This window comes from Clytia hemisphaerica, unplaced genomic scaffold (assembly GCF_902728285.1).
Source record: "Clytia hemisphaerica strain Z4C2 unplaced genomic scaffold, Clytia hemisphaerica genome assembly, whole genome shotgun sequence".
Classification (NCBI taxonomy): Eukaryota; Metazoa; Cnidaria; class Hydrozoa; order Leptothecata; family Clytiidae; genus Clytia; species Clytia hemisphaerica.
The window spans coordinates 167,034-311,212 of NW_027104203.1; the positions used below are offsets into that span (position 1 = coordinate 167,034).

At 35.1% G+C, this 144,179-nt stretch overlaps 8 protein-coding genes and 1 long non-coding RNA gene across 11 annotated transcripts; 5 read left to right on the forward strand and 4 right to left on the reverse strand.

The window, feature by feature from the left end:
- Positions 1–16,141: 16,141 nt before the first annotated feature.
- LOC136815299 (potassium voltage-gated channel subfamily A member 1-like) lies at positions 16,142–17,954 on the reverse strand. The gene has a single exon (XM_067071740.1). The coding sequence runs from the start codon at positions 17,900–17,902 to the stop codon at positions 16,544–16,546; it is 1,359 nt and encodes a 452-aa protein (XP_066927841.1). The 5' UTR covers positions 17,903–17,954; the 3' UTR covers positions 16,142–16,543.
- A 3,910-nt stretch (positions 17,955–21,864) lies between these two features.
- LOC136815300 (CARD- and ANK-domain containing inflammasome adapter protein-like) lies at positions 21,865–25,441 on the reverse strand. The gene is made up of 2 exons (XM_067071741.1): positions 25,202–25,441; positions 21,865–24,653 (listed from the first exon to the last, which is right to left on the reverse strand). Exons 1-2 carry the CDS (start codon positions 25,374–25,376, stop codon positions 22,471–22,473), a joined length of 2,358 nt encoding a protein of 785 aa, XP_066927842.1. The 5' UTR covers positions 25,377–25,441; the 3' UTR covers positions 21,865–22,470.
- A 10,399-nt stretch (positions 25,442–35,840) lies between these two features.
- On the forward strand, positions 35,841–48,981 carry LOC136815302 (ribosomal oxygenase 1-like). The gene is made up of 15 exons (XM_067071742.1): positions 35,841–35,994; positions 36,121–36,707; positions 37,030–37,129; positions 39,867–39,980; positions 40,236–40,342; positions 40,647–40,754; positions 43,375–43,409; positions 43,524–43,702; positions 43,828–43,932; positions 44,523–44,615; positions 45,395–45,443; positions 45,585–45,702; positions 46,672–46,771; positions 47,482–47,568; positions 48,577–48,981. Exons 1-15 carry the CDS (start codon positions 35,863–35,865, stop codon positions 48,625–48,627), a joined length of 1,965 nt encoding a protein of 654 aa, XP_066927843.1. The 5' UTR covers positions 35,841–35,862; the 3' UTR covers positions 48,628–48,981.
- A 3,263-nt stretch (positions 48,982–52,244) lies between these two features.
- LOC136815303 (b(0,+)-type amino acid transporter 1-like) lies at positions 52,245–53,814 on the forward strand. Its single transcript, XM_067071743.1, has one exon. The coding sequence runs from the start codon at positions 52,253–52,255 to the stop codon at positions 53,807–53,809; it is 1,557 nt and encodes a 518-aa protein (XP_066927844.1). The 5' UTR covers positions 52,245–52,252; the 3' UTR covers positions 53,810–53,814.
- A 1,443-nt stretch (positions 53,815–55,257) lies between these two features.
- LOC136815305 (uncharacterized) lies at positions 55,258–90,772 on the reverse strand. The gene is made up of 3 exons (XR_010847704.1): positions 90,673–90,772; positions 89,525–89,600; positions 55,258–55,351 (listed from the first exon to the last, which is right to left on the reverse strand). It is a non-coding gene; the product is annotated as an uncharacterized lncRNA (long non-coding RNA).
- Positions 55,365–67,385, forward strand: LOC136815304 (tubulin alpha-1 chain-like). Of its 3 annotated transcripts, none has more exons than XM_067071744.1 (4): positions 55,365–55,498; positions 64,427–64,640; positions 65,403–66,410; positions 66,898–67,385. In XM_067071744.1, the coding sequence occupies exons 1-4, from the start codon at positions 55,496–55,498 to the stop codon at positions 67,014–67,016; spliced, it is 1,344 nt and encodes a 447-aa protein (XP_066927845.1). In that variant the 5' UTR covers positions 55,365–55,495; the 3' UTR covers positions 67,017–67,385. The 3 variants fall into 3 exon arrangements, with proteins under 3 accessions (XP_066927845.1, XP_066927847.1, XP_066927848.1); XM_067071746.1 differs by lacking the exon at positions 55,365–55,498 and adding an exon at positions 62,219–62,348; XM_067071747.1 differs by lacking the exon at positions 55,365–55,498 and adding an exon at positions 63,615–63,701.
- Positions 77,203–79,351, forward strand: LOC136815294 (pickpocket protein 28-like). The gene is made up of 2 exons (XM_067071735.1): positions 77,203–77,494; positions 77,784–79,351. The coding sequence occupies exons 1-2, from the start codon at positions 77,410–77,412 to the stop codon at positions 79,172–79,174; spliced, it is 1,476 nt and encodes a 491-aa protein (XP_066927836.1). The 5' UTR covers positions 77,203–77,409; the 3' UTR covers positions 79,175–79,351.
- A 1,924-nt stretch (positions 90,773–92,696) lies between the features above and the next one.
- Positions 92,697–96,373, reverse strand: LOC136815306 (protein FAM177A1-like). Its single transcript, XM_067071748.1, has 5 exons — positions 96,174–96,373; positions 95,487–95,624; positions 95,073–95,139; positions 94,840–94,937; positions 92,697–93,608 (listed from the first exon to the last, which is right to left on the reverse strand). Exons 1-5 carry the CDS (start codon positions 96,288–96,290, stop codon positions 93,486–93,488), a joined length of 543 nt encoding a protein of 180 aa, XP_066927849.1. The 5' UTR covers positions 96,291–96,373; the 3' UTR covers positions 92,697–93,485.
- A 23,572-nt stretch (positions 96,374–119,945) lies between these two features.
- LOC136815307 (zinc finger protein 703-B-like) lies at positions 119,946–122,329 on the forward strand. Its single transcript, XM_067071749.1, has 2 exons — positions 119,946–120,249; positions 120,831–122,329. The coding sequence occupies exons 1-2, from the start codon at positions 120,031–120,033 to the stop codon at positions 122,127–122,129; spliced, it is 1,518 nt and encodes a 505-aa protein (XP_066927850.1). The 5' UTR covers positions 119,946–120,030; the 3' UTR covers positions 122,130–122,329.
- Positions 122,330–144,179: the final 21,850 nt, after the last annotated feature.

The window sequence follows — 144,179 nt, forward strand, 5'->3', positions numbered from 1 at the left end:
GGCAGGATAGGAAGCCTCAAGATACAAGATAAGAAGCATCATACACAGTGCGAACCTGATCTAGTGTGCTAATCATACATCATGCTATCGAAAGGATATGTTTGCAACAAAAAGGAGTAACCTGGATACATACTATTTCACAAGTCTAAGTTTTTTAATACCAGCCAGTTTGCAGAGAGTGTGGCCCACCACCACGTTTGCTCGGGATCTTGAGTGCACAAAATGCAGCCTTGCCATACTCTGCAAACGGGTTTTAATAGACTTTTTTTGATGCTGAAGTTTTTAATAGACCTTTTCGCCTTTCCTTCCGCCTTTCCTTCCGCCTTTCCGATCCGTCATCTTCTAAGTTCAGTCTGGGAAATCCTCTCAATTGCACGCTTATCAAAGCGCGCCATCAGTTACATCAAAATGCCTCGAAAATGTCAATATGAAAATTGCGTAATCAGAGAACGTATGTCTCGCTCATTATAAAAAGGCCGAGACAAACTTTCAATAATTGGATTGTAACATCGAGTTAAGTCTCTTTTGTTAAGTCACCAGGGGGTAAATAAAACAGACCTTGATACATTTATCGTTCGTTTCAACTTGACCATTTGTTTAAAACTCAGCCTCCTAAATATATGGGGTAGGTAAAATATGTACAAAGAAATTCATACTTTTCCAACCCGGCCAATCTTTAAAAAAGAAGCGAACAATAAAATGTAATTACCCTTTCCAAATAAACCTCTTCGGTGGCGAGCGTAGTCTACTCTTACGTAATTGTAAAATTTATGTAATGGGAGTTTGACATAGGTCGTGTTCACACTACAGACCTTCCTTAATAAAAATATAGTTAGGAGAATCTTTTGTTGACTACAATACAGAACGTGCATTTAACAAAGAGTCGAACGCGTAGTATTGTAATTTTTAATCGATCTTCCTTAATTAAGAGTCGTAAGCTCTATTGTCTTAAGGGTAGGGTAGAGGCTTCCCTTAAAACAAAAGATTTTATTAAGGAAGCATAAACAAAGAATGCGTGCAGTGAACAAAAAGTTTTACGATTTCAAAAACGAATGAACTGAGGAAAATATTAGAAATAGTGCAAACGGTGTTGTTGATGTGTAAGATGAAATGAATGCAGTTAATGAGTAAAACAGTAAAACAATTAGAACAAATATGTTTGCGGATTTCAAGTGATGTATGGATACCAATATCAGCCAATCACAGGTGAAATCAAAACTCTCAATAAAAAATCAACCAATGAGAAGCCTTAAGCAAAATCAATTACCGTGTTATAATAGATCTCGTGAACCTACAAAGAACTGTAATAAACCAGTGTATTCATCCATCATCAATCTCTTTGTTTAACTTTGATAGATTTAATTAGGTAAACTTTCCAGTGTGAACGCACCCATAGTAATGTAATGTTGTTTGGGGGATTATGAAGTTCTCTGGGATTTCGATTGCATTTATTCAGGTTGATTTTTTATGACTTCTAATGGTACTTTTTCTAACGAGTTTGATTACTCTGTTCTCACACTTATGTCTTTTTTTTTCGCGTCCTTTTCCGTGATTACTTTTATTTATATTTTTAAAGACAGGTAAGAAGGCATATTGATGTAACTGGCCATAAGCGCGCAATTGCACGCTTTATCAAAATGGCAGAATTTTTATAAACGCTTATCGAAATTGTTCTGAAACGGGCGGTAAGCGTTAAGCAAGCTTGCTAGGTGACGGCTTTTGCCAAAAGCCTAGGGCAGTTTTACTCAAAATTTATCGTAGAAGAAGATTCCGTAAAAATGGATCGCCCGTTAAACCATGCCTTCGCCCGAATTAGAGAATTCTGAACCCCTTGAAATCCCTAAGCAATTTCAACCGGGGCGGGAGCGGGCGTAAATTATAACCGTGCAATTGCGCGCTTACGCCCTCGGAAGATAAGCGTGCAATTGAGAGGATTTCCCAGACTGAAGTTCTATTAAGTAATCACATAATACGCTAACGTACATTATCATGATATTGAAAATAAAAAGTTATAAAAATACCTAATAAAATGAAAACAACTAAAGCTAAAAGTGGCTGCAAGAAGAAGTAGCGAGATACCGTAGAGTCGTCTAATCTCGACATACGTCTTGCAATCTCGAACACCGGATCTGTAAAATAATCAAAACAAACCTTGAATGAAATTCTTGGTATCATTCTTATCGAACAAGTTCATCCATCAAACTAGAAGTTCAGTAAACATTGCAATCCTTTCAATTAAAAAAACAGCCAAATTATAAGCAGTTTTACACAACACACGAAACGCATGCAAACTTCCTCGTAACTTTCTCGTGCCCATCATTAAAATTTTACAACTTTATTACGCTTCAAGTCACGTGATAAAAATAATTCGCGCGCTTAGCCTGGTTTCCCCTTCCTTATATATAAAAACACACGCTCTAGGCGCTAACAGGCTGCACGCCGTGATTGCCAGTATGGCGGTCACATTAAATTCAAAAGGAAACCGGGTTCTTTTTATTATTTTCGGTTCACGGTAAAAATGTCTACTAAAAAATTCCTCGCGTGCAAAATGTTGTGTTGTTGTGATTTGGACATCTTCGTTGAAAGTATGCTAATTAGTTTTTAGCGATTACTAGATCGTTAAAGTTTTCTTTTCAAATATAAGTAATAACACTTCACATTTCTCATATTATATTAACAATCTGTGACGTGATAGAGAGAGAGTGTGATTGATTGATAACTTTGGTATGTATTTGTTTATGTTTGATTTTTTATTTCGAAGACCAGCCTACAGCTATGTCGAGATTGCAAGACGTATGTCGAGATTAGACGACTCTACGGTAGCGAAGTAGCGAGATATGATATGACTGAAGCTGAAAGACACCACTACAAGGATATAGAATAGTATGTAGTAAGAAGCGAGAGCCTAAGATGGTGATAATCTAGACCTGAAAGACTTGTGATTTGATGAAGTTAATAAGATATAAAATATACATTTAAATTTTTATATAATATATAAATATGATTACTTGAAATTAAATATTATGATTCAGTATTATGTTTAATATAAGCTACTGTAGAAAGAAAGGAGAAACATTAATAGTGAATAAATAATGAATTGTATGCAAAAATACAGGAACGAAAAAGCTGTGGTTGTAGGCCATGGCCAGTGCCACCAAAATATTTCACTTTTTTTCAAAATCTCCGTGACCAAGCTTTTACAATTGATTTTGGTCAATTTGAAAGTTGTAAGAGAAAGTGTAAAGAAAGTTGCCTTTTTGCCACTTTTTCCCATTGAAAACAAAAAATCTTTGGATATTTAGACTCCCAAAACATTGTAGAATCTTTTGATTATCAAACTAAGAGAAAAATAAAGAGTTTTTAAACCTTTAAATCTAATCATATTTCCTTTGTGTTTAAACTTTCACAAAGTCATGTTCCCTCAGGCGCCACCATCTTGAATTACTGTAGAAGCATACAACGCACAATTCACGGAGGAAAACCAAGAAGAGAGGATCTTTCTGACGAGTGTAGTGGGAAAAGTATTTGAAAAAGTCTTATACTCCAGAAAGTCACCAAAGACATCAATATTGATAAACACCAAAATGGAGGGGTTAAAGGAAGATCAACGAAGGACAATTGGCTAGCCCTGATGGCGGTCATGGATATGAATAAACAGCTGAAGAGAAATACATACATTCTGTTTGCAGATGCTGAAAAGTGCTTCGACAAATTGTGGACGGAGGATTGTGTCATTGTTGAAAATGGTCTACGAGAAAGAGAAGCCATGCTGCTGTACACAATGCATTCCTATATGCACAGATGAAAGTTAGAACGCCATGTGGAGATACAGAGACATTCAACATAGAGAAAGTAGTGAAGCAAGGGACAATTTTTGGCCCTATACTATGTTACGGCAGTACGTCAAAAATAACTGAATTAGGAGAACCAACAGGAATGACAGTTGCTCCAAATACTGAAGTGAATAGTCTCATATAATGTTGATGACATTGCTATGGCAGGGAGGAGAACGGATGTAGAGAAAGTTGGTCATAAACTACAACTTATGGAAGATGAAAAGAAATTCACGTTTAACATTGACAAAGGTAAAACAAGCTACATGGTAGTGAAAACTGGCAAAGTTTCAGACCAAGAGCCAGTAATAAAATTGAGAAAAGGAAAGGTTGAGAAGACAAGTGAATTCAACTACCTGGGAAACTGGTTGCCAGAGAGCGGAAAAGTAGAAAGACAAATAGAAGAGCTAGAAAAGAAAAAGAATGTATTTACCACCGAAGTCATGGGGATTGCGAGGGAAGATCAACTTGGAGCAATGTCGACAGAAGCAAGACTATTGATTTATGAAAAAACAGTGGTGCCAACACTTACACACAATCTTGAGTGCTGGACGAATATTGAAGAAAAGAGTTTGCAAAGACTTGAAAAACTACAAGGAGCGATTCTAAAAGCCATCCTGAGACTCCCCCCCCCACAACACCATAGTGGGGTACTCGGGTAACTTAATGCATGTCCCAAAAATGCATTAATTTTTCCGCCCCAGTTCCAGTCCCTAAACCATAACAAACTATACATTTTTGGAAGCGTATTTGGATGTAGAATACCGTATTCGGTGTAACTTAAATTCTTTCTCAGCAGAATTTGAGTTTTTTTAAGAAAACTTGATTATGACGTCATTATTTATGACGTCCTAATTTTAAAAAGTTAAATATCTCAAGAACTAATACTCAAAACTTTATGAAATTTGGACCAATGATAGAACTCATCAAGAGGAGGAGAATTTGTTTTTAACAATTTTAAAATTTGCTGATGTCAGCATTTAATCGCAAAAATTCGAATTCTTGCAATTTCTGCTGATGTCATTAATTTTGGGGAATTTTTTCAAATTATTTTGAAACATCTCAATGTACTCTACCACTGGTCCAAATTTCATAAAGTTTTGATTTATATCTCTCGAGATATTCAACTTTTTGTATTTATGACGTCATCATTCATGACGAATGTGGAATTCCACCTTGACCTTGTGATACAAGGCCAGAAAAATTCGGAAAGGAGAGACAATTGGTATCATAAAACAGAAGAAATAGCTAGAAAGATGGGTGTAGAGATTGATCAGGCAGGAGAGATGACAACAGAGGCATGGAAAAAGATGATCAAGTTGAAAATGAAGGAAGGAATTTAGAAAGAATGGGAAGAACATCAGAAAGGAAAGAGGAAAACCAGACACCAAATCGGCCAACACTTTGAGAGAAAGGAATACATCAAGGAAATGGGAGTAACAGAAGCTAGTAAGACAATAAGAAGGAGGTTACAAATGGTGGATATTGGTAATAATTTCGGTAAAGGAAGAAGATGAGAATGTGGTGAGAAAGAAACAACAGAACACCTATTCACATGCCTAAACAATGAAGATCTAGAAGCTGAGTGGGTCAGAGAGACTCTTGATTTAAAAAAGATAAGAAAAGTAAATAAATTTATAGATGGAAAAATAGAACAGAAAAAGGAACAAGAAAGGAATCGGAAAAGTCCTGCATCACCAGTGGATGCTTGTTTTAACCAACAAAGTGGATGACGCTACAGATACAGATACAGATACCACTTTCGTTTTCTCCAACCAATCAGAATGCCACTGTGAGAGTTATTGTGGAAACCCAGGGCGAATGCAAATAGAACAAATAAAATAGAGACCACATCATGTTTTGAACTTTGTATCATTGAAAAGAGTTTTTGATGATAATAATTACATTAAGAATGACTATTAATTAAAAGATATCAATGAAGATTTTCAACATCAACTGCTAAACAATGGATTAAATAAAATATATAAAACATCAGGTCCTGAAATTACACAAAGGATCATAGAATCTGAAGAAGCTGGTCCGAACATGGTCCAAACATGTTCGGGTCTGCGCGGGCCATGTTCGGACCGTTCTTAAGAAAATAATAATTGCGTGGCCCGAACATGCCGTGGGTCGTGCTTGTAAACCTGCAGTTTTTGCAAAATTTTAGATTTTTTGCATTGCGTTTCTAGGCAAAATTGCAAGGCATGAAAATTTATGATTTTTTGGAGGGTCTTCAAAATCAAAAAAGACCTAGACCACGTGATAGAGCTCTTCAAACTGAGCAAAAATGTGTATTACATCAAAGTTCCAACTTCTCTAGTTCAAAAGTTATGGGCATATTTGTGGTCAAAAAAGGTGTTTAATTTTGCATAAATTATGCAGATTGTGGGGAAATTCCCTGTTTCCATCAGTTTTTGACCACAAATAAGCCCATAACTTTTGATCTAGAGAAGTTTGGACTTTGATGTAAATACATTTTTTTGCTCAGTTTGAAGTGCTCTATCACGTGGTATATATAGGTCTTATTTTAATGTGATAGAGAACGGAGGAGGATGGAGAACGCAACAGCCTATTTAATAACTACCGTAAGTTAGTCTAATATCATAATTAACTAATATCCCTCTAATATCCCTCTTCTAATTCTGACACCCTTCTTTAGAGTTAGGAATGATATGAAGGTCGGTATGGCTGATGGAAACTTTTTTTCTTTGCTTAGCGATCATAGAGGAAAAAATATTTTGTCTATCAGTGATTCCCATTTTCCTATTATTCCCATCTCTAATAAAGCAGGTGTCGAAATTAAAAGAGGGATTTTGGTAGTTACTTCACAACAGTTACCTAGAGACAAAATAATTTATCACGTTTTTATTGGCTGAGGGAAAGTAATATATGTGGAGTAATTTGTTATTCAATAGGCTGTCGTGTTCTCCAAAACAACTATATGATTATTTTTAGTTTTCAAGAGAAGCAAATTTAATCTTTAATCTACAAGATTACATTATAGGAAATCAGATATTACCTAAAAACGTACATAATAATTATAAAAATATTAGTCCCTTTTTATGTTTCATCTTTATTTTATTTAGTATTTTCAACACTTTCTCTCCTTGAGGTCAGATCTCTGATTTTCACCATATTATATAAATAAATGTTTTTCAAATTTGCTTGCTAGCTAACATTCTCCTGAAATAGCATGCAATAACACTGCAATGTCACTGTGCAACATCCTATAAAGCATTAGCCTGAGTATTAAGGTATATATAGGTTTTCACGTTCTAATCATAAATTTTCTGAAATAAAAATTTTTGCGGGAGAAAATTTTGTGAGTGAGCCTTTACTTTCATTTTTCTAAGGGTTTTGGCGAAAATTTTGATTTTTAAATTTAACGTGAGAATGATATCTTGTGGTAGTGACAGTTTTCAAAATTAGGGAGTGTAAAAGAAAGGTTTGGCGATCAAAAGTTTCGTAACAATCTGGTAATAATATTATCTTAGGGGGGGGGGCTGACCCAGGAGGCCACTGTAGTTTATGCAAAAAACCCTATGCTTTTCAATGAAATTAACATTTACAGTAAAAAACCTTGAGAAATTAATGATGCCGTGGGGGTTACTGAGGAGAAACAGGTGACGTGTATGTGCGAGTACCATTTTTCATACCTCAAAAAACTCAAATAAAGAATTCCCCTTTCAAAAATGACAAAACATTTTCCTTCAAAGCATTAATTATGATTTTTGGCTCTGACATACCCGCCACCTCAGGAAAAACCTCAATTTTAATCCATCGATGAAAAGATTTGGCCCATGCCAACCTCAAAAACTAATTTTAGGAAAGCTTCCCAATAAAAATATCTACATATAGGTAGTATATAACCAACCACCTAGATCTGTACATTGAGGGAGCATTTAAGAATGTACTATACTCGGACCAGTGTTACACTGATACTAAATTTGGATTTCACACTAAATTTCGAAAAATAATTTTAAACAAAGAGCAAAGGTTTTTTATGTCATTTTCAGGCATATCTGATCTTTTCATTAATTTTTGTTTCACTTCTCTATGTTTTAGTTTTTCTAGGACACAAAAAAGTAAACGATATAACATATCACATACATATTTTAAAGTTATTCATAATGTCAGCATCAGGGGTAAATATATTTACTCTATTTTTATGTACTGATTTTATTCATTTCATATTTGTTAATAACCCCTACAAATATTTTTTTTAACATTCAACGTTCTTCAACTTATGGAAAAACTATGTTGACTAGGAAAAGAAGCCATTATAAATGATTTTTTTTTAATTTAAATTGGTATTTTTTTATATTTAGATGGAAAACAAAACAAAGACACCAGCACCAAACTCGATCATTGATGTCGTCATATCAAATCAGCATCCCAGTGAGTAGAGAAATTATGAACCTGTATTTAAATAAAAAATTAAAATAATCTTTAAAAAAAAGTTTGTAGCCGTTCTAGGAGATGTAATAAATTAAACTCTAGGGCCGATTCAACTGCCTCTGTTGGTCTTAACAAATGGTGCATGTGCCTGTAACGCTTTGCCAAAATTTCCGAAATTCCATAAAAAATACTTGCAATTCCGGTACCGATTGTTTGGGTATTTTTCCTCGTTTTGACTAATTTTCCATCAAATTTGATTTTCTATGTATGAATTCCAAAAAAGGGGGTGGGGGGTAAAAGCTTTATACCGAAATTTCGAAGCAAAAATTCATGGATTTCCGATTATGAAACAATTTCAGAATTCCGAAATACCAAAGGAATTTTGCCTGATTTCCGAAATTCCGAAGAAAAAAGGGTTGATTTCTGCCATTCCGAACTACCGTACGCCCCCCACTTTTTGTGGTGATTATTTTCCTTGAATGGGCCAGATTTCTCATATACATGCTCAACAGAATCAAATTGAATTTATTGAGAAGAACAGCTCCATAATATATGTATTCTAGAAGTATGAACAGGGAACAAACCCACAAAACAAAAGGACAAGACAAATCACAACAAATATCTCGAATAAATATGCACAAAAAAGCTATCTGGTTTGATAAGAAATGGAAAAAAATGTGATGAAATCGAAGTCCATCAAAGTAAAAAACTGAAGATCTAAAAGATATTTATGTTGATTTGAAAATATAACTTTATTTACTTTTTACCTATCTCTTCATCCAGACATTCAAAGTTTTGGTCTTGACATTGTTGGTGGAGTAGATCGTCCTTATCTCAAAGGAGAAACTGGAATTTTCATTAGCGCTGTGAAAGATGGTGGGCTAGCCAAAAAATGTGGTTTACTGGAAGTTGGAGATCAGATTTTAGAGGTAAACATTATTTGATTGAATTAAAAACTTTTCCTCCTATATTTTTTATCCCAGGAGGGCATATATGGAAGGTCGCCTCCACTGCAAACAAAAGCACACCGCTATGCAAACGTCATAATTATTACTTTTAACATTTGACCGAAATTATATCCCACAATCCTTTTCATCTTGATTCGTAATGCGTGCAAGTTATTACTTTCGTATTGTCAATAAGTGTATGACTTGCAAATAATGCAAAGAATGATGGGATTAAAACTCGGACAAGCAGTAATTTTGATGTCTATTTTTAGAATCACTGCGGTATGCTATTAAAGTGGACCATCCAATTTTCGAGTTGATTTGAGTTAATTTTTAATTCCTCTCTTATGCTTATCGGCGAAGTCTCACTTATACAAATGCAACGTTGAACATTTTCGCAAAAAAAGTGCATAGTAGCTGATTGTGCACTAGTAGAGGGATACCATTAACGAGGCTCTTTGTTTAAACATGACAGACGAAAAACTCATGCTGTTGAGGTATTGTGCAAGGTGTGATATTATTGTCATTTTTCTCCTACTTTAGATCAATGGTAGCAAAGTTATTGATGCAAACCATGATGATGTGGTGCAGCTCTTCGTTGCTGATCGTACGCGAGTTGCTTTGCAAGTGCAAAAGAATAAACTACAGCTTCTCAAGGTATGTCTCTTTTATACTTTCTATTGATAAAAGTATAACCAGAAGAAGCTTCATTTTATTTTGATGGAAGCTTCTGTTTATAATTTTTATCAAGGTTTTGTTTTTACACAAGTGTGCGTTTCATATCAGTCACATATTTTATATCAGGACAGTGTCTCCCTATTGTTATTTTATGCTGATAAAAGCAAATAATGTTTTTCCTTTTTCTCTTTCTGGCCAAACTTGCTCCACATCTGTGTCAATCCAATGTGAAAAAGCTTGTTAATCAAAGTTGATGAGTAAACAAACGTGATTCTTATTAAAAAATAAAACCTTTAAGCTGTTTGCCCAAATTTTCAATATTTTTTATTGTTTTATTGTCTGGTTGTTTAGACTGGTTAATATTCATGTGAATAGAGTAAGGAATTAGAGGAATTACTAATACAATAATGACCGGTTAAGGCCGGTCTCCACTTGTTGAGCGAATTGCGCGACATTTTTTTAACGTAATACTAAACCACCATCGGCTTATAGAAAAATGAAGCCATTCGATTGGTTAAAAATGACGTTACTTTTAAAAAGTTCGCTGAAAAGTTGAGTTGTCGTCAACTTTTTCAGCGAATCGCGCGAACTTTTTTCAATGACGTAATCTTTTCTACAAGCGATTTCAACCAAAATCGTCGAAATCGCCAGTGCACACGGTGCATCAGCATGGCTGTCGTCACTCCCCATCAAGTCAGAAGAGTTCTCATTGACAAAAAGAGAATTCTTCGATGGAATCTACCTTCGACTGTGTCTGCGGCTCCAAATTCAGCGTCGATCATTCACTACAGTGCAAGGTTGGCGGTTTTATTCACATGCGGCACAATGAATTGGTTAACATAACGGTTAATCTATCTGCAATTGTTTGCAAAGATGTTGAGAAGGAACCAATTCTTCAAAAACATTTCGATCATGACTCTGAACTCCGCGCTGATGTTACACTAAGGGGATTTTAGCAGAGGCAAGAGAAGGCATTTCTTGACGTGAGGGTTTTTTCCCCTTCAGTCAGAAGTTACCAAAACCAAAATCTTGCTAGTGTAATGAAGCAAATGGAGAAAGAGAAGAAAAGAAAATATGTAAATCGCATACTCGATGAAGAAAACGGTACTTTTACACCACTCGTTTTTTCAGCCAACGGTGGAATGAGCACAGAAACTAAGCGATTTTACGCCCGTTTAAGCGAGCTTCTATGTGAGAAAAATAAATGTTCATTTTCGGAAACATATTTTTATGTAAAAAGAAAAATTTCTTTTAGTCTGATTCGGTCAGCTGTGGTGTGTTTGAGAGGCTCGAGGTCCTGGAGGCACCGGAGACACTCGCCTTTCGTTAGCACCACTGCTGACGCAGAAGTCACAAGTAATATTTAATTAAAGTTTTCAATAAGTTTTCTGTTTTTTTGTTTTTTTTATTACTATATTTTATTAGACACGTATTTTTCAATACGTATTTTTGGACATTTTTTGAGTTTTTCACACTGGTCTTTGCAGGGTTTCAGTTTCATGTTTGCCTCTTCTTTTTCCTATTGGTCATAGCTCACTGTTTTTCATCTAAAAAATATATTTGATTTTTAAATATTTCCTATCTATATAGGAAATATTTGTTAAAACGGTAATCTTTCTTCTCCTTCTTCTTCTCCTCCAAGTCTAACGCTCGGTTTTGGTCAATTTCGTGAGTTTGTACATGAGTCTCTTTTTAAATCAAGCCCCGGCGGTAAAAACAGTAGGATGTTCTTTTTTCGAGGTGGAAGACGTCATTTCTTCGAGAAACGTATGTGGTAAATATCCGTACGGCGCTCTATTCTCCTTGTCGATCGGGCAACGTCGGCCGTTTCAGAAGTGTATTGTTGATCGGACCATACTGCTTTGTTTCTAACTGTCAAAAAATAGACAACAACTTTTGCTCTTTCGCTACTTTTCTTTGCTTTGCTTTTTATGCTTTAATGAGTTGAATTGGATCATGATTTTTGTACGATTGTCACAAGGAATGGTCGAAAGTGAACTTTTCTTAATATTCCTTTCTGGATTTGATGTTTCGTTTACATTCTGTTGGTTTTGAATGTCAGAGCTGGAATGAGAGATGATACAATCCCTTGGCTTGGTCTAGAAATAACAGGACATTTTATCAACTTTTACAACAAACTAACTTCAATTTTGTTTGTATATTTACATAAATCGTACGAAGGCAAGTGACTGTGAATAAATCTGACCATGTTATACCTGAAAAATTACATACTTGCAATATGAATAAAGTTTGTCACCCAACAAATGCAATGCAATGCCGACAATGCAATAATGGGAATGGTTGAACACCACGGCCCCAATATGAAGAATGTTATGTTATATGAATATGGATGTAAATAATTTGGAATCACCTCACATGTACATTAAAATTTTTCTTGAACTTGGAGATTTTCTTCCCCGCGTGCATAAAACGTGGAAAACTTTAGTTGTGAATTTAGAGATCTTTTGCAACGTGTGTTTTAAACGTGGAAACTTTTGTCGTGAATTTGGAGATTTTCTTACCGTCAACTGCTCCAACTTGGGACTATCTGATAAAACATGGGACGACAATTTGGCCACCATTTCACTGAACCTCCAAAGTCATTTGATTTGAGTTAATGAACGGCGTATTAAAAAAATGGCAAAATGATGGAGCATTTGACGTCACTCGCGTGGCAAGTTACACACGCGTTATTTGTTAATCCCATCGGGTGAGGTGGTTAGGCGGCGGGCGTTCTCTAATTCTTCAATTGGCGCTATCAGTGCAAATTATCGTGACATGTTATGAAAGGAAGTCTGATTGATAAACTTGGTGGAGTTATCAAAACAAATTTGTTATCAAAGAGATTTAACAAGTTAGTGAAAATACAGACCAGATATCAAACAGTTTCAGGTTTCGACCAGTCGTCCCAAGTTAAAGCAGTTGACGGTATGTACATTTAGAACGTGGAAACTTCTGTGATAAATTTGGAGATTTTCTTACACGTGCATTCAAAAGGGATTTTTTTGTTAGGGGATTTTTTTCCTATCGACATTCTTTCAGATTATGAAATGTTTCCCAGTTAATAAAAATGAGATTTCTTTTTTTTTTTGCATTCTGTTGGAATATATGAAATTGTTTCCCTGTTTTGAAAGATTTTTACTTTTTGGCACATGCATTATTTCAAAAAACTCCAAAAGTTACTTTAAATTTTTACATTTTTACAATATTTTATATATGCCAAATATTTCATCTCATTTTGAAAATATATAAAATTTTCTTTGGTTTTCTTACTGTGAAATATTCTCCTTTTTGTCATTCTTTCATTTTAAATATTTGCCCTTTTTGGCTATATAATATTTCTGGAAATCAGCGCTTAAAGTAATAATTATATAATCAGGTCTTTTGATGTGTTCAACAACACTCTACTTGGCTGTGCGACGCCGGGTGACCGCTAGTATAATACTAAAATCCATTTAAAGTCCACCTAACGAAAATTAAAGTTCCAGCCAATTTGATTACTGCATTGTTCTCAGTTGGGTTCAGCTTGAATATATTCTGTGATCCGTAGCTTTGAACCTACAGTCATCTTATGAATAATCCTCTGTAAATACTGGCAATAACATAAATGGAATTTTGAAATTCTTAGGGACTTGTGTTGCTTGATGTTATCTAAGATCTAGAGCACTTTGAAATCTGTTGAGGACATCAACTATTATTTTAACATTTGTAGAGGAAATATTTATCCGCATCTTTGCGGCTCTTGTTACTATAAAAAAAACAAAAAAACAAACAAATAACTTTTCGCGCGATTTGCTCGACAAGTGGAGACCGGGCTTTAGTGAGGGCTGTACTGAGAAATATTGCCCGATGTTGTTACGTTGACCAAGTGCAATATTTTCAGTACAGCCCGAAAAAACCGTTCATCATTGTATTTGTTAACCGTTTCCTTCAGCTTCGATTGATTTTTAGCGCTTTATCCAGGAAAAATAGCGAAATAAAGTGAAAAAACAAGCGAAAAGAGATGGAAAATTGATATAATTTAAAAAATAAGAGAATGATGTCAATGCATTGTTAATTTTCCTTTGAAAAAGTGACGTCACAATGAATTGTCCTAACGACGGGCAACTCTGGGCAGTGTAGGCCCGTCGTCATGCGAAAAGAACCAATTACATTGCGCAAAAAGCCATGTAGCCCGCTTCGAAAAAGTAACCGGTTAACAACACTACGTACTAATTCCAGAAACCAAAAATTTTATCTTATTTCCTTGTCTGCTTTCTCATTCAACAGACAGCTGCTGCTTCACCACCTGTATCTCCGCCTAGTACTAATACACCACGCCCTACCGCCGCCCGACAACAGCAAGACAACAGTGGTGTCTCTGTTTCTGGTTTCGTGATAGGTATTGCTTTAGGATGTGTTAGTGTTTTCTTGCTGAGAAGGTATATGACATCGGGCAAGTCATAAAGTTGAATGGTCAGTTTGGGATATAGCTAGTAAAATGATGTGATATGATTTACATCCATTTTTTGCTACAACTCTTTGGAGATTCCCCCATCGGGATATGGGTTGATATTTAGTATCGCACTAACAAGACAGAAATTTATTCTCCTCGATCTCGACCATTAAACCATAATACCCAATAATTTAATGGAAAGAAATAATGGAATATTTCTTGTAAAGTTTCTGATATCTTTTGCTAATTATATATCTTAGGTAGAATGCTTCTTTGATTTGGACTTCTGGTTGCAATTACAAAGCGAGTTAACTTGGCTTAACTATATTCAAATAAATTTCGGTCAATAAAGCAAAGAGTAATGGTTTTTTTCGTAAAACGGTTGACTCTCGCTATTTTGAATTCGAACGGGAAATATAATTTGTTCGATTAGTAGTAGGGGGCTAATATTTTGCAATTCTTTGGGGTTACCTATTCATTAAGGGTACCTAGCTGTCTTGATGGAGGCTCTGGGGCCTGGTTATATTTTCCAAATCGAATATTTCAAAATATTTCAAATTATTGAATTTTTTTACCCCAGCAACTCTAAGATTTTAGGAATGACAAAAGAACAAAAAGTGTCAATTCAAAAAAATTATCGGCTGAATAGGGGTACCTAACTCAAAGCAATTTCTTAAGGAAACCTAACTCGTTGGGGGGCACCATGCTTCAATGGGGGCACCTGAAAAGTGGGCTGAAACTATGTCTTGACGGGGAATGAGAACTAGTTTGAACTATAGAATCATCCGAGTAATAGAAGCTCGAATAAGCGAGAGTCCACTCTACTTATGACAGTCCAATACAATTTTATAATTTTTATTTTAAGTTCTCTAGAATTTCACATTGATGATCATCTCAATGATCTTAAGGTATCTTTATTGTCTTTATAAGTTTGGTGTTGTTCAAGGTTTAGTTAAATAGGAATTTTTCAACAACGTTTTTTACTGTTTTTCATAGAAATTTAATATGATTTTATTTTTATTCAATTTATTTTAATTAAGTTAAAAATTCCTGTATTTTCTCAATATGAAAACGATGCTGTAGATTGGCTCTTCTAGAAAACATGATCGCACTTCTCGGGTAGAGGATTGAATTATCTGTGGAGGGTTAGTAAAACATGTCGAAATTGCTCCTGTCCAGGCTAGGTTTGCGCTTTCGAGAGCAATAGATCTTATCGGAGTTTTTGATTTTTCTAAAACAGTGATGCATTGTGGGGTTGTTTTGGGGGTATTACAATAGAAATCTCCTAGGAATTCTATTGTAATGCCCCCGAAACAATCCCACAATGCATTGCTGTTTTAGAAAAATCAAAAACTCCGATAATGTCTATTCTGAACGTTTTGAGTTAAACAATGCTTATCTGGTATGGCAATCAACGAATGTTATATCCTCTACCCATCCTTTAGATTTCTCCCAGGAAGAGCCAATGTCTACCAAAAGTCTACATTTCGCATAATCCTTTTCAACGTAAACGTCACAGCCACTTTTTATTCTTTTCTAGTATCTTTTTACCGACAGTCTCTATAACTCGAACACACACAAGAAAAATGATCGAACTATAGAGACACTATTGTTATTTTCTTCATGTTCATGACTTCGTTAACTTATTTTTGTTTTTCAGTATTTTTTAGAAAACTTCTTATTTTATTCTTAGCTCTTTCTAACCGCTGGATAAATTAGCATTCCAGTCTTAGGTGCAGAATTTTAAGTAATTTCTTATGTTTACAGCAGTCACGTGATCATTGATTTGGCAATTCTCTTCGCAGGCCAAAACTCGATCATTAATTATACCATAAATTTTTCATTAAGAAACTTTAAGTGACATAAATTTTTTTAAAGTATTAAAAGAATTAATATTATATATACATTATATAAAAAACAGGTTCCTAGTTGTAGATTGATATACGATTAGTTTTTACAAAAACAACAATATAAATAAATTGAAATTGATATAAATTATATTTACAGAAATTGGATTATTTTTTGATATTTCCTTTTTGTGACGAAAAGTTTTTGAATGGAAAAACGAATAAAGCTACGAGTAGCGAGAAAAAAATGGTACCAGTGGCACTTAATTGATTATAGTTATTATTTTCAGATACTCTTTGGATTTGAGCTCTTTTTTAAAAGCATTTTCTTTCGTTGTGTCACGTGTGTCCATTTTAGATAATTCGACTAATGAAATCTTCCTTCAAATGATAAAATTTTTACTATCGTCTACTAGCTCGTTTGCTGTTATTCCTCTTTAACTCAGTCTCTGGGTCATCTCTATAATGGATTTCAAGGTCTTCATTTTTCTCATCATTAATATCAGGTAAGAATCCAGCACAAGTTTCATCGAACTCCTTGATATACATATCAAAGACTCGACCTCCCAATGACAAAATGAGGACCATTACTACGACCACGCCACCATACAGCACCAACATTCCAAGATAACGTCCGAAAAAAGTTTGTGGGATGATATCGCCGTAACCTAAACATAATGAAGTCTGGATAGCCCACCACATTGAATCTGGAATGGACTTGAATTTCGTTTCGGGCTCTTGTGATTCCATATAATACATAACGGTGCCACCAAAAATCACGATTATTGACATAGTGAATAAAACAGCAATCACATCCTCGACTGATTCTAAGAAAACTGCGAACGAGGTTTTAACGACTTTGGAGATACGACCTAAACGCGTTAAGCGGAAGATACATAACATCCTGGAGAAGAGCATCATGTTCCGTCGTTGCACGCTGTACGGGAAACCGTAGAATAAGATGAATATAAAAACCGAGATCAACTCCATTGTATTCGTTGGTTTACGGAAGAAATCTTTTTGGAACGGGCATGCGACGAAACGAAGTGATAATTCGGTGATGAAAAATATGTTCAATGCTACTTCGATATAACTATGTATCATTTGATAATATTCCATTGTTTTTGGGTTTTTTAAATGCAATACCATTTCAGTTTCAGTACAAAATAAACCAATGGAACAAAAAACCAACGTATAAAAGATGTAGAAGTAAGCTTGGGCAATCCATGGTATACCGGACTGGCGTGGTTGTTCAAAAAAGATCCAAAGTTTGTACAAGCAGCTTTTAGGTCCATGGGAAGAGGGTAAGTCTTTTTTAGGCCTGTACAAAAACAATTCACGATTTTTCATACGCTCTAAAGCATCCTCTGGCATCTCATAAAAACCACATTCTTCTTCGAAAATGCTCATAAGAATGGTGCCTGGACGAATCAAGTTTCCACTACTCTGATAAAAGAATAAGATGGCTTCAAAGCATACATGATTCCGATCGATAAACAGTTGTCCCGATTTATTATCCCGTAATGTTTCCCGTTTTTCAGGATCGCCGAGTAATGTATTCGGATATTTGGTCAAAGTTGAAGCAAATGTTTCGTAAATGCGACCACTAACGTTAAAGACGATTCGTTCTTCTTTCCTCTCCTTGGTGAGTTTGACCATATCTTTTTTACTGTCTACATTTGAGCAAATACTCGTTGTAAAGGAATGTCCATTCTCCTGGAGCTTATGTTTGTTCACTTCAATGAGACCCAAATGTCGCATGTTTTTTTCCTTATTTTTTTTCTTGCTTTTTTTTTCTCCTTAGAATGTTCTGTTCCCTATAAAAAATTTAGAAGGTTACAAAATAAGTCATTTAACGTTTGCATCTAAGTATTCCTTGTGAGAAAGGTTACTCCTTACCGCAACGTCGCAGCTTCCCTATTCTCAAATATTATCGAAAAGTCAGACTTTGTTATCAAATCGGTGATATTTACCTACGTCGTTTAGCTCATGGCAACGGCTTTTGCGTAAATTTATCAGGAAAGGCTCAGACCCACATCATACTTTGTTTTTAATATCAGCCCAAGTCCTAACAAAAGTCTATAAGCTAATGCGTTTAAACATTTACAAAATAATAATCTCTGGCGGAGGTTGTCACTATCGCAAATTTCTAGCCTCCTCCGTATTCACTGCTGAGGATGTCTCAATGGTTTTAATGCAAAAAATCATTTGCCGTACTCTTAGGTGCCAAATAAACGGCCCCCCGCTTGTTAATTTTTCGAAAATTTTCCAACCTCCCTGCACCTTATTAGGACCCCCCCCTGTTTAATAATTTTAATGAATATTTTCAGTTGGCAAAATGAAGTCCCCTTATTTTTCTCCAAAAAGCCTGATTTTAGCCTATATTTACCTTAATTTTGGGTTTTCAGAAGTACAATTTCCAACCCCCCGGCAATTAGGTACCCCCCCGTTTATTTGGCACCTAAGAGTAAAGAAAGATGATGAAATGCTGCAGTGTATCGACCATCAAAGTGTTCTTGATTTTACCCAATGATATGTCTGATATCTATTCTTTTTAACTCATCTTTTTCATTAAAAAATCTATTTCTCCTTTTCACAATCTGCTAAAATCTGCTACGAAGATTGACAATAAAAAAACTTTCAGGAGAACTTTTTGTATTAGCAAGTATCAAAAAGATAAAAGCTGTATTTTGACTTTTTCTTTTTTCCTATTTTGCTACTATACCACTAATCATACACTCCTTATCTAACAATCAAAATGAAAACTTTGTATCTTTTCACCATCTACTATCCCACCATCTCAATACCTTATTATGTCTTCAAAGTTTCTATTTCGGATTTTCTCTATTTCCTTCAAAAAATCAGATCCAGTGCGACTTCCTTTTCACCGAAAATACGTCGAAAAATACTTTAATTGAGATTGAATCTAATATATAAAAAATGAAGGTCTATTCTTTTGATTATGATTTTTTGAAGCAAACATTTTCTTAAATATTTCAAACGATTTGCTTCTTCATTCTTCTTCATCTTTTTTTGTATTCAACCTATTCAAGGTACTTTGCTTTTTGGTGGTTTTTCGATCAATTATTGATGCACGGAATATCAAAATTAAGAGAAAAAATGTGTTGTTTTCCATAGATATGTTTAGACTCTTACCCTGTCAGTTATAAAGTAAACTGCTCTCTCTCTTTAGGCTACGTCATATTTCATTTATCAAAACTTAAAACTCAATTAAAGTCCAGAACTCCTAAATGCCGGTCTCCACTTTTGCGCGAAATTGGCGACAATTTTTTACCAAACTTGTGATTTTTCTAGTTAGAATAAGGGCTATTTAGAGATATTTGGTAAATTTTGAGGTGTTTCTTCAACAAATTTCCCTACAAGCTTTACCAGAATGTGGCATCAAATGATAAAAAGTTATTTTTTTCTTCTTCATTTTTAAAAGTTATTGAAATTCTTTCTTTTCAGAAATTATAATGCTCTAGATTATCTTTTCATATATCAATACGATACTTCCTTTAGTTTATTTTTTTTACATAAAATATTTAAAGGGATTATCAGATGATTTTTGATATTTGGCTTAGAGATACCTTTTATGGTCCTAAGAAACACCTTCAAAGTTTTTGACCCAAATATTTTCCGAAGGTGAGATATTCGACTTTGAATTTTCAAATTTTACTTGAAAACAATAAAAATTCAATGCAAAGACTGTGGAAAGACTTATTTCATTTTAAAGTCAAATATCTCAGCTTTGGAAAAAAATTAGCTTCAAAAATAAAAAAGGAAAAAACTGCTAATTCGTATTCTATCAAAAGTTATAGCCATTTTTCGCTCCATTGTAGATTATATTGAGACAGACTTTAGTACATTATGGTGGCTTGTCAAAAAATCCCCGCTGGATTTGACAAAGTTCGCTAAAATCAATCAATTTCAGGTAGGAGAAGAAAAATCCGTGGTGACACAATGTATTTATTAAAACAAGCGAAAGAATACAAATTTCTACAATTGTGAGTTAAAATAAAAATAATACAGTTTTACAAATTGCGTAAACATTTTACTTTATTTAAGGTGATATGCTGCTGAAGGTCGAAATTTGAAAAAAAGGAACTGATTGCGATTCAAAAATCACACAAAGCGTATTAACTTTTTACTTATTTCCCCTAAATAAGGTACATGGGGACATGAGGCTAAATTAAACATCTACCTAAACAGTTATATATATATTTTGAGTAGTTGAAGGTTTTATACTTCTTGACTATATATATATGGACATGTTTTTTTTTGACTGTACCAAAATGCTGATTTTCAACCAACACGGTTCAAATCGGCACTAACAGAGACAGCTGAACCCTTTCTTATCGTTATTCAAAAATAAAAAAATAGATTAGTAGCTCTGTCCGATACTTTTTGTCCGATCTTAATAGCTTTTATGGAACTTAAGATATTGCTTGTTGAATCCGGAGTATTTCAGGATGAAAAAAATCATAGTCTGTTTCGGATTTATAAAGTCGGCTCTATATTTGGCCTTTGTCGTGTCCAATTTATATACGAAACTTATATCAGGGTTTAGCTAAAGGATTGAATTTTCACATCGATCTCTTTTTTTTGGAAAAAAACGGAGGAAAATGGGATCAAATTGATCATTTTTGAAATCTAGGTGCTAATTCTAATCGTATATATTTTCCGACAAGTCTATCTATCGGGGAGGTGATTTGAGATTTTTGTTTAGTTGATAAGAAAGGAACGAACTAAAGAAAACGGGAATTGTTAAAATGAGTGAAAAATGATTAAAAAAGTCGTGATGATTGTTTTGATCATAACTCACTCCGGCCTTTAAAAAAATTACTCCTCAGGCTATTTTATGATTTTAGGCTACCTCAGGCATGCATAGAAACCTCCTCAGGACCGAACAATGAGTCATGGAGTAAGATATGATCCAAAACACTCCATGATTAATTAATCCTGAAATACTCCGAATTTTGAAATTTCAAATAGCTCATTTTAAAGCCCTTCCCAAATTTCAATACATATCAAAATTTTGGGAAAATTCATCATGCGAATGACGAAATAATTTAAATAAAGTGATTTTCACGATTTTCGAAAACCTGATTTTGGTACAGTCAAAAAAAAACATGTCCATATAATATCGGACGGAGGATCAAGACAAAAATGCCATTAGATGCTAGAAATTTCTACCTAAATTACAGTAGTATAAATAAAATCTTTGGTGTTGTCTTTTTAATTATCTTATTCTCTTAATTTGGTGCTTTTTTAACAACTAAACTATTAATCAAACAGCAGGAAGGATGAAGTTCCTTTTCAAGAGAAACAAGAAGAAGACCTTTTCATAAATTATGTTACGAACATCACTTGCCTCGTTTTAAAATTATTGCCATGGTGATTAACTCCCAGTAACTCCAGCGGATTTTATTAAAACTTCTTCCTATTCATAAGAAAATTATTTAATGTCTCAAGAGACATAATCACCATGGTAATTGTTTGAATACGAGGCAAGTGATGTTAGTGACGTAATTTATGAAAAGTTCCATACAAATCCTTTTTATCGTCGAAATAATTGGAATTTGCAACAATAGTTAGATGACTGGCTGGCTCCTATTATTTCATACCAAATTAGACAAATAAAAACCTGACAAAAATTAAAAATGAAGGCGTGTGCATACCACAGATATCTGTAAGGCAACTTTAAGCTTTCTCCGGCAAAAAAAGTGAAGCAAAAATTTGACTTTTTAAATTTCGTGCCGATGGATAGGATCTAGCATTTTAATTGTTTTCGGAGCGCGAGATAAAAAAAAGTAGGCGGCAAACGCTATTTCACATCTCTCAAACCGGTGAAATTGCATATTTTAGTCACGTGACTCTGGTAGGAAATCCTTCCAAAGATGAGCTTCACTTTTTGACCAAGGCCGCAAATCTAGCCCTTCGGGCTTTAGAGATCTGTGGTGCATACCTGAGATCAGATTTTGAAAATGAAAAATTATGTCGCTAAATCGATAAAATCCCATGGGTGTTGCATCCACTCTTTTCCAATTTCGCAAAATGCAATAACCATTTCTCTAGTCTTCTCTCGCACGTCTATTATCCAACCAAAATTTAATTTAGTTTTGTCATCAAAATAAGTTCGTACTTGGCTCGATCTTTTCATAAACTTTTCAAGCCTACTTAAAATTCTAGTACCCCATTCAGCAGGAGTATGAATATCAAATTGCGGTTTGCCAGAGCTTGCTTTGATATCCATGGCAACTTCATGAAACAAACATGTTTTTAAAATGTAACTCGTAATCATTTTTTCAATATTACACGAACTATCTCTAGAATAAGCAGGGCATAACTTTTGATGACGGATGAATTTTGTAAGCTTGTATCCATCTCGGACGCACTGTGGAAGCTGTTGGAAGATGGTTGATTCGATATACGAAAAAGATTTCCTCCATAACACTATGTACTCGGTCATCTATGGACCTGAAGTGGACTATTTTCGAAACAAGAAGAGTTTCATTTTCACTGATATCGAAGAAGCTCGTAAGAGTTCGAAAAGTTTCGGATGGTGGATTCTCTTGAATTTTTTCTTCGTTGTCTTTAAACAAAAGTGTAGGAACAAGATCTATTGAGATTGTTAGCATCTTAACATTTTGGCTGTTCCAAATAAAGTTGGTTGTCGAAATGAACCTGAGTGTGGATGGCTCAAAGAACTTCTTCTTTTCCCACCATGGCATTGACAAATTTAATCCTTCCCAAATTTCATCATGCTTGAAACACGAGACAAAGACCTTCCAAAGTCGATGGGCACAAATCTCGGTGGAAAGATATGACTTACCATTACTGTCATTGTTTGACAATTCGTCCATACCGTCAGCCATCTCTTTGGCATTTTTGATTTCAATTCTCTTCAAATTTGATGTTTCAATGTCTTTAGTAATCTTATATTCTAACTTGACAGGAAATTCTATGTGACAGAGAAAGTCTATTTCATCGAGAAGTCCGATTTTCGTTCCCTCGGTATTGCTCCCTGAAAGAATTGGTTTCAATGACAAATTCGGGTCAATCGATTTTCCAAACTCTGCGATACGATCTAAAAGTTCTGTCAACTGTCGTTCCATCTCAAGATTTTCCGTTTTTAATCTTTCATCTCGGACAAAGAATTTGTGGAAAATAAGAGGTCTCGGTCCGTATTTCTCTTTAAATATCGTATCTTCGACTTTACGTTTCAACCAATCTTTATAAGTGTCATTCGCCAAAGAGATTTTTTTTTTCTTCTGTTGTGCAATTTGTCGTTGTAAAACGTTCTCACTTACCCCAAGGTACCCACGTTTGGAAGCTGGCCAATGGTAAAGGACAGAGACACATTTGCAATAGCGCTTGTTTGGTTTCCCGAATTCAGGATCACGTAACTTTTCAACCTCTCTAATCATCTGATCGTGTCCATGAAGTTCTGCCAGTGAAATCATTCGCTCAATAAGTTGATCGTTCACTTCCCCGCCCAACTGCTTGTGTTTTTCGTACAATATTTTGAGGATCTTTATATTTCCTGTTGCTGCTGCATATACAATCGGAGGATCGCCGTAGCAATCCACAGTATCGACCGAAGCACCTTTTTCAAGTAATAAATGAACAATTATTTCATGCCCGGAAATCTGCCTCTTGGGAGAAACAGACACCGCGTAATGTAGACATGTCATACCTTGATTGTAAACAATATCAATATGTGCTCCCGCTTCCAGGAGCACCTTACAATTGCCAACTGAAGACTTGGTGATTGCATTTATCAGAGGCGTCATCTGCTCACCGTCTCTCTTGTTGATGTCTTGCTCATCCAATTTACAGAGGTACTCCAAAACTGAAGGATCCTGGCGTGACTGCTCTTTGATTAATGTTTGGATCAGAGATGACCCATCTCTTTTCCTTAAACAGCTTGCGTGGCTATTGTTAACCAGATACTTTACCACTTTTAGTGAAATGCGCCTTGAAGAAGATATGTAGTGCTCTAGCAGTGATATTTGTGATTCGTTTCTGAGATTCATATCAAAGCCATATCTTTTAAAGAATTCGAACAGTTCCGCAATTTGTTTCAGCGAGATACGTACTGGGATAAAACAAACAGTTTGAAATAAAGTCTTTTGCATATCGACGGAGGAAACGTTACTTAACATCATTTCCATTGCATCATAATCGTAGTTTGAAACAGCCAATGAAAGGGGTGTTTGTCCGGATGTATTTTGTGCATTGATGTCAGCTCCAAAATGTAGCAGTTCAGTCATGAAAAGAGTGTCATATTTTAGTTGAGTGACAAAGTGTAGAATGGTGTCAGACATTCTTCCAAAACGTGCAGAAATTACACTAGATGGATACATTAGTAATTCGAATGTTTTATTAGCGAGGTCGATGAGCTTTGCTTCAAGTTGAAAAACATCTTCAGAAGATCCTTTGGTTTTTTCGACACACAACTTGACAAATTTATAGAGGATTGTTTTTTCCTGGTCGCTTCTTTCCACACCTATAAAACAAAGTTTGAAGCAAATCACAATTAATTCTTTTGAAAAGTCTCTCAAACCATGACTCGAACCCATTATTGTTTCAAAAACTGATTTGTATATCGCTGCCATCAAGGCAAAAGGTCCAATCTCAAAATTAGTGTCTGAGGAAACTAAGAATTTTTCTGTTTTGCTAACTTTAAATTTTGAGATTGACTCTTTTTCATGTAGATGGGATCCCCCTCACTATGAAAAAAGGGCCAAGCTCAAGATTTAAGGTAAGCCAAACAGAAAAATTCTCAGTTTTCTCTGACACTAATTTTGAGATTGGACCTTTTGCCTTTATGACAGCGTGTTTTCTTTCTGTTATTTGAGATTGGCGGTAAGAAGTTGCCACTAGTAACTTTTTCATCAAACTGTAACACTTTTCGTATTTCAGTTTCCAAATGTTTCTTTTTGATGAAAAATGTTTCAAATGACCATAACCTTAAAGAATCCTATTTTCTATATCGTTAAATTTGTATACAAAACTTCAGACTAACACAACAGCGACCAATCAACCAAAGTTTACCTGATTTTAACGCCTCGTTGTGCTTCTTTAGATTACACAAAGCGGTCGACTGATGGATGATGACTTTGGTAACCTTTTCCACATCAATCTTTCCAATGAGCTCTGGATCTCCATAATGCCCATAATTTTCCCTAATGTATCTGACCACACTTTGCTCCAATTTGAAGTTCTCCATTTAGGTTACTGTTCTTTCTGTAAAAGAATGCAACAAAATGATTAAACGATGTCTAATTTAAAAAGTCTAAGTTTGTAATTGAAGTCATCTTGGCCAAGAAATTTACCAGTATTTTAAATAGAGAAATAAACATTTTTAATGATGGTTTTTCGCCTAGCTTTCTTTTGAAAAGCAATTCCAGTCACTAAGGTGATTTTAAAAAGACCTGAAAATGTGTTCAAATGATAGCGAGAAAAATCTTTGCAGAAGAACGCGGGTGTAGCGAGAAATTGATGTGTATTTACCCATGTGAATTATGTTCGAAAAAGCGCAGGAAACCTGTATTTAGGGTGGCTTGAAAATTGTCACTCGTCCTAAAGGGTGGATTTAGTGTGGTGTATAATCCCGGGGATGGTACTTAAGCAAATGGAGGGTACGGTATATACCGCCCTTAAGGGTACCTTTTTTGAATTTCTAAAGTACAGCTTAGGGTTGGAAAAATCAGAAAATCAAATTTCAGTCCCACTAAGGGTAGGAGAAATAGAAAAATTTCAACTTTTTACCCCCAGAAAGATCGAAATTTGGCCAAAATTGGTCAAATTTGACCCGGTTAGGGTCGTAATATTCACAAAATTTACCTTTGTTTTCTCCTTTTTAGTCCCGGTAAGGGTCCGAGGGTCAAAAGTCGGGCGGCACCCCCGTCAGCTCGCAACCCTAGTACCCCCTCCCCGGGGTATAATCCAACTATCGTATCCATTAACATTGCTATTTATTATTGGTTCCATCCACTGCTTGGAAATCATAGCAATTCCTTAAAAACGATCAAAACACAAAAATATTTCCTGTGCCGTATATATCTCCCTTGGAGTTACCAGTGACATGGTTTACTTTTTAAAAAGACGTACAAAACGTGACACCTAGTACCTAAAGTTTAAGTAGTTACTCTCGGGTACCTAATAGCCTCCCCCCCCCCCGCTAATTGATTTTTCGAAAATTTTCCACCCAGGACATTCTTATTCCAACCCCCCCCCCCCCCCCCCCCGCTTATTAATTCTGGGAAAATGTTTTTGAATTTTGCTGTATTAGCCTCCTTTTCAAAAGTTTTCCACCCAGAACATTTTTATTCCAACCGGGGGGGCCCCGCTTTTTAATTTTTGAGATTTTTTCCAGCCCCCCCTACTTATTCCAAACCCCCCGGCTATTGGGTACCCGAGAGTACGTCCTCAACGAGGACAGGAAAATCTCTTGTTATGAAAACTAGTTATAAATAAAAGTGCAGTGGAATTACAATGTTTATCTAATGGATTTGAGTGTTTTAAGAACTATGGCAACAAAAAACAATAACAAATGGATAAAACAACATTAAATTACAACGAAGAGAATGGAGATGGCAAATTCGTCTCTATATGCCAAAGAACACACCCATTGTCTCTTTCTATCCACTCGCATTTCACACGCGTAACAGTAAGCTAAATCTTGCATTGAGCATTTTTAGAAGTAAAATTCTTTCCCTTGAAAATCCTGAGGCTCGAATAAAACTATTTGCTCTTAACTATTGACCTTTATTACAGTTACTTTGTTACCGCTTCCAAAAACTAAAAAAATTCTCAATTCTTGTTACAGAAAATCAATGACTAATTTTCCCTCTTTATTTCTTAAGGTCTTTGTTACACGATGATGTTACAACAAATTCCTATCTATTGAAGGTACGTAGTCAAGTACTTCACACATAAACACCTATGCCACATTTGAAACCCCTTGACCCACCAATCGCATTCAGCAAGGACACCGAATGAATCGACCCGTGCTAACTTACGGAATGCACAGTAAATATTTGCTTGGTGCGAAAACATTCCATTTCTATCACCATAAAACATGTTCCATTGTCCACTCTGCTCCTTATTATTATAAAAATGAGCAAAAACCTCACTTGCCTGGATGACCCAGCTGGCACACAACGTTGTTTTAACGTTTATCTAACGTTCATAACGTCCATTTAACGTTGTGTGCCAGTTGGGAACGGATGCTTTGTATCCGGATCAAGGTGAATACATATTTGAATTTAATTTTCAATTTTTCTTGATCTTCACACTTTCTCAGGCATTTGTATAGCACTTTTTTGTAAAATGCGATTTTCCCAAAGAGCCATGATCGAGTTTGAGGACTGCGAGATCGTTTACCAAGCATTGATCTCAGTTTAACAACGAAAATCTAAACTAAAGTCTTTCGAGATATAATTGGCAGTGGAAACAAGAATGCCTGTAACTTTTGATAGTCAAATATAATTATGGAAATTTTTTTTGCGTGTTTTAGAGAATCAAAAGCGCTATATTTGAATGTATTTCTGGTTGAAAAATTCGAGATTTTATCGGTTAAATTTGCGATTGTAAAAGTTGAACTTTTTTTCTACTTATGCTATAACTTTCATTTTTACACCAGTGGTAGTTCAACCTTAGGTTAAGAAGTTTATTAAATTTCAAGGCAAACAGAAAAGTCCTTCGGAAGATATGGGACCCGAAATACCCCTTGGTAGCACTTTTTTGTGAAATATCAAATCTCCAACTTATGAAGGAAGTATGATCAATCGAGATCCATCAAAGTAAAAAATGACGACTGCTCCAAGCCCACACCGAATTCTTCAAATGATAAATTGAACCAGGATAGGCCAGATTCACCACTAAACAGTATCATTTCTTTCTTTGCAGCGCAACGTTACAGAGTCCATCGACACGTACATTTTTATTTACCACAACACAATCCATAAGCGACTTGACTGCATGACTTTTTCGAGTATACTTATCATCGTTAAATGTAAGACGTTTCACATTCCTATCAAAACACATAAGGATGACATGAGCAATACACGCTTTTTTTTATAAGAATGGTGTAAATCCGCTATTTCATCATTGATATTCTTAACGTTTTTGGGAGATTCACCCTACAATATTCTTACAGCATTCTTAGGCTAGAATCTTAATTCAGACTAGATTTAACATTTAGTACATACGTCTCAAGCATAAAATGGCATTTTTGTGAAAGGTGTGAAAGTTAAGTGATCCTTACTTGGGAGTTCGGTAATTGAAAATTTATAATTGAAAATGCTCTAAAAATGGCATTTTTAGCTTGAGTGGCAAAATTCCATGATGGTGATATTCTTAAGGCCGACGAAAATGAATCCAATATTTGATCCAATATTTCAAATTCATTGTTGGACGAAATGTTGGACGAAAAACGTGGAAAAAATTGAAAAGTTCCATGAAAAGTCATTTGCGCAAAAAACGTCAAACATTTTCATGCATTACGCAAATGCATCCAACATTGAAACCAACATAAAAGTGACGTCAATTTCATTAAAAATGTTGGATGAAAATTTGACGGCGATCAAACTTCATCCAACATGATTTCCAACAATTTTCTTAAAAAGTTGCAATTTTATGACTTTCGCAAATGAACCCAACATTTGATCCAACAATAATGTTTGATGAAATGTTGGATTCATTTGTGCCGGCCTTTAGCATTATTCTTAATTCTTTGGCCATTTTTATCATGGTCGTTCTTATAAATTGTATTGTTATAAAAAAAAGCGTGTATATGTTGATTGCTGACTGCTTTTGATAAACCATAGTCCGTTTTCTATACGGACTATGGATAAACAAACTCACATCTTTCGTAACACTTTCAAATAAACGATCATTACTATTGATATAGCGTGCAGGCTCGTATCAGTCTCTTTTGACGAATGTTGACGAATGGTGAATCAAGTGAATTTCCCCATGCATGAGCAATCTCCATACTTCCCAAGAGGTTGAAGGTTAACTTAATAACCGATGTGATGTAGTACTCTCGGGTACTTAATAGCCGGGGGACGCTAATTAATTTTTCACCCAGAACATTCTTATTCCAACCCCCCCCCCTTATTAAGTTTTGAGATTTTTCCAGCCCCCCCCCCCCCCGCCGTTAAATGGTTTATAAAATTTGCCATCTACATCATTTGGAGCTTTGCCTTTATCTGATTTTTTTTTATTTATGTAAAGTTCTATCTCATTAAGGGGCGGTGGCTCATCATGTATCATGGCAGTTTGTGATAATTGTTGAAGCTGCTCTATAAATTCTGTTACACTGGTGATGAATTTTTGAGTGGGGTCGGGAGGATTGAAGTGCCTTTTTTCAATTTCTCCTTAGGGCATGAACTAGGAATCGATTTAAGTGTTATGTTTTGTTGTTTACTGCGTTGAAACGGTTTTTGAAGTTCTCACTTCACGGCAAGTTGATTTATTTTTCTGCTTTTGTTTTAAAATGTTCATTTTTGAGAAACCGTGCTCTCAGTCGGATTTTCTTTTGAATTTTCATTAACTCTTTTGGACTGTTGGTAATCTTTGGCATCGTTTCTCTACAGCCAATGCATTGGATTCGACGAAATGATCATTAATAAATTCATTATTTTCGTAATTGTATGTTTTGCATTCAAGTTTACTGTCAAATTTAGTGGAATGAGACTTTTGTTTTCGGATTTTATATTTTGCCTGTTTGATTCATGGTGTGTCAAGGGTCGTAATTACGAGACGATGATCGCTATAAAAATCTTAGGTAAACTCGGCAGTTTTTGCTGTACTTGCTATCAACAAGAACGAAATCGTAATTTTTTTGTGAGACACCATGAATCTATAAACCACGGTAGTTGTAATACGACGACAATAACGCTTGTATTCAAGACAGATGGATTACGCGTATCGAAAAATCGGTTGAAACGCTCACCATTGTTATTCACTACGACTATGAGGTCAAAGACGACTGAATTTTCTCGGAGTGAATAGTTGTACCAAAACGCAAACACATTGGAACCAGTTGTTTTGTTTAATTGTTTATTCCCTGAAAAAACAATATAGTGGCCGTGTTTGCGAGGAAATACAGGGACCACCTTATTCGCAAATTTTTAATGGAGTAAACTTTTTATCAAAGCAAACTAACTTGAGTGGTGGGAAAACAATAGGTTTGAAATTTTGAGTTTGTTTCTTCCAAATCTTTTTGCTCGCTTTTTGAAACTACCACGACACGTGCTTTTGACTCCTTTCGCGCCAAAAGATTTCCGAATCGGAATAGAGCCTAGCGTGATATCGGGTTAGTTTATAAACATGAACCACGTGATTAAAATGCCTGCCAAAGAGACCAAGACGGTGAAGGCTTCTTCATATAGACGAAAGACATGTATCTATTTTTCGGATCCGGTATGCGGTAATAGTGTCAGGACAGGCCAGTTTCACTAGAAAATCTACAAAATAAGTAGATGTATTAATTTTCTTAATTCTACGGACGTCTGTAGATTTACGGCACTCTTTAATATCGACATAAAATGTAGAATATAGAATTCAACTGATATTGTAGATATTCTAGAACGATTTCACTTTGTGTGCGCTCGAGACTCGAGCTCCAAACCCCTGACCCAAGAACTTTTGTAGTGACGAGTAGGCTAACTGTCTAGATCGCTATTTGTATGAGGGGGGGGGTTCGGCATTGAGTTTCAAGCCCGAAGGGCTAGAGGTCAATCTCTAACCTTTCTCAGGCAAGAAAAATTGAAGCCTTATAATATGCGCCGTATTTTTTATGACGGATTGAATCTAGCAATTCCTTTGTCTTTGAGTGATATATTTTTCGAAATTAAGCGGTAAATTTTAGTTTCAATCTGTCATTTGTGTAAAAACCAGGCGGGTCGCTCAAGGCCGCGCAACTTTGGTAGGATTTGTTGGCTTCAAATCCTACCAAAGAGATTGACCTCTAGCCTTCGGCTTGAAACTCAATGGGGTTCGGCTCATAATGCCGGTCCGGACTAGTCGTCGTGGGTCGGGTCGCCGACTTTCGAAGGTTGTCGTGGGTCGGGGCGGCGCCCTTTACTTTGTAAGATTAAGAAATAAATTAAATTTGTCCTTGTATTATTGTCCTTGCTAAAAGATACTTAAATTTTGTCCTTTTGTCCTTTGAGTGAATAAAAGTCTGATTGTCCTCATTCATTTGTTTTTGAAAATTACTATTTTCTTTCTCCAGATCTTTTAATTCAATCTAGTTTTGATCAAGTCAGAAAAACTACGAACAAGAGACTGGAAAGTACGAGATAAGTCCAGATCTGTCTTTCGTCTTTGCGAAGAAGCCACGACGTGGGCCCAACTCAACTGGCCAAGGCAAGAGACAACAAGCTGTTGGAAACCAAATACATAGGTACACTTTCAATTCCATAGGTAATGCCAATGTTCATTATTCAAAACAGAAAAAGAAAGACAACTTATTGAGAAAAGGATAGTTTGCATAGCCTGGAAAAAAACCTTTGATAGAACTTGTGAAAGAACAGAATAACACCCCCCTGGCCGCCTGATTTGAGTTTTTTTTATGAATTAATACCATTAATAACAGCTATATAAGATTCATCTATATAAGTAATTAAATGATTAAGAACTAAAAGGGAACTTTCACTGTTGAAGAAGGAGAGGAATCAGGACTTTGTCCAGGCTGGAATTAGTGAACAGCATGCCGAATATATTCGGCGTGAGGCAGTAATTACTTTTGGCGTGTTGGCGTAAGGAGTGAATATAAAGTAAGATATTGGTGTAAGTCAAAGCTTTTCAAGATGAGAGGAGCACCGCCATTCTAACGCTCGATTTCATTATGCCAGGTTTAAACGCATCCACCTCGCTCTCCCCTTGTGACCGTCATCATAAAACGACGTAAAGTGTAAATGGAATATAAAGCGCTTTTAATTCATTAATTCCTAATCCTATCAATTCCTAAAATTTGGCTCATGGTCATGATTTCATTTATACATTTCTTTCTTAGAAGTACCAGCAACTTTCTGACTTTTAGGCATGAGAAGATTAAAATGTCAGGGCTTTCGGGGCCTGAACCCCCACCAGGGCTCAATCCTAGACCCATTGGGGGGCTTACCACCCTATAATTTCGCTTTTGGTGTGCACCTCACTTTAATCAAATAACAATTCGGCGTGGATTTTGCATTGTTTCCACACTGGCTTCCACACTGACTGGCTTCCACGTTGGCAGATTGAACTTAAACTCCTACCATCAGGATTAGAAACTAGGCTAGTCTTACCTCTTTTATCTTTCCCTTTACAACAATACAATGCTGACAAGTTGACACGACACATGTGTACATGTAGATTAACAAGTAATCCCTGAGAGAAATTTTTATAGAAATCTGCAACAAAAACGAAAGTGGTCTCTTCTACTGATTGCTTCCCAGGGCTCCTTCGCAGATGTTTATCAAATTTCCACCAATGAGGTTGCCGCATTTCAAACGGCCCTTCTTTTTGGCCTTTCAGCAGTGCCTTGCACAACGGGCGGCTGTAAAATCCCACCCTTCATATATTTGTTTCAATCTGTGATCCGTGGCTTAGGTTTTTTTTCAATGGAAATCCCGTAATCTTGATATACGAGTTTAAGTCTATACTGACTGGGACTTTGTTTACACTATTTTTGAAACACACGTGTCCAGTGTCCAAAAGTTTGAAAAATTATCACCGAAGTAACACCGGACAAAAGTTTTCTGCTGTGGCTGAGGGATACTTTTTGCATGGAGGTATTAAGAAACAGGAGAAGTATGCTATTGTAACCATGCTCGCCCTACGATTAAAAAAATTACGAGGTATGCATGCTCATAATCTCACATATCGTGCATTTTTAATGAGCTCTTTTGTTGCTAGGTGAAATCTTATTGGCTAACTTAAGTGTTGGAAATAAGATGAGACGAGATTCATTGTTTCTGACATTGGTGTAAGAAAATATTTGGGCTAAAAAAGGGCCTGTAAACTTTGCAATCCTTCATCAAATGACAAGATTTTTCGATCAACATTTTCTTCAAGGTGAACCCTATTGCTGGGGGGGTTTCATGGTTGGCGGAGGAGCGGAATCGGCCCTTTTTTCGGACAGAGTGGCGAAATTTCGCGAAAATTTAGACGGAATTACGGAAATTGGGTTCTCTGACGGAGACCGAAAATTAGACAATTTTAGTGCGGAAAAACAGAATTTAGCAAAAAAATTTGCTGAATTTCGGAATTGGTAAAATATATTCAAAATTTGCGGAATTTTCGACAAAAATATTGAATTTCAAAGGAATTTTCGGTGACGGAATTTTGGTTTGGTTTGACGGAAATAGGAGAAAAAATTGACGGAATTGCGGAATCGGGTACCCCCTGAAACCCCCCCTATTGCTTAATACTTTCCTCCAAAATTCTCCAGCGACTTTTTGTCTACAAATTGGGTCTGAAATTGTGTGTGCATATAAAGAACTTTTTATTTTCTGGCTAAAGAAAATATCTTTCCAAAACAAAATTTAATGGATGCCAAAATTGAACGCAAACTTATTTTGTGGAGCTAAATTTTATTTTATTCTCGTATATTAGAAGGCTAGAAATCTGCGATGCTGATAGTAAGAATGTTTAGAACAGACTTGAGTTCTACTAAAAAGTCGTATTTCGTCGGGCGAGCCTAGAATTTCTTTTGATTTATTACATAAAAGAAATCAAAAGACTTTAACGACCAATTACCGACAAATTCATCTCATGTCTTTCTTTATACCTCTATGCTTTTTGGCACCGGAGAAAACACCGGACTGTCCAGTGCTTTGGCAGGGTCGTTCGAGAAATAGGTTTTTTCAGGTTTTTAAAAGTGGTATTTTCAATTTTTCGTTGCTCAATAATATGAAAAGTTCTAAAATAATACCGTCAACTGCTCTAATTCGGGACAATTGGTCAAAACATGGGACTGCTGATATCTGGCCTGTATTTTCACTTACTGTTAAATCTCTTTGACAACAAATTTGTTTTGATAACTCCACCAAGTTTATCAATCATACTTTCTGTCATAACATGTCATGATAACTTTCACTGATAGTGCGCTCTTTTTATAACTCTTTTGTTTTCATTCAAAATGACCGGATGCCGGTTGGAAAATTAGAGAACACCCGCCGCCTAATAGCCTATTGCCTGATGTGATTAACAAAGAACGAGTGTGTAACTTGCCGCAGGAGTGATGTCAAACGCTCTGTCGCTTTGCCACTAATTTGTTCTTCTTCGTTCCGACATTCACGTGTGTTCCATTACAGATTTTTTTCATATTTGATTTAAAAGCCTACTCGATGCGAAAGAGAAATCGTGAATTTTTTAATACGCTGTTCATTTACTCAAATCAAATGACTTTGGAGGTTTGATTGAATGGTGGCCGAATTGCTGTCCCATGTTTTGTCAGATAGTCCCAAGTTACGCAGAACACAGTAGACAGGAGGCAGTAGACAAGATGCAGGACACATGACACAGGACGCAGGACACAAGAGACTGGTCGCGGGTCAGCAGCTTTTAAAATTGTTGTAAAACACAAAGAAAATGTACTTGAAAAACACTATCTGCTGCCAACTGCTCTAACTTGGGACTATCTGACAAATCATGGAATGGCAATTCGGCCACCATTTCACCGAACCTCCAAAGTCAATGCTAACGGCAAATTATGAAATACTCAAATTTGATTTTGCACCGAGTAGGCTTTTCAATCGAAATATGAAAAAATTCTGTAGTGGAACACACACAAGTGTCTGTGCACTCTAAGTGTTCTAAGAGGAACGAAGAAGAAGAAATTAGTGGCAAAACGATGGAGCGTTTGATATCACTCGCACGGCAAGTTACACACTCATTATTTTGTTAATCCCATCAAGCGATAGGCAATCAGGTTACGGAGCTAATCTATACAATTTCTTTAAAATGACTGTTAAAAGGCTCTAACATTGTATTTTCACAAATTAAAACACTAGGCTTCAGATATTGGGCGAAAAAAGGGGTACCCCACAACCTACCGTCAACTGCTCTAACCTGGGACTATCTGACAAAACATGGGACAGCTATTCGGCCGCCATTTCCCAGAACCTCCAAAGTCACTTAAAGAATACATTGGTGATTATGAGATGAAAGTTTGATTGATAAACTTTGTTGAAGTATCAAATCAAACTTGTTATCAAAGAGATTTAACAGTAAATTAGGGTAGCCAATTAGCTACCCTGCTTTTTCGACCAACCCCAGAGGGTCTAAGTTCAAATAGTAGAAGAAACAAGCTCTGAAATTTTACCCCCTGGCTTTAATGAGGATTATCATTTAAAAAGTTTTTATTTGTTCACTCTGGTCTGCTTTTTAAACCAACCCAGTTGATCTGTAGAGTTGCAAATTGAAACCATTTTCTCATCATTAGTTGTTTTCTTTTGATAAATGGATACAGCTTCCACATCACACAATCACTGATATATTCTCGAGCTATTTTGACATTTTGGTCTATAGAATATAAATCAACAGCTGTGGTAAACCTGGGTTTTTTTAAAAATTATCTTTGTATAGCCACCACTAATTCCTCTCTAAGGGGGGCTTTAGCACCCTTGTGATTTTCAACATAAATAAGAAAAGAATACTGGTCTGTTAACTCTCATCTTTTGTTTATTTAATAAAGCAAAAATAAATTCAAAAGAAAAATGAGACGATCAGCATTCAGTGTTTTCAAGGAAGTTGCCAGTAAATCGCCAGCCAAATCAAGTGCTGAATCTACAGATGATGACCAACCTAAGCTTGTTTCAATGACCAGAACCTCTGATAGTGATTTAGCTGTAAGTTTCAACAACACAGTTCATATTACATTATTTAAGATACTGATCTAAAAAGATACAAAATTGACCTTGGCTGATAAATTTTATTTGTTCATGAAGAAAGCAATTTTTCCCTTCTATTTTTAGAATTATCCAGCAACCCCAAAGATTACAGAAAAGACTCAAAAGCAAAAATCAAAAAGTGAGCAACGCTTGAGCTCTATAAGAAAGTCCATTCGTAAAAAGACTAAACACAAGGACCAAACACCTCAGGAAAACAACAACACGATTTCATCAAGTAAAGGAAAAGAAAACAAACTGGATAAAGCTTTGAACCATATCGGTAAGAAGAATAATTGGACAGAAAGTTTGCAAAGTCTGAACAGTTCTCACCTTGAAGAAGAATTTCTACCAGGTATTGTCCAGCAAAAGAAACAACAGAAAAGGCTACACAGTGAACCCTCTGCTACTTCAATGTTTAACGGTAGTAGCGAAGAGAAAGTTCAGAATAAAAGCCGTAAAAGAGCGCATTCAACACCAAGTACAACCGATGATGCAGCCAAGAAACCACCCATCCCAACCAAAAAGTCCAAAACGAGATCAGTGTCTTCGGTTCTTGATGACTTGCCAAAGGAAGATGTCTTAGAAACTCCTGATGAACAGAAACCAGAGACAAGTGCAGATCATTTATTTGCATGGGTCATTGCTCCAGTGAAAACTGAACAATTTTTCAGGTATCTTCTTTTTGTCTTCTTTTCAGGTGAATATTTCCACAACTTCGAGAAGGAAACACTTTCATTTTTGAAAAACAAATACAACGCTAAGATTTACAGTGGAGGTGTTTCAATAATCCTTTAATCCTTTAAAATAATCAGAGAGGAGCTTCTATCAACCTCGTCTTCGTGTATCCCAGGCTTTATTTCTGTTTATTTACGTTACTGATTGACGCCAGAGAATACCCTGGTACTGGCTGATGCGAGTCCCCCTCTCGAACTTCTCAAAACAATAATACGCTTGTATGTCTAAAATTTTCCGACATTCCGATTCCCTTTTCAGTGATGTATGGCAAAGGAAACCTTTATTCATCAAGAGAAGACAATCGAATTATAATAAAGTGTGGTTCAGTACAAAAGAGTTTGATAATATCTTGAAAAAGGTAAATCTTTTGAAATAAGTTAGCTTGATGTACTGCCCTTCTTTTAATGGGAAAATTGTTGAATTTATCTAATTTTGTCAGTTTTTCATCTTTTCCAAAAAAGCCCCTGATTTTTGGCCTTAGCTTGAGAAGTCTTCTTCAGGCCAAAAGGAACAAACTTACAGCCTACAACTTAGCCGAAATCAGTTCGCAGAAATAAATTTTTCAAAATTCCCTTATAATTTACCATTAATACCTCCCAGGAGTAAGCTCAGTTGTTAAGGGAAACATAAATGTTACAAGAGATTTGAGATGATTAATTTTTCGTGATGCTTTGAATGTTGGCACGTTGTTATTAAATATTTCCCGTTTTCCAAAAGGGAAATATTTATTAAAACGGGCTTTCTCCATAATTTCCCGTGTCAAAACGCCTTCCGTACGCCCTGACTGACGCCCGTTTTTAATTTCACAGCGAAAAATGCACCCAGTGAAGTATAAGTAATGTATCATGATTCGAGTCGACTGATAAACTATATATATAATATATGTTACAAGTTCCTTACGGATTCTCAAGCCCGGTTATAATAAAACTATTACATGTTAGTAGCAGACCCGACTGGCAACTGTTATGTAGCAGGTTAAAACATGAGTTTTTGTGCTAGAAAGATGCAGTTTGTTTTCACCAAGTTAAATCTTTAAAATACATCAAACTGTGTGGGTTTCTTTACTTCCAAACAACCTACCAATAGTTTTGGAACACTCCATAATAAAGGAAGATGGCTGTTCTTGTGGATTGACTTTCTGGTTACCCCATATAAACACGATGTGACATGAAAGTGAAGAGACATGATTTGTTGGTTATTGTTTGATTTCTTGACTTGTATATCTCATGGCAAATGGGATAAAATGACTTTTCATGTATTGATTGGCTCTACATATGATACCTCTAACTTTGAACACCTCCAGAATGTTGAAAAAAGCATTTTATGAGATAAGTTTCGATTGTAATTTTCATGGAAATTTTTAAGCGACAGATTTGACTTGGCGTCAGTTTTGTTTGGTTGATAAATCTTTAGCTTCACTATGACCTTGGGATGATTTTCAATAAACTTTTGTTGTTATACACAGTCACTCTTACACATGATGACTCCAGCCATGATTGGTATCAGACAGTCAGAATGTTGGAAATAAAACATTTTACGAGAAATTGTTGATAGAAATTATATTGACTTATTTTTACCATTTTGGTGGTGTGGGTTTTGTTGGTTGATAATGTTTACACCGTGGGATCCTGTTACGGTATATTGATTGTTGTTTGTTGGAATACACCGTTAACAGTCTCGCCATCTCCACCGTAGAGGCGGTAGGCAAAAATGCTCACTTTAGTACTGTGGCTGGAAGGTTAGAGAAATGTAAACATTGCCATTTTTTTTCCTTCCTTTAAAGAGAATGTTTTAGATGTTTGAACATGATATTAATGACAATTTTATGTATCTCTCCTGAAAATTTCACAAAAATTCATCAAGAGGAAAAGAAGTTATGATTAAAAGGAGTTCTTTACCTACCATTTCTCTGCTGGGTTTTCTTATGAGAACTGGATGTTTACCTACCATTTTTTACGGGGGAGAGTGAAGTTTCTTGTGGTTGCCAAAATCTAAACAATAGAAAATTGTTCATACCCGTGCGCAACCGACACCTGTTAAACGGTGTATTGATTACAAAAAAAAAGAGAACCTTTTTTTGATAAATACTTTATTTTTTTCATGAACCGTGTGGATGGTTGACATCTTTCTCTAGTCTAGTCTTGTAAACCAATTTATAGCCCTGCAATACAACTGTCAATCGTTTTTGAGAAAACTGATTGGATAATTGATGTCACGTGGCCGTTTAATATTTCCCCATAGTGACCAGTTATGAAATTGACTTCTTTAGAATGTTAATTTTTACGATGTAGAACAATAGAACACTTGTTAATTACTTTTATTACTTTATTATTACTTTATTTTGCATGGCTATAAATGGATTATTAACCTCAGTAAGCCTGTCTCTCTGGAAAATATTGACCTCGGGCACACGTGCCCTCGGTCAATATTTCCTCAGAGAGACCGGCTTTTCGGTTAATAATCCATAAGCAGTGTCTGTTTTCAAATCTTGAATTCTCTATACCTACTGAATTTTTAAAATATGCATGATACAGTAATTATGCATGGCTGTATCATTGTTATGCTGGAGTACATAATTATTCAATATGGCTGCCTCTTTAAAAAAAGGTCTACTGTTTACAAGCTATTTAAATGCTTTAAAACTTTTAGCCACATTTATTTCTTTGTTTCATTTATTTCTTTGTTAAAGATAGATTTTTACTTTGTCGTAATGTAAATTTATTGTAAAGTTTTAGTTTTTGAGTTTAGTTCATCTGCAGTAGTATTTTTTCAGAAATCCTTAAATCTTGTGAATAAAGTAACATTTAACCAAACTTATTGCCCTCATTATATTCAAATTTGTATTTTTTTTAGGACTGATAAGTACATATTTTTAAACACCAAATCAAAGCAAACAACATGCCAGTTCTTTCTGGACAAATATATATGTATACTTTATTATGTGTGCTTTTTTATATATGTCAATAATGACCTTCATTTTTAAGGAAATATTTAGTCGCAATTTTGCGATTCTTGTTTAATATTACATCAATCTTCAGGTAGGTCCATTCAGCACGTAGCTTGTTATTTTTGATGTTATCTTTTCTAAAATCCAGCAAAATGTTCAATTCACGAAAAACTTGGATATAGCTGTATTTCGAAATGGCCAACGAGAAACATTGAATCCGGACGGAAGAGCGTTTGCACCGATGGTCTGGAGATTTTATAAGGTAATATTTCATTCGTCAAGAAAAGCTTTGAAACCTTCTAGACTTGTGAGAAATTGAAAACAAGAGATAAGTTTTTATTGTCTCTTTTTTTGGACAAGGCCTGGGCGCTTTAGGCTTCTGCTCATCCTCTAGCGAATAGAGTTTCTTATAGAGTTTCCATATAGGAAGTATATATGTAGAGGTCTGCGAATCAGACCAGGGCACTTGCGACTTCTTTCTTATTTTAGCGATATGTTTATGTTTATCTTATTTTAGGAAGGATGTTCTATACGTATGTTAAATCCTGCAACATTCTCGTCCAATGTTTGGCATCTGTGTTCAAAACTGCAAGAATATTTTGGATGTCTAGTTGGAGCTAACGTGTATGTATTTTCCAGAGATATTTTTCTTCACATCGTTAGAATCTCTATATAATTCATCTGCCAAAGGAAAGTTTTTATGATTTATAGTGCCAGTTTATTAATTGTCTATACCCTCTAAAGACAATTAATAAACTGGCAATTAATAAACTGGCACTATAAAATCATAAAAACTTTCCTTTGGCAGATGAATTGTATATAATTTGTATTCTAAATTCGAAATCTTGGCCTGTGGATAGCTCCTATGGTCAGAAGCAAAAGCTCAGTATTTATTTATATTCCTCTTCTTCTCATTCTTAACCCATAGGTATTTGACACCACCAGCATCACAAGGCTTCGCACCTCACTATGATGATATCGAAGCTTTCGTCGTTCAATTAGAAGGCAAAAAGCGATGGAGACTTTACTCTCCTAGGTAAGGGATATTTATGCTGTTAAAAAACCAAAATTTTGCATATTGTCTTGTTTATCGTCCTCAATCAACACAGTAAATAGTAAAAGATAAAAGAGGACGTCAGCTTCGGGATTTTTTTGATTTGATTGCAAAAAGAACGAATAAAACTTCTTCTTTTTTTTTTTGGCCGAGTTATTCATTAACTTTTAATTTCTATTGTTTCGACCAAGAAACTTTAATAAAACACTCTTTTATTTAAGTTTCTTGTTTTGACTCTACGGGGAAGAAACGGGGAGAAAATAAACGAAGGAGAGTAAATTTGTGACGTAAGCATTGTGTTTCTGTTTTCCCCTCACTCTTTCTTTCAATAATGAATTACATACGAGATTGAGGGAAAGAGAAAATATTTGGATCACAGAAATTTTAACTGATTTTGTTCGTTTGTTTTGTTTTGTGCGGTAAATTTTATCGATTCATGCCATTTTGTCTTGCATACGGATGCAGTAATGCATCAGGTAGAAATGTAAAAAATAAAGGTTTCTTCAAGATTCCTGATCCAAAGAGATATCACGAACAATGTGCACGTTGGCTACATAACATGGGGAATTCAAAGTATAATGCTAAAAATTTCGAAGCTAAAGTACATCATGTTGTATGCAGTGACCATTTTCACCCTGATTGTTTCAAGAGAGATCTAAAGAGAGAACTTTGCCCTGATTACAAGGATACAAGAGCAAAAAGAGAACTCGTAGACGGAGCAATACCGACTATATTCAAACACCGCACTTACGATCAGATTAACATGGATGGTACAAAAATCATGTCAAGACCGCCCAGTAAAAGAACTTTAAAAATGGAGAGAGCTAATGTAAGACATTCATAAATCCCTAAATTTAGTTTTTAAGGAGGATAACAAAACTTCTAGCTAGTGATATTTGTTCACTAAATAGCACAAACTCTTTAACTTCGAATCCTCTTCGTGTCCAATAAACTATAATTTCAATTTAAGATATAGTCTTTTAAACGATTTTTTAAGGTTGTCAAGAAGCTGCTTTTGCAAAATGAACCTCCTAAACCTGGCGGGGATACCCAACCGATCGACGATACAGATGAAACAAGTGGAACCATTGTTAATGAAAACGATTCCTCTGAGATTTTGGATGAAAACACAGGAATAAATATCGATATACGTGTATCAACCACCATCAAAAATAGTATACCGATAAAAAATGAACCAAGTACTGAACGAAAAACTGTAGAAAAGGAAGTCGTAACCACCCAAATTGCAACCCAAACATATGTTTTGAAAAGGAAAGAGAAGGGAGAAAATTTAAACCAGAAAGCTTATGAACTTGCCGAAAGACTAGTTGGTTCCAAAAACATTTCTTTGGCTGATTATCGATTATCAGCTAATGCCCTTTTAAAACCAGTGTAGTGACCACCAATGGGTTCTGGAAAGGTGTCTTTTATCTTCTTAACAGCGGATGGAACAACCACTCTTATTTAAGAAATATATCTACCTTTTTTGTAATTTTATTCAGCTTTTTGAAAATTTTCTTCTGTCTCCTCTTCACAATCAATGTTATTTCAAGAGCGCAAGGGCTCGAGATTAAATCTTTGAAGCCTTCATGTTCAGTGATGCATTTTATCCTTTGAAGTTTTTCCGCAGCTAATATACCACATACTTTTCTAATGTTAAGTCCTAACGTATTGTCCATTCCTATTCGACACTTGCACCATTCCAAATTTTCCAATCTACTGGATTCTAGATCATCATTGCTTCTGTCACTAGAAGAACTATCACTAGACAAAATCTTTTGAAATTCTTCCTTGGAATATTCCGGCTCGTCACCATATCATCCACCAATTTCTTCGTCAGATTCTATGTATGACGTGCTGGTTGACGAAGTATCACTTGATTCATCACGCATCTTTCTCGTACTTAGGCTACGTCATATCTTCCTCCGTTTCGAGCGTAAAACTCCTACTCTTCGAGTAAGAGTAACCTTAACTTTGCTCTGAGCCTTATTTTTACAGAGCATTTCAGCCTCAAAGTTCCTTATGGAGTTCCTTATTTACATACTAGTAGCTGCTAAATTTGGATTCGCAAAAATTAGATTCCTTAAAACTTTTTTCCTTATTCTCAGCCTGGGCAGTTCCTTAACAATTCCTTATTTTTTGGACCATTTTCAGCCTCGAGTTCCTTATAAACGTGTTCCTTAAAAAAACGTGCATTGTGTAGTACTGCGTTCTTTTTCGATTCCAATGTTTGTAATATTTGTGAAAAAAACTGTCTCTCTTTTTACCGAAAATGTTACCACATTTGTTATGTCACATATTTAGAAAGATGGAAAATATTTTCAAATGTCTATTATTGCGCATTGAGAAAAAAACTTCCAAAACATATACCATAAATTTTTAAAAATTGAAATAAAATATATGGTACAAATTTGGGCTGACGTCCTCTTTAATAGCACTTGTGGAAAACCGACACATTTTTCATCATTAGTTTCACAAGAATCTTAAATTGCACTGAAAGAGACTGAGTCAATTTTAAATGAAAAAGAAATTCCCAAATGAGTTGCTTTCTCTAGATTTCATTATTACGTTTTCAACATCGGTGATCTTTTTCTACTTTTAGGGATATCAACGAAACATTGGCAAGACATTCAAGTCGTAAGTATTGACTTCCATTTTTGTAAATAATCATTTTCCCGACATATGTAGAGATCTGTGCGTGTATAGGGGTTTCAAAAGAACTTCTTTTATTGTAGTGCTGTCTTCTTTTAGAAAATCTCTCTCCAGACGAGCTTGGAGAACCGATCTTGGACAGAGTTTTGGAAGCAGGAGACAGTCTATATTTTCCACGTGGGATGATCCATCAAGCCATCACACAAGATGATTCACATTCTTTACATTTGACATTGTCTGTTCATCAGAAATGCTGTTGGAGTGATTACATGGAAAAAGTATGATTTTCTCTAGTGTCACTTCATATTACAGTACAATCTTTTTATCTGGACCCTATACCTTGAAATGATCTTGGTCCGTAGGGTAATTTTTAAAGTCTTATTTCATTTCATTTTCATTTTAGTTAGTTCCATTGGCACTTCAAGCTGCTATAGAGGAAGATATCGATTTCCGAAAAGCTTTACCGATCGGATTTCAAAACCATATCGGAATGGCTAATTCAGAAAAGGTAATAGGTGTTTCTTCAGTCTACACAATAGACAGCTCCAGGCTTTTAGGCCTTACTCTTGGTCTATAGGCACTGCTATATGCGGCCACTAGTAACCCCCACCGGAAATTGCTTTACTAATAGGTTTAAACATATTAGACAACTTTCACAAAAGATGTTTATTAAAACACAGATGATTGGCTTAGGCTTCGAGACTCTCTATTGATTCATTAAAACCTCAGTGCGCATGCGATTTATCCGGAGAATTTCAATATTCAAAACGAGAGCAGTGCTCATATCCCGAAGCGTAGGATTTTTACGCTCGAAACGAAGGAAGGTATATTAAGTAGCCTAGTGCTTCTAACGTTGACTGTATTCATAAAAGCAACACTTAAAAAAGATCAAGGGATGCAATCACCTTGGTAATGGTTTCAAAACGAGATAGTCGTTGCAATCAGAATAATTTATGAAAATGCCTGTTATGCGTAAAAATGAAAGGATTCGAGTTGACATCCATTTAGTAGAATTCCCTCACCTATACCAGTATAACAACTCCTTAGGATTCACCTTCCTACCTACCGTTTACTTTCTCTTCTATTTCATAATCCTAGAAAAGTGAGGAACGTAAAAGTTTCATGAAAACAGCTGAGCAGTTGATGAAGAAATTGGTTTCGTTTGTTTCCATCGATGAAGCTGGTGACGAGGTTAGTATGTTCATTTGAATCGGATCTTTTTAAAGGATTCTCTCTTAACGTAAATATGTAAGTCTGCGACTGCAGTCGGAGGCGACCTGAAGGCTCCTCTTTTGATAGCTATCTACCCGAAGTTAGGGGAGGGCGCCACTCTTTTTCCCTAGATTGCTCCACTTACCCTTGATCATTCTCTTGGTATGACCCGGCTAGGGGTTGAACCCGCAACCAATGCAAGGTCTTAACCATAAATATGGCCGTAAATTTAGTTGAACGGGTTGAATTTTCCTAAAATCTGATTTGGTACATTATTTCCTTTCTTCTGCTTAATTAACTTTTGATGTTTGAGATGTGAAAATAGACTTTATCCAGCTTTATCGTGTATTTTAATCGTAAAAATTTTAGCGAGACTAATTTTAGCGAATTTTCCTTATTTTCGCTAAAATAAATCTCGCTAAAACACGCCGAATCGACAGAACGCTAAAATTTATCCACGCGAAATTTCTGGTTATATTGCCTTGATTCATTTTTATCAATGAGAAGGGTTTCAGTGCAAAGAAATGCTAGAAAACGAATTCAGTCAATAAAATGTAATACGAGTATTCGCTAAAATTTATCCACGCGAAATTTTTTGAAATCGTGATTCGCTAAAATAAATCCAAAAAAAATCGAGATTTTTCTGGCTCGCTAATATACGCTAAAATTAGTCTCGCTAAAATTTCTACGATTAAAGTAACTCGGATGCAATTACTTACTATTTGACAAACGAGATTAATTCTCCCTTTGTTTTTTAGCTTGCATTGGATCAAATGGAAGAATATCTACCTCCATCTCTCAGTGAAGGTATGGACAAGAGTTTGTTTTTCATACCAATAGAAAGAAGTTGATTCATTCTCAACCCGGCCCAATCATATCTAACCACGTTTCTCATATACTATGTTGTTTCTATTAAATAAGTTCACTTTTTTGCCTGTTTATTTTTAGACGAAAAACAGCGATCCGTTTCGGGAACTGGTGCATTTTGGGACAATAATGACATTAAAATGAAATCGAAAATTACATTGAAGTCCAGAGTTCGTTTATTGCGACCTGGTATTGTAAGGTCAGCATCCCCTTCCATTGTTCATTGCATTGTTGACTACGCTTCAAAATGAATGGCTGATTGGTCTAATCATAGTATAAGAAAGCCGCGGCTGGAATATGTACCGTATTGTCTTTTTCCGTATTGTCTTTTGCCTGTCTCCGAGCTTTATAAGAACATTAAGATGCTCAGTTTATTATTGGTAGAAAGTTTTTGAATTTTTCCTCTTATTTCCCTTCACAAAAAGTTTTTTAAATGCTAAATATCCTTGAATCTGTACTCAATAGAACACTTGAATTAATTTGGACATATTTTAGGGGTATTTTGTGGAAAAAATAGTTTTTCGCCAAAATTGAAATTATAAGAACCATATTCAAGATGACAACTTTCTTGTCAGTTTGAATGATAAATTATGAAGGTGCTGGCTTGAAACTTTCACAGTATTATCTAGATGTACTTTTTCATTGATTTCTAAAAAGATTTCACTGAAATATTGCGAAGGCATTCGAGGCACTTTGTTTATTTTTGAGTTCTTTCAGCCCAGCCATTGTGTGCTTGTTTAGATTTCTTATTGTTGATCTTTCCTTTACAATGATTTTATAATGCAAGTGTATTATCAAGGGTATATCATTAATGTCTAAAACACACTGAGAAGTAAGTTTTAACGACAAACCAGTAAAATTTACCATTAAAGATACTACATTACTGATCTCTTGATCAAAAAATAGTCATCAAATACGACAGAGATAGAACAACAGAAGTTCAGATGTTATCATTCCAGCCGCGGCTTTCTTATACTATGGTCTAATTTTATCTATTAGTATGATTTTAACTATAGTGGAATCTTTATTCTACATTCCTATCGAAAGGGAACTGAAATCTTTGCCTGGATACAGTAGCTTCAAGATAAAAAAGAGAAAATTAAAAGATTTGGTTTTTGGGTAAAACTTATGCATCCTTAGTACTTATTGTAGTTTTTCTCAATTACAGACTGATACCAGAGGATGAAAACCTACAGATTCACCATACAGTGGGTAATAGTCGACAATACAAAGAACTTCCATTGAGTGCCACTCAAGTACCATTACAGGTAACTTCTTCTTCATTGTTCTTTGGGTTTAGTAAGAACTACCTTAGGGGAAGAAGTTTTGGCGGGAATTTAATTTGGTGGATGGCTTGAAAAATTAGATTTGGCGGATGAAGGACATTTTTCTTACAAAAAAACGCAATTAAATTAGAAAAAAAAACCTGTTTTAAAAGCCTGAAATGGAATAGCACACATTTGGGTGAATAAATACAGTAATTTAAATTTGACTGGAAATTAATTTGGCGGATTTTGATCAAATCCACCAAAGCCGCCGAATTTACTTTCCAACAAAATTTCTTCCCAAGGTAAACACAAGTAAACCAAACTGAACGATTGTTTCAAATAAAATAGTCCAGAGTAACTTTTTTTTCCATCTAAAAAAGAAAGGCTTATTTTTTTTAAACTCTTCTTCGGAGACCTCAGCTCTTTAACAAAATGAAGGTCAAGAGCTTTACTTTTTTCAATTTTCACTGTCCTGAAGTTATTATTACCGAGTTTTTGTATTGGAGGATATCGAGGGTGACGGTAAGTGAAATCGATACAAAATAGAGTCGATAGTTCATGTACAGCTCACCTAAAAAGACGACGGTATTTTGGTATTTTTACCGTCGTCGAGCAAAGTTTGCGTTATATTGTCCCCTCGATTTATCTCGAATCCTTAAACTTGCTATTGAAGAGGGTCCTGACGATCTTTTCATTTTTGTTTCCTTTAGTACGCTGATATCGTAGAATACTTCTTGTTGAGTTATCCTGAATATGTTCATGTTAAAGATGCACCAATTGATGACGACGAAATCAAGGTTCCATTGACAATTTTTTGGACCTACCTCCGGGTACCCCGGTGGAGGTTCTATAAATTAACCCATGTCCGTCCGTTCGTTCGTTCGTTCGTTCGTCCGTCCGTCCGTCCGTCTGTTACCAGCTTTTCTCAGGATTGGCTCATTAGTTTTTTCTGATTTTTTGCACAATGATGCAAAATGGCAATGCCCAGAACGTGACGGAGCCCGATTTTTGAGAAAAAATTTATTTGGGCAAATTTGGGCCAAAAACTACCTAAAAATAGGGTTTTTTCGACTTTGTGCAAAATCCTGTCATTACTTTTTTCTGATTTTTTGTACAAAGATGGAGGGCAAGATTCTCTAAAGAATGGCTGAAGTGGTTTTTCCCGGAAAATTCTTATTCGCCTTAAAAAACGGATTTTCGTATTTTGGGGAAATTCCCTTTAACCAAATAAGAAAATATAGCTTTTCTCAATATTGACTCATAATTTTCTTCTGATTTTTTGCACAATGATGCAAAATGACAATGCCCAAAATGTGACGGAGCTAGATTTTTAAGGAAAATATATTTGGGCAAATTTGTGCCAAAAACAGCTTAAAAGGTATTTTGGACCTGAATGGTTTAAGTGATTTTCGTATTTGGGGAAATTCCTTTTTACCATTTTACATTATTCAACACACAAGCTTTATTTTCCATTCTGAATTTTTGTACAATTATTGTCACTTTTTTCTTATTTTCATCTGATGTTAATCATTAGGTAGGTCCATTCAGCATGTTGCTTGTTTATCCTTATGTTTTAATCGTTGATCATATGCATTTATTGCTGAAGTGAAAGCCCGGTTGACAGCTTCCACCCTGAAGTTAACACGTTCACCATAGATACCTTCTCAAAAATTGTAAGAATTGACTCCTTTGAAATTTCATTGAAAGTTTAACTTTCAGAGTGGCTCATATGGTCTTCCCAACCCTGAACCCAAAGTCTCATGATAAAAACCAAATCTTTTGATGTAATTTCTTTTTCGTTACAGCTTGAACTGGCAGAAAAGCTCTACGATCTTGGCTTACTGATGACAGAATAGTGGAGTTGATTAATCCAAAGGTTTTATACGCAAGGTTTTTATGCATTTTTTATTATTTTTTGGAACTTTTTACTATAAATAAATATCATATGCATTTCAGTTGCGATAGAAATAGAAATGCTCATTCGCTTAGCACTCGATCGGTCGGCTCTTGTGCAAATCAAGTTATGGTGGTAGATAAATCGTGACGTTGTACTTTGTCATTCATCGTTATCCCATTTATCAAATAGACTCTGGCTATTTTGATGCACATTTTTATACAAAACTAAATTTTAGAAGGATAATAGAGGTAAATGTTGTATGAATTATATTTTAATAAACAAACGAGAATATATTTATAACATATCATACTTAAATACAAACAACCTCATGTAACCTATCCCCCTGCTGTTACGATAAGCCTGATAGACAATACAGCAACTTTTCAATCATTTTAGAACGAACTAACTAACTGTTCATATGTCTATGAACACGCTTAATCTCTTTTCCATATCTGGATAAACTGACTTGAAAAAGAACCTATTTATTTCGCCTTAGCAATCGCCACTTCAAATCACAGCGGTGGTGTTTTAGTTTTCTAATCACTATTCATTTCATAAAATAAAAGTCTATATATTTTTTTAAGACACGTCTTTCTTTTCTCATTCCTTATGCAGAAATCAGTCCTAGTTTCTCCATTTTATTTATTTTCATGACCTTAGTTTGCACTGGTGTTATCAAAGTTCTATGAGCAAAGTTTTCAAGCAAAACAATAACATGAGATTGATTTTAACGAGATGAGATTGTTTTGTTTTTATTTTAGATTTTAGATTCTTGACCTGAATTTAAGGAAGATATTCATCGGGCAAGATTATTGCTAAGCTATAATGACAAATGCTTGTACATTCATGAAATCTGGTGTAAGAAAAACATCATCAGACAAGTAAAATCAAACAAATTGCTTACAACGACACGACATTTTCAGTTGAGGGTATCTTTCCAAAGTTTCGCCGAGAAGAGCTGAGAAGTATATTAGACGTCAGTCTTGTAGCTCCACTGTGATATGGAAATATTTTGGGGGCACGTTGTGGCACGATGGCTTTTCTGAGCTTGAAGTTTGAAAATTTCCGGTGTTAATGTTCAATTTCTTCTTATACATAGAATGTTTTTGCATCTTTCTCCCAACTTAAAACGTCATAACATATCATTATTAATTAACTAGCTGAGTTTGATTCTTGGAGGAATACTTAAAGTCTTACTTCGGAATTAGATAAGTGCGTTTTGATGAGAAATGCAATTAAAATGCTACGAAAAATCATTTAATGGTTGAAGCAGATTGAACAATAAAGTCATTGCTGCGGACAAGGCTTGTACATGAGAAATTCGCAAAAATCAGTCAGTTGTTATTCCAGTGTCATGATAACTCCATGATAAGAGCATGTGTCGTGGAATGTTTATTACGAAAGCCAAATTGGATTTTGAAAATGATTTTGTTTTTGTCGAGGAAATTAATGAAGTCTAGATTTGATCTATTTTTTCAAAAATTTTATCAATGTTTGAAAGGAGTGCTATTGGTCGATAGTTCTTTGAGTCATTATGGCAAACCTTTGTTTTTCGTGTAAACTGGAATCACTTTAGCTATCTTAAAGGGACATTAAAGTAGTAAAATGTAAACATTGCGCGAACCACGTGTCATTAAAGAGAACAACTAAAATCACATGTCCAAAACAAACTTGTAAAACAATTGAAAAATCAAAATTAGCCATATTTTTTATTTTGACATGTGACAATTGTTTCGATTTTGTATCCGCTGCATACAGTTTGTTTACAAATTTCGCAAGTACTGTTATGTCCCTTTAAGTAGGGGGGTCCAAAATTACACTTTTTGAGTTTAACCATCTTTTTTAAATTAATTTTTCATGCTGATTCCGAATTTCAAATCCGTTTTTCCATATCTCTTACCCCTGAGCGGCTACCGAAGACCCTTTTTTCGGAAAACCGCCCAAATCCGCTAAAAGTCAATTTTTTTGAAATTTTCCATTTTAAATTGCTTTCTAGTGATGTGATGTGAACTTTTTTGAATCAGTTTTTCATGCTGACTCTGAATCTGAAATTCATTTTGTCATAGCTCTCATCCTTGGCCTGGTATAGGAGGCTGTTTTTTTACTAAAATCTTCGAATCCAAGGAAAATTGATAATTTGAAAATGTTTGAATTTGAATGAACTTTGAATGAAAAATTTAATGATAGCAACTAGTTTTAGATCAGATTTTCATGCTGATCCTGAATTTCAAATCAGTTTTTGCATATCTATTGTAATACCCACGAAACAATCCCACAATGGATCGCTGTTTTAGAAAAATCAAGAACTCCGATAAAGTCTATCGGTTGAATTTCTTTATAGATTAAGGAATTTATTGGAGAGTCTTTCAGTGTTTCAGCAAAGCTGTTCTCATTCACTTTGTTTTTCATATTTGGGCAAATTTTTTCCAGCGTTGGTCGAAAATGTTTATTTCCCATTTAGCTCCTCACTTGTGGATTTCGGATCTGAGGTGATGGATCGACATTCAAGAAAATAGTTAGTTGATTTGTGGCATCTTTTGCTTTTTATTAATTTATTGGTGCCTTTGCAAATGTACTTACGAAACAAAACACCCACTAAAACGACCACAACGAAATTGAGATAAAACAGAACTAAAAACGAATTTGACATATGTTATCTACCACACCTAATGGCCAAGTCCAGTATCCATAGAAGCAAGAAGTATATTTAAAGGTTTTGTTTTTAAATAAGAGTGATATCGTTTGCTTCGAGGTTACCGTCAACTGCTCTAACTTGGGACGATTGGTCGAAACATGGGACTGTTGATATCTGGCCTGTTTTTCACTTACTGTTAAATCTCTTTGACAACAAATTTGTTTTGATAACTCCGCCAAGTTTATCAATCATACTTTCTGTCATAACATGTCACGATAACTTTCACTGATAGCGTGCCTTTTCTAACTTTTTTGTTGTCATTCAAAATGACCGGACGCCGATTGGAGAATTAGGGAACGCCCGCCGTCTAACCACCTATCGCCCGATGGGATAAACAAATAACGAGGGTGTAACTTGCCGCGCAAGTGACGTCAAACGCTCCATCGTTTTGCCACCAAGTTCCAGACACTCGCGTGTATTCCGCTACGGATTTTTTTTCATATTTCGATTTAAAAGCCTACTTGGTGCGAAATAGAAATCGTGTTTTTGGTCAATGGTCATGCAAAATTAGTTCAAATAGGCAGACCTCTGTCCTGATATGAAATATGTATCTGATATGAAACAGGAACACTTATGTAAAAATCAAACCTTTAAATAAGGAATAACTAAATGTTGTCATTTTAAGCATAGATTAATTTAAGAATATAAACAACTGATGGTACTACATAACTAATCTCAATTTACTCTTAGAGGTTCCAAATAAACGGGTGGGGGAGGGCTGGAAAATTTTCGAGATTTTAATAAACGGGGGGAGCTAATTGTCGGGGGTTTGGAAATTTTACTTCTGAAAACCCAAAATTAAGGTAAATATAGGCTAAAATCAGGCTATTAAGTGCACTCCATATATGTAATAAATTTATATTATGTTTTGTTTTAGTTAATAAATAACATGGGTTCAGTAGCAGAGACAACGTTTTTGTCTCCTGTTGATGGAATCAACACGAAAACGACGCTAGAATCTCCGTCATTGGCAATCGCCAATAAGTCTCTTTCATCTCAAAAGGATCAAGCTCCGGAAGAAAACACTTTGAGACGTGAGATGAAATTCCGCCATGCGTTTTCATTCGTTGTTGGTTGTATGGTTGGGGCGGGTATCTTCGTAACGCCTTCACTAATCGCCCAGAGAACGCCAAACCTGTTTGTTTCTCTACTCGCTTGGATCGTAGCTGGTCTAGTGGCGTTGATTGGAGCACTTTGCTATTGTGAAATGGCTTCTATAGTTAAGAAGACAGGCTCTTCTTATGTCTTTATATTGGATTGTTACGGACCAGCAGCTGGATTTTTAGTCAACTGGGCTAACGTGTTTCTATTCGCACCATGCGACGCTTGTATCCTGCTCCTGACTATCGGTCTGTACGCATGCGCACCTTTCTATGAAGATCACACGTCACCAGAATATCAATGGATGTCGAAGTTAGTCGGGATTGTTATTATGCTTTGTATATCAGTCATTCACTGTCTGGGAGCAAAGAAATCTGGCATTTTCCAAATGGTTTTTATGGCTATACAAATGCTTGTCTTTGCAACGATTGTTGGCTTAGGTATCTATTCATTATCAGCCAGGAACACTTACCACCATTTTGAAACGAATATCGTTTTCAACAACACATTGAATGGATTAAGTGACGAGTTTCCGTCATTTGGGATTGCTTTATTCAACGCGCTGTATTGTTTTGATGGTTACGTCACTATAGCGTTTATAGTGGAAGAAGTAATCAACCCTTCGAAAGCTGTGCCTTTACTCTCCTTCACTTCAATACCATTCGTAACCTTCCTTTACATTTTGATCAATCTGGCTTGCGCTGCTGTATTGACACATAAAGAGATTGCTACTTCCAATGTTTTTCTCTCAGATGTTGCTTTCAAGATCGGTGGAGAGTCATTATCATATGTGGTGCCTTTTGCTGTTTCTATATGTGTCGTACCGGCTCTTTCCGCTGTCTTTTATAACCTTCCGCGCCTCATGATGTCCGCAGCACGGGAGGGACAATTTCCGCGGTTTTTTGCACTTATTCACAGAGAGCGACGGACACCCATACCGTCCGTAATCTTTCTAGCAATCGTCTCTACTGTACTCACACTCCTAAATCTTGAATTACAAAGCATGTTACAAATTTGTAATATTGTGATTTGGTTTGAATACGCTTTTGCTGTCTCCACCATATTGGTCAACCGGTGGCGTAAACCAAACATGAAACGAGCTTACAAAACATGGCTGATTACTCCTATAATAATGATCGTTATCCCCTTAATACTTTTAATCTTGGCTATTATGGAAAAGTCGTTCATTACCATATTAATTTTAGTGTTGATGATGCTTGGTTTACCCGTTTACTTTGTTTGTTTGAAGAAACGATGGATTTCCAGTAGACTTAATCAATTTGTATATAGAATTTTGGTTAATAACACTAATTTAGTCGAATGTAAAATTAATTGTGAAGATTGATTTTTTTCGTGGGATTACAGTAGTACATTTTCTTCAAAATTGTGCTATATTACATTATAATAGTAGGAATTTAGTAGATAATTTTTAATTTCTTAAAGAGGTATCATGTTTCGTAGGAAAAACTAAAATATTATTCTCAACCGTTTTGAATACCTGTCCAAGTTTCGGAATGAACCCGGACTTTCGGGAAAACTCGCGAAACTCGCAAAATATCCACTTAGTAGATCGAGGTCTAATTACTCTCGGGTACCTAATACCCGGGGGTTGGAAAAATCTAAAAACTTAATAAGGGGGAGGTGTGGAATAATAATGTCCTGGGTGAAAATTTTTTGAAAAATTAATCAGCGGGGGTGGGGCAGATATTAGGTACCCGAGAGTAAATGGGAGAGGGGGGTCTAAAAAATTTTTTGGCATTTTTTCTCCAAGAAGAGAAGAAAATGTTTGTTTTCGTGAAAATGAACGCGAAAACAATAAGGTAACACCCCTAGCAGAATTATTTGTTGACATTTTAATATAAAATTTTAGAACGTCATTACTAAAGAAAATCTTCTAAAATTATTAATCCAGTCAAAAAATACAGCTTAAAACCTTTGGTATGATTGACTTGAAAAAGGGTTGTCTTTTATGTTTCTGGTTTTGAAAAACACCAAAGTTTTGGCTATATCTAGATATATAAACCGCCAAATCCGCAAAATTTAAAAATTAATACACTTTAGGTATTCAATCGAAAGATCTTTTGATCTTTTGCGGATTTGGCGGTTTTTGGTAAAATCCGTCAAATTAAATTTTCAACATTGACCGTCCGCCAAATTATTATATTCTCACCAAATGAAACAAAGTATTTAGAAAAGAAATGCTATCTAAAATCAGCATATTTAAGTAAAAACTGTTAAAGTACCAAGAATTTTTTTATTTACAAGTCCCCAAAATTTTCCCACCCGCCGAATTAAATCCCCGCCATAGGTTTTAAATTCCGCCGTCCGCCGGTAATTTTACGGTGGATTTCAATTCATAGCATTAAATCTCATTAAACGAAAGTTAAACGAAAGGTCAAACTCTTTCTCGAATCCTCAATCTCCAGGGTACCCATATTACAAATGTTCACTTTTTTGAGGACCTCTTGAAATCTTTTAGTATTTTTCATCAGCGCAATTTGGTTCAACAGGTGGGTCGGGTATGAAGTCGTATCGATCGATCGTATTAAGGCTGTATTATGAATGTTTTGTTCATGACACTGTAGGGAAAGATATGAATTAACAATTATAATCTGTATAAATGATGGTAATTTTCACGGTGAAGAATGAGCTTTACTGGTTTAATCGTCAGTAAACAAAAATTCTTATTTCTGGAAAAAGTTTTGGCCTTCAAACTTTCGCGAGGTCAAAATTTCGTGACTTTTGCAACATAACAAAATTGTTCAAACACACACCTGTTGGACGTTTTTATTGACTCTTGTTGACTTGAGAAAAACAGACTTAGAAACAGATTCTTGCTTGAGCATGTTTATTTGTTCAAAGTATCATATGATATCCACAAAGAAATCTGCAACGAAAAAAAATCATATGAAAGTTAAATATCAAATACAGTTTATAAAGCTTCCTCACTGCTTACTTACTTAACCTTTCATTGAGAGAGCAATAACTTTGAAACTCACGACTCGTGTTTGAAAAAGGAATTCAATACAAAATGGTGAGGATATTTCTTGCATTTTTAGGATATTTCATCAAGGACCTTTAGGGAACTAATTTTTGCGGGAACTTATTACTAATTACTATTTTTCGCGGGAACTTATTTTCGCGTTTTTAGGTGTCTACCGCGAAAACTATTTCTGCGAAATGTAATTTTTTCTATAAATTCTCAAAAACTTCTAGGAAAATGAAATAATTTCGACAAAAAGTGGGTGTCAACCGCGAAAATTTCATTCCGCGAAATTTAGTTCCCTTAAGGTACACGCTTTTTATAAGAATATACTTCATAAGAATATAAATGATGAGATTGGCCGAAGAATCAAGAATATGCTAAGAACAACACAATCTTTTTATCTTTAAATTTGGAAATGGAACCTAGGAAAGCCATTTTTAACAGTAAGTCGCAATACTTCCACAAAATGCCGTTTTATGCTTAAGGTGTGGACCATTCTTATAAAAAAGCGCGTGTGAATAGTTAAAAAGTGTTCCTAAAGTCAAGAGGTCAATAGACAATAGCAAAACTGAGATGAGCTGGAGTTTTTACAAGATACTTCACTGATTGGTCATTAAAGTGATAGAGATGACGCGTTCTTTGGAAAAAATAACAAATTTGTTTTATTACTGGTTAACGACCAATCAAATCGAATAAGAGCTTGTAAAAACTCCAGCTTGTCCCGCAAAAACTGAGTGATTGTTCTAAGGACTGACTAGGACTGACTAGGGTTCAACAGAACCGAAAAGGACATTTGAGTCACCGTGTTTGTTCATAAATTACGTCACCAGAGACGCTTACCTCGTTTTCAAAATATTAGTATGGTAATTGATTCCCGGAAGAGTTCATAAGAAATTGACTCTATTCATAAAAGTACACTTAAAAGCTCAAGGGATTTAATCACCATGGTAATAGTTTCAAAAATATGTACTCTCGGGTACCTAATAAAGGGGTATGGGTTGGAATAAAAATGTCCTGCATGGAAAAATTTTGAAAAGGAGGCTAATACAGCAGAGTTAGGGCAAAAAGAGGGAACTTTTTAAAAAGACTTTCCCAAAAACTAAATAGCAGGGGGGCGCTTAATAAATACCAGAAAGTAGTTGTTGCACTCAAAATAATGAAAAGGTCCTATTATTTCCAACTTTCCTGTAAAGATATATAGCGAATCCACTTTTGAAGGACTTGGAGTGTGAAGCTAATCTGCACTGACTTCTTAACGTGCTACTATGCTGGTGACCTTTTTCAACCCTTGATAGGTCGATAGATTCTATCTTGACCTGTTGTTATTGTTGTGTATGATATCTTTTTAAATTTTTAATTGTGACATCTCTTACACTCTTTTTTTAAAAAGAAAATTTTTACAAGAACAATGATTACTTACTTTACTTTTGGTTACTTTTGGTTGTCTTCGAGCTTCATGCTCTGGCAAGAAACTTTCTGCTTCACACCACAATGCTGCATCCATCAAACCTGAATAAGGAAGGATGTCAGCAGCTAAACAGTTTTCATGTCAAGAATGGAGTTAGAGTCGGCTCTCCTGCACCCTGTGTAACCATGAATCTGTGGCTCGTCTGGGATCGAACTGAGGTGTCTGTCTAGAGAGTTTTTGAACTTTTCGACTGTAACATTCTTCATATCTCTAATACTCTTGGGCATTGAATTGAATAATTTAGCACCTTGCACAACAAGCGTGCTATCATGTAGTTTTGAACTATGGGTGCGAACACACATCCTTCCCAATCTTGGGAGTTCCTTGAATTGAAATTTATTGTTGATGTTTGGAACCAGAACCAGATTTTCAGCTATTTTCCATGTATACAGGATCCGATATCTCTCCCTTCTTCTTTGAAGTGAGTAAAGTTTTAGCTTTTTCAGAAAATCCCAATAGTTTTTTGGAGTGCCAGTTATTCTTTTGAGAAATGATTTTTGGATTTCTTCTAATCTTTGGGTAGAACTGACAGCACTTGGACTCCATAGGACTGAGCAATATTCAATGACTGGAATAACCATGATGTTTGTAAAGAGTAATCATTAGTTGGGGTAATCGCGAAGAGAAAGTCCGCAGAATCCAGGAAATCAAGTTTTTTGCTTTCTCAATGACTGAATTTATTTGATGTGTAAAGACAGCATCATCTGACATTAGTACTCCCAGGTCCTTCACAAATTTCTTCCTTTCGATATTTTCTCCTGAAGGGGATTTGTAGTGAGTTTGGTTTTTTATTTCTTCATCTGGACCATAGCGTAGAAGTTCAAACTTTGTGTCATTTAGTTTCATGTTGTTTTTCTTCAGTCCAGTCATAGACTTTTCTAGTTCTTTTTGAAGAATTTCAACATCCTTTGTGTTTTTGATTGATTTGGTGGCACGTGTATCATCAGCAAATGATTTCAATATACAGTACAGTACTTTTTCATCAATGTCACCAATCAATATTAGAAATAAGAGGTCCCAATACACTGCCTTGAGGGACTCCTGAAATTACTTTCTGGGCTTTGGACTTGACACCATTTACTATTACTGTTTGATATCTTTCAGTAAGGAATGATTCAATCCATCTGTGGATTGGTCCGGATATACCCAATTGCTTTAATTTCCCAAGTACAACTGCATGATCGACTTTGTCGAAAGCCTTTGAGAAATCAAGGTAAACAACATCTGCATTCAAACCCTCATCTAATACAGTATGTCAAGAATGAGGTCGTGTTGCTCGAGAAGCTGACTAAGGCAGGATCTCCCACTTCTGAAACCATGTTGGTTTGGATTGAAAAAGTCATTGTTGTTCATGTGATTTACAATATGATTTCTCAATATTTTCTCGAAAATTTTTATCACATGCGAGGTGAGTGCAACAGGTCTGTAGTTGGCAGCCAGAGATCTGCTTCCTCCTTTGTGAATTGGTGTTATGGTGCATTTTTTCAGTTCAGTTGGGACAAGACCTATTTCTAGGCTTTTCTTCCAGAGTAAACACAGTGGAACGGATAACTCATCTTTGCATTTTTTGAGAAACATAGCTGGAAATCCATCAGGTCCTGCAGAAGATGATGGAGACAGCTCATTTATTGCTTTAACGATGGAGTCTTCTGTTATGTTAATTTCATCAATCTTGACGTTTGTTTTGTCTTGGTTAGGTTGTGGTTGTGGTTGCTTTGGTTTACTGAACACTTTAGCATATTGGTCGGCTAAGAGATCAGCCATTTTCTTTGCTTCTTTGTGTAAGTTCTTCATTGCAATTCAATAGGGGTCCGATATTAGACGACCGAATTTTCGATTTCTTTTTTTGCATAGGTAAAGAAAAATATTTGAATTCTTTTTAATTGAGTCAATCACTTTGCTTTCCACGTGACGCTTTGACTCATTAAAAGATTTTTGAAGTTTTTTCTCAATTTGTAAAAGTTCATCTTTTATCTTGTCTTTCTTGGATTTGGAGTGGGTGTGTAAAAGTTTTTTTTTGTAATTTTTCTTCTTCTTTTTTTTGTAAGAGAGTGACGGTATCTCTCAGCTTTTGATTTCGTTTTTGATGTGGTCCTTGGCCTTCACGGGAACTCTGCTTTCGCATATTCTGTAGCATATGTTGTTGAAGGTTTCCAAAATAACATCTGGGTCTTCAGTATCGAACTCACTTGGCCAGTTGACATATTTGAGATCATCTTTTAATAGTTTCCCAATCAATGTCATCAGCAAAATAATTCAGTGTGTTGAATTTTGTGCGTGGCTCTTGTTGATCGTCGTCCAGAAAAGGAGTTTTTTGAACTTTCAGAGTTGTTGATACTAGTACAATTTCGTGATGTGATGTGCTTTGCAATACAGGTACTGTTGTGTAGCTGTGTATTATTTGTTCGTTTGTTAGTGAAAACAAGGTTCTAATGTATTTTCCGTCCTTGTGTGTTGGCAAATCGATATATTGTGACATGAAGAATTCGTTGCAAAACTGATTCAAAGAGTTTAGAATAAGACGGTCGTTGATAGAACATCCTGATTTTTGGAAGGCCCTCAGGCCAAGTTGCTTTTGGAAGGTTGAAATCACCTCCAAAAATGATATTTGGTACGGTTTCTAACTTGAAAGTGCATTTTTTACAACCATTGATAGGAATGATAAAATCATTTGCGGTTTGAAGGATTACCATTTGCTTTGTCGTCAGGTTGTCGGTAGACTACCAGGATAGCCAGATTTTCGATGCTTGAGTATAGGCAAAGAAGTTGTACACTGGGCGAGGAGTGAGAATAGATTTTTTTCGCATGAAGCTGCAATATCATCCCTGACATAAAAACAAACTCCACCAGTAAATCTGCCTCTAGATTTCTTCTTTCTTGTTGAATCACATCGGAAGGGAGTGAAACCTTCTACTTTAAGTTCTGCGTCTTTATGGTTATATAACCAAGTTTCTGACAATCCAACAAAAAGTTGGTTTTCATTACAAACATTATCTTTAATAAAGGGAACTTTGCTGGGTACTGTTTGTGGACAAAGCCCTTGTATGTTAAAAAATGCAAAGCTATTCACTACTGGAATGTTTGCATTGGGTTGAATGGTAGTTGAGGGAGGGATTTGGAATGGTGGTCTGAGCGGTAGTCCTTGTGGGGGTATCAGATGAGTCTGTTGTGGAGGTATTTGGTGAGTCTGTTGTGGAGGTATTTGGTGAGTCTGTTGTTGAGGTAATTGATGAGTCTGTTGTAGGTTTTGTACTTGAAATTGAATGTCTTGGATTTTCTGTCCCAGTGTTTCCAGAATTTCTTCCTTCCGTCAACAGACGAATCATATCTAAAAAATGACCAGGCTCTTGTTTTTGTTATGTTTGATTGTTTGTTATTGTGCGCTACACTACTTTTTCCACAGTTGGAGGTTGTCTTTTTGTTTTCCTTTTACATGAGCAAAACGACAGGATTCTGAAAAGTATTCTCCTTTTCCGAAGGGAATCTAAACACATTTTTGGATGAAAGTCCTTGCATTTAGTTCCAAGGTTACATCCTCTTGGTTGCCTTGTTCCATGTTGTGTGAACTTGCGACACATTTTAGGGTGAGTGTAGTTGCATTCCTTTCCTTTTAGGCCATGCTTGCATGTTCCACTTTTGTAAAATTTGCAGATTTGGGATTTCTTTTCATTATCTTTGATTTCGCCTCTTCTTGTTTTGTTGGTTTCGTCGTCTTCACTTTGTTTACCAGAGAAATTATAATCAGATGACTGGTCAATGTCGACAACATCAACATCAGTTGTTGAATCGGTTGTGACTGTAAGGGTTGTATCCTGAGCTTCAGTATTTATTGGATGATGGTTGTTCTGAGTTTGGGATGTACTTTTTGTACGTTTTTTACGCTTACTATTCCCTTCTTCATCACTTGGAATGGTAGTAACTTTACAGGGATCGCAAATGTAAAACATTCCTGGTAGATTTAGAGGGTTGACCAAGGTTTTTGAAGACATCCGCATCTACAGGTTGGTTGAAATCATTTGTAGCAATTGATGCAAGATTTAACCAACAAGGTTTGTGGACCCCTTGGCCACAAATGGCACATTCGAGAATCGGACAGTCATGAAGGCTGATACGATACCTTCTTTTGCAAACTGAACAATTGTCTGGAAGAAGGTTTTGGATTTTACAGGTTATCAGGTGTGATAACGCCTTCTTTGTTTTATCCTCGAAATGCTGTATTTTTAAAAATTCTGCAGTCTCTTTCAGCAATTCAACCTTCTCTTTGTATATGTCCTTTTCAATCTGTGCTACACTTTTGCCAAATTGATACTTTCGCACACAAGATTTCACTGCTTTAGATGAAGTATTCAGACATAATTCAGCAATTAAGTCTTCTATTTCTGACTGATTTTCTTCAACTTGAGATAGCTTTTCTGTTTCGCTAACACTTTCAGGGGTGTTCTCCGTCATGGTGCGAGTGCAGGAGAACCAAAACAGTAAAGTAAATGATGCCTAGAATTACTGCATTTCAAATAATAATAAGAGACAAAGTAGCAAAATCCGGGTTAAAAAAGCTCAAAATATCTCAAATTGACATAAAAGAAGAGCAGGATAACGACAATTCGAGGCTTAAAGTGCAAAATATATAAGAACTGTCGAGCCTCAAAAAAGCCTACAATAATGACCTCTCTAACTTTTTGCCTAAAGTCGTTGTTATAAGAATGGGGGGGGGACACTGACCTTAACGGCTGACGGGTACGTGCCACTGGAGTGTGAAAAATGGACCCTGCCAGATATGAATATTTGGTAAATTGTCAGAAAGGAAAGTTGAATTTTTTTCCCATTTTCACCATGAAAGGCCACGAAAAGTGGCTAAAAAGACTTTCCACCCTGAAAAACGTCAAAAATTACCAAAAGCTGTACCTGTCAGATACAAATCTCAAGAATTAGTAAATTTAGGACCTTATCAGATATTTTAAGAGCCTAAAAAAGGGACCCTGACAGTGGCACGTCCCAGTACCCAACTTTGTCTAAGTGCACCACCCAGGCATTCGGACAAAACGATATGCTTGGAGCTCATAATTTGAAGGTTTTAAGAATTTTTGGAAGTTGTGGCTGTTTGGTTTCTTATAGAAGCGAAAATTGAGTTTTTGTTACGTTGAGCACGATGTAATTACAATCTGGAAGCAATAACTTTCTTCAATTATCGAAAATGACACATTAATTAACAATACTAAATTTATTGCTCTTTTCAACCAATCAGACTGTAGAGAATAAATAGTTTCCTAATGAGGCCATACCTACTTTTTGAAGATATGAGTGAATTTGTTTTTAACAACACAAGGAAGAAAGCTAGGCGTTGATTAAGACCTTCATTAGACTTTGCTTCGAAAGATCTTTTCAAAATCGTCTACTTTTTGTTCATTCATTTTCTTCTTCAACAAAACTATGGTAAGTAATCATCATCTACACTTGAACACCCCCTTCTCACAGACCTGGTAGGTGTTCACAGCCGATGGGGATAAAATAACGGACTGAAAATCGGTGGGGATTGATATTCCCATGGAATATGGGAATTGGGTGGGGATTTGAATTCCATTGTTTTCAAGTGAGAAAATTCAATGAAGATAGAAGAAATAGCACAACATTTTGCGGTGAGGATTTGTTGTTTGATTATTTCCAACAGGGAAAAAACAAGAGTACGATTTTACACTGGAACAATTTTTTGGCCAATCTTTTCAGTTGGAGGGATTACCACAAGTTCTGTGAGAAGGGGTATACTTGACTCCCTCTTACCAAGTTCGATCTTCAAAATAAAGAACTAAGAAACTTTCAAAATTATAGAAACGTTAGATAATCTGGAAAGGCTTATGATGACGTCATCACAAAACTTTCAACCTCCATAACTTTTAATAGGAAGATTTTCAAGGCATGTTTTATACCTCAATTTTCATCAGCATTTCATGCTCTTTCCGCTGAAACTATCAGATTTTGAATATTTTCAAAAAAATAAAATTTTGCCCAGCTACCTGATGACGTCATCTGGCAGGTGGCCAGGTAGGAAAATTTGGTGTTACTGTTTAAAATTAAGTTTCATACCCTCTAAGGACCATCTGTGCCAAATTATCACCATCTGAAGTATTTTTGTGCTAACAGACCTCACTAATTTGAAATTTTTTTTAGTAATAGAAAAATTATTCGATTTACAGAGACTTTAAGGCTGTCCAAAGTTTACCGTTTTTCAACTCTAAGGGGATGGCTTTTGAGGGCTATTTAAAAACTTAAGAATTAGGTGTGTTTTAGGTACATATCATTTTTCGTTCTTTTTTATCCTCGCTGAATTACAATACTTTTCGCCTAAAAAGAACGGAGAATAACAATCTTGTCAAAGGAGTAAAAAGTCCTTTTTGCTTTTCATTATAAGATTCACTAAAAAAGATCCTAGATGACCCCTTCCTAGGTAAATCTTTAAAATTACATGAAATGGATCTCGATGTAAGTCAGGTTAATAATAGGCAAGGATTAAGACCTCCTTTCCAACTGGGTTCTGTAATTTTATACAAAGAATAGCAAACAAAGTAAAATTAGAATTAGAGTACCATGATTTTTTACACTCAGTTTCTTAGCGAGGTCCTGCTGGTAACCATAGAGTGATTAAAAAATCTTTTTTTCATATGCGTCACTACCGATTAAATATAGTCGAAATTAAAAAAAATTTATTTTGCTGTCCTTACTGCGATTTTTTTGCTCTTGCTTTGCAGAAGAAACAACGTTGAAAATAAGATCTTGGAGGTTGAAAAGATGGTAAACTTATTTCTTTAAAATTGTTTGATCCAACTTCCAAAAGAAAACCCAGAAAGAACGGGTACGGGGAATATATATAATCTCCAATATGGCAATTTACGAGATATACTGTAGACCTTAAAATTCTGACGAAGTATTACTTTGACAAGACTTATCGTGAGGCATTGAGAGATTTTAGAAGTATATTTAAAAGAAAAAAAAAAGACTTTAGCTAGACATTACATTACGTGTCAATATGGCAAACGCAAATTAATTTGCGGATATTTTAGTGAATAGCATTTCATAATTACAAAAACAATTTCGTTTCTCTCTCAATCGGATGCAATTCAGTTGTAAAGAGTAATTTACGTCTGTACAACCCATTTCTTTCAAAGACATTTGAATTGTGTAAGACGAAAAACAAAACCCAGAATAAACGCAATAGCTTGTAGAACCAATGCAAAAAGACCTAGAGGTCATCAAAAATGGGGATCATTCCTTTCCCTCAGTATCTTAATCAACGTGGTTTTGCGACTGGAGCTATTCATCCCTTATGCTAAAATCATTATAAAGTGATTGAAGCCCGATTGAAGGGGCTACAGAGGAATCTTCAATCTTTCTCAACTCAAGCTAGCAAAAGTTCAGCATTAAGATTTTAAATTTTGTGTGAAAATGCTACATAAAGTTTTAAAGTTAATGAATAGTTCAATTGGATTTAATCGTTTGATTCCGTTCCCAATTTTTAGAGAGAGTGTATTTCAATCCACGTTGGACAAGCTGGTTGTCAAATCGGTAACTCATGCTGGGAATTGTATTGTTTGGAACATGGAATCTCCCCCGATGGAACAGCTACCAATGAAATCACTGGAGATGAATCGTTCAGTACTTTCTTTAGCGAAACGGGTGCTGGAAGACATGTTCCAAGAGCTGTTTTCGTTGATTTGGAACCATCGGTTATTGGTAAGATTCTTTGCAGCAAACATCAAAACCTCGTCTATCTAAATTAGCCTATCTCAAATGATTCACTCATCTGTTACATGCTTTTTTATTCGAATTCAATTGATTTGAGGAAATTCATGAACTTTCTTCTATTGCTGTTGATTTTGTAAAACTCAATTCGTAAAAGAGTGTTCAAACATTAAAAGTTGAGTACTATGGTGACGTAGAAAAATATCATGTACTGAAAACACGAATCCTATAAAATGTCAAGGTGAACTTTGAGCTGACATAGTTTGGTGTCTGAAATTGACTGGAATTGACTTTTAGAGATACATCCTTTCAATTCAACTAACACTTTATTCAAAGTTGTTTGATACTTTAGATGCGGATCAGAATGCAACATGCAAAATAGTTCTTCTGTTCAAACACAAGCAGAAAGACTTTTTATTGAAGGACCTCAGATTTTCAGAAATCTAGAGGAAGAACATAGGTGGTTTTAGACCCTGTAGAACTTATCAGATATTTGTAATTGTAATTCATTGTTTTTTTAACGAGCGTTACGCTCCTTCGCATGTTCCCGACGTACTCGCTCTTGAATATTGTATCATTGTTTGATTATATATTGTAGTTGAACACCATTTAAGAGTGCTCGATAACTGTGTAGAGCCATTCATAAATTTATTTCAAGATTTCACTGTTAAAAAAGTACATTACTTCGAGTTTCATGCTTACGGCAAATCATCAGACGTACAAATAAAAACACTTTCCTATATTTATTTACAGATGAAATTCGATGCAGTACCTACAAATCCCTCTTCCATCCTGACCAAATGATCGCTGGTAAAGAAGACGCCGCTAACAATTACGCCAGAGGTCATTACACCGTCGGTAAAGAGTACATCGACCGAACTTTGGATCATATCCGTAAATTGGCGGATCAGTGCACTGGTCTCCAAGGATTCTTGTTGTTCCATTCCTTTGGTGGAGGTACCGGATCTGGTTTCTCGTCTCTCCTCTTGGAAAGATTATCCATTGATTTTGGTAAAAAAGCCAAATTGGAATTTGCTGTTTATCCAGCACCACAAGTCTCCACAGCTGTTGTTGAACCATACAACTCTGTCTTGACCACACATACCACTTTGGAGCACTCCGATTGCACTTTCATGGTGGATAATGAAGCTATCTATGATATCTGTCGCAAGAATCTGGACGTCGAGCGTCCATCATATCACAATCTGAACCGAATGATCAGTCAAGTTGTTTCCTCAGTCACTGCATCTCTTAGATTTGACGGCTCCTTGAATGTCGATTTGAATGAATTCCAAACCAACTTGGTTCCATACCCTAGAATCCATTTCCCGATGGCCACTTATGCTCCTTTAGTTTCTGCTGAGAAAGCATACCACGAAAATCATTCAGTTCAAGAAATCACAAATGCTTGTTTTGAGCCTCAAAATCAACTAGTCAAATGTGATCCAAGACACGGCAAATACATGTCTTGTTGTCTTCTCTACCGTGGAGATGTGGTCCCAAAAGATGTCAATGCTTCCATCTCTGCCTTGAAAACTAAACGCACTATTCAATTCGTCGATTGGTGTCCAACCGGATTCAAAATCGGAATCAATTACCAGCCACCAACTATTGTTCCTGGAGCAGACATGGCTAAAGTTTCCAGAGCTGTTTGCATGTTGTCTAACACAACTGCCATTGCTGAAGCATGGGCTCGTCTTGATCATAAATTCGATTTAATGTACGCAAAACGTGCTTTTGTGCACTGGTATGTCGGAGAAGGTAAGTTGCAGTATTTTCAAAAATAACTGATGAGGTTTATCAGTAGGCGAAGGAATCTTACTAAAACCTACCAACCTAATAGTGATTTCAGCAAACCCAAGGTCCTCTTTGTATATGGATAGCTAGCTGTCTACTCAAAATTACGACCGTAGCAGAATGCTATACCTTTATACTAAGGTCACGTGGTCTTACTTATTGTTGTTGTTGTTGTTGTTGTTGTTGTTGTTGGTCTCATTAGGATTTAGCTTGACTCATTTTCCATAAACATACCGAGTTTATCGTTTTACATCTGAAATTTGAGTTTTACGTCATTTGAGGTCAATCAATACCTTGATTGGTAGTGTGAAGGTTTCGATCACAGACTTGCACCGCAATGGACTGTGTTCGAATTCCAAGCAATGCCAGCACTGCCAGACAGGGTGTTAGGGAAATATGGTGATAGACTCTCTACCTTCACTCATACACAATTTCTATATTTCATTTCTAGGTATGGAAGAAGGTGAGTTTTCGGAGGCTCGTGAAGATTTAGCTGCTCTTGAGAAAGATTACGAAGAGGTTGGTATGGATTCAGCAGATTGTGAAGACGAAGAAGATGAAGATTATTGAGGCTAGAAATTTGTAGAAAAGAACTATTAGAAATTAATAAAATGGAAGAGCATTCGACGATATTTGTTTATCAAAATTGACCAAATTTTAAATACAGAGTAATCTAATTGGATGAGTGGTTTTTATTCCAGGTATTTTGGAATCATTGATTAAATTATTGGAGGCGTTTAAAATTATCTTTTGGTAAATTTTTCTGTCGTGTGCATTGTTAACTATTTTTGAATATTTAAACATATTAGCTTTCTTTATTTTTGAAATCTAATGACATTTTAGCAAGTTATACTTTTTATCTAAAAAGCTATTTTTTCTTTGTCTAGTGTCTTCGTTAAAATCGTTCGCTCCGAAGAAATAAATTAAACAAGAAACTAATCTCAGCAAGTCCAAAATTCACTCAAAACAGGTGTAATAGAAGCTACGACAAGTTGAAAATTAAATTTCTCCTAGTTTAAAAACCTCCCGAGGGGAACCAAAACTAGACACGTTAATGTGTAAAATTAACAAATTTTCTTATTTTTCCTACTTTTTAGTCCCACTAGAGGGGTGCGAGGGTCGAAAGTCAGGCGGCACATAGCCGCAACCCTAGTAAACTCCCTCCCCAGGGCACACCTTCGTAACTGTTTTATCCAGTACCTTATCATCATTCTTATATTATCGATGAAAGTTCCCCCAAATTTTCAACTGTTTCTTATGTGTTAACTGGCCGAAATACGAAGAAAAGGCTTGAAATGGTCCAACAAAAACTATATAAAATTGAAATTCGAAGAAAAAATCTTTTCCTAGTGAATTCTAAATAAAATTTAATAAAAAAAATTCACATTGCACAGTCTTCTTATTTCCTTGCAAAGATATTTCCGCGCCGAAATTCGCATTAAAAGCTTATTAATATTTTTGAGCAGAAACCACATCTCTTTATACCCCTCGAATTTTCATAAAAAAATAATACCCGAGTAAAAAGAGATATTCAAAACTCAGCTAAAAGAGGGCAGAAGAGATTGGAAAAAGTTTTGGTAAGAAGCTCCTTTTAATATCTCTACCAGTGAGGTTAAATTCACGGTAAGCAAATCACAATTATAAATTACGTTTCGGCAGCTTCCACTTACTTTCTAGATACAGAGGTCTGTGTAGCCTTATAGTAGGGGGAATTTTGTTCGATTTTTTGGAATCGCTCGATTGTTTTGTTAGAAGCAATTGTTATACATTTTTGGAAAGCTAAGGGGTAGGGGAATCAAAATTACGATGATGATACCCTTGAAAACCGTGTTTTTCAGCCAGAAACAGCTATTTTGTCCAGTTTTTGCGCTTTTTGAAGCTCAATATCTCGAGTTAGGTACTGAAATCACCTATACTTGCAATATATCTCTAATCCTAATTTTTTGAGAGCTTTCCAAAAATATACAACAGGTCTCCGTTTTCTCGAGCTAAAATTTTCATTAATTTTCAATTCTATGATTTTTGCCTGAGACCGTCATATTTGTCCGAAAATCACACCAAAGTGTCCGAAAAAAAATTGGAAACATCGTAATTTCGATTCCCTTACCCCTTAGCTTTCCAAAAATGTATAACAAGTGCTTTGACCAAAACAATCGAGCGATTTTACAAAATGCTCTCTACTACATGTTTTTTTTTATATAAGCATTGCACTTATAAGCATATGTAGGCTCAGATATGGGGAAAAATTAAGCATATGGCAAGCATTACTTGAGCCTACGAAAAATGTTTTTTTCCTGATTTTGGCTTTTTTTGGCTGGAATTTTACGGATTTTCATTATTTCCCTAAATTTATGCTTTAGATTTAAGCATCGCCTCAAGCATTTTTCAGCCTTATTAAGCTTTCGACCTAAGCATCTCTGAGCCTGTTTTCGGATTTTTGTATGCTTATAAAAAAAACATGTATTATACAAAATACATTATTAAAGTTTCAACGAAAAGTTAGCTTTAGAATTTGAACGCTTCCAGCCCGCGCTGATTTTCCAATCTCTTTTTTAAATTTCCTAATTTAAACATTAGGGAGATAATCGAAACAGAAACTCACAAGGCAAGATTATCTCCGCAACATTTTAGATCTGGTATACATCCTTTACACTAAAAACCAATTGTTCCAAATTTACGGAAGCGACGGATAGAAATGTATGAGAAAGTGCCGCCTGATGGATCGAAATGATGTTTCGGTACCGTAGAAAACGCATATCAATTTTTCCTTGGCGCTCCCCTGGTATATAGAAGGTATATAGTCATTCGGTGTGTTGGAAAATAAAGTATCAATCCACATTGCCATATTTCTCTTCTGATACAGTAGGCGACGTGTGTAATAAGATGGAAGAGACTAAAGAACCCATCATAACGGAGAATTCAAGGCGAAGAAAAATTAATTAATTTTTATGTTATCATTAATGATGATAAGAGGCATGGCATGGGAAAGCAGTTTTGAGAAAAAAACTCTTTTGTCTTTAATGATCTCAAAAGGGTCAAAAAGGTTTAATCAAAAAGGGGCGATGTTTGAATCTTTGGCTCGGAGATACCGTTATTCCAAAAAATCTTGTACCACGTATGTTATACGAACACACCCCTGTGTCAACGGACCCGGAGGGCCCATTATTTACTGGAAATTTTTGCAAATTACCCTACAGTTTCAGCACCGCTGGAAAATTGAAAAAATGAACTCCAAAACCATCCCCACTGGAGTTTCTGACCTAGGAACAATAGAATTTCTATACCCATTGGGATTTCAAAAGAAATTTTCATCGGCTCCACTGTGGGAAGAAGTTCCACCGGGTCTGTGAGACAGGGGTGTAAGCACATATCATCTAAGAATATAGAAAGAAAGAAAAATGGCGTGTTTCTCCTGGTTCCAGGATCTTTTTCTTATATTAGTTTGAACGGCAGAAATCGGGATAAGTTTGAGTCAAAGTATTTCAAATTAATGTTAAACTATTTTGTTTTTCATGAAAAATATTATTTTCGAGTATGGGTGAAAATGATGCAAATGAATAAATTCTATTTTTCTAAATATCATTATGAAGTGACTTTTCGTTTCAACCTTCAAAAATATACGAAAATTGAAACGAAATAGTAAAAAGAAATGCAATAAGTTGGAACTTAAAATTTAAAACGAGGGTGTCAAAAAAATTTTTATATGCCTGACGAAGAATAGGAGAAAAGAAATAGAGGGAGAAAATAAGAAAACTAACAAATAATTAAAAATTGTGAATAGGGAGAAAAACAAAAAATATATATTTGAAAGATATAAAAATGTATAAGATTATTTAGAGAAAAAAGTAATAAAGTTTTTGTCTCGAAGGAACTAGCAGTCGGAAATTTCAAATAAGGAAATATCAAATTTTCTATTTAAGTTCCAAGATCTTATTTAACTTGAATTTTTTGCAAGATTTTATATTTTTGATTTATTTCAGGGATTACTTTTTAAATAGGAAGTCAACTTTAACCAAAACGTAAATTCAATTCGTAATAAAAAAGGTGGCTTAAAGGCTAGACTGGTTAGACTCACACCGTGGGCAGCAAAACTATTGTGAAAACATTGGCTTTTGTCTCGCTCGTCCATCTATTTTGAAAATAAAACTTATGAACTTAAACCATTAAATGTCTTGATCCGTAGCGTGGTGGGTGGAGTTGGTCGAGTGGAACGAAAATTTGGGCTAACCGGGGGGGGGGAGGCAAGTTTGTAGTTTGGTGAAGGTTGTTTGCATATATTTCCTCTTTTTGACGAAAACTGCTAATTTATAGTGTAGAAAACAAAGGTGCGCTGAAATTACGCCTCTTAGCGGCCTCAAAAAATTGGCTGATGGGGGAAGGGGGTCTTGCTCCCCTGTCCCCTGCAACCTCGCTACTGCTTGAGTTAAATATTTAGTGTTGGAAATGTTTAGCTTTTATCCTTAAGTTTCCTGCAATTTTGAGCCCGGTCCATCGTCACTATATTTTTCGTAAAAAAAAGTCGCTCTGGAACGTGCCTCAAATGACAGTCAAGTTTGATGAGAAATTAATTCTCTTTAGATTGTCATAAGAATGTTAAAATTCGCATGTGGTAATCTCTTGCACCAAACATTTCAATTGAAAGATTAATATTGAATATGACGGCTTTTCGGAAAGAACACTTTAGTAGTCATTCAACTTCATATATAGCCTGAGTTATGAGAGAATTGCCAGATTTGTTGTCCAAGGACATACATATTGTATAAAGGTGGTTTAATATTACAGATTGTGCATTTAAGATTGTATTAGATTGATTTGTGGTCAAATGAAAAAATATAAAATACCGTGACATTATGGTGGGTTCACAGTGAAAAACTGAAATCTTTTCGAAAGATTTCAGACTTTCACCGTTAAATAATAATATTGAGATGTTGTTGCTTTTCAGTGTGAGTCACTCAACTGCGTTATTCTCATGTTGGCACTACCTTAAGTAGATAAATTTTAGCGTGGATTTAATTTGGCGATTGGCCAAAATAAAATTTTTAATTTAATTTTAATTAATTTGGCGATAGATCAATTTCGTAAAATTTGGCGGAGATTTAATTTGGCGAATTGGAAATTTTGTCACACTGAAATGGGTAAAAATTACTCAAAAATATACTAAAAAGATGTGATTTCTCACATAATTCTCTTTTTGTTAAATTTAGCAGGGATTTAATTTGGCGAATTGTCAAATTTGGAAATTTTGGCGAGGATTTAATTCGGCGAATTTTGGCAAAATTCGCCAAATTCGCCAAATTGAATCCCCACCAAAATTTATCCACTTAAGGTGGTATGTAGCGGACTGATAATGTTGTAAATTATATCATCCGAAAATTCACGGTGATTACTTTTTTTTTTTTTTCTGCAGGATATAACACACTACCGATCATTTTCTTTTTCAGGGATACAATAACAAAATAAAACTTAAGAATAATTCACACACAAAATATGGCTTTGTGGCCAATAGTCACATTGACATTTAGTTTAACTAACGTTCTTTTACATACTGTGGGAATATACTTGCTATGGTGTCTCAGAAGCCAAAGTTTATTGAAAATACAATACTTTTTTCTCATGTCTCTCAGTGGTAGCGAGTTAGTAATGAACTTTCTAGGCGTAGCTCGTATGTTTCTTGAAATGGCTGGCAAAAACAATACTCCTGCTCGAATGGTGGCTGATAATATTTACATATTCGAGTTCACTGGAACAGCTTTTATTTTCCATTTATCCATGATTTTTATAACACTGGATCGATTGTTAGAGCTTGTTTTAAATATTCGCTACCCTGTGTATTGGGATGAAGATAAAACAAAAACACTATTAATTGGAACCTGGATTTTAGGAACGTGTATCTCAATCAGTATATGCTGTATTTCAGGCATCCAACAATTTGACTGGGCTACTTATTTCTTCAAATACTTTTTCCCATCAATTGAGATCGTTTTTGTAGCGCTAGCCTTTGTAACGTATACGTTAATTTTTCGTAAATTTAAAACGACGAGACAATCGCCGTGTAATTACAACCCGGAAGACGCAGACAGCCGTAAACGCACGATGAGTAACGGAAGCAATAAAAAGAAACAAGAAAGCAGCTTCCGTATCTTTATTCGGTCTAAATTCTTTATTCCGGTCCTGCTTATACTAACTTTTTTTATATTCGTGGTGGGTGCCGATTTGGTGTATTTGATTCTAATAGTTATCAATGGCTATACCGATGATTATATCAGCTATATTTTGACTATTTCGTACGCTATATCCAATCTAATTGATGCATGGATTTATATATTTTTACAGCGTGACGTTAGAAGACTGTTCATGAAAAAGGTTTATTGGAAAGCTTTCCACCCTTCAAGACATGGGACAGGAGGAAGAAATGGGAGAATGACAACTATTCATAATAACTGATTGTCAGATACAGTTGAAACCAGTTAATTGCATTATGGTTAATCATTAGACAACGAATCGTTCATACCTGGCTTGCAGCTGGTCTGTGGCCAAAAAAAGATAGATATTTTTGAGACAATCAGAAAATCTACAATTTTTTATTTATTTCATGGTATTTAAACCAAAAGAGCGTATTTTTTTTCATTCAGAATTTATACAAATATCTAATAAATAAAATTGATGCCAAAAAACATGGTTCGAAGTGGATCGAGGAATGTCTTCCAATGCAAATTACTTTCATTTGAAGGCGACTGACAGCGTAATACATAGGAGAATGTAATTTTAGTTTGTGCCTCTTTTTGATGGTTGATATTATTGGAGTTTTAGATTTTTCTAAAAAAGATTGTTTTGAATGTATTGCAATACAATTACCTCGAGGAATTCCGAGTGTGATTAATTACGTGCGTCCCGTGCCCTCGTGCCCTCGTGGGTCGTGCCTTCGTGCCTCGTGCGTCCCGTGCCCTCGTGCCTTCGTGCCCTCGTGGGTAGTTCGTGGGTCCTCAAAAAAGTTACGTGGGTCCTGAAAAAAGTTACGTGGGTCCTGAAAAAAGTTACGTGGGTCCTGAAAAAAATTACGTGGGTCCTGAAAAAAATTACGTGGGTCCTGTAAAAAATTACGTGGGTCCTGAAAAAAATTACGTGGTTCCTGAAAAAAATTACGTGGGTCCTAAAAAAAATTATGTGGGTCCTGAAAAAAATTACGTGGGTCCTAAAAAAAAATTACGTGGGTCCTGAAGATTTGATTTTGTGGGTCCGGAAAATGATTTCGTGGGTCCAGAAAATGATTTCGTGGGTTCAGTAGTCACGTGTGTCCTTGTAATTGTGCGGAATCTTTTTTGGAGAATTTGTTGGGATAAATTTGAGAGTTTAATCGGATATTGTTCTCCTTAAAGCTATACTTTGAGACAACATACGATCTCGCCAAAATGAAAACACCATTTTCGAATACAAATTTCCAAAAATAATTGACATTGAATATTAAAAATTTTTATACTAGGGAAACATGGCACTATCAGACTGTCTTTGTGCAAAATTTCAAGTTGTATTTCAGTGTGATGCTTGAGATATGAGAGGATTTCTAATGCCAAACTTCAATTAAAATATTAAAAAATCCCTACCTATTTCAAAAAGTTCTTATAATTAACACTATATCCATCACTTATAATAAAAACCTGAATAGTTCGGTTAAATAACCCGAAAATAAATTTTTCTGCATCTGTTGACATAACAGATAAATTTAAGGGCTCTGACCATAGCGAGCCTAATCGTTTGTGTTTACAAGATTTTGTAAAAAGTTTTCGACAAATTTATACAAATTTATACAAACCCCCTTCGTGGCATCGAACCATCGACTTTTTGCACCTCAACTTAACCAAATTTTCTATAATAATTCTGGGATGCCAAGTATATGTTTTTCGGACCCACGAACTGTACCCACGAGATTTTCTTTCGGACCCACGAACTACCCACGAGATTTTTTTTGGACCCACGAACTACCCACGTAATTTTTTTTGGGACCCACGAACTACCCACGTAATTTTTTTCGGGACCCACGAACTACCCACGTAATTTTTTTTTGGACCCACGTAATTTTTTCTAGGACCCACGTATTTTTTTTTTGGACCCACGTAATTTTTTTCGGGACCCACGAGGGCACGAAGGCACGAGCGCACGGGACGCACGAGGCACGAAGGCACGACCCACGAGGGCACGAGGGCACGGGACGCACGTAATTAATCACACTCAGGAATTCCTAAGTAAGAGATTTCTATTACAATACACTCGAAACAATCCCACAATGCATCGCTTTTTTAGAAAAATAAAAAACTCCGATAAGGTCTATTCTTCAAAGTTGGTTGTTGTCTGACAGAGCAGTCAAGTATACACAAAGCTGAAGGTAGAAGCGATCGGGAAGGGCATTAGTAAATCGTCATCAACATAGAATGGGGTCACATATTTTAATAAAACTTGAGCCTGCTTGTTTAATAAAAGAAAATTTCGTATGCCTTTTTACAGGGTAACATTTTAAAACCAAAGATTTCATGTCAAAACCACTGAAGAGGTAACGCTCCCTTAATATTTAAACGTACAAATTTCTATCCCCTAAAAATTCTTTTTCTTTGAAAACGGCGCCAAGATGATAAAGTCGAGTTTATTTTTTGATAGAGTTGCTAAAGTTTCAAATTTAAAACTAATATTTATAAATGAGTCTACTTTTATTGAAACGTTTTCACTGTTGCTAAGAGACGTAGATGCTTCTTGTAAGTCAGTTCACCCTTTCAGCCACTGGGCTGATAACATGAGTTCTCTGTAGCCAGCAAGTTCGCTAGACGGGGATATAACTTTTATATATTTAAGCGGTGAGAATCGAGAAATTTTAACACACCATACCCATGCAAGTTCAGGCCTTTCTTGTTAAATTTCAGTCTATTTTTTCATAAACTCTATCCAAATTGACTCGAAAGGGGTCCAAAACAGCATTCCCTACCCCAAAAAATGAAACCTATAGCCAGAATAATCTTCAATCCCTTCGTTAATGAATATAAAGAACTTCGTAGGGAATTTCCCCTTTGGTCCACTATTTCTCTCAGTTTGAAGCGTAAATGATTTAGTGGTTCAGACGTTCAGAGATGCTGGCCGAAATGCTGATGAGTCCTAATAAGGACGAAATGCATATACCTGCTCTGCCAACCAAATATAGTTAGACAGAGATTCTTATTTCTTCACATACAAACATATTATGGTGAATCTTGAGTCATAATTCTATGTCTTTATTTAAGTCATATCTCATCGACACTTTTGAAAGGATGGAAAATGACTTTTAAGCCCTTGTTACACGAAATACTTTAAACTGAAATCATTTGCCGTGCTTTTAAAATGCTGGGGTGAAGTAATCTCCGAAAGCAGCAGGCGAGGCGACCTTTTTTCCGATGTATTCTGAGAGTATGTTTCAGCTAGAAATTTTGATCTGTTCTGATAAGATCTTCGAAAATTAATCAGCTAAAAATAATGATGTGTTCTGACAGAATCAAGGTCATCAAACGTGTTATTATTGTCTAGGTAACCCTAGAAAACTTCAGAACACATCTTTTAAGGAGACATCATTTGTATAAGAAAATTGAAGGTCATAATATGTGGTCTCCTAGAAGATAAGAACGCATATTTCTAAAAAATCTCTCCGCCGGCTGCTTCTGAATCCCTCACAACGAAAGATATAATGTTACATCATCGTCTGGATCTCACAAATTTCGCAATTCAAAAATTTCACATTTCATAGGAAGCAATAAAATACTTTTTCATAAAAATATGTTAAAATATCGGTTTTTTGTTGAACAGAAATAACGGTGCAGATTTTTTTAATCAGAAGCCATGTTAATCTTATAAGTCTTCTGTAATTTGAGATTGTGTTAATTTTGCACGACAGAGAGGTTGTAAATCTAACACCAAAGTGTGACTTTTTCTCAAGAAAATAAAGGATGTAAAATAATATTCCAAATAGTACCTGGTTAGCAACTGCCCCACTCCAAGAGGCCGTTTCTGGGGGCACCGAAAGACAAGGATCGGAAAAAGGCGCCTCTGATTACTAATTTGCTTTTTCTAAACCTTAGAATTAGCAGTTTTCAATAAAAAAGATACCCCCAAAATTTTCGTGCTCGTTTCGCTTTGTAAATGATGCATTACAAAGATAGCTTACATTTCAAATGAGCCGCCAAAATTCGCCAACTTTTGAAAATTGCCTCCCCAGCTTTGATCGACCCACGACCCACGCTAATGTTCTTGATTTCCAGTACAAATACAGAAGGACCAGTTTTCCTCTTAATTTTCAACGCAGCCTTTAATTTAATTCGGCCGTATTAAATTAGAGGATTGATGATTGGTCTTGTCCTCGCAGATGTAGTAAACTAAATTATTTCTATGCCTAGATCGGAAACGCAAGAAGTTTTAAGCCTCAGACTTCAAAAGTTAAAAGGTATCTTTTAGACCCTGTTTGTTGCAATAAGAACTGGAAAATATAAATTTTACCATCAAATTGAGATACAAAAATCGTTAAAAATTGAACTACTTTTAACCAAACTATTTCAAAAAGATCTTCCTTTCAAAATTAGAATGGATAATCAAATTATTTTCATGTTTTCCTTTTGTTTAGAGCCTGGAAACTTACGAATTCGAAGTTTCAAAAGTTCGGATAAATTTGATTAATTAGAATTCTATGTATAGAAGAAATAAATTTCGAAGATGGAAATGTTTCCTATTCAAGAAAGAAGACCAGCAAGCTTCACAAAAGGAGGAGACATATTAGCAGGGGGTTGCAACACACCAAAATCAAACCTTTGCTTTGAATATCCAAACTGAAGGAGCTTGTAGAATACAGATTCACGTTACTACAACATCTAGCTGGTAAAACCTATGAACAGAACTACAGCTTGTTTCAATGATCTGAATCCCGCTATTTCACCGTCAGTAATCTAAAAAAGAAAATATGAGCACAAGGAAAAGCACAAGAAAAAGCACCAAAAAACAAAACACGGGAAATGAAGAGAATGATGAAGTCGACGATGTGATTGGTGAGTGAAGTTTCAACTTAATATCATTATAAACACTTAGATTTTAAATTTTCTGACACGAGCTAGTTTTGTAGGACAATACATAATCCTACATAACTGAAAGCAAAAAAAACTGTCTGTAAACAGTTAAAATGTTATCACAGATTGGGAAAGCCGACACATTTTATCGAGGTGTTGTTGCCTGAGTTTGCTTGAAGAATTTCGGTAATCACCCTTTATTAGCCAATGTCCGTGAATTAAAAAAAACACTGAGATTGTTATTCATTTTATATTCCTTACTTTTTCCCAGAGAAAAAACTATGGATTCACGAGAAATCGAAAGAATATTCGTCCTCGTTATCCATCCACGGTTTATCAAGAACCATCCACACAGATTCTCATCTTGAACGTATCTTCTGGGTGATATCCTTGATGTTGGCTGTTGGTATCGCCTTCTTAATGGTGCAAAGCCTATTAATCAAGTTCTGGAATCAAGACGTGTATATTAATACTGAAAGTAGAGTTACCAGTAAAAATTATTTTCCGTCGGTCACTTTCTGTTTGGAGGAGATAACGGTTAAAGATACTTATTGCGAGTATCCAGCCAATGATGATCTACATGGAGCACTTTCGGGCCGTCCTGAAGGATGCACTACGGGCCGTTGGTGGAGGCTTCAAAAGTTGAGGATTCCCAATAATGTGTTTGAGCTGAACGCACAAGGCATGATAAGTATTGTTACGTTACCTCTTCAGACTTTCTTTGTGAATTGTCCATGGAAAGGTGTATGTCTCAATAAAGATATGGTGCAAAAGAATTTCAAGCCGTTGGTTGAAAATGAATTATGCTTAACATGGAATCCAGATGGCGAATTTTACAACCTGAAGAATCGCCTTGAATTGAATGTGAAGATTAATCATAACGATTACCGAGGGAAAGGGAAAGGATTTGTAGCTTATGTACACCACCACACTGAATCACCGATCTCATCCGAACGGAAAATTCCTCTCTCAGATACGTTGAATACTGAAATCTCCTTTAAGAAGATCGTTAAGGTCAGAATGAAACGAGGCAATCCGCAATCATGCGAAGATAACTATTATAATAACAGTAAAAATATATTCCCTGGTCGATACACTGTTGAAGCGTGCCTTGATTCTTACACTTGTATTCAATCATTGATGCTGTGTGGAGATTCAATGGACTTTTGTAAAGATTATCTACCGACGCAGCTCCTTGAGAAATATTGGATGAATACAACATACGAAGAGGTCTATAACTGCATGAGGAAAAGCTACAATGAAGGCTTATTTTATGCTGACGGTGCAGTTTGTTTGCCGCCTTGTCAAGAGACGCAATATCAGGTCTCATCGACAGTTAGTGCACCAGGAACAAGTCTGGTGACTTTGATGTATCCTGAACGAAATATTTACGAATACCAAGAAGAAAAGGAGGTTTACACATGGGAGGATTTCATTGCAGGCATTGGTGGTATGGTTGGGTTGTTCTGTGGTTTCTCTATTCTCTCTATTGCTGAACTGTTCGTATATATTGGTTTGAAATGTGTTTTCAAATGCAGGGGTACTGCAAACCAAGGGACTGATGGTAATGTTGAGGTTGGTGATACTATCAAAGGAAGACAATCAGCTATGAAAAATGAACTTGGAAGTAATAAGGGACATACAAATCCTGTTTTCAGTTAATTGAACTGTAATTCAAAACCTACGTACACTTAATGTACTCACACGAAAGCACTAGTCGCCGTACATAAGTGAATACACCGGGAGATTTTTCTAAATAATTATGACTATCAAAGCACCCATATACGCGCGTTCTTCCTTAAATCTTTTAAAAATCTTTATTATTGAATAAATTTTTTCCCCAAGAAGTTAAACGACTGATCTTTGATTAACAAAAATAGTGATACATCCTAACTAAACTGACGAACAATAACAAAAGCTTCGTTTAGATGAAAAACTTGTCCCCAAAAATCAAAATTCTCAAAAAATGAAAAAAAAACACCGTTGGATATTCACCCAATGAATTAGTGGGCCAAACTTCAGCCGAAACCCAATAATTTTTGAAGTCTCCAGCCTACTCCAAAGTTTTAGCCTCGTTTTGGAAAAACTCGTGACCACGCGCTTAAAAATGAGATTAGCTCAACTGAAGTTGAGAACAGAGCGATTTTAGAGGGCTACGTCATATAAATACAATATGGGAGACAATAGCCCCCGGTGGGGGGGGGGGGGGATTTGGACAAAAAGAGGTACGGGGAAGCACCGCTGGTATGAGTACCTGTTTTCACCTCCATGAGTTCAAATTTTGGAATTTCAGCCCCATTCACGGTCACTTTTTTCAAAAAATCGAGTCTCATGTAGGGTCTATTTTTCGAACTTCAGCGGCACACCCCGTCGGTCGGCCAGGATAGTACCCCTCCCCCGGGACAATAGCATCATATCAAATATCTTGCTGACAAAGAGAAAGTCCTACTTGGGTTGTTGATAATGTTTCTCAGATTATTTATTACCTCATATCGTAAAAGCTTGAAATAACTATGAACTATGAGTGAAAAATAATAAAATATTCAATTTAATGAAATAGTCCATCCATCGGGAATATGTGAAAGACTTTTTCAATTAACAGAAGCGCACAAACGACGTAAAATGTTTAATATTACTTATAAAGATAGCTTATCATGTTGTTTTCGATATCGATAACCTTTATAGTCTCTTTGAATTATAGTAACATCCCTGTATCAGTGGCCAATCAATAACTAAGTTTGCTCAACCCGGTCAAAAATTCTAGAAATCCATACGATCGCAAATTTTCGATTTCAATGCGTCTGCATGACCCTTTTTCTGTCAAGTTCTTAATACTTCTTACAGCACCTGACCCCGAGAATGTAGGTTTCTCATTTTTTAGCATTGTAGCCCTAACGATAGTTCAACTTCATAAAAATTTGTTTCAGAGCATACTGTTACATCTTACTGATTATTTCTGGACAGAAAATTTTAACTTGAATTAATTTTTTCCAACGAAAATCTGAATGGAAGTTGATTGGATATTACCCAAACTGAGACATTTTTTAAATAAATCCTCTCTAAATCGAAATATTTTGGAAATAAGTTATGATGATAGGGTATTTTCTTATACCTAATGAACTAAGGAAATGGGGAAAATAGTCCATTTCAATATTTACTGTTCTGAGTTAGATATTTTGACGAAAATGTTTGACCTAACTTTTGGGGTTAGTTGACCTACAATTTGGGGGCCTTTATAACCCGACATAAAAAGTCTGTCAAATTATATAAAAGTTGTTTGTTGTACTTTTATAACATGAAAGTACTACCTGAGAGATGATTAATGTTGAAATTTTGAGCTTTTACGACGTGTCCCAAGACCCGTTGGGGCCCCAGCCCAATCAAAAAATTTGCCTAAGTTTGGAGCAATAGAATTTCTATTCCAATTTGGTAAAAAGTGAAAAAATCCAATTTTCAGAATAACAAAATGCTCTTTAGAATATTGTTTTCGCATAAAACATTTCTAAAATTTGCTGTTAGAATTAATCCAATTGAAAAAATATCAACATTTTATTATTACTAGATTTAAAGCCATTAAACCAAACCTACATTCTGGGGGCTATAACGAAAATGGGATGGGAGTCAACTTCAAGGACCAAAAAAATTGGTCTATCTATCAAAAGTAATGAAACTAACCCCTGGGAAAGGATTTTGGGAGTTCAAAATTTCGTTGAAAATATTCAATATCTTTTAAAATGCAAATCTACATCTTTCAGGTCTGATTCAAATTTCACCTACATTCTCGGGGTCAGGTGCTGTAAATTCAAAACAATAATCGTGTAAGGGTTCTCTCTGCAGAGTTTTGATTTTCGCTAGCGATTTTAACTTGTCGTATATCTTTTTCCGATGGTAATATTATATTTTTTCAAATTTAATTTTTGCTAAATTAAAACAAGCATCATTGTAATATTCCGTAACGTTGCGGTTTTTCGCAGTTTCCAGAGCGGTGTGTTACCGACTAATTTTCTCGAAAACACAAGCAGAATCAGACAAAATTTATAATAAGATAGCTTACTTTCAAGTATGATTGTGAAAAATCCCTAGGTAGGAAATCAAAATCCTATGGCGTAAATTTTACTTTCAGATTGTTCTACAAAATGTACATGTTTCGAGACCCTGTTTGTTTTGCCCCCGTTCTAGTTTCAAAGGCAAGCATTGTCAAATTTGGATGCGGAAAAACTGCGAAATTTGACAACGTTCCGAAGTTTGACAACGCTTAAGTTGCCGGATTTCGCAGCGCCTGCGATTTCACGAACTGATTAACATTTTTAAAAACTGATAGAATATCGATCAAACATCAATTAAATTTGCTCGAAATCGGAATGGTCAAATCAAGGCAACGGAATCCCAAGGGGATGTTTGTTAGATTACTGTTGGGTTCTGCACGATTTTTGAAAATTAGAAATTTTTAGGTTAAAAATCTGGGAGAAAGGGGAGAAAGCCAAAAATTTCATGAACTTTTTCAACCCCTAGCGGTACTTAAGAGGTCTTAGGTAAGCCCCCGGAATGGAATTCAATTGAGAAGAAATTAATGGTTACATTTTGTGGTTCTGTTGATTTGGGTAGTAGAATATTAATTTGCCGATTTAAAGGTTTTGTTTTCAAATAAGAGTGATATCGTTTGCTTACTCATCAATTTTAATTTACAAGCTTTTTCACATTAAATTGACACGGATGCGGGGCCAGATGATTAGAAAGAGGGAAAGAAAAACATTCTTTTGCTTATATCAGCATAATATAACAAAAGGCAGACACTGTCCCAATATTACATATGTGTCTGATATGAAACGGGAACACTTGTATAAAAATAAAACCTTAAAATGAAATGAAAGAATTTTATTGCTGTTCAAAATCAATTTGAGTTAGTCCACGGATTCCGAAACTCAACGGAAGTTCAATTTTGATTGCAACTAATAACAAATTCCCTGCTGAATCAATAACAAATTCCCTATAGGATCATAGGATAATCACATAGGAGGTGCTTGATAATTTGTTCAAAGTTTAAAAAATAACCAACAGAAAAAGGACTATTTTAAATAAAACACGCTGTACCAAGCTAGGATTTTAATAACCGTTTAATTTCATTTTGAAAATGAGTAAAATAGCCCTAAAACATAGCTGGGAGTCCAAAGAAATTTGCAAAAAAAGTATTAAGGTCTTTATAAAGGAATTCCTCAAAATTCATGTTTTGATTGGCTGAAATATCTTTATCATGGAATATCTATCACAATCAATTTTTTTTTCTGATAGAATTATTTTTATTAGAGATTTCATTCTATGATAATTGTTTATTTCTGACTCCAAGAGGGATATCATTATTTATCGAATGCTTTGTCTTTTGAAATCTATTTTCTTAAAAAATTAATAAAAATATCAAGCCAAAAAAGAAAAAGGTGTTAGAAACAACAAAACACAGCCTAAAGAAAGAGTAATAATAAAATACTTTTACGGCTTCAAGACGAATCTCATAACGATACATCGAACTCATAACGGAATCATCAAAAACAAAAATTTCACATTGATTTATTAAGTCATTTAAAAACAACATTTTGATGAAAAAAATTACAAGAAATTTGAAATAAGGTTTAAGGATTGAAAATTTTTTAAACGAAGAAGAAAACAGAATCATTAATATACACGCTCGAAAAAAATCTCATTCTTCAAATTATTAATTGTTGTTTGAATTTTAAATTATGGTTGAATGGCTAAACGTGGTATTGATTGGACTTGCTATAGTAAACACAACATTACACGCTATCGGAATCCATCTATTATGGTGGCAAAAGAAGGTGTCACATCTACGTATTCACCACATCTACTTGATAAGTCTGAGTGCATCAGAACTGACTATGAACTTCCTGGAAGTGATCAAAATCTCTATCAACATGAACAAGAATCTCTCGAACACCATGCAACAAATTTCATACCACATCATGCTGGTGCAATTCACCGGCACTGCCATTGTCTTCCATTTCTCAATGATATTCATCACCATAGACAGACTATTAGAGATTCTCCTAAACATCAAATATCCAGTATATTGGAATGAACACAAGGCAACTAAACTACTCATAGGATTATGGGTAATCAGTGGCTTATTAACAATAACAGTTGGTATATGTAAAGGGTTAGCTGATTTCCAATGGGAGAATTACTTCTTCACATATTTCTATCCAACGGTTGAATTCTTCTTCATCATTCTAGCCTTTGCAAGCTACCTTTTCATATTTAAGAAATTCAACACTACGCGAGTCATCCCCATTCATGTACCAACATTACGTATACCGCGCGAACGGCAAAAGGATGATGAATACGAAATGGGTGACAACAATAGTGGCTCCCCGAAGCCGCCACCCCGGAGACAGGCGCGACAACGTCGCAGCTCAATCACTACCTTTCGGAAATCAAGATTCTTTATACCTGTTCTACTTATACTAACTTTCTTAATTTTCATTGTTGGTGCTGACATGATTATGCTTTTTGTGGTAGTAATGGCTGGAAACAATTCTACTTGGTTACTGAATACTCTAGCTATTTCATATTCCGTATCTAACTTCTTAGACGCATGGATTTACATTTTCTTGGAGCCGAACTAAAAACTCTTTTATGGCGCAAGATTGGAAATATCTTTAGGAAGAGAAATGATTTCTAAAATATAAAACAACTGAAAAACCAAAGAATTTCAAACATTTAAAAGCAAATCGCACAAGATTCAATATTCCAACTTTGATAGAGATAGACTTTACCGAACAATATTGTAAGAAAAAGTTGAAAAAGTTTATAAAAAAGTTGGGAATTCGTCCATCCATTGATGTTGTAATAACTTAGTATGATATTTTGATTGTTTCTATCAAAACCCTTTTATACCAAAATCTATGGACTTCCATTTTTATAATTGCAATAAATTTAAAACAAAAATTATTATTGTCATGTTTCTTTCCCTGCAATGACAATTTATCTAATTTGATAGCCTGTATTTTGTTTCAACAAATTTTTGTCTAACTTTAGTGGATAAATTTTTGCGTAGTCTCTTTTTTGATTTCTTTCATTTCCCTAGAGGTTTTAGCAAATACCCTCAGATTAAATTTTTCAGCAGGACTAAATCATGCAAAAATGGTCAAAATTCTCGAAAGTCGCTAATCCATGCGAAATAAAATGCACTTACAAAATTGTAATATTAAAAAAACAAAGTTCGACTCACCTTTCTAGAATATGATCATTTTACATTATTCGGATTGGATTGAAATGCCAGGATTGATCAACAGATAAAAGTTTCCTGATAAATTTAAGAAAGATTATTTGAAGTATTAGAAAATACATTATTGGTATTTATTTGTGTTTTGTTTTTAAATAAGAGTGACATCATTTGCTTACTCATCAATTTTAATTCATAAGCTTTTCACATTGGATTGACACGGATGTGGAGCAAGATTGGTCAGAAAGAGGAAAAGAAAAACATTTTTGTGCTTATATCAGCATAATATAACAAAAGGCAGACACTGTCCTGATATGTCGACTCAAAAAAATTGTCCTGATATAAATTTCTTTTTGTTTTTGTGTTAAAACTTACTTCCGCCTTGCTTCTTTCTTCTGTGTAGTTTCGAATGTTTTTATTCGAAAATCTAATTCGAACGTTAGATTCGAACGATAAAACATTCGAAAATATTCACACAAAAACAAAACAGAGAAGTATTTTTGATCATTTTCGATCCAGAAGTTTTGTTTTGAAGAGTTGCAGATTTTTCAGAGATGCATTTGAAAGTTTCTAATGATAATTCAAAATGCAGATGGTGTACAGTATTGTTTCGATAGAGAAAAACCTCATCATTGGGTGAATCAGATTGATACAAGACAAGACAACAAGACAGTCACTTCCTTGCTATAGAGAAATCTATGGCAACATTCAGAATCTTTTTTGTTCATTGATAAAAAACTGTTTGGTTATCACACGGACGGATTTAGACCAAAGCTGAAAATATTTGGGTGGTCTCAAGTATTTTATAATTTCTAGTCGCAGATTTGTTTAGTGTCTTTATGGAAGAACTCCAAAGTAAAAAGTTAATCTGAAAAATGTTGTTGCATTTTTCCCTTGTTTGTTTCTCGAAAGTCTGGTTTGTTTTTGATTTTTCTCCCGTCGCTACCCAGTCCCCAAAAGTCAACGCGGTCATATTTCCATAATAGAGAAATATGAATATGCATATCTCGATCTCTCGACCAACAAACGCTGATATTTTGTGGGTCGGCATAGTGTTATATGAAAACGGGAACACTTATGTAAAAATAAAACTGTAATGTGATGATCCTAAATTACGAAGATTGCTAAAACGTAACTTAAAAGAAGCATTTTAGTTACTTACTGTCAGGCACTTAGAAAAACCCTCTCTTTCACCATTAATTGACATTTAAGTTCTCAATAAGAAATTGCTATTCGTCATAATTTCTTGTTTTTATTTAAATCTATTTTTTTTAGATTAGAGCATTACTGAAAAAATAGAAGAATATGAAATTTGATAAAACTAATTCAGGATAAAAAGTGACTGCTTTTGTCGTATTGAAAAGGTGATATAACATGACATGGATCAAAACAGGATTAAAGAGCTTTACAGATGGAAATATTTTATTGCCAGAATGTGCGCAGAAGTACAAATATTTACGCGTAAACCTTCATACACTGTGCACCCAAAATGTGTGTGAACCCCAAATGTAGGTTTTTGGTTGACGTCCTGAAATTTTTTCAACGTGTTTGCAGCCAGAAAACTTTGGAAATGGATAGCCTATGAATATATCAACTTATCTAAATCGAATTCATCGCTTATTTTGATAATTTCTTGCGAAACCAGAGATGTTTTCCCAAAGGACGTCTGAAATTTTCGGTCAAATTTTCAATCAAATAAAATTAAGTGGTGAAAGTTCTGACCATGTTTCAAGTGTACGTTAGCACCATGGTAGACTAAAAGTTTTACAATTTTGATGCTCCCCTGTGAACAAGCTTGATGTAGAGCGCTCACGCCAGGTGGACGCATATAGTTGATATCTATAATATCTCCGTGTTCGTTTAAAAGTTTTTCAAGAGCGTGATAATCCTGATGTGTGACGTGATTGTAAATCATATTCTCGTGTGATTTCTCGTTTGTCGTTGACGATCGTCGGCCTAATCCTCGTAAAAACGAAGGAGAAGGCGAGCGTGACCGAGAAGCGAGATCGTTTTTAACAGTTAAGTTTGATGGTGATGTCGGTTGTGCCGAACCTCGTCGGTTGCGACGAAAAAGAGTCGGTGATGGTGACGATGAACTGCTATCCTCGCAATCAATAATCGCTAATCGTTTATCACCCGTCTTCTTCTCTTTCCAAAATTTCTTTAAGAAACTGTTCGAAATTGATTCAGTGACTGTACTGTGGCTTCTTAAACGACGACCACCTGTTACAGCGCTTATCCCAATATCAACATTCGGTGCGTACATAACTTCGCTAGGCATCTTTATTACTTTTCTTCTGTATGTAAAATATTTGACTATAGTGATCAATGTCTTTGATGTGACTGAAAATTTCTTCTTTCAAACTCTCTATAAATACGATCTATCAAAAAACCGCAAACAATGACGTGAACGAGAGTCTACAGCTTTTTTTATAGTGTTGACGTCCTATCGCTATGATTTTCTCAACTTCCAAGTTCCAGACCATGAGTTATAACAGATATCATTAGAAGGGTGAAAATAACGCCCCACCACCCTTTCCCACCCTTAAAATTATTGCAGCTAAGGTAAGGTAATAAAAACTCCATGGAGATCATCTTCCAAATTCAATCAGGACAAAAACAAACATTAGTTTTGGAACTTTCACCAGAAAATAAATAAAGCGAAAATAAACAACTAAACGAAAGAGAGATTGAGAAAAACAAATACGATTTTTGAATTTCAGAAAATTACCATAGAAATTAGATTTCAAATAATTAGTCAATACGAGAGAAGTTGAAAAACTAATATTTGGATATTTCGGTGGTTGCGACAATATTTAGCCTCGAATTGTAATGTCTTGAAATTACATTTGATAAATGTTGATTGTTTATTAAGAGATCTTTTAAATTGGTTAGAAAGGTTCCCCCTATTTGAAAAAGTCTGCGCTGCAGTTCCTACAGTCAAGCGAGGCTCGTGGTAGCCCTCTCGAAACCCCTTGATGACGTAAAGAGAGAATGCTATCGGTGATAGATAATGAAATTTGGTGTCAGTTTACATGGACGTCCTTTCTAATGTTCAAAAATCGATAACGATACATCGAACTCATAACGGAATCATCAAAAACAAAAATTTCACATTGATTTATTAAGTCATTTAAAAACAACATTTTGATGAAAAAAATTACAAGAAATTTGAAATAAGGTTTAAGGATTGAAAATTTTTTTTAATGAAGAAGAAAACAGAATCATTAATATACACGCTCGAAAAAAATCTCATTCTTCAAATTATTAATTGTTGTTTGAATTTTAAATTATGGTTGAATGGCTAAACGTGGTATTGATTGGACTTGCTATAGTAAACACAACATTACACGCTATCGGAATCCATCTATTATGGTGGCAAAGAAGGTTCACATCTACTTCTTCACCACTCTACTTATAAGTCTGAGGCATCAACTGACTATGAACTTCCTGGAAGTGATCAAAATCTCATCAACAGAACAAGAATCTCTCGAACACCATGCAACAAATTTCATACCACATCATGCTGGTGCAATTCACCGGCACTGCCATTGTCTTCCATTTCTCAATGATATTCATCACCATAGACAGACTATTAGAGATTCTCCTAAACATCAAATATCCAGTATATTGGAATGAACACAAGGCAACTAAACTACTCATAGGATTATGGGTAATCAGTGGCTTATTAAAAACAGTTGGTATATGTAAAGGGTTAGCTGATTTCCAATGGGAGAATTACTTCTTCACATATTCTATCCAACGGTGAATTCTTCTTCATCATTCTAGCCTTTGCAAGCTACCTTTCATATTTAAGAAGAAATTCAACACTACGCGAGTCATCCCCATTCATGTACCAACATTACGTATACCGCGCGAACGGCAAAAGGATGATGAATACGAAATGGGTGACAACAATAGTGGCTCCCCGAAGCCGCCACCCCGGAGACAGGCGCGACAACGTCGCAGCTCAATCACTACCTTTCGGAAATCAAGATTCTTTATACCTGTTCTACTTATACTAACTTTCTTAATTTTCATTGTTGGTGCTGACATGATTATGCTTTTTGTGGTAGTAATGGCTGGAAACAATTCTACTTGGTTACTGAATACTCTAGCTATTTCATATTCTTATCTAATTCTTAGACGCAGATTACATTTCTGGAGCCCGACTAAAAACTCTTTATGGCGCAAGTTGGAAATATCTTTCGAAGAGAAATGATTTCTAAAATAAACAACTGAAAAACCAAAGAATTTCAAACATTTAAAAGCAAATCGCACAAGATTCAATATTCCAACTTTGATAGAGATAGACTTTACCGAACAATATTGTAAGAGTTGAAAAAGTTTATAAAAAAGTTGGGAATTCGTCCATCCATTGATGTTGTAATAACTTAGTATGATATTTTGATTGTTTCTATCAAAACCCTTTTATACCAAAATCTATGGACTTCCATTTTTATAAATGCAATAAATTTAAAACAAAAATTATTATTGTCATGTTTCTTTCCCTGCAATGACAATAATTTATCTAATTTGATAGCCTGTATTTTGTTTCAACAAATTTTTGTCTAACTTTAGTGGATAAATTTTTGCGTAGTCTCTTTTTGATTTCTTTCATTTCCCTAGAGGTTTTAGCAAATACCCTCGGATTAAATTTTTCAGCAGGACTAAATTATGCGAAAATGGTCAAAATTCTCGAAAGTCGCTAATCCATGCGAAATAAAATGCACTTTTAAGAAAAAATTGTAATATTAAAAAAACAAAGTGCGACTCACCTTTCTAGAATATGGTCATTTAAATTATTCGGATTGGATTGAAAAATGCCAGGATTGATCAACAGATAAAAGTTTCCTGATAAATTTAAGAAAGATTATTTGAAGTATTAGAAAATACATTATTGGTATTTATTGTGTTTTGTTTAAATAAGAGTGACATCATTTGCTTACTCATCATTTTAATTCATAGCTTTTCACATTGGATTGACACGGATGTGGAGCGATTGGTCAGAAAGAGGAAAAGAAAAACATTTTTGTGCTTTATCAGCTAATAAACAAAAGGAACACTGTTGATTGTCGACTCAAAAAATTGTCCTGATATAATTTCTTTTTGTTTTGTGTTCAAACTTACTTCCGCCTGCTTCTTCTTCGTGTAGTTTCGATGTTTTTTCGAAAACAATTCGAACGTAGATTCGAACATAAAAAATCGAAAATATTCACACAAAAACAAAACAGAGAAGTTTTTTGATAGTTTCGATCCAGAAGTTTTTTTTGAAGAGTTGCAGATTTTTCAAGATGCATTTGAAAAGTTTCTAGATTGATAATTCAAAAGCAGATGTGTACAGTATTGTTTCGATAGAGAAGAAACCCTCATCTTGTTTCAGATTGATAACAGACAGACTACATACTTTCACTTCCTTGCTATGTTATGAGACACTTATTGGCAACATCAGAATCTTTTTTGTATCCTTGCTAAAAACTTTTGGTTATCAACGGACGGATTTTATACCAAAGCTGAAAATATTTGGTGGTCTCAAGTGTTTTATAATTTCTTAGTCATCGATTTGATTTTAGTGTCTTTCTGGAAGACTCCAAGTAAAAGTTAATCTGAAAATATTTTTTCATTTCCTTGTTGTTTCTCCGAAAGTCAGTTTTTTCAGCTGGTTTGTTTTGATTTTTCTCCCGTCGCTTACCCAGTCCCCCAAAAGTCAACGCGGTCATATTTCCATACTAGAGAAATATGAAATATCGCAAATATCTCGATGCTCTCGACCAATCAAAACGCTGATATTTTTTTGGGTCGGCAATAAGTGTTTGATATGAAACGGGAACACTTATGTAAAAATAAAACCTTTAATGTTATGATCCTAAAATTACGAAGATTGCTAAAACGTATACTTAAAAGAATGCATTGTTATGTTACTTACTGTTCAGGGCACTTTAGGAACAAACACCTCTTCTCTTCACCATTAATTTGACATTTCAAGTTTCTTCAATAAGAAATTGCTATTCGTCATAATTTCTTGTTTTTATTTAAATCTATTTTTTTTAGATTAGAGCATTACTGAAAAAATAGAAGAATATGAAATTTGATAAAACTAATTCAGGATAAAAAGTGACTGCTTTTGTCGTATTGAAAAGGTGATATAACATGACATGGATCAAAACAGGATTAAAGAGCTTTACAGATGGAAATATTTTATTGCCAGAATGTGCGCAGAAGTACAAATATTTACGTGAAAACCTTCATACACTGTCTGCACCCCAAAATGTGTGTGAACCCCAAAATGTAGGTTTTTGGTTTGACGTCCACTGAAATTTTTTCAACGTGTTTGCAGCCAGAAAACTTTGGAAATGGATAGCCTATGAATATATCAACTTATCTAAATCGAATTCATCGCTTATTTTGATAATTTTCTTGCGAAACCAGAGATGTTTTTCCAAAGTGACGTCTGAATTTTCGGTCAAATTTTCAATCAAATAAAAATTGGTACACCAAGACTAAAAGATAAGTCCTAAAAACTAGGGTCGACTTTAAAGCCCTGTTATCCGGAACTTGTGTCAAAATTTTATCTGTAGCTCAACCCAATAAAAGATATGTCATTTGAAGCACCCTCTTTTTCGAAATTTTGACAAACTGACGTCAAAAACGTCAAAAAGTAGCAATTTTCCGTGAAAAACGGAACTAAAAACTGATTTAAAATGCTACTTTAAAACACCAAGCGAAGCAAAATTTTTAGGTTTCTTTGATATTTGACAGACGGTCTCCGGTTAAAAACTTTTTTAAAAAAACATAAATTGATGTAATCTTTCTGCTTTTTTCTGCAACTGCAAAAATACACCTACATTTTGGGGTGCAGTAGAAAAAGCAATTTAGATTTTTGACAATTTTTTGGATCAATTCCCTTATTTTTAAATTTAGTCGATTCTGTGTTGTATTAGGTCTTACCATACAAAAAATCAACAAGATTTATTGATTTCACTAGAAGTTATACGGAAAAAGGCTAGCCTACATTTTGGGGTGCAGTAACTTTAAAAAATGAAAGTTTGGGCGTGAATAATTTTTATCAACAATGGTTTAAAATGGAATTATGCATCGGGAAAGAATCTTTAGGTGACAAATAAGTGTTATTAGGCTCATTTTTGTATTTACAATGTTTATTTGAGGCGTCAGAAAGAAAACAAAATTCATCGACATTTTGGGGTGCAGACAGTGTAATAAATTGAATTTAGATGTATTTACATACTATTTACAACAACAACAAAAAATACGTCAACGTTACACTTTTTCAAACCTCAATTAATTTACGTGTGTACGTTTTTGATTTTACATATTTTTTTATTTTTTTTTTATAAATTTAGGTCGAAGCACTTAACTCGAGCACCTTTGTTCCAACATTGTTTTAAAATTTCAAGGTCTAAATACAGAACGTATTTAAGAAGAACAGAATTATAAATAATAAACATTTAAATAAAAAATGTCTTCATATTTTTCATATTTTCATAAAGGTTGTTGTGATATCTGTTAGAAAAGTAGGAAAATTTGAAGATTTATACTTTAAAAAAAAACTGGTCTATTTCTGGACACACTGTGTATGATTATATACGTAATCGCACGATGAATTATTCTTTCTTATTTGCCCCCCCCCCCCTATCAAAGAGAGCAATTAATCGTTAATTCTTCGATGCCGCGCCAATGTTTACAAAATTGATTCTAATGTTTTTTTTCTTACAATTTTTTTTCATCAAACGTTTTAATTGCATTCTAAATTCATTTTGTGAGAAAGATAATCTATAAACAACAATAAAAGAAAGACACAGATAGAAGAGAAAAATAATTTTTTAAGTGTAATTTACTTTCCTAACGGGGAAAAAGTAGTGAAACCCATTGTGCGATTAGCTCGTAATCACATAATAACTCGTCTAATTCGAAAATTACACTCGTTTCGAATTTAATAACAAAAAAATCACTCGTGCAATTATTCTCGAATTGCACTCGTTATCATGTGAGATTACATATACCTTGAAATTCTAAAACAATATTGGAAGGTGCTCGAGTTGAGTTTGCGACCTAAATTTATAAAATATGAAAAATAACTAATAAATTAACAACGCACTAGATCCTACAGCAAAGCAATTAAAACGTAAAAGGTGCTTGCACTTTAGTAAAAAACGATATACTAAAATATAAAGTAAGATTCTAAACAAATATCCTTAACAGTTTCTTTTAGAACTTTGAAAAATCCTTTGAAAATAGCAATGCAAATGGTGTGTATTGATGAATGTTAATGATACCAAAATATATATTATAACTTCAAAAAATATAAAGAACTTAAATTCATATAAACCAGTATAAACTATAATAAATAAATAGATACTATAACAATGAGTAACTGTTCTAAAGTCTTCTCCTAACCCAAAAGACATGATAGCCTTCATATCGAAATACGCTGCCATACAAATGAAAACGGTACAATTCCCTCGACTAACCTATTTTACACCACAATAAAAAAAATACAAAATGGCTGCCTGGCTCCGACTGACACAAACCTATCTTTGTTTTAGGGAAGAGTTTGAGAGATGACAGCAAACTTTTATGGAAGCTGTGACTGTGACATCCAAACTCTGAATTAAACCACAAATCTGGTTTTATGGAGAGAATTTCTGTATAACCATGAACTATTCCCAACCAAACATATGCTGCATCTCTTAACATCCATAGATGATCCAACCTTATCTATCAGGTTTCATATGACTGGTGCTCATCCTCTTCTTGTCCACCTTCCATTTGTTGCATACGTTGTAATTGCTGTTGACGAAGGTATTCTTCGGCTTGTCGCTCTGCCTCCTCTTCTTCCTCTTCCTACAAGAGAAATGCACCACCATCATAATCAGTTTGTATGAAAAGTCTAGAAATACTTACTGAACACAGAAAAAATAAAATCTCGAAAATACACAACTTTATTCGGGAAATTTCTAGATCTGGCAACCAAAAAGAATTTTTTTCGGAAATTGGGCTCCGCCACCACAGTTCTACAGATATGGAATTTTTTTTCTCCAGGAAACTGTAACTGTTTTCAACACTGATGGCAGTACTAATACACAATCTTTGTACAAAAATCAGGGAAAACTTAATGATAAAATCTCGAAAGAATTCAGAAAAACTGAACATTGACAACTGAACTGACATTTCTGCTTTTCTGGCGTGCAGAATTAATTTTTTGAAAATTGGGTTTCGTCACATTTTGAGTATTACCAATTACCAAAGTAACGAACGAAAGAACGAACACAGGTCTAATTTTCGTCTATAGTTAGTTTGCAGGCAACTTGAAAAGTTTCTCTGGAAATTGTGGAAAGTTCGAAAAACTTGATCTAAATCCAGGACTACCATTTAATTCCAAGGCGAGGAAGATTTTCATGTCCATAAATTTTTTTTATTATATATTATTTTTTAATATGCTTTACAAAATTATTCATTCACACCTTCACAATGACCACCGAGCAGATGCTAATCAAAAATAGTGTGACATTGTAAAAAATGCTCAAAATCAACTTTTTGGAATAACTCTTCATATTTTTTGAGTCAGCCATAGAGATTTCACAGGGTAATAGACCTCAACGTGGAGATATGATTAAAAAAAAAAAATTTGTTATTTGAGTCAAAATTGTGACTGCAGTTCAAAAATTCTAGTTTTTTTTTAAGTGTAAGCCACACGATATTGAAAAGTGATCTCTGAATGGGACCTTCTAGACTTGAAAGAAGAAAGGCTGAATTTTCCAAAAAGTGTTAAATGTACATACTTTTGCGCTGTTAAATGTACTTTTTTGTGGCTTTTTTGTCAGCAACATATTTTACTCACACTTCATGCTTTAATATACTTAAGTTGAGTAAGCCACAAAATTTCGTTCTTTTTGCAACAGGAATATAAATTATTCAGCTTAACCATGGATGTATTTTGACATGTAAGCCATGTGGCCTCATTCTATGAGCAAAACAGGGGTTAATTTTTCATCAGCATCAGCAGACATTTGAAAAAAGAACAAAGGACAACTTTCAATCACGTAAAATAGAATTCAAAAAGTGAAATTCATACCACTTGTTTAAGCCGATGATACTCATCGATAACGTATTGATATTTTGGTGATGTTATACCAAAGAAATCTGCCAACTTTTCACCACAATATTCAGCAGCTATAAGTGAAATAAAACAAAACTAGGTTGTCCAAAAACGCTGATAATAAAATTAAAAGCAAAATATGACCTCTCAATTCTCTGTTTGAATATTGAATATATATATACAAATCAAATTATACCTTGTATACTTACCATGAAAAGTAGAGGTGGAAGCCACAACCACGTAGTACCAAACCCACATTCCCCAACCTAAATCATGCTGTAAAAATCAAAAGAAAATCAAAAGAAAGCCAGATGAAATATCCAAATTCTTAGAGAATAGAGAAATAAATGATTAAAATGTAAAAAAATCGCATATTGGATTTGGTGACAGACTTGCCAACATTTGAATTTCAATGACATAATGATGTTTTCCCCTTTCAGTATTCATGATCACCACTGCAATGACTTCACGAAATTATGCAACTTTTCTGTTTTTTTCCACCCAATATATACGTCACTTTTTCTATTGTTTAAGTGACGTATTGGGTGGAAAATTTTAAAAGTTCTCAGAAGATCTCCAGTGGTGCATATCATGAATATAATGAGTTATGAAGGAAAACTTACAGGATTAAGAGCACAGATTCCTTGCTTTTTATCTCGATCTGAAAGATCATCTTCATCAGAGGAAGATTCAAGTTCACCAGTGAAATCACTTCGAAAGTAGATTTTCTTCTTTTTTGTCATCTTCTTCTTCTTGACCACCTTTAAGGAATTGATGACATATTAATAGAAGAGAATTAGAAAATTTCACCTTGGTTATTTAAAATGTATCCATAGAATCACTTTTGATTACTCTTTGAACTAAAGAGAAATAATACAACCATCCTGTGTACTATTCACAACAGCAGCAACTTGAACAACAATACACTCATTTTGTTTTATAAGCATACGGTAAATTTCGGCAGAAGCTCACTATGCTTAAGTAAAGCTCAATTTTGAGCCTCGACTATGCTTAACCCTATGCTTGGTAAAAAAACGAAAAGCTTATTGTAAGTTTAGAAAGTGTACATTCTTAAGAGACCAAGTTGAAGAGATGAAAAAAAATCACGAATTTTGTTTGTAATTCTCTTCTTTTTTCGTCTGTTTATTTTCTGAAGTTTTGGAAATTATGATTCTAAAAATTTCTTTGGCTGAGCCTTAAGGTATGCTTAGCATATGCTTGATTTTTCTGGAAATTTAAGCTTCTGTATGCTTATAAACGTTATGCTTATAAAACAAAATGAGTGTAAAGGAGAAATGATGATAAGATACCGTAGCTTCTGGAACATCCTCGTCAACGTCAGCTATACTGCCATCAGATTCCTCTTCCTCCAATTTGATGTGTTCAAATTGATTGTTCCGTTCAACATTAGAATCTTGGACCTCCATAATTTTATTGATGTAATTGTGAGTATTTTTAAGTATTTTTAAATAGCATACTCATCATTTAAACTTTTTGGTATTTCTTAAAATAAAATAATCAAAAAAGTATTGGAAAATGCTTTCTTAAACAATGTGGAATGAAGCCTTTATGAAGTTGTTACATGTTAGATTTTACTTTAGACCCAGAGTATTTGAGAAGAAATATTTACAACCTTCCAGAATTGCCATTTACAGATATGGTAATATAAACCAATAAAATATCAATTCTCCCTCCCATCCCTTGCACCCATACCCATTGACAAAGAAGTGTTTCAAAACGTAACAAAGAATGGCCAAAATAAATTTTGAGCTAATTTTGAAAACGAAAGTTCAAAATATATTATTCTAACCAATCTGACTTTTAATCATGTGAATTGTTACTTTTAAAAATCATACATTACTTATAGCCAGGTCTCTCGTTCCTGCTAGATCTCTTAAGGAAAGAAAAGGTATTGAAAGCAGGGCTTCAAATTTATTAAGTGGTTTTTATTGAAATCACTTTCACCAAGGCATCTTTTTCAGCAAGCCATCAACATCAACAAGTTCAACACATTTTCTCATCAGAAATTTCTAACTGCCATAGGGGATAAGGGGGTCAGGGTCACTCAAACGCACGTTCCGCAAATATCTCGAGAAATATAAATCAAAACTTTATGAAATTTGGACCAATGGTAGAATACATTAAGATGTTTCAAAAAAATTTAAAAAAATTTCCCAAAATCAACATAAAAGGGGTTGCGGAACGACCGTTCCGTTTTCGCAAAGCGAAGAAATTTCGACACTTACAAATTATTCAAAGACAAACTTTTATTGATAATGTTTTCCAACTCAACTCTTTCTTTTTTATAAGAATTTTATAAGAACAATACGAGGCTCAAAAATTAAATACGCCGGGTTTTCAGCAATTCAAAAACTATTTCAGGCTCAAAGTGCAAAAAAGGACAGCCAAACCTTTTACTGGTTCTTATAAAAAATAGTTCAAGTGACAAAAAAGAACACACATGTTTCTTGCGCAATGGCTGAATGACTAACAACAAAGATATTACATTAGGCTTTAGGCTGATAGTTTATCTGAATAAATTGAAAGACTTTTATCCCATCTTTTTGTGAGTTTTTGATGCTCTATAAAACTTTTACAAAGACAAATTTATTAACAATTCAAAAATTATATTATACATTTCCCTTCAAAATTTAAAAGAAAATAGTACGTAGTTTGAAAGATGATCTTGAGCTTTTCAGCCATTAGAACCTAGTATACAATCTCTCAAAATGTGCTACATCTTTATGATATCATTCACTTCAAATGTTGTATCAATTTTCCGAAAAGGAATTAGCAGCCTAGCAATAATTTCCAGTAACTTATCAAGACTAGTGAGATTTTTTGTGTGATGAAATTTTGTTTTTTTGTGAGTCTATTTTGCGATATTGTGTGTTCGGCAAAAAGATGTTCCCAATGTTTCATTTATAAAATCAATCCAACCAGTCCAAACTAATTTTTTCAAGAACCTTGCCTTGTAGAATAAAATTCAAAACCTTCTATAATTCATGTAAGTATATTAAAGTAATGCCATTACTATTTATTAATTCATATAAGTATTAAAGTAATGCCATTACTATTTATTAGGCGGTAATAATAACAAGCCTTATCTACAATCTCACGTCAAAGAGTTTATGAAAATATAAGTTGATTCGCCAGTAAAAAACACTTTTTTGTGAAAGATATCTTGTTTGAAAATATATTCGAGCTAGCATCAAAAGTAACATATAGGTACTTTTATCATTTAAGTTGTCTTTTGGGCTTAAGTCATCAATCATGCTTTTGTTATCACTTTATCGTACAAATATAAATCGGCATTATTCTACCGTAGAGTCGTTTAATATCGACATACGTCTTGCAATCTCGACATAGCTGTAGGCTGGTCTTCGAAATAAAAAATCAAACATAAACAAATACATACCAAAGTTATCAATCAATCACTAAATTGTTCTCTCTCTCTATCCACGTCACAGATTGTTAATATAATATGAGAAATGTGAACTGTTATTACTTATATTTGAAAAGACACACTTTATTGATGTAGTGATTACTAAAAAACTAAGTAGCATGCTTTCAACGAAGATGCCCAAATCACAACAACATTTTGCACGCGAGGAATTTTTTAGTAGACCTTTTTACCGTGAACCGAAAATAATTAAAAGAACCCGGTTTCCTTATGAATTTGAAAAGGGACCGGGTGTGCTAGGTGCGGCGCCTAGAAGTTTAACGCGGCCTCCTAGCGCCTAGAGCGTGTGCTTTCAATAAATAATAAGGAAATGGAAACCAGGTCGACTAAGCGCGCGAATTATTTTCATCACGTGACTTGAAGCGTAATAAAGTTGTAAAATTTTAATGATGGACACAAGAAAGTTACGAGGAAGTTTGCATGCGTTTCGTGTGTTGTGTAAAACTGCTTATAATTTGGCTGTTTTTTTTAATTGAAAGGATTGCAATGTTTACTGAACTTCTAGTTTGATGGATGAACTTGTTCGATAAGAATGATACCAAGAATTTCATTCAAGGTTTGTTTTGATTATTTTACAGATCCGGTGTCGAGATTGCAAGACGTATGTCGAGATTAGACGATCCTACGGTAATTGATGATGATCAAGCTCCAATGTTAAACAAAAATCTCTCGAGAGTTAGCAAGCGATAATGGAATCAACAATCAATCACAATCAAGCCAAATCAAAATGATTCCATTATCGAATAAATATTGAAGAAATCTTCAATGACGAAAATAGCAACTAGTAATTATCATTTTGATTCTGCTTTCCAGTACAGTCTTCTCCTTTGTCTTGTAAACATTGCACGGAATAACATAGTCTGGACCCATACAAATTTTTACTCCATTTCACAAAGCTCACATGAGATAAAAATTAGTATGGTAGAATTGGAGATTTTGAATTTGCCACCAGAAAAAAACTGTTTGAAAACTGGCCAATCAGAATTTTGTTGCATAAATTCTTCGGGAAAACAATAGACATAATCGCAAATCGGCCAATCAGCAGCGTTTCTACAAAAAATTGTAGAAATTTTTCTCCAAAACTACCCGTCTACTATCGAGTTCAGAAAAAATCGTGAGTAGACGGGGCCCCATCTAGGAATAACATGGAATTGGCACAATTCATATTCAGCAGGACCATTTTATTATTCTCCATCAATCACAATCTGTTCATACAGTCATAATGCTATGTATATTTTGGTTTTATGCTGCTTCTTTGTTGTGCACGTTCACCCACCAAAACTCTGAAACACTGCTGATTCAGCCAGTTGGCCGATCGGTAGTTAAAAGTCACTCATATCATCACATCAATCAAGGCTCCTTCACCTGAACCCTGAAAACAGAAGAGATGGAAATAATTATAGTTAGAGTAAAATGAAATAAACACACGACCCATATGAATTAAAATAAGCCTGTGGAAAGAAAACATGGCCATATGATATCCATGAAACACATGGCCGAGAAAAAAACATTTTGTTTCGTGAGATGAAATATCCAATTTAATACAAAAAAGTCAACACAAAGAAAAAGTACTAATGTAACATTCCAAAGGTAGTTGAAACTATAAAGGTGAAAAAAATGAAGATTTACCTTTCAATGGGCCATAATCAGTCCAAAAGTTAATGCATGCACCTCAAAAACCGAAGAGATTCGTTGGTTTTTTCAGGGCCATCTTTGTTGTTTTGAAAATGTAACGCAGAAAAAAAGACTGGGCCCAGACATCTGGAAGAAGCGGGAAAAAAGCAAAGGAGATAAAGTTTTGGTACTATTACTATTAATTGTACAAAAGTACTTTACTTTATAATACTTTTGATATCAATCATCATATTCTATTGCAATAAATATTTTTACAAAACAGATACTTTTAATAGTGCTACAGAAAATTGATCCCATCCAACACGAAGCAAAGTCGATATGTCACCGGACGATTTTTTTTGAAAATTTCGTGCATATACAAATTTTTTACGCCACACGCCCAGATCTAGAGAAAGGATGCTACACTCCCTTTCGGGCGCTTTGCGCCCTCAAAACGGTCGTTCCGCAATAAATGACATCAGCAGAAATTGCAAGAATTCGAATTTTTGCGATAAAATGCTGACATCAGCAAATTCTCAAATTTTTTAAAAAGAATTCTCCTCCTCTTGATGAGTTCTATCATTGGTCCAAATTTCATAAAGTTTTGAGTATTAGTTCTTGAGATATTCAACTTTTTTAAATTATGACGTCATAAATAATGGCGTCATAATCACGTTTTCTTAAAAAAACTCAAATTCTGCTGAGAAAGAATTTAAGTTACACCGAATACGGTATTCTACATCCAAATACGCTTCCAAAAATGTATAGTTTGTTATGGTTTAGGGACTGGAACTGGGGCGGAAAAATTAATGCATTTTTGGGACATGCATTAAGTTACCTGAGTGGGTTAGAGTCTTTGACGCTAAGAAATTTCACCAGAAATATCGATTTTTAATACGTTTATTCTGTGACAAATGTTACTTTCCATATTTCTTTTCCTCCTTTTACATACCTAAATATTCGTCCGCTTCGCTATTTTACAGAAATTTTAACCAAAACAAACGGCCTGATGTTTACGGCTCGAGTTCCTTTTGTTCAGACGGTCCGCACGGCCCTTGAATTTCGCCGAAGGTCGGTCTTTTTTTGTGAAACGCGGCTTTTCTGTTGATTATGATTATGGAGATAATTAATTCCGGCAACTTTCTGAAAAAAGTTTAGAAATTATCTCCATTATTTTTAAATGTAAACTGCCTGAGCAAGCCTTAGCGAAATTAAAGATGGCTGACGAAACAACGATGAAAGTGAAGGAGAAAATTTTCATCGATTTTTGATAATTTTTGAACTATGACGTTAAGAGGTGGGGGTGTGGGGGGGTTTCCAAATTAGCGTCAATTTGACGTTAGTCGTGGAAAGAATCAATAGCTATGTGAGTGACCCCTTATCGAAGTAATCAATTGGTTATTGAAGTTGTCAAAGTTATCGAAAGTAATCAATAACAATCAAAGTGTACTCGAACGGTCTTCAAAGGACCCTGCCGACGCATCGGACTTAAAAAACACAGGACACGCTAAAGTCCGGTGTAAAATTATAATTTTTTTTTACCACCAGACAATCTCTATACGGGACTTAAGGAAGTCGGATGTCCAGTGTCGGAGAAGGATATTTTTTTCCACCGGACAATCAAAACACGGGACATGACCAGTCCAGTGCGTCCGGTGCTTTTAAATTTTTGTTTCATAAGTGTTAGGGTGCGCACTCGTTGGGATTTTTTGCGCGGAACGCGGAAGAATTTACAATAATGAACTTCAATGCATTAGCTTACCTTTAAATCATCCAAATCTGTCCATTCTTTTTTTTAAATCAATCAGGAATTAGCAGGGAAACAAGTAAAAAAAACTGCATCCAGGTATCTATTTTCTTTCCAAAGATATTCATGTTTTTCGACGTCAAGGTGAAAACGCAATTTAGCGCTGACTATGGCACCGGAAAATTCTCGAGCCACATTGATTGAAACAAATGGATGTTGCTATTGAGCTGGTTCATCTTTTCAATCGCGGTTTTTTTAAAAATACTGTAAGAAGAAATTGCGATTTTTTAACAAGATGCGGATTTTTTCATTCAAGCACCATACACCATCTGAAAGCTGAGGATTTCAGCTTTCTAGTGGTGAAATTTGTTTTTAGCTATCGATAAGCTAAAGTTTAACAGTCATCGGGCTGATTTTCAGACGGCACCAGCAAAACTCCCCACACCCCGCTACACGGAAGACTAGATTTCATCCGCCATTTTTGGCGCGATTTTGGTGCTTCCGAAAATTATTTCTTGCTGGCGTGGTGTAAGGAGGCGATTCTTTGAAAAGGTGATTTTTTTGTGTTTTGAAAATGGAATAACTTTGGGAATACTTAACCAATTCTAATAAATGACCCCTCATTTTTCTCACGTAAAGGTAAGTAAGGACTTTCAAATAAAATTAGTTTGGTTTCTAAAAATTGAGGGGAAAATTTTGGCCTGTCCACCCTGATAAGTATTATAACCAGACGGTGTCAATCGAACAACTTTGAACAAAAATCGCAATCGAACCAATCGAACGCTATCGCATAATTGCGATTCGATTGTCGAACGTAATCGAATCTCAATCGAACGGCCGATTCCTGGGTAATATTTGATTGCGTTCGAGTAAGGTTAGATTGGTCGATTGATTGTTGACTATGTTCGATTGGTTCGATTGATTGTCAATTACATTGGATTAATCTTCGATATCGTTCGATTACGATTATGTACGATGAGTTTGATTGCGATTAAATTAAATTGGATCACTCTGTTAGAGCTTCTTAGCGTGGGCGGCCAAGCGCTTAAGTACCATACTAAAGCGAATAAAATCTAATACAATTGAATCAATCGAACGTAATCGAATACAATCGAACGTAATCGAAGCAATCGAACAGCAAATCCTGGGTAATATTCGATTGCGATTCGATTGCGTTTGACAATCAAATTGCAATTATTCGATTGCGTTCAATTGCGTTCGATTGATTCGGCGTTTGATCAGGTTTGATTCGTTCGATTGACACCGTCTGGTTATAAGTGTCCGGCGTCCAAATTTCCATGTAGTATGTAACACCGGACTGACACCAGACTTATTGCGTCTGGTCTAGCGAAAGGATACTTTTTGCCACCAGCGGACAAATACACCGGACAGTCCGGTGCGTTGGCAGGGTCCTGTCTTTTCAAAACAAAGGGTTGTTAAAAGAAAAAGTGGATGTAGCTAGATACAAAATTTACCATCAGCATCAGAATCAAATATTTACAGACCATTCAAAAATCCCTTTAATATATACTTCCCTCTAGATCCATGTATTATATTTCAATGGAGCTGCTCAGTCCTTTTATGTGTTGAGTAATTTTGTTGCCAAGTACAATTTCGCTCTTATGAAACACAGTAGCTTGAATAGAGATTTTTCCCAGTCGGGTTTACATCTATTTTACATCTATTATATTATCATTGGACTCGAGCAGTTGTAAGACTTTCTACTAGAGAATCTAAAACTGCATGTAATACTTTTTGTAACATTCTTTTTCATATTACAGTCACATTCGACTGTGTTTTATGATAAATCCAATCCATTTTACAAACAGTAAATACGTTCACAAGGTCCTTGCCCCCTTCCGCGGGGGGTTATTCGGAAAATAAGGTGATAACTGATAAGTCCGATTTTGATGATACAGAAATCTTAAAATTCGGAAGAAAATTCGAGGACGGGGGGGGATGGTTTTGATGAAATAGGAAGATCTTCCTGATCAGATTTTCTTGATTGAACAACTAAATTTTCCGTTGTTATTGGATTAATCAGGCGGAGTTAATTCTTTTTCCGTTTAAAAAATGTGGAAAATTAGCGGACAGCTTTAGCTTGAGTTTTTCATTTTTTCGGACACTTTTTTATAATTTCGTTCGCGGTTCGGGAAATTTCTTTCCAAAAATCATTTTCGTTCGGTGGCTGTAGAATTTGAAACCCTCCTCGGTCATTTTTACCGTGAATATCACAGTTTGTATTTTCTCTTAAAACTCACCCTCTTGTTACCCATGGTATCGGTTATCCAGGCTTTTAATTTAAAGACCAATGAAATTTGGTTCATCTAAGCATAGAGGTATAAAGAAAGACAGGAGATGAATTTGTCGGTAATTGGTCGTTAAAGTCTTTCTTTTATGTAATAAATCAAAAGAAATTCTAGGCTCGCCCGATGAAATGCGACTTTTTAGTAGAACTCAAGTTTGCTCTGAACATTCTTACTACCAGCATCGAAGATTTCCAGCCTTCTAATATACGAGAATAAAATAAAATTTAGCTCCACGAAATAAGTTTGCGTTCAATTTTGTCATCCATTAAATTTTGTTTTGAAAAGATATTTTCTCAAGCCAGAAAATGAAAAGTTCTTTATAAGCACACACAATCTCAGACCCAATTTGTAGACAAAAAGTCGCTGGAGAATTTTGGAGGAAAGTATTAAGCAATAGAGTTCACCTTGAAGAAAATGTTGATCGAAAAATCTTGTCATTTGATGAAGGATTGCAAAGTTTACAGGCCCTATTTTAATCAAAATATTTTCTTACACCAATGCCAGAAACAATGAATCTCGTCCCATCTTATTTCCAACACTTAAGTTAGCCAATAAGATTTTACCTATCAACAAAAGAGCTCATTAAAAATGCACGATATATGAGATTATGAGCATGCATACCTCGTAATATTTTTAATCGTAGGGCGAGCATGGTTACAATAGCATACTTCTCCTGTTTCTTTATACCTCCATGATCTAAGGAGAGAATCAATGATCGACTTGTTTCCTTTGCAAGATTCGGGTTCATTAATGACAATTTTAGGATAGGCATGGTTTTTAATATTTTTTAGCTTTTATTACTGTGTTGAAAGTAGTAACGACGATTGAAGCTCGAGATTGTTTATAATTGGAGATTTTAGTTGAGATCAAGCCCTAAAGAAAAGAAATTTCATAGATAATATTTCTCAAACTGGCAAATGGCAAAATATCTAATTTAAATAAGGCTCTAATTGTACACTTTGCTTATGAGGGATTATTTAAGGGGCTTTAAGGTCTGAAAAAAAATATTATGTTAAAAAAGTTGAGTTGCTTGGGGTTAAACGTATTAGATGAGCCCATGTCAGAGGAGCCCATTAAATCTGAAGAAAAATCTTTTACTACTCTTGTCTCCCGAAAAGACGTCCCCCACTAATTGTTAAAAGAAAAAAATCCCCCCCCCCCCCCGCTCTTATTAAGACCCCCCGCTAATTTAATTTGAATAATTCAATATTTTATTACAGTGTAGATAGACCTTAAATTTGTTAAATTTTCCTTTTTGTTAGTATTGGTTCTTATTTTACGTGTTCATTTGCTAAGAATTATTTTTTGTTGTTGGAATTGTTATCAGTTAAAAAAAATTCTGTGTTCAAATCCCCCTCTTATCCCCCCCCCCCTGCTTATTAGAATTTGGAAAATTTTCCTACCCCCGCTTGATACAGTTTGATACACGAGGGGATCCGAGTTTCGGGGGAAAATGTGGTGGCAAGGAAGAAAATCTTTCCTGTAGACAGCAAAAATGTTGAAAACTATGGAAAATGAAATTTATTAGGGAACTCCATATCGGATCAGAAATGGTCAACACTCAATAAGGAGTCCTCTTCTCTGTTTCAAGGTTGAGGATTTATGTATGACTACTTTTAGGTGAAAAAAGCTTTCGCAAACATTTTATTCATTTCAAAGAATATTTTAACATTTAAGGGGCCCCCAGCGGTTAGCGTGAATGCGCGAATGGGCTTTTTCACTATGCGTGAATGCATGAAATTTAAGAAAAATTTGCGTGAATTGCGAAAGACATTGCGTGAATGCGTGAATTTGGGAAAAAGATTTGCGTGATTGTGCGAATAGGAGGTCCGCTGGGGACCTCATTTAAGATAATATTCGTTTTAAATATTTTCATTTTTTCAAATATCCAAACCGTGAATATATTCCCTTTCAATTTAATGTTTATGTCGTTGATTGCGAAAGTTTGTCTAGTCTAGTACGCCTAAAGTACCAGTAATCACATGCCATGTTAAGCGTGCAAGATTCCATATGCTGTGAGACCAGGAATGAAACGATATGCAAATAACTTGGTGAAGTAAAATCTCGACTTAAAATCTCGAAAAAATATAAAACCATCTTTTAAAATCACACTATGTAACACAATTTCACAACAAGTGCGGTTTAGTTAAAAAGTTGTTGAGATTTGACATAAAGGTGATGACATGTGTTGGAGACAGCCATTTTCACGACAACTTTTAATGTGCTGATGATAGAAAACCTTTGCAGGTTGTCAGTTTTATTTTGTTGTTGACTCTTTTCCTTGCATCGCAGTATGGGACCATCTTTAATGCCTATATTACTCATTTGTTAACGTTTTCAATGTTCTTAATACCAATTACAGTTGACACTCTCTAATTGGATTTTCATCGAATAAGGGAGTATATCGAATCGTAGAGCGTCGTTTAGGAGAGTTTTTTGTTGGCGGTGGCTTTCAATATTGTCAAATGATTGAGCGTATCGAATAGTAAAACATCGAATTAGAGAGCGTCGACTTATAACATGAAGGACAAAATAAGGGTAGCTCTATGCTCTTTTTATCTCAAAAACGGTCGCAAAAATCGATAACTATACCTAGGTTTTGAGAGAGTGTGTTAAAGGAAGAAACTGGGAAGAAAAAAATATATTCAGGAATAAGTATCAGGCAAAGGAGAAACAAAGGTGCTAGCGAATACATATTGGGTATTCTATCCACCTTCACCGATACAAGCAAAGATGGCTCTTTTGGCGCCTGATAAGCCTCGCATGTACTCTTATAAGGATAAGGAGCTAGTTACAGATGACAAGATGACGTGCAGCATCAAACAGATAAACGACAAATGAACTTTCTTCTTTTATAACATGTCACTTTTTTTTCCAACGATAAGAAAGCTAACATTCGTGACAAACTACATGAAGCCATTCTCATCAGCTATGAAAAGGGTGCAATAAATTAATAAACGTGAAATCTTTACAAGACAATTATGAAAGGCGTTTCTTTTGTTTAAATGAACCAATAGGGCAAGCTCTTGCAAAACCTCGCCATATTTATTACGCTGATATTGAATCCAGCCTTGTCAATCATCTGTCTATCAAAATTTTCACGCGTCTATACATATATAATAAACTCTTAGACGCGAGCGGCTCAAAATACACAGAAAGCCGGGGTGCCATGCTTTAGCACATTTTTCAAGGCGAAACCTTTATTTGATTTCTGAATTTCTTTTGACTATGTGCGACAAAGATGATATGTGAAAGAAGTATATACCGACTATCATAGCAGTCTCCTTACTTTTTGATAACTCGTTTAGTAAACGAACTAACGACATACATATCGAATCTGAAAAAGAGATCTCTTTCACAGTGTTTACAACTTCTGCTTCATTATTCTTTTCATCAAATGATGGGACAAATACAGGCCAAGCCATTGGTTTCCAGCCCTAAGCAATAAAAACGGACTCCTTAAGATTTTTTGTCTGTATATGTGACGATTGACTGTATTTAGCGCTTTCTGTGACATATTTTTCAACAAAAAAAAGTCGTTTAGGTTCATTTCCCAACCACGACTTTCTTTTCTAGCCCTTTTGGCTTCAAACTCAATCGGCCCTACTGTCCGAGAACAAGACCGATATTTGGAACTGAAATTGATGTACGCACGTGCGAAGAAAGAATGTAACTACTTTAGAAGGATGCGTAACGGATCTGAAATCCAATTGTGGCCCTTAAAGGAATCTTATTAAATTAAACCCAAAAATCATATCTGGCCCGGTTTTCCCTTTCAACTAATTGTAAGAGTACACCTCATGCTCATTAGGGTTGGAAAGCATGAAAAATTGCTGGAAGAGTTAGAATTTTTGAATTTCTCATACAACTTATGGTTACATTTCACAAATTGAGGAGCCTTTCGAACCTCTTTGTGACGCTTAAAAGTAGAATCGTCCCTGAGAAAAGATTCAAAATAAAAGCTGGGCAAAGAAAACAGAAAGAAATCTACAAATGGTGGTGTCTTGTCAATTCCTCTAAGAGTAATGACTTTAACCTGTTTTTACAGAACTCCATTTCAGATGGTATCTCATAGAATTTTCACGTTGATATGTGACAAAGACTAGAGTATACAGATAAAAGTTGACTGCTTTATATTGCTAATCAAGTGTAAGGGTAAAGGTCAGACAGTAGGCGTCAGTGGACGTTGGAAGAGACATTCAACTCCATGAGAAAGTGACGGACAAAAATGTCATCGCCTTCTATGTATGTATACACATAACAGAAAATAAATAGATTGATATATGTGTTTTAATTTTCAAAGAATATGACAAATATGATGAAAGGGTACACTAGGCACAGAGAATGTAATTGAATTTCGTATTTCTCTTGATGAGAGAATAAAATGCCCGTTTAAAAAATCATTTAAACAAAACTGTATGCCCTGCACAGTGCTTGCAACATGAAAAAAACCCGGGGGCACTCAGGCAAAATTGGGTACAGGGACATGCCGTTGGTCAGGGTCCCTTTTTTAGGCTCTGAAGATATCTGGGTCTTAAATTTACTAATTTTCAAGAATTTTATCCGACCAGGTTCGACATTTGATAATTTTTGACCTTTTCAGAATGGAAATTATTAAATTTTTCAATTTTGCGTCTACGTTTAATCGAGCGTTTAATCATTTTGGCAACTTTCAGGGTGAAAATTAGACTAGAGTCTACTTTTAGCTGAACTTTGCTTTTTGATAGTTTTTTATGACGCTGAGTCCAGTAAGTAGACTAGGAGCGTTTGGCGAGGTCGGCATTTTGAAAAAAAAATTAAAAATTCAAATAACAATAAAACTACTTGGAGTTGAAAGATATAATCAAAAATGAGAAAAAAACACGATTAACAGATTTGCAATCCCTTATTCTCAAATAAAAATATTGCTTCATACTGTTTTTACCTTCCAAAAACAACTAAAATCTAGCGGACTGTTTTACAGTCCGCCTAAGCAAAAGCATATTACCATATACTACCGGGCCACTTAATCGCGCCATCCAGTCTATAAAAAAAGCTTTTAAGTGGACCCTGGGCTAGGTGACAATGGGAAAAAATTTTCGATTTTTCATTCTGACAGGGTCCCAAATTTATCAGATACCAGATATAATTCATATCTGACAGGGTCTATTTTTCAAACTCCAGCAGCACAACACGTCGGTTGTCTAGTGCCCCCGCGGAATAAAGGTAAGTTAAGTTATCCCGATCCGTAAATCATCGACAAAACTATTCTTCAGACAGAATATATTGAAAGTATAACACCTATTCAGCATAATTCTAACACCAGGAACATTATGAATGCCACAGTAATATTAGCTGGTTTTACACCAAATAATTCTGATCTAGGCTTCACATATTGTTATGGCGAGAAATGTGGAATAAATTTTCAAACAAAATTTGGTTTTCCTGGCAATATTGAAACATTTTTGCTCCAAAGTTAAACATAATTACAAACAAATTACCATAATATGTGTTTGCACCAAACAAAATAGCCAAGAAATCACATTCCGTTATGGCGAAAAATTCGATAAATATACATACAAGTTTACTATTCCAATTTGTCTGGATGGTAAAGCGAAATACTTTCTTTAAAAAAGTAGAAAGTATATGTCTGCGGATAAAGCATGGATAAAGGTACAACGAAACACAATGACCTCTTATTCAAACCAATGCAGCGTTTGCATATTTCGACTTCGCAGCAACTCCCCAAGCCATTGGTTAGGTGGGGGCACGTACAAGACCTAAAATTTCGTCTCTATTGGAATAAAAGTTTATCCTCACTCACAATTTTGGACCAAACTGGATATCTGAGCTGAAAGTAACAGAATTTGGTAGCCTTACCCATATACGTAAGGTATATTTTCTATCCTTATTGGTAATTCGTAGTTACCGAGACAGGAGTTCATCAAACTAACCAACCCTTTCCATTCTACGTAAATCAAATTGACTGATTATCAATCAAAACTTAAGCAAAATAATTGTCGTAAAATGCTTGAAAGTTCAGGAGTGATCAATACTGAAATCTCAAATTTCAAGACATGGAGGAACATATCCATTGACTTTCAAGTCGAAGGCTAGAGGCGAATCTTTAACCTTTCCCATGCAACCAAAAGTCTTAAAAATTACTTCCACAATTTTATGAATATTTTTGTGAAATTGGGTCTATAAGAGTCTATAAAGCCTTCCTAACTTTTTAGTGATATTCTTGCCATCGAAGCGTTATGTTCTTATATAGTTTGTTCATATAGAAAGAACGTGCATCGAAAAGATGGTATCCAGACAAACATTTTTTAAAGTTTTTAGTAAATAAATTAGGATAAGATTTAATGATTTTACAATACAGCTATTTCTAAATTCAGTCATATTTGCTCGCTTCATAAGCCTAGTGCAAAAATGAATTTTATGTTTTTAGAATTAGCACTTTTGAGAAAAATGGTCCTCTGAGTTGAGAAGAGTGGTGGTTTATGTCAAACTGTTCCAAAAAATTATATAGTACACGTGTACTAAAATACCACTCGACTAAAGTGGGGTGGATACAGTATTGAATACAGTTATTTCTTCTTCAAAATTCTTCTACCATTTTTAATACCATGCAGCTAATTTGTTCGCGTTTACTATTGCGTTTCGTTAGACATCCCGCTTTGTTGCAAAATATATTTGTATGATCTTTACTTACGATTTTGTTATGGCGAAAAATGAAACGTATCTGCATACAAATTTACGTTTTCATCAAAAACGAAATGCTTTCAAATAAAATGCTAAACTTAGATTTGCTGGTTGTAAAGTTTAATGCTAAAATGACGAAAATTGCTACTCTCGTAAAAGTGTAGCAAAATGTATACAAAATAACATACCCTTTTCTCAGAGAACTGATAAGAGCTTTTCATTGGTCATAGCAAACTAGTCTGTTAATTAATCATGTCAGAGGGCGGGAACATAAAGGCGGTGGGCGTTTGCTAGAATAGGAGTTGCGTAGGAGAACCTAAAAAAGTTGGTGAGAGGCTGCTGATTAACAGCTTCAGCCCTAGCCCGGGGTCCACTTAAAGCTTTTTGATAGACTGGATGGCGCGATTAAGTGGCCCGGTAGTATATGGTAATATGCTTTTGCTTAGGCGGACTGTAAAACAGTCCGCCAGATTTTAGTTGTTTTTGGAAGATAAAAACAGTATGAAGCAATGTTTTTATTTGAGAATAAGGGATTGCAAATCTGTTATTGATGTTTGTTTCTCATTTTTGATTATATCTTCCAACTCCAAGTAGTTTTTTTGTTATTTGGATTTTAAACATTCTTTTTCAAAATGGCGACCTCGCCAAATGCTCCTAGTCTACTTCACTGGACTCAGCGTCATCAAAAATCATCAAAAAGCAAAGTTCAGCCAGAAGTTGACTCTAGTCTACTTCAGCCCTTGCCTTCGACAAAATTTCTTCTTACGCTTACCTAACTCCTACGCTCACTTTTCCCGCGTATTACCGTTCCAGCCCGACTGGCGTCTATCGTCAATGGGGTAAAATGGTGATTCAGCATTTCGGATGCCATTCTAACTCCTTTGATTCGAAATTCCTGTTGGAAGAGGAAGGCTGATGAAAAATTGGATACAGTATTTCACGTGATGGGGTGGAATCGAAAAAGGTGTTGTCACCATCTTAGATTTTCAGCAAGATAGTTTAAAGTATATTTACTTCTTGCTTGGTCAGGTTCCTTTACAAACTTTATTAATGAACGTTACTTTTTCATCAGTTGTTCAATTTTAATTATAGCTAAACATGTTACAAGGTTCTCTCCAACCTTGGTTGGAGTCAGTTCGCATTTTTCAGTTATTATGAAGTTAAACCAGAGACAAATTTACAGTTTTTTGGAACGAGATAAGATGACTTTCTTATTGGCAAATTTTACAAACAAGTTATGACAGATCATTTACATAACATAATATGCGATCGTTTCGAGCTGTCGCTAACATGTCAAACTAATGCTGAAGGTTTTGATGCCTCAGGGTACCTATGGAAATTGTAAATCTGTAAAATTATTTTTATCTTGCATTACCTGCAAATATTCAGGTTGCTTTTAAAAAACTTTGAAAATATTTTTTTTTGAAATTTTTTAACCAAGTTTTAACGATTTAAAAATAGTACTTTTGGCGCTAAAACCAACTTATCAATTCATGTTACACGCTTTTTTTAAATACTTTATTGGCCAAAAAATATGTCAAGAAAGAATATCACCATTATGGAATTTGGTAACTGAACCTGAGAATGACATGTTAAAGTTTTTTTTACCTGCAAATTACCTAATATACCCAGCCAAATGTTTAAATTCCCTAATTTTTGCCTGAGGTATTATGTAAAAATTTAGGTTGGATCCTTACCTAAGAATGGCCAAGAACGTCGTTGAGAATAATTTAGGATAATTTTGCCCAAAAAGTTAAGAATATCCATGGTGACTATATTCTTATTAAAGAAACTAAGTTACATTGTCAACTTGATTAAAAAAAGTAGGTAAGTCAAATGTAGCCGCAATGCACAATCTTCGGGTCCTATAATTCCACTGAAAACTCCATATGGCATTATTAAAGTGCAAAAAATAATTAAAAATTGTCTTTTTGAAAATTTATCTTATGAAAAACTCCCGTCCTCAAGAATCAGTTTTGTCCAGGCATAAACCTGTGCGAGAATGAATATGAAAAGTTTCTTCTGTGAAAAAGTATACTTGGAAATCAATGTAAGAGATCGGCAAATATTTAATGAAAAAGGATCAAATTTCGCCGGCCGTTAATTTTGATCTTCCCTTTAAAAAGTAAGACAATACTGTAAATCAAATCAAAATGAATATTGATCAATTCGCTCTAATTCAATGATAAGATATTGTACGTTGACCAAAAACAGTCTTTTAAATTTGTTAGCCTATACCGCCGCACGTTCAAAATTCGGATAATTTTACAATTCATACTTAACATCCAGTTGCTCTTATCAATTGTTTGATGGTTGGAATTAATCAGGGCATGTTAAACGTTTCAGAATAAAGCATTATAATTTTGGTCGCTGTGTGAATAGAATTAGAACAGCCGGTATATTTTGAGCACGGTAAAGAAGCAAGGAATTTTCAATCAAATGTTAAAATACTGGAAACAAGTGCTTCTATTGGATGTTTTATTACGTAATCTTTAAATTAGAAATATGATTTCAAAGATAGAATAAATTTAAAAAGACGAAAAGGGGACAATCGGTAATCTAATTACGTGGCAAGCATTTTTGGGTTTCAGCCACGAAAAAAACCCAAAAAAATGCATGCTTTCTGCGAATTCTCAGCTTGGAGAATCTGAATAAAGAATTTAGATGGTAATAGACGATATCGCGTTTAGATAAATGCAATGCATTCTGGTTTCTCGGGGACTCTCAAAGGAATTATAATGTCGATTATATAATGATCTGGAATAGATTATAATTCCCTTGAGGGTCCCCGAGAAACCAGAATGCATTGCATTTATCTAAACGCGATATCGTCTATTAGGAGCAAATCACTAAATCTAGCCTGGTGAAAAATTCTTCAATTAATAATGGAAAGGCAATTCGACAAAAATTATCTCCCTTGAGGTATGTGCTAATCGTCCATAATATATATAAATATAAGCACCTTAAAACTAAACAACTCAACCATGTCGGAGACAGCCAGGACGATAAAACAGGGTTTCATAATTACATTTGGTGTTTAGTTTCCTTTTTTAACATAACCATGATCTGGTTTAGAGGCTGATATGGCTCAAATATACCGTAAGACCAGGATGAGAAGAAGCTGATAGCTTTAAATGTTAATCTCTTTTTGCTGGCTTGGAATTCAAGTTTCGATTTTTGTGGTTTGTTTTCCTTTCAAGTTTGAAAATGAAAATGTGATAAACGTTCAGGAAGATGTTGAAAAGAGATTCGGTAAAAATTCTTGTGAGAGATAACGACGTCATGAGATTAAAGCTTATCGCTTCTTTATTCTCGAGACTGTTTCATTTTTAAGTTATGTCTCTGTTTTCTCTTTTAAAGGTTAAAGCGATAATCAAAACTGTTTGATTGATTGATTGATTGACTCAAAGCGAGTTCTTCTATATGATTGATAGCCCAACTGATTCTCATAAGAGAATAATGAAGTAAGCGCTCTGAGTTTCAACAAAAGATGAAAAAGCCTTGAAAAGATAATGAGGCTATCTAACGAATGCGAAATAGATCTTTCTGAATCTTTGATTGATGGGTTTAGAGAGTCCAATCAAACTAAAAGAGTTGGTGAGAATTTTCTCTTATATAAAACAAGCGGCAAAATGACATTGACTCGAAAAACTGGCTCTAGCGCTCTCCTTAAAGAATTCAAGTCTTCTTTGTTTCTCAAGAGAAACCAAGGAAAGTTTGCCGCAAAACTGGCTTCTCAAAGGAATTCTTAACTTGGAGACACAATATTACACACAAATTGAAAAAATATAGACTTTTTTTAATTTCTCTAACATAAATAAGTTTTAACCCCTCAATATCTCATGAGAGTTACTATTTTACTTTGATATCGAAATTTGCCGCTCACTAGAAGAAATATATTTTCCTTTTTGTGAAAAAATATAACTCATGTTTAAGACGCCATTGACTGGAACCCTCACCTCAATCTTTTTATGATTGACAAGCAGAGAGGCATATATAAATTGTACTCGTCTTCGTATTCATTTTCTCATTCTACTAAGTTCTTAGACAAACAGTTGTATGAAGGGAACCTCCAGGGAAGACAATGCTTGAAGTGATGTAAGTGAACTTTTATATTAAGGAAGGATCATATCCATGATTCAACTACAATCTGTGACTAAAATCAAGTTAAGAGGCCACAACTCCAATATTTTTCCTGCGACCTTAAATGTCAGTCATATTGGCATAAACATTCCTTAGTTTTTCTCGTTTAGCAACACTAAATTTCATCAGATTAAATTTCCCTTTTCACAAATTGTCGTTTAGTCCTCAGTCAAGAAATTAAATCCACTGAAAAACTAACTTAAATGAAAAGCTTTTGGGAAATCGTTAATTCTAGTTTTTGAAGATTGACTTTCAAAAGCAAAATTTCCATATCCCACAAATGCATTTGCACTTACACACTAACTGGTTTTCCTTTGAAAGACACGAAATGATTTTTCTTTAAAAATACAAGAAACGATTTTCCTTAAAAATACGCATAATAGTCCTCTCTTAACAATACACAAGATAATTTTCTATAGAAAAGACACAGAATAATGGTTTTCCTTCAAAAATACACAAAAAGATTATTTTGGAAGTTAATAGGGGGGGGGTTTCAGGGGTCTTAAATACCGTCATACCGACAAAAATTTGGGTCAAATACCGTAGTACCGTCGATAAAAGAAGCCTAATTACCTAAATACCGATACCGGTAGAAAATGAAATACCGTAATCCCGTCGTTTTTTTCTGGTAATACCGATTTACCGGGGATAAAAAAGCCCAATACCGTCGTACCGTAAAAGTGAAAACCCCCCCCCCCCTTAATAGACGAGATTGAAATGAACCAGTGAGAACTGTTTAACTATTTAATATTAATCCCATTAATGAGTTACAGTTAGTGCTCTGTAGTTCGATTTTCAAGGGGAATTGGGTTTTCATCGAATAAGTGTATCGAATAGTAGAGCGTCTTTTATAAGAGTTTCTATTTGACGGTGACTTTTAATATATCATCAAATAATGAAGCATATCGTATCGAAAGAGCGTAGCACGTCGAAACGAGAGCGTCAAATATAAAAATTCCAATAAGTATGGGAAACCTCTTGCTCTTGTGTGAGACACTTAAAAAATTCAGTTGGAATGGTGATTTTAACTCGGAATTTAATTTTTCCCAGTCGAAAAAGAGATTTAACTGAAACTGTGATAAGCTTTTTTTCAAAAGCAGCTAACATGATTTTCCTTCAAAAATACTCAAAATAATATATCTTCAAAATAGATAAATAAGATTTCCTTTAAATTTGGATAACATGTTTTTCCTTCGAAAATACACAAAATGACGTTCCTTAAAAAATATACAAAATTATTGCTAAAAAATTCAAAAGCTTACAAAAAAATTAATGAAAGATCAATGTTTGTCAGATATATTATCTTTGAAAGAATATCATTCTTTGTATTCTTGAAGGAAAACCATTTCATTTGGGTCTACGTGGATTTAGTTTCTTTTCATATAAATTTCAAGTAAAACAAACACACTGAGGCAGTTGGATAAAGTACTCTTATTTTAGCCTTTTTGGATAATTTATTTGAAAATTTTTAAGGAACTTAAAGTTTAATTAGTATATCCATACAACTAACCTTTGAAGTGATCAGCACTGGCCTTCAAGTTCACGACCTAACATCATCAGTATTAATAAGGCTTATTAAGGATAAAGATAAAAGTTAAAGCAAAATTTCAGATTGACGTGTTGAAGACTGTGTAATCAACATAAAATTCGTTACAGGGAAAGGAAAAGGGAGTAGTTTCCCTGTTAAGGTCTAAGGGCGGACCAGGTTTAAACGCAAAATCCTTATAACCCTAGACAGTGAAAAACTTTAGGGTATTGAGAAAAAAAGAACAACAACTGCGCTATAATGAGGCGTCAATGATTAATTTTTCATAGTTTCATGTGCAGGTCATTCACGTGTCTTAGGGTTAATGTAAGAATTCAATAATGATATAGTTCTTCAAAAAAAATTCCTTCTGTTACAAATAAGCATCATCCTTCAACAACAGGCGATTCCGACAGCTTGACCACAAGGGAATAAAATTATTTTTACCATTACATCAATACTATAGAACATCAGCACCATCAACAACTATTATGGTTTCAAAATAGGCCCCACACAATGTAAGCAGGCGTGAAGTGGCAGTAAGGGTCCACAAGAGGATAGTGACGAATTTCAATAATCAAATAGAAATTGCCTTAGGAAAATGGTATTTGTCACTTATTAAAAGTAAAAAAAAACAAAATTATTCGAGGACTATTACGTGTTTTACGTATGAAAGCACTTATACACTTCACACCGGTGAAGTCCTTTTGGCATTAATAATGATGGAGATTAGCAAAGCATAAACAAAGCTAAAAGAGCGTCAGGTCAGTAAATTGTTGAAGGTGAACATTCGTGCTCACGAGGAACGCATCCTTACCTCCCGGTATACGTCCTTTGGCAATAGTCTAAATCCTCAAGAGAGTGGTCTCTTGAAAGGGTTACTACGCTTTTCTATAGTATGAGTTGTATTGGAGGGAATAATACAGGGGTTTTCAAACATGTCAGAGGCAACAGATTTGCCTTACATTCGTGCCTTATCAACAAGCGAAAAACTTATCATACCTTGAAATCGAAATCTGTAGATATTTAGAGACTACACGCAGTTTAAAGGAAGGAAATGGCAACTCACAATACAAATTATTTGCAGAGATACAAATTTAGGGATACACATGCGTTGAAGACAGTAATATTTAGTGCAACAGTGAAGTAGTTGCTTTCTACCGAATCGTTGACTCAGAGTAGAGCCACAAAAAGTGTGAGCACAAACATACCTTGGCGTCTGTCAATTATCATCAGCTAAAGTGCGGAAGTGTTTGTTATAAGTAAATGAACAGCAAAAGTTAGAGCAAGAGATATTTAAGATGAAGGAAAATTTAAGTAGGTTATAGATCACGGCGAAAATCAACAGTTGATAGTACTACGGCGAATATTTGTCTTTTCTTGAACTTTTTTCTTATATTAATTCTTAAATTGTTTTGAGAAGAAAAAGTGACAGTCAATCTGTGTCTAGCTCTTAAGTGACTGATATTGACAACAGACAAGTAATATGTCTGTTTTAATGAAAAAAAAAGAAAGTGACCCCTTTTTGTTTTGAAGGTGATTTAAAAAAAACGGACAAAAGTTCTCCGTCATGACCTCTTCAATCAAATTCATTGTTCTGTTTTCTATTTCTTTGACAATATGGTCTGAGTTGTAAAGCCTATGTTGAAACATAATATCTATAATGAGCCGATAGACTCTTAAAATGATTGACAACTGCAGTAAACTTCCACTATTTTTGGAATTTTATGATGAAAACGAATATGTTATGTGCTTGAAAGTTCGAAAGAATTCTTTTTGAGGAGGTGCCTTTCGAGTGGGGCAATGTTGAAAGCTTCTGAAAGAAGAGCAAATAAGGCTAAAACTGTTGTCCTACTGATGTCTAACCACGTTTCGAAAGATAAAAACACCCCTGTCTCACAGCCCCGGTGGAACGTCTTCCTCAGCGGGGATAACAATTCCTATTGAAATCCCAATGGTGGTAGAAATTGTATTGTACTAAGGTTAAAAAATCCAGTGGGGACGGTTTTGGAGAACAATTTTTAAACATTAAATTTCAAATGAGGATGGGAACAATTACAATTTACAGGCTAAATGTTCCAAAGATGAGAAGAGCTGAGGCTCAATAAAAAGTTTACTGGAGTGTACATGGGCCCCTTTTTAACAGGGAAGAGGAAATTTGATCTAAAAAGAAAGATAGACTAATTGTTGCCAAGACACAGTTCTTTGAAATCACCGACCAAATACTGTACTTAACTTCTTTTTTGGCCACGATTTTATGTTTAGGTCACAGATTTCACGTTGCTCAGTTTTAAAGAGGGTTGACATGTTAAAGTCTTAGAAAAAAGAAGATGAAAAAATCTCAACTGGGTGATTTGATTGAAGTTTGAAATGGTATGAGAAAAAATTGTTGTGTTAAGAAATGTTACCCACTTGTTTAAGAAAACATCAACATAATGAAGAAAAATTGAAATTTGAAAAAGAAGGCTGGGCGAAAAATTCTGCGTTGATCTTCTATGCTTTATTAGATAGTTGCTCATAAAATTAGACCCCTATTGGTAAGGTTAACTTATCAAAGTTGACAGTCAAACTAGATTTTCTTTGTGGGTAAAAGATCTCTTTTAAATTTGTTATTTACCTATCAACTTTGATCCTTTTTTACGTTACAAAGTATATTTGAGTTATCAAACACATTAGAAACATTTGCGGGGAAACTTTACGCGCGAAAGTAAGAAAAAAGCCGCACTTTAAAATCAACTGTATTTTTTTTCATATCTCATCTCGAACCAAACCTTAAAGCTTTGGCGGGCTTTAAATTTTGAAGGGTTCATTTTTAAGCTACTGTATGTGATTTTTTCATGGAAGGGGAGAAATCAAAACCTAAACACTCTAAAAAGTTAAAACAGTGAAACATAGAAATTTGAATTTCTTTACCGCCCGCATATATTCACAAGCCTAAGATATAAGTAAGAGACGAATGCCAACAAGAAAACTTCAAAGAAAAATACATCACAGATAAACATGTCTTTTCAGCGGTATATGCAAAGTCACATAAACCGTGTAACCCTAAAACTACAAAACATTAAGCCTGTGAAAAAAGACCCTCTTGGTCTATATCTTGGAGATTTCTCATCTTGATAAATGAAAGTTTTTTTGTATTCGTCCGCGCGCGACAGACAGAAAATTTCAGATATAAAGAGAGAAGGGAGCTTATTTGATTCGCGCAGTCTTGTTGTAAGAAAAAAAGGAATGTTTTTATTTCGGCATTTGAACTTTCCTTTTTTATTAGAAGTCGTAATCCAATCGGTTGATTGACAGTTTATGACAAGTCGTTTATTGATGTACTGTCTACTACTCAGATAGTTGGCGACTTGGAAGTTAATTATATCCCGCCCATTCTACAGCTCTACTCAGGGGTGTAAATTATCACAGGCCTATTCTAATCATTATTATTGACAGACTCTATTGTTTAACTGATAAGCCAATAGGAAATAAGAGAAAGAAACAACTGACCAATCAGAGACGAGAGAGTGAGGCGATTAGCCAATTGATTGGATATCGGTTTTCTATACGAGTTTTGAAGTAATTGACAGAATACGCGTTCTGGCTCAGCGCATTATGTTTTTTTGTCTATATCGGCTTCCTTTGAAGTGCTATCAAAGTTAATTCGACTTCAGTTGTGTGTTTGGGTTTTAGTTACACCATGACTATCAGCGAAACAAGTCGCTTTTCACCTTCCAACCGAAGCAGTGAAGACAAATCTCAACTCTATAACAAGAAAAACTACTACGATTCTTTTTACAGTGCAAAGACAAGTTCAAGTATACTGAACAACAATTCAATCGTTGGTATTGATAACAAGAAGATGATTGCACATCAACGTTTACCAGTTCACGTAGAATATTTACAACCGCACATCACGGTAAGGGATTAGATTTAACGCTTTTAGCCTGGCAAACTATGTCAGGGATATGATAGCAGAGATAGTAGACGCAAACCTAACAAAAAGCAGCTTTTTCGTTTTCAATTATTTTGCAAACCTGACTGATTTTCTAATTTGATTTTTTCGTGAGAGCATGAAAGCAATGTTTTCACTTCTTCTCTCAAAACAAGAAAATTTGTTTTTGTTTATGATGTCTAGTTGATCGTTAGGGGGCATCAAATGTTTGAAATCTAGTTTGTTCCAATCGTTTACAATACACCTGACATTTGTGACCAACTGATTTCCCAAACATGTTTTCCAAATATTATGAAAAGATATGAATAGAAACTCACAAACATGATACTGCTTTTGCAACAGTTCTGTCCAAACAAATTTATTGAATCTATGTCGTCGAAAATATCACAAGTAAACAGTTTTCATAGCCGGCAACATATATAGATCACATCTATATACTTCACTTGAGAACTTTCACGCAATAGAACAATCAAGGTTGCCAGGAGAGAGCATCAACTTTCAACACGATTATTTAATTTTCGAATTTTCTTTTCTTTTGAATGCAGACAACAGAATCCAAAGCATCGCCACTAGCATTGCTAGCAGCAACTTGTAGCAGCATCGGAAAGACAGACGCCGAAAAGAAAGACTTGAAAACAACAACGACCACACCAACCATCTTGAGCAAATTATCGCCATCACAAGACAATACGAAGAAGTCATCCTTTAAACCGTATAAACTAGACGATAAACGTACACCACCGCCCTCTACAATGCGTTCATCACCGCCCGTTCTCGTCTCAAATGCGAACATAGTTTCCACAAAAGCGTCCTTACCAAATAGCCCAGTACGTATCACACCAATAAGAGGACCGGCTGAAAAAACATCCATTATTACACCACCTAGCTCTAAAGACATTGATGAATACGCTAAATACCAAGAGAAAATGAACAGAGACTTGAAATGTCATTCGGTGTCTCCACCGTTACCACATTTCCCTCCGAGGGTTCACATGTTACCACACCATGGACCAAACCATAACCATGCTGACTGTCTACAATGTAAAACAGTAGGTCGACCACCACACAGCGTACACAGCGATCTTCATCCACCACCCGTCCGCCATGGTGCCGCTCCACCACCCTGCGCATGCGCTATGTGTCGCAATGGGGACAGCAAATGTCACATCGGACACTCACCACTACCTGGCATGTACCACCCTCCGCCACACAAAGGAGCTCCACTTCCACCACCGCCCGGTATGCCATGCCGTGATCCAGCATGCACCAACTGTACTAAACTTCCACCGAAAACCTTACAAAACTTCGTTCATCCCGCTCTCGTACATCAATGTACGCACAGTTCACCAGCTGGTCCGCATAAGGGACCCTACCCACCACCTCCACCAAGCGTGGCCGCTTACGATTCTTACTTTCTTAAAAATAGACTTTCACCACACACCAAACCAAAACAACACATCTGTAACTGGGTATTCGAAGGAAAACAGTGCGGGAGCAGTTTTGTAACACCCGAAGAACTCTATCAACACTTACGTACGCACACGTCTCTTCAACAACAACGTAACAACGAGAATGAATCACGTGCGTCAACGGCGCTGTCTCCCTTACCGCCAACACACGGACCCATCCCATCACCTCACAACCAACCGGGTGTTTGTAACATCCACGGGTGCCCGTGTGGTGGAAACCCACGAAAAACACCACCACGTTCAATTATGCCCGGCTACCCTTACGGCTCTTCCGCACCTTCTGGACTTCGGTATACGCCTTACGGGCGACCAGTATCGGCTGGCGGTAATAGCCTACCGGGGCATTTCGGTTCACACGGAATGTATCATTATTAACGGGAGATAAACATTAAATTTATTCGGTTTATAAAAGTGTAAAATATTTGTTCATGTCAGGATGTTGTAAAAAGGAAATTTTTGTTCATAATGTTGTATCATATATAAAAATATTGTATTAGATTCACCCATACTTTAGTATTTTTGTTTTAAAAAGAAATTTTTAGAGAAAGAAAAAATTCAAGGAGAAAATAAATGAAGGTCTTGTAGGCTTCACTTTCTAAGGCAGTGTTCGAAACTTACAGAAACATATTTGGATTTTGTTAAACTTCTAAGAAATCCAGTATCTGCTATTTTTATCAATACAAGGGTTAATATTTTCGAAAGATGAAAACGAAGATAGATGAAGAAAGAAAATATATCAGTAAAAAGTTTTGAGAAGATAAATTTTTTTTGTTTTTGAAGAAAATGTTTTAATATCTTCTAATCATGGTTTTGTCGGCTTGGTATGGTTTTATCTCCTACTGATACGACAATTTGAGTAGACAGACGCCTTTAACAGGATTTTGGCCAATGTCTTTTTTGTGTTTTTAAGAATTGTGGTTTTCTCTCATTTTTTTTCATTTCATGTCTTGTGTTCTAGCTAGCTACTGTATCTACGATACATGGAGTAAAATACTTTGTATAGTACTACTAACTTAATTTGTTACGCGGGGTCTTGATTTGACCGGGTAAACGGCGAATTTAGCCCACGAATTCGTCGATTGGCCTTTCGCTGCTAGGTCAGAAACAAAACAAAGCCCATAGAAGTAATCGTCAGACATTGCCGGTATCAATTTAGAATTCAGTGGAAAAACTGAAGAGTTTTGGTCCGCAAAGGTGTACCTCGCATAATCGTGGTGCGAACCGAAGAGAGAGTTTCCGTGTAGAAGAAATTAAATTTTAGCGATATTTTCGGCAGACAATTTCGATAAGGGTTGAATTTCAACACAAGTATGTAATATTTGATATCATCAAAATGCAATATGCTGAGGGCGAAACCAAAAAAGTATAGCTTGGAAATGAAGCAAACGAAAAATCCTGGAAACGAATCAGTAAAAGAAAAAGAAAACCTCACTAGAGAGCGTATTTGGAACATATTCCTCGTGCTGAATGTTTTGGACGCTTTTCAACGGGGTACCCAAAAACCTGGTTAAAGATGTTCAAAAGATACCCTTAGGTGCCAGGCGACAGTTAGATCGCGTCGTCGGCAAAAGATGAAACGGACTTTTGAAATGTCATTCTCATGTGATAAATACATCATTGGCGAAAAGTCTTTTTGGACATGTCATATCAAAAATTGAATTTGAAAAGCTTTTTCATGGTGAAACGATAGAAAACGTCAAACAAACATCAAAAACCCGTCTAACTTATTGTCACAAGAAATAGAATAAATTTTGATAACACTGAAAGGGAGGTTTTTGATAAATAATATATTAGAATTTCGTTTTCCAGATATCATTCATATATTGGAAAAAAGGTGTAAAAAACCAGGCGAAAGAGATACCGCGTAAAACTTCTTTATAACCTACAGACCGACCTCAAGAAGACAAGACGACTTTTCTTTTGGTCGGAAAAACAAACCATTGATAAACATCAAGTCATCTCCTATCACCAATAACCCTGTCTAAAAACTTAACCCTGAGTATCCTGAATTACGTTGACTTCTTCGTCCAAAGACGAAAATGAGATCATAAGCAAAAGATTTGGGTAGAAAATGAGATCCAATTAAGGATAGCATAGAGGTAAGTACAGAACCAAGTATGGGAGAGAATTTCAGTAAAATTAAACAATTTTAAAATGAGACGTTTTTCGAAAAACAGACTCGACCTTCATGTTACTCGAATTTCCCAATTATTCGAGGGTGAACAAGTTATCACAACAGCGAAGAAACTGTCTAAATGAGATTAAAAGTCACGAAGGTATGCTCAGTAAACTGAAGATTCAAGCTAAGATAGAACGTCACTAGATGATGAGCACCCAATAGATGACACGAGACAATGACTGCGAAACAGAAAGAAAGTAAAAGTATTCATGTCATAATCTAGTGTTTCAAGAACCCCTATTAGTTGATGCATGACTGCGTGAAAGTGAAGACTTATTGATTCTGGAAGTCATTTTTGTAGTGATATTACAGCGAAATTTAATGAGTAAATGGTACTCTTAGAAAATCACACCATGATCTAGAAAATTCAAGATATACGGCCGTGTCAGAGTCAAGATTTGGAAAAATACATCCACTGTTTTAATGAGGGATCCTTTTCACATTCACATGGCGAAGTTAAAACGGCAGGCCGGCCCTTTGTTTGGTGTTTCAAATGGCATTAACGTAAAAGTCATGGACGTTCAAATAACGTATTGAAAGTGTGAAACGGTCGATTCTAAGGATATCATATGAAACAGGCGTGTTATGATCTTACAGGAAAAGAGAAGACAAGCTCTCTCGTGTGATTGACATGTTTAAAGTATGTTTCAGTAAATTAAGCTGCACGAGGCTTAGCGATCACTAAAGAACAGGGAAGCCAACGGATAGAAGAGTATTGAGTCGGCATCTCTCTGAACTCTATCCCTGCTTGCGTGAGATAATGCTAAAAAGAGGAACTTGTTATTGATTGATTATTTAATACGTTTGAAACAAAGTCATTTTGAATAGTTTGTTTTTTTGAAATCTGAAAAAAAGGATAGCCTTTTTGAATTTGTTTATACCTATGGGAGAAGACCTCCCTAAGGTTTGTTTGTCAGAAATGTTCCGGGGAGATCACAAGATAATATACAAATAAATAACATCTCTATTTTTGATAGTTTGATGTATCATCAGTCGTTCGCAGAAAGTAATCTAGTCCTTAACCACTTAAGTACTTGAAGGATCGTATAAATGACTCGCAAGCCATGAGGTCAGCGATATCCTAGAGTACCAAAGTTAGCAGTATTCATACTTCAACGTAAAAATTCGCACGCCTTTTTTCTCAAAGACATTAAGGAAACATTATGCCTATCTATCAAAGGTGACTGTTTATGATATGATCATCAATCAACGAACAAACTTAACTGAGACATCAATAAAATTGATAAGAGGCGAAAAAAGGAACCGACAGTAAGATCAAGCGGACCGGATATCTTTATCCCTACTAAAGCACTGAAGTATCATAACCAGCAGCTGTAGTTGAACTAAAACCTTCTACTCTAAAAACAATGATTTCTTAAAGAATCTGATAAATTCATGAAAGAAAGCATATCATATTGATAAATTTTAAAGTTTTGGTTATCTTCTTGTTACAAATAACCAGACAGGAGAAGGTAACCTTGGCTCTCAAAATTCGACGTTACTAGACCCATACAGGATGTAAATATCTAAATATTTTCATTCGTGGGAATCTTGGTGTTTGCGAAGATTATGTTTCCCTGAGCTCAACATAAAGGCGTTCATTTTCAGAAAGAGTTTAACTTTTTGACAGAGATGTCATAGCGAGACAGAAAATTGATGATTAAGATTGCAATCTAAATTGAACTTATCGAAAATTTGACGATTTCCGATTAATCTTTTACATACATGCTTGTCAGATGATTATGAAATTGTTTACAGTTTGAACTGATAAGGGAATGAATGTTGGTCTTCTCCAGACGTGCATATGTTTAAAGAAATATTTGAAGAAAAATATTCAGGTGTCTAAGGAAGCCACTTCGATGGCGATCTTCGATGGAACGAAAACCCTGATCGATGAATCATAGAACTCTCATTAGTATACACAATATATTTTAAAAGTTTACCTCGGTAAAACCCTACAAAGAATAACTGCATAGGTCAGCTACTATTGAGAATATTCGAAGAGAATTTCCGAGATCAAAGATTTGCTGTAGAAGGAATGGCGCTCATCTCGAACATTTTTCTAAAATTAAATCAATCATATGAAAAAGTTATTACAACAAAGTCATTATTTTAAAGATGCAGTTTCAATTACACTTATCAACCTGACTAATAATCATGAGAAAAATGCACTGATGCGCAGAGAGAAATAAAGAATTAGAAACAGGTGTTTTGGGTTCAACGAAATCGGGATTGACATGTCGTCACAAAATCAGGATCCTGGAATTCATAAACATGATTGGTATAAAAAGTTCACCAGTTTTTCGATTAGTTTTACCCCAGACAGACATTAGAATGGATGAATGAATGATTTGAAAACCATCCTTCGTCGGTCTTTCAAAAAACAAGGAAGGAAAAAAGGTTGTTTTCTAAAGAATTTAAAACCAATCTAAACCAAGATTTAAGGATTGACAAGACCATGACTAGTCTAATATCGCTAAGCTTTGAAATGGGCCTAACAAACTATTAAAGAAGGCGGTTATGGGCTAAAAGCAAGTTATAAAGAATTATAGAGGCCGTTAGAATTAAACCAATTTTTCTTTTTCTTCAATTAACTGATTGATGTGACTGTTACGGTAGATAAGATTTGAAGATAAAGTCTTATCTATGGTAATAGGGGGAACATATAAACAGATTAATGTCGCCTTCTTGCTATAAAAAGTCAGTTGATGAATATGTCACAATGAGAAAAAAGATGAACAGCAAAAATATTAGATTCGAGTTCCTTATCAAATTAATATGGGATGTGTTGGACAATAGATGATTTGATGAGAACAGAAATCAACTGACTTTCCGTCAAGACAATATAAATAATCATACTCTTTGACAGGCAGCGGGACAACCCCTCTTTGATGAGATTCGGATAGTAGAAGTTAATATTTTCGGAATTCAGGGTCAAACATCAATGGATAATTCTCACTCAAGAACAGGTAAACATGGGGACTTAAAACATCCAAAAACAGTCATTTCCAAAGCGAAAGAGCTCCTTCAATTTAAAATAAAAAAGGAATAAGGCAAAAGTGACTGATATTGGTTGAAGCCTCTATCATGGTTATCCATTATCAAATCTATCCTACGTGAATCAAGATTTTGATCTCAAGTCTGAGCAATTTGGACAAGTATTTAATTTTAGGGTGGAGCGCATACCTGGTCAATAGCAGTTAAGAAGGAGAGTACATGGGCGTTAAGAGAAACTGCTTAATTACAGTGACCTGATATTTAAGCAGTAAGAAATAAAGCTATGGGTCATGCTTTCTTTGAGCACTTTTATCCGATTTCTTAATAAAGTTTTTTGAAAATTAGATAACAGATAAGACTTGTAATTTTTGAAATAATTACTATAATTAATAGATTGAAATTAAAAAGGTGGGCTCAAAGAAAAACGTATCGGGCAGATAAAGAAATTACCTTGGTCTGCAAGTGTCATAGTACTTAACAAGAGGTGGTGGGAAAAAGTTAACATTATTAAGCAAGGAAGGCTTCCCAAGAAAATGAAAATTGAAGAATAATCATTGATCTTCGGATACGAAGAATACCATCCGGCACTTAACGTTCTTTCAACGTTTATCTAATGTTCACAACGTTCAAGCAACTTTAGCTTGTGTGCCATCTGGACAGGCTCTTGAAGATGACGGTTTTATAACTCTCCACGTATGAAGTGAAAAATCAAGTGCAAAATCGACTTTATCTTTTAATGCCATATGAAGTGACCCTTTTGGACCCTTTAAATCTGATGCATAATGGACTAAAGAAAGTAGATTTTGGGTGAGATGGCACTTGGGCTCGTATATGAATACTACGTGACTATAGCAATAAAGTTATTCAGAAGATTGTGAAATTTTCAGGAGACAGCTCTCTCGATGTTGAATTTCTGAAACCAAGTGACAGAAGTGAGAGTGATGGTTTTCCATGTCAAGTTATTATTTTATTTTTGTTATTTTTAGTAATAATTGGAAAAAGTACTTGTCAAGGTTGCCTATCAAAATCTATTTCCATTCGTAAGTTTTGTTGAAAAATTTAGACAAAGAGATTTTCAGTAAATCTTACACCAAATAAGGGCGGCCAAGACAACTTGCAAACAATGTGAAAACCATCACACAATTCTTTCGGTTCATGCTATGGCCTGTACAGACGTCATCAGGAGGCGTTTAAGAAGTCATTGAATACCACAAATTGCAGTTTTTGTAGAAAAACGAACTTTTTTTAGTTTTGACTAATACATCGAAGGGTAAAATCCAACAGGGTTTAAACATCGAAAAATCTAGAAAAAGCGAAGGGCACTTTTTAGAAATCTCTCTCGGTTCGAGAGCCAGGGTTATTATATTGTCTACAAAGGCGTACTGGTAAACAGATATAGACTCGAACCCAACCTCTTGTAGAGTTATGGTTGATAGGCGTGCAGATATTTGATTGTATCGATGTCTAGAGTTTGGAAGATTTGATGAAGAAAAAGCATTTGATAGTATTTGCCGAAGTTATTTCGTAGACGTAGGTGGCCCTAATGACGTCAAACAAGTCAAGGGCCTCTTCAGAGCGGTTTCAACAAAAAAGCACAAGAAAAGTAAGGCGTCCAATGGACCACGCACAGGAAAAGATTATCTCAAGAAATCTTATAGTAATAGAAAATTTGATGGAAAGGAAAAATCTGGTTAGCCATAGGGGTTGAGACCGACACCACAAAGTACTTGTGTATCTGCAAAAGAACTGACGTCAAATAGCGGCTATATACCCCACTCTCTCACAGCAGTGGAAGTGAATTTTCAGAGAACCTCTTGTTTGTTTTGTGTGTTTAGATTACACATATCCTATCCATCAACAACAACAAGTACTGTTCAAGTCTTTTACAAGAATAAGAATGAGAATAGAGTGGTCCATTTGTTAAATCGCAAAGTCATACTTTCAATGTAGGGAGGGGAGCAATTTGTCTATGGGGGATGTGGGGCTCAGGAGGTACCAGATTCCGCAATTCCGCCAATTTTTTCTCCAATTTCCGTCAAACACTCTAAAAAAGGACCAAAATTCCGCCACCGCAAATTCCTTTGAAATTCAAGATCCTTGTCAAAAAATTCCGCAAATTTCTGAATTTTCGTCAGACTCCTCCACTCCGTCCGAAAAAAGGGTCGAATCCGCTCCTCCGCCAACCATTACCCCCCTCTGTGTGAGAAAATCGTGCTCAAAACGATAAATTTGACCACTATTTAGTTGTAATGATTTGGAAATTACGAAAATAGGTTTAAAGTAGTTATGTGAGGTGGTTTGATTTAATTTGGTGAAGAGGTGATAGCAGTGGGTTCAGCACCTCCCATTTGTGATTCGTTGAAATTAGAAAATCAGAATAACTACACATTCCAAGCCTAGCCACTATTTTAATATGAGAGCCTATAAAAGTAAATCAGGCGCTATTTAAGGCTTATACTTAGTCACGTTAACAGGGCTTTCATTTATAGCTCTAAAAATAACACGAGTATTTCTCGAGTAGGGGTGGTCTTAAAACACCCACTATAGATGGGAGCACTTGATGGTCCTTCAACTGGGTTGACCCTACTAATAACTAATGAGTGGAGTGAATCATTGGTAGACTAAATTTAAGGATATCGTTGTATTTAGGTTGTCGAATAGCAGTGCATCCTTTTATTCCTTTGTGGAAAAGGAACATCGCAAAATATAGGCAATCTTAACTCAATCCTCAGTCCCAGGATAAGTTGAACTGAAAGATGCCAAAATGTCTTGACAGTGTATCAGAGATGTGAGCGTTTCACCCTAAAACCTTTTCATCTTTCACGGAGCTGTTTTCTTATAACATACGACACCCACTTGATGTCCCACTTCCAATTTGAAGAGGTTTTCTTTATTGACTTTCTATATGTAGTAAAGCAGGCGACATGTGTGTTTTTAGGTTCGACTGTGGTAAAGCAAGAAGTGGTTTCTTGTGATGATTATTCAAATATAGATTGGTGAGATGAGAGACTTCAAGTGACCCACTTCATCACAAGTGATATCCTTTTGGACAGGAATGAGAACAATAGTTATGTGACATCTTTGCAAAATGGCTTTCAAAAAGAAAAGACATTCAATTAATGGTTATGACCAATGAGATGTAAGTAGAGTCCAAATAGCGGGGTCAGTGATTTTAAAAGAATAGTTACGCTTCTTGGTGAATTTCCAACCAATGAGGTTTGAGAGAAAGTATATAAGAATGTACACTTCCTAGAACAATATAAATGCTACATATTCAATCCATTTGTACGAAACAAACATTTTTATGCTAAAAAGCTTAAATTGCGTATCTAGCACTACCGAAAATCTGTGGCATGATATTAGATATGATTTATTTTGGAAAAGCCTGAATAGGAAGACAGGGTTATATGAAAAAAGACTTACAAGAAGAGTACTACTAGATACAACTACTCTAATGTTGCGGGCCATGTGTGCTATTGTTCAATAAGTTCCCACTAAAATCAATAATCCATTTTTAGAGCCCTTGGTCAAAAGTCTTGTGAAAATCAGATTCAATTTGATGAGAAGACCTTAAGTGCGATCTTTCAAGATGGCATGTGTAATGCAATAGAGTGCTTCTAACTTAAACACTCTCTACAAATTGAGGATTATCTAGATAATATCACACACTTGTCATAAATTATACGAGGATCATGCATTATATCGCATTCCTAGGTTTTGAGAGCTCATCCCCGCCCTGAAAGTCGATTTTGGTTGTTGGCAATCTGCTAACAAAATAACATTGGATAGAGATTGGTTGGTATACCTGCCCTCTATTGAATCAAATGTAACTGCAAAGTCCAATAATGAAACCTAAAATGATCGAAAGATGCATATAAGAAGGACGGTCGTAAACATGATATATCCACTGAAAATCTTTCAGCAACAATCGATTCGAAGAAAGCGTTTCTCAAGAAAATGCCGCCCTCAGTCATTCCAACAAAATGTAGTAAACACTTCACTGGTATGACGGAAATTGTTGAGAAGTAGAACATCCGAAAGACGTCGTATCCATGCCTTAACAACCCCTTCAATCAGCCGGCCTACACAAAATAAAGGACCCATTATTTTGATTGCAACAGACCCCTGTAGTGTTCTATAGTCAGTGATTGATGCCAAAAGCAATAAAAAGGCACTCCAATAGATATCAAGACCTACAAGAATGGCATTTTGATACAATGATACAAAAATGTCATAATACCGGATAAACTATAAACATGTTATGATAAGTGGGCCCACTTAAGTGTCACTTAAGGAGATTTAAGATCCGTCTGCTTCAAGTAATCCTGTCAACGTGTTAACGTGTGCCAAAAGAAAGGTCCTATGTTCCATTTCCTGTATCCAAGAGATGAAATAGGTAGTATAGGGTTTCAGGCGTAGTTTATGGGTCATTTTCTGTATACAAAAAGTATTATGATTAGGATCTTTAGTAATACATTATGGTGGAAACTCTGTGAATAATACATCGCTTTAAGTTTTCACGAGATTTCTTTGCTAAAGGCGAGTAAGGTATGCATCGAAAATAGATACTGGTACAAAGGCCTATTGACAAGTTTGACAGGTTTTTGTGACAAGTGAGGAGGAAAAAGACAGTCACTTCAAACCACAAGTAGTCATTTGTGTAGTAGATCAAAATGTACAGAATCTAAAAATAAACAAAGCAGTGGGTTACATTTCTTTTTTATAGTTATGTTATTAGTTATTAGAACAAATGAGGCTGAAGATCCTTAAAAAAAGCATCGCCAAGATGCAAAAAATAGACATTGTGTTAAAATGGCAGCAAAGGTTTTGAGAAAGGAATTTAAGAATGTCAAAGGGGTGGGATCATCAATATAAACGAAAGCAAGTCCAATTTTTTGGGGTCTTTCTTATGTAAAAAGATCTCTATGGTCATCATATTGAAAGAAAACAACAAGCGGAAACAAAGTATGATAAACATGGCATACAAACATCAATCAATTTCTGACAGCTTTCATTGCTCAAATTTTTTGACAGAGACAACTCCCTTTGATGAGAAAAGCTATTTCCCGTTTTAGAAGAGATAGTCATGACATTGTAAAAGAAATCCTTCGTTAACTTCCTTTTCAGTGTTATTTTGGTTTCAAAAAATAGAATAGTTCTGTGACATGTCATCTGAGCATTACTTCATTGGGCTATTATACCAAATTACACTTTGAAGTTCCGAGGTAGAGGTAATCTGCTTGCTACATGAGAGCTTTGAACAAGTACAAATGGATGAAGGAACTAGATTGAATCCACCTCAAATACATATATAGAAAAGAAATGAAATCGGATCAACTTCGACTGTATTTTTCGAAAAATACAGCATTCTACGAAATGAATTAACATAAAGGATATTAGTATTTGTACCGCAAGAATGTGTACCAATGCCGCCATTAAATGACAAGTGTGCATGATGAATGAGGACCATTTTCAAAAGCTGTGGCCACCAAACAAATTGAAGTCAACCTTTAATTTGTTTGTTTGTCACTTTTCACCTGTTTATTTTTCTCACCGGAGAGTAATGAAATTTGTGCAGGTTTGCAAGGAACGACTGTGGTGTGACACAATCAGATGCAAGTCTGGAGTGAAATTAAGTTTTTCTCAAGTATTTGAGGAAAAAAATCTCAACTAACTCAGATGCGACAAATGGATAAAACTAGGGCCGAGTGGGTAACAAAGGTTTAGAATTCTTGCCACTATTTGAAAAATAATCTTTCAATACTGTTGAAACATATTTCCGACAGGTGGATTGAATGGTTAAGTTGGGAATAAGGAAACGATGATAGTTTCTGCCTTTACACGAAAGAACTTTCAATTTCAGCAAAATTCAAACAGTAGCTACATCATATATGGAGATTCTATCAGAGACCCAATAAGACCACAAAGATAGTCATTTATCATCGTTAAAAGATACCAACTGACATTTATGTAATGCTCAAAAATAAATTTTTGAAGAACCTTAATGCTTCCTATTCCAATTAATCAATGACGTCAATGGAACAATTTTCGAATATGAAAGTAATTTCCTTCACTGACATTCCTGTAGTCCTCTCCTGATGTTGATGGCCTCTTCAAGAAATGGCTGTCAAACTATTGGGTTATTGAGTTATGATTGAGTTATGATGATGCATACTATAAGAATAATTATCCAAGATTTTGATATTCTTACTTAACTGAAAGAAAATAGATCTGCATTCGACCACACCCTAGCCCGGGGTCCACTTAAAGCTTTTTTTATAGACTGGATGGCGTGGTTAAAGTTACTTCACTGGACTCTTCACTGCGTCATCAAAAATTATCAGAAAGCAAAATTCAGCCAGAAGTAGACTCTTGTCTAACCACACCTTGAATCTCCGGATGTTGATAAGGAGAAGATTTCTTTGAGATTAAAAGTTTTAAGGTGCCTTTAACAAAGAGAGCTAGACAACTTTAAGCAAGCTGCTGAAGAGCAAAGTGTATATTATTCTTAACTCCGGTTGAGCTACAATATGGCGATATTTTTTTCATTTTTCAATCTTTTAAATTTCGGGACCTTGTACCAGTTTCTGACTAAATTGCTAAAATCGGGAAAATTAAAAGTTGCCAGTACTCTTAAGCTCAAGACACACCACAAATGCTTCAACTGATTTGAAAATACTTGAAGATTGGCAATCCTGTTTTTGGCAGTGAGCAATGCTCGAAAGAATATTGAGATCTATTACGTTTCCTCCTGAAACTGAACATAACAGTTTTTTTCTGAAGAACTAATATCTTTTTGGGATTCTATACGAAGCAACGAAACACGTACGTTAATCACTACTTGGCATTTCTTACAAAAAGATTGCTTGAAATATGACAAAGGTTTAAAAATAACAGCCTGTCAACAAAGATTAATGATTGTTGCCTGTTGCTTTCCATAATCTTTATTTACAATGTCGTTTGGAAGGTTATATTTATACCTGTTAATGTTTCAACATGAAGTTAACAAGATTCTCTTTCCGTCCTCATTTCATGAAACCTGTAACCGGTATACAAAATAATTGATTATCATTCGTCATCCATTGGTGCTCACGTAAGGAGCTTGACATAAATTGATATATGAGTGTTTATTTTCATATATTTTCCTTTCTCTTTTGTCCGGTAATAAAATATAAAGTTCTTCCTTTTGGTGTGAAGATTGAATCTGTCATGACATGGCTACGAGTTAGTTGATAGAATGGAATATTGTTGTGAGAGATAATAAGAAATACATCTATAGTCTCTCCAACCTTCGAGATGGGATGAGAGTGAACTTAAGAAGAGAACTACATGGAAAGGTAGTGTAGCCCTCAAATGCTTTGGAGTCGCATTGGAGGCAGTTACAGCTTTCACTGGAAAAGAGACCAGAGGTTTGGCTGAGTTCCCAAGCATAGAACAGTGTAAAGCCACAAGCGAAAAACTGAATGCTGAAACCCTCAAAAGGCGTAGTTACGGTTTAGATTGCAATCTATTAGGAAATGAGCGTGCAGACAAATCGAGAATAGGCGTAGATATGATGTAATTACTTAAACACCAGTTGGTAAACCATTTTATTGCTGGATGATTAAATTAACTTTGATTTTATTTAAATCTATCTACTCAAATTAAATGGTTTGTGAAAATTCTGTCATGAAATGAGTTTGATGTGTCTCCTTTTCACTTTGTGTTTTTTGATTGACAGCTTGTCATTCATAGGCATCTGTTTTTTTTCGTTCGTATGAAATTCGTTAGTTTATTCTTTGCTAAGTCATCAATCGCTTGGGCGGAAGGTAGATTCATCGGTTTTGGTACTTTTTCACATTGCATTTTTTTATTCAATGAACTCGAAAACTGAAAAGGAAGCGGTATGCCTATTTTGAATCTGAATCCTAAGAAATCCTATTCGAGGGATTTTAAAAATTTCATTAAAACCGTGATATGAAATCTGGGTATAATATCACCACTACTGTACCAAAACATTGTTCAGCCTTTCTTCTTGTTTTGAAGATTTTGAGGTACGAAACGAACGTCACAATATGCTATTCTGAGATGTTGGTTTTCCGTTAGCGTTTTTTTAGATCCAAATATTCTGTTTACTAATATGGTTCAGACCATTAGCGATCTTTATCACTAAGTTTGAACAGAATTAGACCATCGAGTTTAAAGCCTGAAGGGTCGAATGACCTTTATCAACTCAAGCAAGAAAAAGTGAAGCCTTAAGATTTGTTTGCTCTTATTGTTTTCACGGAGCCTATATTTTACGAAATCTGGCGATTGATCTTACTTTCGATCTGGCGTTTGTGAGAAAACCACGCAGGTCACGTATTTTAGATAGGAAATAAGGGGCTTTCATTTTCATTCCAAGACTTTCAACACTAGCCCCTTCAACTCGATGAACTGGTATCAATGTTTCCGGAAACCTACGAATTTAGGAGATAAAATATTCACAGGCAAGGCTAAAAAAGGAATACATTTCGTGTAGAATTGATTTTTTTCCTTTCACATGTTATGTAAATGCAGCGAGCTTATTTCATTTTACACTTTTTACACTAGGACCAATATCAAAGGACGATAATGACTCTTCTTGGTCAATAAAAATTAGAAATGAATAAACCATACATATTTAATTGCGTCCAATTGCAATTTCATAAAACTTCCACAAAACTACTGTAACACTTTTGTCCAGACATAAACGCTTCTGAATAATTCGATAGCCTCAAAATCATGACCATCATGACATAAATTCAACGACAGGTTTCTAACCATACAGTAATTGCTTAAGCGAAAGCTCGTTAAAGATGGTTTTTTGAAAACCGTTTAGGTTTCACAGGCTCCACCTTCTCTTACACATTGATTGCCCATGTCAATTTTTAATGTTCACACGATCAACCTAGATATTGGTGGTTAGAGAAAGGTCTACTAAATATATCTCTTACGCTACCAGTTTATAGGGATGTATTGAGAGATTCATTGGCATTACTTTAACGAGTACAGTTGATTCTGGCTAATTCGAAATCGAACGGGAAATCTTATTTCTTCGAATTACAAAATCACATTCGAGTTTTGTTTGAATTACAGAGTCACATTCGAATTAAAGAAAATATTTTTAAGAGAGTTGGTCTTTAGCAGGAACTGGGATTTAGAAAGATTCCAATATCAGAAGTTCGAGTAAACAAGAGTCTACAGTAGATCCGACGAAGAAAGGCAAGATCTATTTTTGTATTTTCTTTTGTGTCCTTGTGGTGTACTATGTAGATTTAAAAAAAGATGTTTGGAAGAGCAGATGAAACCTGAGGAAACAAAAAAAAAGATTTCTAGCAAAAACCTCTGCGAAAGTGGGCGAGGTTAAAAATTGATGAAAAAATCTTCCACTCCGTGAAGATTTTAATCAAAACACACTAATAGCAACCTTCCAAGTATCGTACGAACCAATCAGAATCGTCCTTCAAAGAAACTTGAGTTGAATATCATTATCAGTGGAAACCTGCCAGACGATCATTATGATGGCATCATAAAACAAAAATAGTTCCTTATCGTTTGGCTAGCGGGCTGATATTGGAAAGTGATAAAATTCTAAATGTCTATGTTTGATATGGAGCGGTTGTTATGGATTTTTGAGGTTCAACATAAAAGGAGTTTCAATATCTTCATTTTTAAAACAAACATTCCTTAATAATTACAATGTGACCAGATATTGACGTCAAGCAATCTTCATCAAGGATTAAAATACCCTGAAAATATCTACATCGTGCAAAGAATGTCACATGGACGTTAGAAGAATGTACCATAGAGAAACTGCAGAAGAATGATGATAGCAGCTATTCTTGGATTTTTGCAGAATGTTATAAACCAGGAGAAAAGACCGGTGATTTTCAGCATTAAAGGCAACCAAATTGTTCGGTACTAACTAAGATGATCAGAATTCATGGCGAGCAAAAATACCACCAACTTTTAAATTTACGATTTTTTTTTATCTCTTCTCATTTAGTATGTAAGTTATGATCCAAGTGGACCATCTCAAATCAATGTCGCCTAAGAAAAAGTTAATTTTTTGGAGGAAAAAGTGGAAAATTTACATTATTGGCCATGAAATCTTCATTTTTTATCTAAAAAGGTTGAAATTTTGAGGGGTGGTCGAAATTGATGGCTTGTACCCAAAAATTAAAAAAAAACTTGAAAAAGGTTTATTTTTTGAGGTTAATTTGACAATTTATAGACTCTTGTTAGCCTCAAAATATAGAGACCCTTATTGAATTGTCGGGGAAAAAATTGTTAGGGAGTCATCAAAAAGGCTTCAAATATCAAGCTTGTCTAAAAAAGGTTAGATATTTCCCACAAGAAAGGTGTAATTCATGAGGTTAAAAAAATGGTAACAAGTAACCTCACATTCTTAACCATATCTTCTGCTAGCATGCGTATTAAGTTATAGGACAAAAACAAAATGATAATAGAAGCTTAGATCGATAGGATTTTTTTGAAATTGACAATCTTTGCTCTAATGTAGGGTTAAAAATTGAGGTTAAAATTAAAACTCTATGTTAAGGAATGTGAGAAATTTGCTTTTCTAATTGATCTAAATAGTTCTATTAAAGCTAAAGGAACAAAATAACTTTTTAAAAGCTTTCATAAAGTAAATAAGCTAAAAACAATATAAAATAGACCAAAAAGGTTCTTAAAATGAGGTTAAATAACCTGAAAAAGTAGCATGTTTTGACTCATTACAAATAAGCAAAACCTTCATTTCTGGCTAGAAATGCTATGCGCAGTTTAAAATAGAAATTGTCAGAGTGAAGAACAAATTGAAATAAACCAATGGAAGAAAGGGTTAGCTATTTGAGGTTAACACTTATTGAAATCGACACTGAGCTAGAAATGCTATTCATCTAAGGTTCAACTTCGAAGCCTAGTTGATCCAACTTAAGAATCTAAAGAAAATTCGTTTATTAACCCTTTGAGTGCCACGGTCTTTTTTTCTAAGTTTTTTTTTAAAAATCGCTAGTTCAAACTTTAAGGGCTTATATCTCCTGATCTAGAAAGAATTAGAAGCTCGTATATAGCTCGTTGGATAGCTGCGCGGACCTGACTGAACTGATGAAAGGTGCCCAGTGGTAAAACTTCAAATCAATTCACTAGAAGACAGAATAAAGTAAAACAGGGCCAAATTTGGAGGTTCTTGGATCACTCGTTGACCAAAAATAGTCAAAAAACGGTCAGAATCTCAAAAAAAGTGAATTTTTGTCAATTTTTTGCATTTTTTTGACTTTTTTGCTTAAAATCTCGCTGGAAAGACTCATTTTTGAAATTCTTTTTGCTTGACCATAAAGGACAATCTAATTCCTACGAGTTCGACCAAAAATAACGATTTCTAACTCAAACTGGGCATTACAGGAGGGCTTCGCCCTCCTATATAGCCCATGTCGTATATATACGACATCGGCACTTAAAGGGTTAACAGATATTAACCTCATATTTTCTCCCTTACCTTGTTCCTCAACCATTGAATAATGGATCCCACTATTTTTATCAGACAATTTTCCTTTCTATGTAGGTTATCTGAAAGCTTGAAATTAACCCCTTTCTCAGGTGCTTGTGTCTCTCAAATTTAATATACCAGTTAACCTCAATTTTTATACCAATATATAATTTTCATGTTTAGTTGCTTTTAATAATAGGCTACTGTTTGTCTGAAATCCAAAATTAGACTGAAATATCATTGTTAACCTCACAAACTGGATGTTTTTCTGAAATAACCTCAAATTTTACACCCTACTTGAAATATTAACCTCGTTTTCCCCGCCTTACTTTGTTGCCCAATCATTAAATAGTAAAACCCAATCATTTATTTTGCTTTGACCTCACATTTTATACCAATTTTAGCCTATCTTTAAAGGACCATTAGGGGGCTCCCCCAGGGGCTGGCGTGACGCGTGAATGACCCTTTTTTCTGTCGTGAATACGTGAATTGGACTTTTTCAACGCGTGAATACGTGAATTGAGATATCCGCGTGAACGTGAAAATAAGATTTGACCAGCGTGAATTCGTGAATCGAGATTTTGAGCGTGAACGTGAAAAGCAAGTTATTGTCTAAAACAAAACTGAATAGACCTAAATATGTAAAGTTTTCTTGCTCGCTTCTCTCGCATAATCCTTGATATCATATTGCATCCGTGTATGAAAACGTCCATTTGATTTTTGGTCAATTTTCAATATTTTGAAAATTGAAAATTGATTTTTTGCAGCAATTTTCAATAATTTCATAAAGTTCAAAAATTGAATTTAAAATTTTGATCCAATTTTGATTTTTTTTTTCACGCCCAAAAAAATTGAGAATTGAATATTCATCCAGTTTTCACTATTTTTCAGTCTCAAAAAAAATTGAAAATGTAATTTTGGTCTATAACTTTTAATTTCAGAAAATATGTTGACTTTTAAAATTTATTGAAATCCCAATAGGGGTCAAAAGGGAATGGCACTAGTGAGGAGGCCTGGGAACTAAATCCAAAACACAACAAATTAACACAGGTCAGATGGATATCTATTTATTATTTCGTATAATAAAACACCCCTGTTCCCATGACCTGGTAGACTAGCAAACTAGTCTGTTAATTAATCATGTCCGATTAGGTTCTTGGGGATTACTCATATGAAATCTCCAGATCTACTAAACGTACACTTTTTTGTGACACAAGTTTTTTGGGGGTTTTTCTAGTTGATATATACACTTTTCTACCTGATATCTTGCCAAGTGCAAGTGTGCTTTTTGACCGGGTAGCCTGGGTTATATAAAATTTCACCGGGGGGGACAGCTTTTATTTCAATTTCTCACTGGGGTTGAAATCACTAGGCTTCAATTGTCTGGGGTGAGTCATTTCTTCACTGGAGCTTAAATTTAGGTTATTTTTTTTTTCACCAGGTTATTCACCGGGGCGGACCTGACAGGGACACTGATTTAGGGGTGTTATAAATAAGTGTTTTCAAATAAGTAAATCTACGACTCAACAGCCGGATTCTTATAACAATTAATGTATTCTGTATCGTATCATAATTGCACACATGTTTTCTTGCTCCCAGATCCCCAAAGAGAAAAGGTTGTGTTGTTGATTTAGTTCACAGGCCTCCTCACTATCACTAGTGCCATTCCCTTTTGACCCCTATTGGAATTTCAATAAATTTCGAAGATCAATATTTTTTATGAAATTAAAAATAAGACCGAAATTACATTTTCAAATTTTTTTGAGCGTGAAAAAATTAAAATTGGATAAAAATTCAAAATTCCATTCTGAACTTTCTGAAATATTGAAAATTGCTGCAAAAAATCAATTTTCAATTTTCAAAATATTGAAAATTGACCAACAATCGAATGGACGTTTTCATACACGGATGACATCGACCTATTGCCATTGTAAAGTTATTCAAAATAATCAAAAATTGAAACAGAAACAAATACGCGTTTTCCTTATTTCTCTAAGGGCGCATTTTGTGATGCAAATATTGCATCACAACGAGAGTGTTTTGAGCCAAAACAAAAAAGTCTAAATGAGAAAATTTTCTTCGTCGGCGCTAATGATGGTCGTCTTTCTGTAATCGCTTATATTGTTACTAAATGCAGTACACAAAATGATACCGCATGATCTTGGAGACAGTGAAGGGTATTTGATTCTTCGATAATTTACAAAAGTAAGGTAGATAGTTCTAAAAAATCTTATATGATTGCATCATCGAACATTCAGAAAAAAACTCTTGTGACGCCGCACCGCGTAAGGCAGGTACGTCACTCACCGTACCAGTAAATGGTCAGTGTTGAAAATAATCAAAGCTTCTGAATCAATTGTTTGACCAAACAAGGCATATTAGGGTAACAAAACACGTTTTTTTTTTATAAGAACGTCAAAAATTTTCGAAGCCTTCAGATGTTCTTAGTTTTTTGGATTTGAAGCCTAAAAATGTTCTTAAAATGTTCTTATTTTTAGCATTTTTTGAGCATTTTGATGTAATTTCTTAAGAAAATGTATGTAGTCTCCAAAGCCTTATAATGCTCTTAGAATGTTCTTAAATTTTTGGGCCTCGAAGCCTTATGTTCTTATATAGTTTGTTCTTATAAAAAAAAAACGTGTAGTGTGTTAAGGCCGTTTTCTCAGCAATGAAAGAGTGAAAGCTGTCAAAAAATTTTCGCGCTCGCTACGCTCGCTTTTTCCTTTCCACAGCTTTTCTTCAATGAGACAGGGGGGCAACTTTGGGAATTTGCGTCCTCTGGTTGTACCACCTCTTTGAAGCTCGCGACTTTCCCGACCATGAATTTGGGCCAAACCTCGATTTAAATTTATTCTCAAAATAAAATGTATTTAGGGCCTGCGACGAAGAAAATTCGGGGGGAAACCTTAAAGCTAAGGCTTAACTTTGCACTTATCTCCCTTAAAAAGTAAATTCAGGCATGGTTTATACCACCGTACGCCAGAGAGGTAGTTTTTTGTAACTTTGGCGTGATAGACGTGATAGACAGACCTTAAACATTACCCTATGAAAGCTCCAATAATTGTAAGAGGTCTTAAAAGGTCGACGTTGTCGAGAATAAGGTCACAAAACTGCAGAAAACTTTATGTTGGCCATAAAAAGGTCAAATTCAGCCCAATAAGGTCACAATCGTTTAACAAAAGCATTAAAAGCAAAATCAGCGCGTGAACGTGAAAATGTTTTTTTTCGCGCGTGAATACGTGAATTGGCAAAAATTTTTCCGTGAATACGTGAATTGAGGGTCGACTGGGGGGGGCCTTCATTAGCTTAACCTCAGAGCCAGTTAACCTCATATTCTTAACCCTACTTTGACCAATAATATCTCTTTAAATTCAACACTTAACCTCTATAATGTATATATCATTGTGATCCTGAATAAATTTTGAGTTAGCATGTAAAGTAGCAAATAGAAATAAGTTAACCTCATTTATTTATCCTTTGTTTAAGTCAAAAAAGTTCTTTTGAAAAAGTTAGGCGATTTTTGGGGGTTTTGACTTGAGATTGTCCAAGTACGTTCTCCTTTTCTTTTAAAAATGACAATATCAATTATGTGTTCGGAAGAGGGTGGTTAGGAGGTTGCAGTTCCCTGAAATACACATAAAACAAAAGAGAATAAGAAACTCCATCAAGAAAGTTTTATTGGTCCAATAATTAGATACAAAAACAAAATGATAAAAAGTGACACTGGCGACAAAATTAATCATTTGCGAAGGTGCAAAGGGTTTTTCTTTGATCTTTTACGCGCCAAGAAAGAAATATTGTGAGGGTTGCGAGTCAATTTATACAAAACAAAAATTTGTAAGCTCGTTTACGATTTCGGTCGAGCAATCAAAATACTTAAGGAAACTCGGTTTTCCATTCAACAAAATTGCAAATGAAGACTGTTCCGAATTAAAGTTCTTGACTTATGACGTGACGTAGCTTTTGAACTACATTCTTAAACATATTCTCATTCGACAAGATGGCCAAGCAAACTTCCGAAGCTTATGGACCTGGAAAACAATATTTAGGGTATTAGGGTATTTTGGGTCACTTACATCTTTGGATCGAATGAAAGATTCAGATCCAGAGATTCCCAAAAGTGCAAATTTCTATTGGCACTCGACAATTCATTCAAAAACGAGAAGAGCCACTTAAAAAAGCAGGAAATCGAACAAATTGATGGATCTTTCCCTTCTTGTGGTCGGTCAGATGTCAAAAATTTTCCACTTTACTTGTAAACATTTTGTCAAAGAAAATTATTTCTGGTACCTTATTACAACATTTTGACCACAATAAAAAAGCCAGGAGAAGAAAAAGAGACAAGATTGATGGTTTTTAATTCGTCAAGAAAATAAACAAAAGAAAAGAATGTGAAGAGCTCATTTCCCAAATTGAGAATCAGGAAATTGAGATTCTTAGCCAAACAGGCTTTGCCTTTCACCGCCGTTCACCAATCTACACATTCTAATGACGTCAAACAACCAGAAATCTATCAAAAATAATCCTTAAACAGGATTTCAACATGAAAAAAGTCGTTGTCGGATATCATCTCAATTCTCGCTTTCAATGATAGAAAGTAAACAAGATATCAAGACATCATACAATATGACGGAAAGAATTTCAAGGATTCAAGGTACCGACGCTTTAAGGTGATCAGGTTAGAGCTATATTGGCTTGGCTGTCAATTAAGTAATAGACAATACAATGTTTACATGTGTATTTGATAGAGGTAGTGACACATAACATTAACTTTAATCCGATAACAACCAACTACAATAAAGAAGCGATAATGATTGTTTCCTGCCTTCGAACATTATGTCTTTTCACTATTTCTGCACTTTGTATACTCTTGTAACCAATGAGATTAGTAACCTAACCGTAACCTATCTATATTTAAAAGCCTGTAACTTCATCATATCCGCCCCATTTGACTTGAGTTGCATCAAAAGTGGTAAGATTGCAACGCCTGCTCTTAGGGTCCGAATTTCTCCAAAGACTGCACTCGAAAAAAAACTCGATTTTAACTTTTTTTTTAGAGTTTAAAAGAATTCCAGTTACAGAAGTAACTGTTTTGGAGACTATAGATTGTGGAAACAATGTATACCGAAACGTTTGTCAGGTTATGAATGGTAAAATCAAGAGCTGTCTCTATGAATGGTTATTTTGCGGATAAAAATATAATTGCTGAAAGGACGTGTCGGCGTCTTTCTTTCTTGGCTAATTAAAATGAAAATTGGCTTAAAGCAAAATTTCAACATAATACCACCACCAGGGGAGCAGGTGGGACTAAAATATTTGCCAGTCAAAAGGAATTACGCAGCGGGAAACAATCACATTGAATTTCCGTCACTTTACGAAAAATCTAATCTGATTAGGAGACACTCAAATCGACAGCCAATTTTGTTCCATCGTTTTTTCTCTAGGAATTTTTAAATTGGTTTTGACCACACCTGCTCAACTTTTTAGATGCGATTATTTTTGAAGAATATAAGAGTAATGTTTGTAAGGAAATTTTCCATACCAGGTGGGTACGAGGCAGGAACTGCAGGAAGCAGTCAAGCCCTACTGGTACGGTAAGACTTAAGTTGAAAAGTTTTCTTATGCATTTTGCGATTTAAAAACCCGTCAATACGTCACTTACAACCAATCAGTTATTGGGGCCGTGGTTTAATGTCAGAACACGTTGTTGTGGTGCAGAATAAATGCTGCTATTTAAATTAAATCAAGTTTATTTGTA

Coding starts and splice junctions, on each gene's coding strand:
- LOC136815303 (XM_067071743.1), top strand. CDS start 52,253: ATGGGTTCAGTAGCAGAGACAACGTTTTTGTCTCCTGTTGATGGAATC.
- LOC136815299 (XM_067071740.1), bottom strand. CDS start 17,902: ATGCGACATTTGGGTCTCATTGAAGTGAACAAACATAAGCTCCAGGAG.
- LOC136815294 (XM_067071735.1), top strand. CDS start 77,410: ATGAGCACAAGGAAAAGCACAAGAAAAAGCACCAAAAAACAAAACACG. Junction 77,495..77,783: donor TGAAGTCGACGATGTGATTG/GTGAGTGAAGTT, acceptor ACTTTTTCCCAG/AGAAAAAACTATGGATTCAC.
- LOC136815304 (XM_067071744.1), top strand. Junction 64,641..65,402: donor TTTGGAACCATCGGTTATTG/GTAAGATTCTTT, acceptor ATTTATTTACAG/ATGAAATTCGATGCAGTACC. Junction 66,411..66,897: donor GCACTGGTATGTCGGAGAAG/GTAAGTTGCAGT, acceptor TTTCATTTCTAG/GTATGGAAGAAGGTGAGTTT.
- LOC136815302 (XM_067071742.1), top strand. CDS start 35,863: ATGAGACGATCAGCATTCAGTGTTTTCAAGGAAGTTGCCAGTAAATCG. Junction 40,755..43,374: donor TGGAGACTTTACTCTCCTAG/GTAAGGGATATT, acceptor TTCTACTTTTAG/GGATATCAACGAAACATTGG. Junction 47,569..48,576: donor TTGATGACGACGAAATCAAG/GTTCCATTGACA, acceptor TTTTCGTTACAG/CTTGAACTGGCAGAAAAGCT.
- LOC136815307 (XM_067071749.1), top strand. CDS start 120,031: ATGACTATCAGCGAAACAAGTCGCTTTTCACCTTCCAACCGAAGCAGT. Junction 120,250..120,830: donor ATTTACAACCGCACATCACG/GTAAGGGATTAG, acceptor TTTTGAATGCAG/ACAACAGAATCCAAAGCATC.
- LOC136815300 (XM_067071741.1), bottom strand. CDS start 25,376: ATGGAGAACTTCAAATTGGAGCAAAGTGTGGTCAGATACATTAGGGAA. Junction 24,654..25,201: donor CAACGAGGCGTTAAAATCAG/GTAAACTTTGGT, acceptor TTTGTTTTATAG/GTGTGGAAAGAAGCGACCAG.
- LOC136815306 (XM_067071748.1), bottom strand. CDS start 96,290: ATGGAGGTCCAAGATTCTAATGTTGAACGGAACAATCAATTTGAACAC. Junction 95,625..96,173: donor AGGATGTTCCAGAAGCTACG/GTATCTTATCAT, acceptor AATTCCTTAAAG/GTGGTCAAGAAGAAGAAGAT. Junction 95,140..95,486: donor GAATCTGTGCTCTTAATCCT/GTAAGTTTTCCT, acceptor TGATTTTTACAG/CATGATTTAGGTTGGGGAAT.